This window comes from Dermacentor variabilis, chromosome 8 (genome assembly GCF_050947875.1).
Source record: "Dermacentor variabilis isolate Ectoservices chromosome 8, ASM5094787v1, whole genome shotgun sequence".
NCBI lineage: Eukaryota > Metazoa > Arthropoda > Arachnida > Ixodida > Ixodidae > Dermacentor > Dermacentor variabilis.
The window spans coordinates 5,042,162-5,157,996 of NC_134575.1; the positions used below are offsets into that span (position 1 = coordinate 5,042,162).

At 47.6% G+C, this 115,835-nt stretch overlaps 1 protein-coding gene across 1 annotated transcript; it reads right to left on the reverse strand.

Annotated features, from left to right (window-relative positions):
* Positions 1-13,279: 13,279 nt before the first annotated feature.
* LOC142590858 (uncharacterized) lies at positions 13,280-89,313 on the reverse strand. The gene is made up of 8 exons (XM_075703257.1): positions 89,169-89,313; positions 86,287-86,307; positions 50,517-50,734; positions 47,980-48,183; positions 46,827-46,939; positions 37,975-38,110; positions 30,114-30,395; positions 13,280-14,167 (listed from the first exon to the last, which is right to left on the reverse strand). The coding sequence occupies exons 1-8, from the start codon at positions 89,170-89,172 to the stop codon at positions 13,970-13,972; spliced, it is 1,176 nt and encodes a 391-aa protein (XP_075559372.1). The 5' UTR covers positions 89,173-89,313; the 3' UTR covers positions 13,280-13,969.
* Between the last annotated feature and the right edge of the window lie 26,522 nt (positions 89,314-115,835).

Sequence of the window (115,835 nt, forward strand, 5' to 3'; positions counted from 1 at the left end):
GGAGATGATGTGGCTCCTCGAGGAATTCCTCTATAGGGCACGGTGAAAGCAGAAGATCTGGTTTCTCCTAGGTCTCTCGTGGTTGTCTTATCAGTGAGAAAGGAACGGATATAGTTATTTGTCCGTTCGCTGTAGCTGTTGTTGTTGAGTTCCTGCAGGATAAGCTCATGGCCCATCTTATCGAAGGCACTCTTCAAATCGAGAGCAGCCAGTATGTGTTCCGCACGTGAGGGAATGTCGCGTAGGAGAGCTCGTCCCGCAGGTGGAGAAAAACATCCTGCATTGAGAGATTCGGGCGGAAGCCATACATGTGGGTTGGGAAAATGTCTCGATCCTCTACGTAGTTTACTAGTCGGGTTTGAATGACTTTCTCGGAAAGGTTACCGAGGCAGGATGTAAAGGAAATGGGGCGCAGGTTCTGTAATGTAGGTGCTTTGCCGAGTTTGGAGATCAGTACTATTGAAGCCTCTTTCCATTGTGCTGTAAGTGTCCCAGGTTCCCATACGTGCTCATTAATATATCGTACCAATTCATGCAGGCAATCGTCCCTACGGTTTTCGCAGCATGGTGTTGTTGGTAACGCGATCGGGTCCCGGTGCGTTTGGCAGTTCGCGCCGCGGTAAAAAGTTCCGCCCATGTGATCGGCGCGTCCAGCTCTGCATTCGCGATGCCCTCGTATCCAAGAGTTCATTGCGGGCCTCCGGCGTCGCCTACGTATTTTGCGTGGGGCGTGTTCAATATCTCCTCCTCCGTAACGGCAAAATCACAGACTAAATCACAGACCGTGGTTTTGGTGCTGCCAGGGTCGGGGCAGCTTCGCAAGATATAGCCCACGTCCTTGCCATGTTTAACGTGTGCCTCATCGAGTCGCAGAAATCGACCCATATTTCCGCCTCGAGTTTACGAGCACATTCATTTGCGCATTCATAAAATTTGGCTATTTTGAGTCGAAGTTTGCGATGGAGACACTGGCGCTTCCATCGCTTAGTTAGACTACGTCTACTCTTCCACATGGGGAGAAAATGCCGATCCATCACCGGCGCTTCCGATGTAAGCGCTTTGTGTTTCGATACGGAATCGCGCGCATCGTGTAAGTGGTTTGTCCACGCCTTAGTGTCCTTAAGGGTGGCGAGCGGTAGCGGGAACTAAGTTACGTTCGAAGTGCCTATAGAACAAAGATCAAATTTCTTGATGTTAAATTTACCTTCGGTGATGACCTAACTTGCTGGTGTTACAGTCCCAGGACAGATAAACCGTTGTTGTCGTATCATTCAGCCCATTCTAAACTGGTAAAAAGAGGAATTGCGAAAATGTGTTTCACTAACGCACACACGAAATCATGCCATCATTGCACTGACGAAGCCTTCACACAACAGGCCATGCGGCTACATGAAGCAGGTTATCCCAATCATGTACTGACATCAGTTGCAGAGGGAATACTTCGGCAAGTGCAGCAATCGGGGACTGCTGAACGAGCGGGAAGAGATAGTAACCGAGAGAAAAAAAGACCAACAGTGATACCTTATATCCACCGGTTGTCGCACAACCTAAAGAAAGTTGCCCGCCGAGGTAACACTGATGTGGTTTTTTCAGCACCCAACAAACTAATCAGCCTGTGCAGGAAAACAAGACCAGAAAAGAAAGAAAGTGCCCCTAGCTGCCAATTTAAACACAGGAAGAAGTTCAGAGAATGTAAAACTTCAATTATATATCGTATACCCTTATCGTGTGGGAAGTATTACGTCGGACCGTCGGGCAGATGCATTATTGATGGACTGCGCGAACACAAAAACAAAGTCGACAAACTTGTATCAGATGGGTTCTCTCCCTTCATTGTAAGCAACATAAGTGCTCCCCTCTCTTCGAATCATTACCGGTAGAAACAAGTTCGAACTCACTAGACTTATAATAGAAGCCGAGCAGATTGATGCCCTATGGGATTGATGTATCAGCAAACCATCATTGACTCTCTCTGAAAAAGAACTGAAATTTTCGCGCATGGCTTAACATATCACAAAATGTATCGCTCTGATTGTTAATCTGTCCACGTGGCTGTGACTCATGTTGTCTGAGTGTATAAGTACGACCTGGTTTTTGACAATAAACAGTGTTGAAAGTTAGCGCTGTGTGTGTCCCTTTGTGTCTTCTCTTGTCCCGTCCTTGAATCGCGCTACCATACTCCCCTCTAAGTAAAGAAGCGCTCATTCATCGATGGGCGGCCGCTGTGGCCGTCATCGAAACTGCGATAGCCAGTGAGGTGGGATCACTGCAGTGCATCTTTACCGATAGGCTATCCGCCCGAGCTGCGCCATAAAAATCTATAACGTCACGGCTCAACCATGCCATATATCTGTGCTCCTGTTTCGCCTATATCTATAGGTGCTAGTTCAAGAGGGATCCTGCACTTTGCTACACCATCGTGTAGCACCACTGTTTCATATAAACAAGTTCAAAACACACGATGCAAACAGTAGTGAAATGTCTTGCAATAAGGGAGGCAAAGCAATGACGTCGCACGTCACCGAAACCAATCGCCTTAGCCGTGACGTAACATTGTTTACAAATAGTACCGACACTGATGACCCCATTGATAGGTGCTGCGCTTTCCAATTTGTCGCTCACAAAAAAACTTCAAAATTAAACTGAAATGCCTTGTAGGCTGTATTTTCTATTGGTACTGTACAAATCATGCCTATGCGCTCCCAGCGATGGAATATACTAGTTATTTTGAGTTATTTCGTCGGTACCCTTTTAAGGGTTCTTCATCGTAGGTCTATTTTGTTGTTGCCCTATACCACGTCCTTTAGACAGATGCACGGTGTTGACAACGCAAACAAAGACGCTCGTCACTCACCGTTAGGCACCCTGGCCGACACAAAGATGGAGGCGATGAAGCGGCCGTACGCGTAGATGACGCTCATAGCTTGGGGCTCGCGTGCGTCTGCCGACGTCTCGAACTCGTACTGGCGAAAGCTCTTGTAGAACGACAGGTTCACCGGCGACAGGCAATCTGCAGCAGGGTTGCCATCAAGTAGCACATTGCTTGTCCGGCCAAGCATCGACTGACTGACTGACTTTCCAACGCTAAGTTAGGGCTCTGACGAAGGCCGTCGCTTAGCGAATGGCCGTTCACTCTAATATTCCTCCATCGCCACCGCGATCATCATTAGCATATTTATAATCTTTTCATGAGGAAGGTATCTTCAAGAGATCTCCAGTCCCCACCGCCATATGGATTGTACCACACGTGAAAAACGTGTGTGTTCGACGGCTTTTTGCATAACGCGGCCCGATATAGGAGTAGACACCCGCTGAATATGGCAGACGATCCCTTGTGAGGAAAAGAACACGCGCGGTCAAACACAGCTCGGCGTCTGCTGCGGCCTGCGAAGAACTGCGTCGGCGACATCGCGTTTTATGAACACGTGCGCTAAAATTGGAATTTTAGCTACGTGACAGCGTTCTCTCTCTCTCTCTCTCTTTCTCTCTCTCTCTCTCTCTCTCTCTCTATATATATATATATATATATGGCGCTGGCCTAGAGTTACTTAGGCTATTTTTTTTTATTTTCGCCTTAACTAACGGATTAGATATGCTTAATTTATCAACTTTTTAATTATGGCCCGGGGACTCCAAGTATGATACGCAAAGTTGTAGAGCACGTTGAGAAACCTTTCCATAAATTGTTTGCAACATTAAATATCTCACGTGGTCCAAATTTCTTCCGCGTTAACAAAGGAAGCCCACGAAATAAGAAAAAATACCACGTGACGGGGCGCTTGCGCACTGCTATTGCGCTGCTCTCAACCGTGCTATGAATGAACAAGGTCGGCGTTGAAATACGCAAGACAAGCAGACCACAAAGACGGCTTCAAGCTAAGTGGAGAAAGACATTTGCTTGGCACAAGTGAAACGCCTGCATGCCATCAACTCAAATATAATAAAGGGACTACACAGTCAAGCAACTATGGTGACGTGCGTTGGACCTTCTTCTCGATGCGGAAGGCCTTCGTGACTTCCCGTATGCCTAAAAATTATGGAAGTTTACGTGCCAAAACCACAATCTGATTATGATCCCCGCTGTAGTGGGGAACTCCAGAAATTTGGACCACCTGGGGTTCTTTAACGTGCACCTTCCAGATGCCTAAGCAATGCTGTGCTGCCTCCAAAACGGGCTTGCAGCGGCAATATCGGTAGTGAATTGAAAGGCGGGAATGCCCGTCAGAGAATATTTTTATTCTCCTGAAAACCATGGCCAGTTTGGCCGACATAAAGAAAGGCCTGAAGAAAGCGGTAGCATGGATAAAGCCGTTCAACGTCATGGCGTTTGTGAGTAAACAGATTTTTCGTTGACGAGGCGCAAATTTCAAGTGATTCATCCGCGGTCGCGTTCGTCACGTGGACCAAGCTTTCGGTCGACTACAGATGCAACAACGTGAAGAAGCACGGAGCTGCGGTATAGTTGCACCGTACAGAGTGTTTCAGCTGACGTGCACCAAGCCTTCAAAAAGCTAGGTGTGCGTTAAGCGAATGCAACCAATTCACCGTTCATGACTGTCGTCTTGACATACTCAAAATATTTTTCATCGGAACCAAACGTCTCAAATTAGCAGAATTAACCAACTTTGAAGCATCGAGTTAAGCGCAAAAAATCTGTAGAAATGTTGGACGTATTGAGAAATATCCATTTCAATTCTTCCTGTGAAGATAGCGGTTATGGTTTTACTTTTTTCGGACCTCCAAGGAAAGCGCGCAAAATCTTGAAATGTACTGTGTGACTAGGCGATTGCGCGCAGCGCCTTTAGTGGCCTCAAACGTGCTTCCAGTGAATGACCGATGCTGTTCGTGGAAGTGAACGTAGACCGTATAATAAGCGTATAAGATGAGGCGTCGGCCGCGAGCACGCTCTCTTCCGTGATCCGCTGACATGCCCGCGCAGTCTGACATCGCTTCAATAACTTGTACACACACACTGTGTACTGCTGCGTGAAATGTCTATTCGCTCCATTAATTCAACAGACAAGTTGTTTTGATAAACGTGTAAGCCAGGACCGTTGTCTTTGAACCGTCCTGTTTGTTTACGGCTTATTCATACATACATCATGTCTGCACGCAGCATCGGTAATTCGTTCAAAACAATTTTTAAGACACTAATATTGGTTCACGCAAGCACCTAGTCGCATGGTACTTCTTCAGATATCGCTTGCTTTCTGTGCAGCAGAGAAAAAATAAGACGACAGCTTCACAGAAACAATTCGATTGGATATTTCTGAATGTGCTCTGGAGCTTCAGTTGAATAAACTGCTGTTATATTATTATTTTACTTGTTTTCTTATTTAACGACTGAAGCTCACAATAAGTATAATTGTAGTTGACCAAGGGGATATCCAGCAATACTGTGTTGATTGGCGTTCATGATGTTCATGCTACTCTTGACCGTAACATAGAAACAGACGCCATATTTTAGGATTACGCGAAAGCGTTTGACAAAATCGCTCATCAACGCCTATTACTAAAACTTTCTCGTTTGCATTTACATCCTGATATCCTAAAATGGCTTGAGCAATTTTTAACTAACCGCTCACAGTATGTCTCATTTAATAACCACGTTTCAAACATTACACTCGTCACATCAGGCGTACCACAGGGGTCCGTCCTTGGCCCCATTCTTTTCTTAATTTACATTAACGTCTTACCCTTGCATGTGTCCTGCCATATCCGTATGTTTTCCGATGACTGCGTTATTTACCGCGCAGTCAATACCATCACTGACCAAATAACTCTTCAATCCGGCCTTAACCGGGTACAAGAATGGTGTGATGTTTGGCTGATGACACTCAACTCTAATAAATGCAAACTTGTCTCGTTTACCCGTCGTCATCACCCTCCTCGCTTTTCTTATCGGATTGATGACGTCACCGTGGAATCAGTGGAATACTACAAATACCTAGGTATCACCCTGACTAATGATCTAACCTGGAATGCGCATGTTACTAATGTTATTTGGTCAGCTAACAAGACATCGGGATATCTAAGACGTCACATTCGCCTCGCTCCATTGCATGTAAAACTGTTAGCCTATAGATCATTGGTAAGAACGAAACTCGAATACGCATCTGCCAACTGGGACCCGCATAGAGCACATCTCGCCAATGCACTCGAGGCAGTTCAAAATCACGCCGCCAGGTATATTCACTCCACATGCTCTTGCAACGTCAGCATTTCATCTTTGAAAAAAGAATCTTCCTTATCGCTTCTATCCCTTCGTCGCTGCACTGCCACCCTTTCCCTCTTCCACAGGTTCTACTATTCGACGCTCAATCGACCACCGCACATTGTTCCCCCGACGCGCCGGTCACGACGCATGGGCCGTCCCCAGCAGGTAGCGCAACCACATTCACGCACAAATACATTTTCAACCTGATTTTTCTGCCTAGCATCTAAAGACTGGAATGGCCTTCCTCATCAAATTGCTGCCATCACCTGCTCTTCACAATTTGTTCAAGATGTAACAACTTTTTTTTTACAGAATTGAATGCATTATAACACTTGTTTGTATCTGTTGCATTCCCACCCCTTATGTAATACCCCTACTACGGGGTCTTTAAGGAAATAAAATGAAATGAAATGAAATTGCTTTCGCGTAGCGCACACATTCTTTTCTTTAGTGGCTTCGCACAAGTTAACTGAAACACACTGTATATAGGGTGTCCCACGTAACTTGAGCCAAACATTAAAAATATGCAAATGCCACGCAGTTTGACAAAATCAAGGTAATGTTGTTTGCGGTCGCTTGGAGATACTCAGATTATTTTTTGCCTTACACCTAACTGCTTAATTATTCTTAATTAATTAATAAACTTATATTATAGTTAGACGAAAAGGGCCAATAACAAAATTTTAAAGCGACATGAAAAACTCCCGATACAGCTTTCTGTTGCTCGAAAGGTACTACATAAAAGTGCTCTTCCGAAGGTGGAAAAAGCCCGCAAATGCACGCAGAATTGCCGCGCGACTGGCCGCTCGAGGCACTTAATTTGTTTGTATTCTCGGGCTTCTTTCAAGCTCAGAAAACACTTTTATGCAGCATGAATCGAGCAACCGAAAGCTGTATCGGGAGCTTTTCATGTCACTCTACAATTTTCTCATGTACACTTTTCATCTAAGTATAATGTTTGAGAAGTTAATAAATTATGACTAATTATGTAATTAGGTGGACTGCAAAAAATAATCTGAGTATCTACAAGTGACAGCAAAGAACATTACCTTGATTTTGTCAAACTACGTGGCATTTGCATATTTTTAATGTTTGGCTCAAGTTACGTGGTACACCTTGTTCACGTAGATGTACTTTACTTTCGCTTGACGCTGTAAAAATAAGATTGGGCACTACGATGACTTCTTTATTTTCATTGAAGAACGCTGTGAACGAGGTTAGGCCGAAATTCTCAAACATCACTATCTTCGGGACCGGCCCGCATTTTCAGACTGTACTGTCTGTGTAATCGACCCACGAAAACGGTAACACAGATAGCCGGAAAGAAAAGTGGCCTGATGCCGAGAATGTTCTGCACATCGAAGAAAAACGTTAGGTTTCTCAAACCAACCGCAAAAGAGAGGAACCTTTTTCATACGTGCACGTGCCCACGCTTCGACGTGTGCTAAATCTTACGCACATTCCCACGCAAATTATTTAGGCGTCTTACACCGCGGTGGTCCGCATGGTTGCTACCCAAACCTGTCTTGCCCCGTCCAAATCTGTCGAAGCCCATAGAACTGCCAACGTGATTTCTTTTTTTTTTTCATCCGCAAGTTTTCTAGAGGTGAGCGCAATGTTTTGCGGCAGCAGTGGCGGCGGCCCGTCTTTCGGACGCTCGCTCACAGCTCGGGTCCGGCTTGTGCACAACGTCGGCCGGGTACGGCGGGAGCTCGTCGCTGCGGGCGGCCGCGCCGAGGGCCGGCCACGGCGGCGGCAGCAGCAGCAGCAGGGAGACGGCGCGCAGCGCGCCGGGCACAGCGCCGGCCGCGCTCGAAGCCCCCACCGCCATCGAGACCAGTGCACGACGACTGCCACCGCGAACGTCGGGAAGCTCCGCTGGCCTGGAAGGCACCCTACCAGCCCGGGACGCAGAACCAGTGTGAACCCAACGATGGACCACACTGTCCCTACGCAATGTAGCACAGTGAGGTCCAGTATTAGCAGGAAGCACTGCACCTCGGGAGCTATGCTATACAGGGTGTTTCGGCTAACTTTAGCCAGAGTTAAAAAAAAATATGCCGATGCACTCCAAGACGACGCGACCAGATGCATGTTGCTCACTTTTGTACGTAGTGTGTCACGCTATTTTTATTGTATTTTGCTTAATTATATAATTAATAGAGATTACTTAACCAGGTTCTGAATCAACGAAGCTAGGCAAAAAATTACAATTAGAAAGTTGCAGAGCGGTTTGCAAAACGTCCGAATAAACGCTTTCTGTCTTTCTATCTATTAAGAATTATTGCTTTTCAGCTTACTGCGGATGCCCGCGAAATACAAAAATAACCACCACGTGACATGCCCGCTTGCGCGTCGTTATTGCACTGCTCCCAAGTGTTCCGCGCGCAAACGAACATAACACTTAGCCGGACGTGCTAAGCGGAAAAAAAAACGAATACTTAACGGATATACAGTTCGAAACTGCTTAATCGGACGTTTTGCAAACCGTTCTACAATTTTCTAATTGGAATCTTTTGCCTAATTTCATTGCTTCAGAAGTTCGTTAATTATTCCTGACTAATTACGCAATTAAGCCGAATAAAATATTAGTCTGACTTACTCCACAGTATAGTCCGCAACATGCGTTTGGTCGCGTCACGTTAGAATGAATCGGCACATTTTTAAACTCAGATTAAAGTTAACTGGGACACCCAGTATACAGTATATAATTTATACCATGCTTATGAAGCTGTATGTATATTTCCGCATCATTCATTAGCAATTCTTCTCGCCCTTCTGTTACGTTGATGTGTTATTACTTCACTTTGTCACATACATTTTCATTTATCTTTTATTTTTCATACACGCGTATATTTTGTATGTGAAACAGTTTGCCCGCAATCACAAAAGATGCCACCTGTGCAACCGGGATAGTTGGAGAAGTATGGGAGAGGCCTTTGCCTTGCAGTGGGCGCAACCAGGCTGGTGGTGGTGGTGGTGGTGGTGGTGGTGGTGGTGGTGGTGGTGGTGATGATGATGATGATGATGATGATGATGATGATGATGATGATGATGATGATGATGTGCAAAGAAAGCACTGAACTGCAGTTCGCAGAACTCAGAGGCTAGTGGAGGTCAACAGTATGGGTGTTCGTATAAGGTGGGAGTGTATTGACTGCTTTCATGGTCTCACAAAAGTTGCAGCAACTTCAAACAAAGAACAAGGGAAACATTGTACTGGCAGTCGTTAGCCCTTGCATGCTCTATGCTAACACGTGACCTCTCTCCCCTGCACTCCCCCCTCTCCCTACCCCACTGGCTGCGTCTTCCCATCGCGTATTTAAATCTCACGCCCCCCTTGACGTCCTTCACTGCGGCATCTCGCATCGAAGGCGCTGCTTTAGGGCCTTTGAACAGAATAATTCGGCATGATTGCGAACAGCGTTTGCTGCTTCCAGAAGGCCGCCGGATGATCTGAGAGAGATACACGTTCGCGCCTTCTGCTTGTGTTTCCAGCCGTGCAGTGACAGACCCTGAAAGAGGCGCTACGTTCGACGCAGTACACGCCTGCTGCATAAGTGAAGCGCACCCGTTCCAACATCATCGCCATCAACCAACGAATCGAGGTTAGGTAGCGGAAATCAATCATCAGTGGTGCTGAAGTGAAATAAATTGAATTTATTATCAATTAACTATGCTGAATACATAAATGCCACTTGCACACTCGCCCTGCGGCCGTACATCTTGCCAGGGTTCAAGGAATGGTATGCAGCGGAATTAACATATCCTTGGTTTGTAGCGCAATCGTCATTCCAGGCGTAAAATTAACTCTAACAAAAGCAATGCACATCTCACAACGTCGGGTATGGTCGCTAGTGTTCAGTATTGCAACTGGCAGCTGACGCTACGTCCAATAACGACACAAAGCAAAGCATGCCAGGCCGGGTTTCGTGACGTGTTCTGTTCTCAATCGTCAACCTATGCCTGTCTATGCATCCGCATTTGTAAATCTCGGCAGACATGAGCGTATCTACCGAACGCGGCGAACAACCTCGCGTGCAGTCTACGTTGATCAACCCTGCGCACCTATAAGAGCGAACGGGACGCCTATATACTGGCTCTTTTGGGCGTGTGACACCCTACCAAGAATGAGCGACGTTAGCAAAAGTTCGCACCTGCACTCTCCTTGGATGTCAATTCTTTGCCTTGAAGCGCTGATCGGGGTGGTTTGGACGTTGTTGTTTTTGTTCCTCTGAACAAATGGCACATACCCACCGCTGGAGATGGGCAAAAAATCGGGCGGTGAAGGAACTGCTAGCATTTTTTTTAATAAATTAGGGCAAAATGACATAAGTGTCTTGCAAATGGGATTTAAAGTGTCTACAGTTACATGTATGAATAACCAATTATCTAGATATTTTGTGAATTTTGTGAACATTATAAGTATTTTGAAGAATTCTAACATGCAATTTGTTTTGTCTCATGTAGAAAGATGCAAATGGCTTCACAAACGTTCATGTGGCTGTAACGGTAGCCCCAAAGGAAAGAGTTACAAGAGGAGTCAAATTCAAGCCAAGCTTCTGGAAGGGTTCTTCTAAAAATTTTTTCCGTTGAGTGATGAAACGGCGGCATGTCAAAAAGAAGTGTTAGAGATTCACTCTCCTTGCATAAAGGGAACAAGACCGATATAGCCGGACCAGACTTGTGGAGGTAAGCGTTCAGTGGGGGGGACTCGGCACCGCAGTCTTGCAATCGTTACTTCAATTTTTCTATAGGAGCATTATTTGTTGTTCCAAGGAAAACAGGAAATGCGGGAAATGAGATGTTGCCAATGATGATTGCGCGAACTTATTTGTAGCAGTATATTTTCTGAATCGCGCCGCAGTGATGAAAGCTGTCGAAAATAATATGGGAATTATAGGACCATTGTGGGATGCTACTGCTAGTATATCTGCATATTCTTTAAGGCTAGACCTTTGTGTCCTCGCACCCACACTAAACGAACGAGACGCAAGTGTCTTGGGAGAATAGAAAGTTTTTAATGCATCTGGAAAGTCGGGTGTGGTTAGTGAAGAACAGACAGACAGGCAATAAGTTAAGATTATGGCTAATGACATAGATGGTAATTTGCGTAAAGCTAAGACAATTGCCAATAATTCCGCCTGAAAGATAGGCATGAAGTCAGGTAGCCGAATCGAAAAAGACCAATTTAGATATGGTTATACAATGCCCACACCTGTCTTTTCTTCAGAGACGGAAGCATCAGTTGTTATAACACTCTTTGTATACAGGTGCGCAAGGTGGTCTTCCAGAATACTATTCGAGTATTGATAGGCAAGATGTTTAGCATTATTTGGAAAAAGATCATCAAATTCAATTTTAGCATCTGGAACGGAGGAATTTAGTAAGACCACCTCGCATAGGTGAACATTTAATGGGGCCAATAATCCTTTAGCGAGAACAACTTGAGGGCAACGTGATAGATAAAAAATGAGGCTGGTTCGTAAACGAAAACACATTGCGATCTCCTTTGTGGCGATGCATACATATTTAGAAAAGTTTGTACTGTTAGGATATGAAATCGCATGAGAAGGCAGGCATGCTTCTTGATTTAAGATTTCTTTAGCGACAAATTTAGGAAACCCAAGACATAAACGTAACGCCTCTCGTTCTACTAGAATCAGAGGCCGAATTTTATATGCAGGTCCGCCAGAAAACAAGCAGCAGCCAAACTCTATTATCGGGCGAACATACGTGCAGCAGATCCTAGTGAGAACATACCGACCCAACCCTGATCCATTGCTGCCGAGTCTGTGCAGCATTCCTACTGCACGTGCTCCCTTCGAGGTAGCATGCTCTATATGTGGACTCCAATTAAGCTTTGCACTGTACATTACTCCCAAATATTTAAGTGAATTCACCTCTGCGATACTGCCTTGTCAATAAAGAACCGGAATTTGCACAGGAAAGCTTTTAGGGAAAACTAGGACGGCGCCGTTTCTGATATAAAGAGAGATTAATTCCATCAAGCCACATTTCTAGGCGGTTCATATAAAACTGTAGAGTTTGATATAAAGCATGCAAGTCTACCGATGCAGCAAGAAATGCCATGTCATCGGCGTGCAAGTACACATGCACATCCTGTTGCAAATATACAGTACTCAGTAAAATAGCTATGTCAATAGGACAGATGCCTGTGGTAGACCTCTTGATTGTTGATAAGTTGATGAAGACGATCCGCATAGAAAGCAGTAAGATTCCCTGCCTTTTAAAAAGTTTATAAACCCACGCGACCAAATATTTTGGCAGACTAGCATTCCGAAGCGCGTTTATTAGGCTTACATGTTCTACGCTGTCATATGCCTTAGTGATATCTAAAGTGACTAAGGCTGAATTTTTTTTTCTGACATCGAACTAGTTGAATACGACTTTCTAGGTAGACATGGGCACATCAAGTCGAGCACCCACAATTGATGCCAATTTGGCATGGGCTCAAGATCATGTTCTTTATAAATTATCTATGCGGTCGTGTAAGGTTCTTTCGACGAGTTTACTAAGATCTAATTCGTAACCGGCACCTTGCTTTTTTAATAACAGGATAACTTTTGCAAGTCTCCATTCCGGGGGAAGCCACACATATTTAAGAGAACGGTTTACCATAGTAAGTAATGCATGTGATGATATCCTAAATGGAGTTTTTATTATTGCCGTAGCAATGTCGTCGGGGCCTGGTGCTCAACTAGGCAGCTGGCTTACTACATTTTCCAGCTCCGAAATCTTAACTCCTTCGAGGTCTTCACCATGAGTAGGCGGCGTAGCTTGATTGGGCGAAATTGACTCAAATGCACTGAAGTAATAAATTACTGGGAAACCACTGCATTGTTTCGTCGCAAGCTTTGGGAAGGCATATCTCGAAACTGGCAAGCCCTCAGAATTCTCTCCAAGTGAATATGACTTTCAATGCCAGCGACTATAATTCTTAATTGTAACATGTGCCGTAAAGCAACTAGTTTTAAAGTTTAGTTACCGAACCTTTACTAATCAATCTAATATTCATTTTGATTTCTCGTGGGCATAATGTCTGCCTCTGAAAGTGATCTGGGTGAATAGCTTAAAGAGGCACAACTGAGCGACGTGCCACAGGTGATATTTAAATGCTTTGTTAAGGATTCGAAAACAACACCCCGTGCATTGGTTCTATCCGCTGAATTCGCTGTCATGCAGGTATAGTAGGCGGGTCCGAAAAGTTGGGGGATAAAAAATCAGTCGGCGACCTTTTTTTTTTTGAAGTTCGTTTTGACGGAGACATTACGCAAATGAAAAACCGTAAAATATTTGTGTCGATACGACAGGTGTCAAGGAGAGCTGAAAACTGGGCGATTTTACGATAAAACCGTAAACGTTGGCAAATATGCTGATGTGAGTTACGATATTTATGAGTTTAACGAAATTCCTAAAGACAATTAGCAACACATTTCTGGGCTATAGATGTCTCTATAGGCGTTCCTTACAGAATTGTGATATTATTTAGTGCCGCGACTATGATACATGTGACGCTCGTTATTGCGAGTGAGCAGAGCTTTCTTCGCACCAGGCGATGGTTCCGATGCTGCGGTTCCGCGATGCAGCGGTTCCGATGCTGCCGGGTGACCGATTGGGTTCGAATGAGCAAATTGTCCAGCATCAGGATCGGCTGAAATTTCACTTTACAATCAATCCTAATCCTAGCCGAAGGCCCCTTCTGTAAATACGGGCCCGGTTTGAATTTCTTTATTGCCCTCGCTTTATTGAGCCCATCAATCCTTTGACGGTTTTGACGCGCTGCATAGGTGTGGGCGCATTTGTAATCTCGACGGGCGTGTCCGGCGCAGGATTCGCAGGGATGGTCAAGCCGCAGGTCCAGTAGACGTCCCGGTGCACATCGAACAGGCACCACCCGTCCGAACTGGCAGGCAGGTACCGCTCCATCTGCGACGTCAGCAGATCGAGAGGATTACACACGCGCGCGCCCCGTATATACAAGGAGCAGACTTGTGCGATCTCGCAGAGGCACTGCCCGATTCTATCTCCAGCAATTGCATGAAGAACGTCAACTGCCTGTAACTAAAGCACACACTTAAGTATGCCTTGCCCGCATTCACTTATATATTTACGAAGTTGTGCTCTTATTGCCAGCATGCATGTGTGTGGGCGACCGCGTGAGGGGTCTCCTCTCGTACGCGTGCTGCCGTACCGGCGTTGCTCCCGTCGTGGGCGTCGCCCAGCACTGTGGACGGCAGTTAAGCCTTTCGGGTGCCGATGTCGCCTGCGTGCGGGGGTTGGCGAGCGCCGCGAGGGGGCGCGACCACTGCGGCAGTCTGCGCCATTGTTTGTTGGTTTTTGTTTGGTTGCCTCTCGTCTTTTTTTTTCTTTTTTCCGCAACCTTCGTGACGTCTACAGCCAAAGAAAAATGATTCTGCCGTGTCTGAGTCGTTTATTTTTCTTTATATAACTGCATGGGTCCATAATTATAGCCTAAATAAAGGGAAAATCAGAGCTCCACCCGTTAGTAGCAATTTCTTTACAAAGAAAACCTATAAGAGTTCCTCGAGGAATCCGTGGAACCCGTATGGGTTTCCTTTGTAGCAATTGCTACGAATGGGTGGATGTCTAATTTTCACTTTATTAATTTCTTCTCTCCACCTTGCGGGTTTTCGCAGAACTATTACGTCATAATTAGAGCCTTTGCCTAAGGATCCAGAAGTTGTATAACAGTCTTGTACATTGGCCTAATAAAGTCTATTATATTGATATATAGTGTTGTTGTTGTTGTTGTTGTTGTTGTTGTTGTTGTTGTTGTTGTTGTTGTTGTTGTTGTTGTTGTTGTTGTTGTTGTTGTTGTTGTTGTTGTTGTAAGTGTGGTCGGCCCAATGGTATGAAAAGTCACCCTAGCACGCTGCGAAGAATTGTTGATTATATCTTTCTATGAACGGCCGAATATTTCCCGTCTTCTTTGATGAGGTGATATCTTCAATTGAAAGTGTAATATTTTCCCGCAGCAAGCACATATTAATCCTTCTTGGTGATTTTATACACTTCGAATTGATTGGGACATACTTAGTTATTCTGTTCACAACTCAATTACATAGAAAAATGCAGTCTGTTGTTGGACTTCCTGCTCTTCCGTGAACTTCAACAGCATAGCTTGATCGTCAGTCCAGGTGACAACGTCTTAGACCTTGTGGGGTCCTTCACACCCATGCTCTTGGGACAAAGGAACGACAACGCAGTAGTGCAAACAATCACAAGGGCATTTATTGCACCTTTCATAGATCAATGCCTGCTAGCCGAGTTGCTACCCACAAAACATGCCGATGGGCGCGCGGCAAATCTAGAAGTCCGACTTACCGCGACCTGGTAGCGAGCGAATATGTTCGCCCCATGCTGGATCCCAACGCCTGGTCATTCGCGTGTACGGTCACGCGGACGGTGTCCAAGGCGGCCACGCGAGACGGTCTCGCAGGAGCATGGGTCGGCGCACGGGCAGACGGCATGTCCGTCACGCTTGCTTCCCGAACCCCAAGAGAGACAGAGCGCCTTGTCTCCCGGCGCCCGAGTAACCCCGCAGCGGCGCGACGCTCGCGCCATCTCTCGCACCGCGCTTGTACCACTCCGACCGCCGCGGGCGCCAGGCCGCGCGGCAGGCGAAGCCACCCTGCAGGAGACGAGCCATGCGGGAAAACTAGATCTCAGGGGAGGCGTGAGAGTCACGCATCCCCACATCCTTCGCCTCTCGAACGCTCAAGTCATAGATGTCTCTGGTTCCGACATTTCCCTTGTGCGTCCCGACAAGTTTCACCCGTGGCTAAAAATAACTGCGTCTCTGTCATCCCGGAGCCAGAGCTCCTCCCTTGACATAAATGAATCCTCTCGCTTTGCTTGCAAGAGTGGTGATTATGTTCGTTTATACGATTTCTTGTTCACCAACGATTTGTCACTGGTCACAGATAAAACCAATGTTGATGACCAAGTATAGATCAGTTTACGAAGCTTTGTTTTGAGCAGTATGTGCGAATACGTTCCCCAGTACAGTCCTAAACGCTCGAAGCATGACCACTGGTACTCATGTGAACTTATAACTGTCCTAAAGCATAAAGACCGTGCGCACCGTCTGTCCAGAAGTTTTGTGTCTAATGAGTGGTGAGAAGAACGCTTTCTCCGAACCGTCTCAAAGCGCCTCTATGAGCGGAGTCACAACTCACACATTTTATTCTGGGAAACGAATGCCTCGGAACGGCCGGCGCAATATTCAAAGCGCATCGGCAAGCGCTCTAGTAAGTGTGGAGTGTTTTGACGTGCTCGACTCTAGCGGAGTAGAAGCCAAAGCAGTCGCCGTATGTATTGCTGCCCATTTCTCATGCTTATATAAAGCTTCAGGTTTCAACACTGATGTCAGTCATCAGGACACGACGGTTCCTACATACATCTAGTGCTGTGTTGTTTGATGAGCAGCTCATCAGCGAATACCTTAAGCTCTTGAAGCCTTCCCTATCCTGCAGCCATGATGCCATCCCCTCCGCAATTCTAAAAGCTTGCGGCAGTACATTTGCCCCAGTATAGACATCTATATTACAGCGAAGCTATGTATGGCTATCCGATTCGCCCGTCCGTCCATCCGTCCGTCCATCCGTCCATCTTTCGGTCGCCTGTATGCCGAAAATTCCTCCTGCTCAATCCCATGAGCGTGCGCGGGAAAAAGTGGAGAGAGAGAGAGAGAGAGAGAAGGTGAGACGTGCGATTAGCCAACATCACCTATAGATAGCACAAGGCCTGTTTACTCCGATCCATGACGTCATGCTACCTTGCCCGACATTTCCATCGACAAGGCTATCGTGATGAAAGCGGTGACGTCAAAATCACTGTTGCCTACTCGGGAGCACCCCCATTAGATTCTATGGCACTCGGACCAGGTAACATGACGTCATGGATCGGAGTGAAAGGCCTTGTGCTATCTACAGTCGGGTACAACTTGACAAAAAAGGGGCGTTTACTCCTGCAAGGCGGATGCACACGAGCCTCGACCGATGGGCGCGCACTCTAGACTGACGTCATGAGCCGGACGTTCGTGGACACCGCCGATGGAGAAGATGGCCGCCCGGGCTTCGAACTGGGCCGAATCGCATCAGTCCTGTGCGTCTGCCCCTCGTCAGAGTGAATTCCCAAAATGTTTAGTGTGGTCTATCATGCCGGAAATATTACTGCGAGCTTACGCTGCACCATTTGTGCCGCGTGCGTTTATTCTGAGCCGTGATTCAGCGACAAAATATTGCAGGCAGCATCGCTGACGCTGTGCTACGTGAACTAGCGAGACTGCAGGCTTGCAAAAAAAAAGTGAGAAGTAACGAAAAAGAAAGCCTATCGCATTCTTGAAAATAAGTTTGTGAAAACACAAAACCAAGAGCATGTATTTAAAACGATGAATGAAGCATTTTTTGTACCTTTCCTGCCTCGATCGCCTTCTCGCCCCAGGTTTGTAATGGTTTCGATGAACGCGTTGTTTTCTTTCTAATTTCTTTCGTTGTTTTCTTTCTACTTTGCTGGGAGCATATCTCTCGTCCGAAGCATCAGCAGTCTCGCCGATAACGCCGCCATCGGCGCCAACTTTCGACCATGATGAAGCATGCTACCTTCCTTACTTGGATTACGGCGTCCCTTCAGTCAGCGGCTGGCCAGCGGCATCGTCACCGACAGTCTCATCAGAAGAGTACAAAAGGGCGGCGGATCCGACTTCGGCCTTCAGTGGGCACGGGATAGCGGCGACAATGCATTCGTCGCTTACAAACCCGTTTCTGTTCTACATGCAGATCGTCACTTTGCTGGGAGCATATCTCTCGTCCGAAGCATCAGCAGTCTCGCCGATAACGCCGCCATCGGCGCCAACTTTCGACCATGATGAAGCATGCTACCTTCCTTACTTGGATTACGGCGTCCCTTCAGTCAGCGGCTGGCCAGCGGCATCGTCACCGACAGTCTCATCAGAAGAGTACAAAAGGGCGGCGGATCCGACTTCGGCCTTCAGTGGGCACGGGATAGCGGCGACAATGCATTCGTCGCTTACAAACCAGTTTCTGTTCTACATGCAGGTTGGTAAAAAACCATCACTTCTTAGCAAGCGATCGAACAATCTCTGTTTGCTGCTTATCCCGTGCCCAAGTGTGTTATTCCAATGCTTTTGTGATTGTGTACTAGTGGCAAGGGCATTACTGGTTTGTGGCGATGTCGAGACGAATCCCGGGCCTCTCAATGATTCTAGTGCACAGTATGCACAATTACTTGCGGTAATCGGCGACCTGTCGTCTAAAATTGACTCGAGACATGCCGAAGTTATGGGTGCGCTAGGTGAACTTAAACAAAAACAAGACGCACTCGCTCAAACCGTATCTGATTTAACCACCAGGCTAAATAAAGTAGAATTCTTTGTAGAGAATTTCGAGAACTCTCCACCTATGGCCGAAATCGAGGAAGCAGTCAAGAAAGCAGTCAAAAATGAGAAAAGTGTCCTTGCCTCTCGCCTTGACGACCTTGAGGATCAATCAAGGAGGGATAACCTGCTCTTTTACGGTATCACTGACAGTCCCACAGAGACTTGGGCTGAGTCTGAAACCCGAGTTCGGGACATACTGTCAATGCATTCCGATATTTCTATTCCAGACACGGCTATATCTAGAGCGCACCGATTGGGGTCGTTTTCTGCGAATAAAACCCGCCCCATAATTGTTATGTTCTCGGCATTTAAGATTAAAGAAAGCATCCTTTCCTTGAGGGCAAAGCTAAAGGGTTCTGGTGTATCTGTAGGTGAGGATTTCTGCAAAAATACTAGGCAATTGCGTAAGAGACTTATAAACTTCGGAAACGCCAGCAAACAGAATTTTACACTTCGTTATAATAAAGTAATCATTAACAAAAAGACATACGTTTATTGCGCAGCCACCGATAGCATCTGTGAAATGTATCCCCCTTCACACGTGCCAACCGCCGTACCTGAGTCCGCTGCCGCCCAGGTGAATGATTCTTCATAGCTATCTGCCGTACACCAAAACGTCAAAAGCCTATCAATACTATTCACTAATGCACGAAGTGTACTCAACAAACGCATAGCTTTGTCATCAGCCATTGATTCCTGTTCTGCTGACATTGTTATCATTACGGAAACGTGGCTGTCAGCAAAAATAAGCAGCAGTGAAATACTGGATTGCGAAAACACTTATAGTTTATACCGATATGACCGCGACATTCGATCAGGAGGGGGAGTTCTTATCGGTGTCAAAGATGCTCTTGTTTCTCACATCATTCCGATTACATCGTCATTAGAACTTGTGTGTGTACGGGTTGTCATTTCTATTACTAGTATTAAGTATTACTAAAAGTATTACTAAAAGAAGACGACCCTAGTAAGGCGTACAATATTTTTCTTGATAAACTTATTGCATGCTACAATCAAGCATTTCCAACGGAACTGAGTAGGCCAAGATGTAAAAGAATACGGAAGCCCTGGATTAACAACTCCTTATTAAAGAAAATAACAAAAAAGAACCGTTTGTTCCATATGTTTTTAAAAACGCGAGGAGAAGATGCCCTAATCACTTTCAAACAGTATAGAAATAAACTGAGCAGTGAAATTAAAAATGCTAAGGTAGAATATTATGAACAGGTTTTTGCCAAAATAGGTAAGGATCCTAGGAAAATATGGAATGAAGTAAAAAATCTAACTGGGAAGAAAGAACAATGTACCGTACTAAAAATAGTCACACCTACAGGCACACTAACCGGTCTTGAAGCGGCCACCGCCCTTAACGCCTATTTTGCCACGAGCGCAGTGTACGAGCAGGAAAATGATGAAGAGCATAACTTGGTTGATAACAGCGTTACGATAGTGAACTCTATGGTTCTCGCACCAGTAACTCCTCACGAAATCAACAAACTTATCAATGGGATTAGAAATGATGTTGCTTCTGGTTCTGATGAAATTAAAGCAATGCCAATTAAACATGTGTCTGAAATCCTATCCCCCATCCTAGCAGACATAATAAATAAAATGTTTGAGACTGGAATCTTCCCTGACTCGCTCAAGATAGCCCGCATCTGTCCTATTCACAAGGGTGGTGCTGAAGGAGACATAAGCAACTATAGGCCAATCTCGGTCCTGCCTGTTCTATCGAAAGTATTTGAAGGGGCCATAAATATAAGACTAGAAAAATTCTTTGCGAAATATGGGGTAATAAGTGACATGCAGTTCGGATTTCAAAAAGGAAAATCTACCGAGGACGCACTTCTCAGTATCAAGCATGATATTATACATAACTTTGAGCACAGGCTTTACACGCTAGGACTGTTTGTAGATCTACGAAAAGCTTTTGACTCAGTGTGTCATGATGTGCTATTAATTAAACTAAAAAGATACGGTGTTCGCGGCGTCGTCCTTAAACTGATAGAGAGTTACTTAAGCAATAGGCTTCAATATGTAAGTGTCCACCAAGGAACGACTACAAAAATAGTAATTAAACAAGGTGTTCCTCAAGGCTCTATTCTTGGACCGCTATTATTCTTAGTCTATATTAATGATCTCTGTAGCATCTATAATTCCCCTAAACTAATAATGTACGCAGATGACACGAATATTTTCTTCACTGCACGTACCCTTACAGAGCTTCAGGAGATTGTTAATAAGTATATGGAGTCACTTTCTGACTGGTTACATGCCAACAGGTTACAGTTGAATACTAATAAAACCAAATATATTATATTCGCTCCGATTAACAAGCCAATGAAGAATGATATTCATATTACCTTTCGGGGCACTCCGTTAAAACAAGAGGTGAAGCAAAAATTTCTGGGAGTATGGTTCCAAGAAAATTTGTCTTGGAACACCCACATTGATAATCTTGCTTTGGAGCTCAGTAGATCGATCGGCTGCTTGTATAGAATAAGCTCACTTATACCTTTGTGGCTTAAAGTTTCTCTTTATTATACTCTCTTTTATTCCAGACTTTCCTACTGTATTTTGGTTTGGGGTACAACCTCTAGTAGAAACTACCTCCGAATACTAAAGTTTCAGAAGCGTGTACTTCGCCTACTCGAAAGATATGCAGGACACCCACAAGACTTGCCAACAGGTCCACTGTTTGTAAAGTATTCTCTGCTAAGAGCTGATGAAATTTATTGCTTCAAGTTATTGCAGTATGTACAAAAACATAAACTACACGCATTTAGCAATCCCGCTGAAACACACACGCTCGCCCTTCGAAGGCAAGAGCGCAGAAAGCCTCGAACACGCACGAATTATGGAAAACAACATTTAAATTACCAAATTCCGGTGCTTCTAAATAAACTTCCAGATGATGTCGACCTCAACAAATCGATTAAGAAAAAAACATTCAAAACAATGGTTATCGAGAAAGAAATTCGCTACCAGTGACATCTCATTTAAAACCATATGTAGCGTTTGTCTGTAAAACAGTGCTCTTTTACTGTGTGTTGGATGTCGCCTTTTTTCTCTTTTTTCATATGTTCGCTACGATGATTGACATTTTGCATTTGCGTTCATATGTTTTTTTTTCCCGTTCTGTCACATCTATGACAAGAAATCTGTTTTATATATTTGTGTGCAGTGATATGAACTAGATCCTCTATGACATAGAACTGTGTAGAGTGTAACTACAAATGTGTGTGCTGTTTTTCTCAAATCTCTTTTGTAATATTGTCGAAACTGTATGCGGAGGGAGGGCCTCGTCAGGCTAGTAGCCTTTAGCTCTCCCTTCGCTTTTTCCTTGTATTGGAAAGAAACCAATAAACAAACAAACAAACAAACAAACAAACAATCGCGAGCTTATTTTCTGTGCCTGTTATAGACCACCCGCTGCCCCTATTTCGTTTTGCCATGAACTTCATGATGTGATTAATAACCTCATTGTTAGATACCCCACATCACCCTTGTTTATACTAGGGGATTTTAATTTTCCCAATGTTGTGTGGTCGAAGGATGACGTAGTTGTGAAACAGAGTTGTCCTCAATTTTTAGAATTTTTGGACCTGTGCCGCGATTTTAACCTTATTCAACTTGTACACTACCCCACGCGCACTACACTGACTTCTGCCAATATCCTGGATCTCATTCTTACCACTGCCCCCAACTTGGTTTCACCTCTAACGTTCCTGCAAGGTATCAGCGACCATGTAATGATCCATTTCACTCTTAACGCGCATGTTACTACTAAAAGAAGCTCAAAGACTATACTAGATTACAACAGAGCTGATACCTCGTCAATAACAGCCGAATTTGAGTCTTTCATTACGAATTACTTAATGAACTTTTCGCAACGAACAGTTGATGAAAACTGGTCTCTCTATAAAAACAAACTTCTATCGATAATTGACCGCTACATACCTAAAAGAAGAGTGCCTTCTAACCCCCGATCACCATGGTTTAATAATGCACTAAAGCGCCTGCGCAACAAAAAAAAAAACGGGTATTTCGCCGCTCTAAAGCTACAAATCATCCTGATCATTGGTCTCGATATCACCGCATTGCCAGTGAATATTGTTCGGCAATAGCCAGTGCCAAAAACACATTCCTAAATAATACTCTGCCCTCGTTTCTGGTTTCTAACCCACGGAAGTTTTGGTCTATTGTTGCAGGTACTAAAAAGAATGTTCTTCAATTAATTCAATCAGACGTGCCAGTTCCAACTCACGAGTGCTGCGAAATTCTGAATAATACCTTCTCGTCATTTTTTCAGCGATCAGTACAGCCAAAATTTCCATTCTTATCGTCCCCAAGTTTTCCGCCTATGGATCCTATCTCGCTTGACTGGATTGGCATCGGCAAACTTATCAGAAACCAAAAAATTTCTTCATCCTGTGGTCCCGACTTCATTAATTCAAAAATGCTAAAGTGTACTGAAGTTTTTTCAAGTGTTATTTTATCAAAGATTTTTGACCAGTCCCTACAGCTTTCTACCCTACCCAAAGACTGGAAGGTGGGAAAGGTGGTTCCGGTCCATAAATCAGGTGACACTCATTCCTCCAATAATTATCGACCAATTTCATTGACATGCATTCCAAGTAAAATATTAGAGCACATAATTTATTCACACCTCATTAATTTCCTTGAGATGAATTCTTTCTTTAACAATGCACAACATGGATTTAGAAAATTCTTTTCCTGCGAAACCCAACTCTTGTCTTTTACCAATGACTTGTTTTTTAATGTAGATGAGCAACTTGATACTGACTGTGTATTTTTGGACTTCTCGCGAGCTTTTGATTCTGTTTCTCATGATTTACTTATTTTCAAACTTTCTCTTCTTAATATTGACCCAAACGTATTTGCATGGATTAAGGATTTTCTCTCTAACAGGACCCAGTATGTAACCGCTAATGATTGTACTTCTAGACCTTGTTCAGTTACCTCCGGTGTACCGCAAGGATCCGTACTGGGGCCCCTGCTTTTTCTCATCTATATTAATGACCTTCCTGACTGTATCTCTAACTCAATCATTAGGCTATTCGCGGACGACTGCGTCATCTACCACAAAATAACTAACCTTAATGATTCCAGTAAGCTTCAAGATGATCTGGTTAGTGTATCAAATTGGTGTAACAAATGGCAAATGCAGCTTAACACAAATAAATGCAAACATATGCGTGTCTCCTGCCGCTCTACCCCTTCTGATCCGCCCCCCTATTCTATTGATGGTACTGTCCTGTCGGTTGTTAACTCTTATAAGTATCTTGGCCTGCATATTACTAGCAATCTTTCCTGGAACATGCATGTTGAATATATCACTAACAATGCTAACCGAACATTAGGTTATCTAAGACGTAACTTTGCATCCGCTCCGACCTCACTAAAGCTTACCATGTTCAAAACGCTCGTCCGTCCAAAATTAGAATATGCGTGTGCCATATGGGACCCTGCTCATTCCAATCTCATTAATTCACTTGAAAGCATTCAGAACCGTGCAGTGCGCTTTATCCTCTCTAATTATTCACGCCATTCTAGCGTAACATCCATGAAAAAAACATTAGATCTACCTGACCTTTCACTACGTCGCAAGCATTCTCGCCTTTGTCTTTTTCATAAAATATCCTACCTCAATCCTTTCCTGAAAGAAAATCTCTTCACCAGACCCAGTTACATTTCCTCTCGCATCGATCATCAACACAAAGTTGCAGTGCCAACTTGCCGCACTAATTTATACCATTCATCATTTTTTCCAAGAACCGCCACTGCATGGAACCGCCTTCCCGCCTCCTTAGTCACCATTTGTGACAGTACCAATTTCAAGCTTGCTGTTCAAAGTGTCTTATAGTTCCTTCACGATTTTTTGTTAATTTTCTTTCGTTCTGCAAATAATAATGTACCCTACCACTCCTTTCTGTTGTGCCTGCCGGCCTTGAAAGTATGTACAATAAATAAATAAATAAATAAATAAATAAATAAATAAATAAGTAGTAGTTAAATAACAACTGATTCATTTTAAGCTCGGAAAACGAGTAGTAAATTTGCCGTGTACATTTAAACCAGCACAAAAGCCATGCTGAACTGCTCTTTCTTACGTTTTCCCTTGCAACGAAGCTATAAAAGCAGACGACGTGCCGCATTGCAGAAGGCACGGGGTTATTTTTCTCTCGCGATCCGGCATGTGCTATAGCATTCGAGTCATGAGAGCTCTGCCAAACCAGTCATCAAAATACAAAAGTATTTATTTATACTGAGAATTACGCGTTTTCGAAACACCATTTTTTGAGCGGGACTACTATAGTCACGGAGGCAATCGGCTCTTGCACTTCGGTCATCTGGGCGCGACCTCCCCTTTTTCTGAAGTTGTAGCAGACTATAGGTAGCGTTGTATTAGCTGCGCCAGTAGTGACGTCGTTGCTCGCTGTCGTAGCAGAGCGAGCGCGCAGCAGTTTATCCCCGGCTCCAAAATGTGTCGGCCACGCGTCATACGTACTCCCGAGGAGCAGGCAGCTTTCGATCAGCAACGCCGCGAGCAGAACAGGGAACGAGTTCGTCTACGCCTAGGCGATGCTGCAGCCCGGGCAAAAGAACAGGCTCGTGCAGCCGAGTGCAAGCAGCAACTGCGTACCGAGGATCAGCAAGCTACCAAGCCGTCGTTTACTGGACCGTCGGGATTAACCCCGCGATAAACACCGGGGCGGCACGTTTCAGCTTCGCTGGTTAACCATCTGTACGGAGTGCTTGGGCGGTGATTTTTTTCTTGTCTCGTCGAATACTTCCACTTTTCCTCACATGTGGAACACTGGTAGTCTTTTTTCCTGTATTTAAGGATGGCTGTGAAACCGATGTCTCTAAATATCGCCCGATTTCTTTTTTATCTGTGCCACATCTTAGATTTTTTAGCTTCCTCTTGAAACCGTAATGCCATTACTGTGAAGAAATCATTAATTCGGAATCGGCATGCATTTCTCACCGGCCGCTTCTCTATCACAAATATCGCAAGTTGACGTAATTTTCTGTGACCTCAGCAAAGCTTTTGATATAGTCAGCCACTCACTGCTTATGACAAACTCTACACACTTTGGTGTTCACTCGTCAATGGTCAATCTTTTGCAAAGTGATATGCTTGATAGACCATGTTACGTCAGCGTCAATGGCCAAAACTTTCTTCTTACATGGAAACTAGCGGCGTCCCTCAAGGATCATCATTAGGACCACTGCTTTATTTAGTTATTATTAGTCACGTTCTTTGCGCTATTCGGAATTCTTCGTTCCCTCTGTATGCCGATGACGTGAAGATATTTAAGGATATACATGCTGTTGATGACAGTCCCATCCTTCAGTCTGACCTGTTCTTTTTTCTTCTGAATGGTGCAGAGATAATAACCTCACCTTGAATGATGCTAATACCAAAGTGATGACTTTCACACCCAAACAGCAAGCATTTATTTTTCTTATTCAGTAGATTCTGTACCACTGTGTAAGATCTGTGACATCACTGATCTCGGTGTACCTTTTGATAAAGCCTTGCAGTTTTCTGCTCACGCTAAACGCGCTTCAAAGCGGGGTATGCGCTCTCTTGGTTCTGTATGCAGACTATCGAGAGAATTCAACTCGCCTACACCACGCCGCAGGTTGTACACAACAATACCTGTCTTACTCAACTGGAATAAGCGTCGGTCGTCTGGAATGGCATTTCTAAATCCGACAGTGACATTAAAGATTGGGCCCAGAAAAAGTTTCTAAGCATATATCATCATCACCGCATTGCTAACACGGACTCTGGACCTTGTTCTAGCACTGTTGGATTATTGTCACTGCCCTTACTTCACTGCCGACGTAATCGCGCTGACCTTCTGTTTCTTTTCAAACTTTTTCACGGTATCCTTTCATGCCCCACACTCCTCAGTTGTATCGTGTTTTGTATTCCGCGCCATATCAAAAGAGAACACAGAGCTTTCCACGTTCCTGCCTACCATCACTGATTCTCAATTGTCCAGAGAATACAGTCTTTTATAACGCGTACTTTATCTTCGTATTTTTCACAACTCGATGTCTGTTCTTTTCCGAACTTTGTGTTGTTGCGTCATAGCTTCACATATTGTCGAACTGCCCTTCTCCTCCTTTCTCTCTTGTATTCATCTTGCGCCTGGTCGTATCTACACTGTTATTTTCAATATCGTTGTTTTTATTCATTGCTTTGTTTTACTAATATTCCCGCGCCGTTCTTATTTGTATTTTCTGTTATATATGCATGCGCCAGCACGTAGACTTCGTTGTTGTTGTTGTTGTTGTTGTTGTTGTTGTTGTTGTTGTTGTTGTTGTTGTTGTTGTTGTTGTTGTTGTTGTTGTTGTTGTTGTTGTTGTTGTTGTTGTTGTTTGGTCTGGGACCGGCACTTGTAGGTCCAATTGTGAAGTTCTAGAAAATGCGCAAAAGAAGTTCACATATATATTTAAACATCGATTTTGTGAAAAGCATTCCATCTCCATAGAGATAACAGGGACACTCACATTACCTACAACCACCTGTAGAGGCAACAAATTGGATGTTATTTTTCTCCACAAATTAATATGTGGAAAAATCTGCTGCTCGCACTTGCTTTATAATGTGTGCTTTTACATTCCGCAGAAAGGCACACGGAAACAGCGAGCCTTTCAGCCTTCAGATATTTGTGACCCTCTATCTATAGTCGGATACAACTTTAGAAAAAAGGGGAGGCCCCGCCCAGATGACCGATGCGCGACATACGATTGCCTCCGCGACGAAAATAGTCACACTCGAAAAATCGTACTCCGGAAACGCGTAATTCTCGGTATAAATAAAGACTTTTGTATTTTGGAGACTGGTTGAGTAGAGCTCTCATGTGCTTTAGCACATGCCGGATAGCAACAGAAAAATAACCCCGTGCCTTCTACAACACTGCCCGTCGTCTGCTCCTTAGCTTCGTTGCAAGTGACAAAAGTAGAAAGAGCAGCTCTGCAAGGCTTTCGCGCTTGTTCACATGTACACGGCGTATCTACTATTCGTTTTCCAAGCTTAAAATGAATCGGTTGCTATTGAAAAATTACCGACGATTACGTTACTTCCTAATGCGAAATTTGAGCGCAGCAAATAAGCTGTTTCACCTTTTCGATAGATTGAGGCAAAGAAATCGAGCAACACATGTATGCGCTATCACAGAATTTTTTTTTATTTTTCACACGTATTCCTTTAACAAAGACTCCACTAGGTAAGCTTCTGCTTCGGCGGCACGCACCTCTGGATTCTGACGGCGACGGCGCTGGGCCTCTGCTCTGGCAGCTCGTTTAGCAGCAGCAGCAGCAGCAGACGGAGGACTTCCATCGGTCGTCTCGCTCATGGCTCAGAAAGAACTGGCGGATAATTTCGCAGTGGCGAACGGCAGCGGCAATTTCGGCTCGGGCGGTGCACATATACAGATCCGCCGCCACCGATCTGGCTCTCTGATTGCCACCGCACAGGGGTTGCATTGGAGGAGGAGCGAAGAAAGGAATTAAGTTCGAGCCGGCGCTTTGACAACCGGAGACTCGCAGGAAGAGGGGGGAGGGGGGCGGCGTGTACACCCAGCGGCAAACGATGGGGGCAGAAGCGCGCGCAGCAAGCGGACAACACGATAAAGGGAGGAGGGAAGAGATAGCAGCGACTGACTGATGCCGCTGACGCCGATAGTGAGTCAACCCCAGCTGCGGAGTTGGTTTCAGGGACAACGCCGCCGATGCCGACACAAACAATATGATACCCTCGCTTCCGCAGCGCTAAGAACCAGGTCTAGCCGTGGGAAGGTGGTCACGTATTCGTCGACGTGCCGGGGCCTACGTGAAATAACCGGCGCGTCGGCAACTGAAGAGCACCCTATCCGCCACACAAGAACAGGGGGGGGGGACCCTTTCCTCCTCTTTCTGCATGGCGGCGACGGTGTTCTATGCAGTCACGTTATCTTGACTCTCTAGCGGCGTCAGCGGCATCCAGCGGTATCAGTCGGTCGCTGCTAGCGCTGGGGGGATGAAAGGAGGGCGGAGCTGGTTACGAGGCCGACGACAACGCCGACGACGACGCGAAACCCAGGAACGGATGCCAAAGAGCTGCGCTCTAAAAGTACTTATATAAAACAATGCATTTATCGCAACCATTCCAAACCTGGGGCGAGAATATACGGTCGAGGCGGGAAGGTACAAAAATGCTTCATTCATCGTTTTAAATTAATGCTCTTAGTTTTAAATAGCATAAAATTTATATCTTTTGGTTTTGTGTTTTCACAATTTCACAGCACGCATTCTACAGCTTGCGCGTGCAGTGAGCACTGGTGGACAGCAATCAATCGACGGTGCTACAGAACGCTCGAACACCGTCGCTAGACGCTCGGCTATCTCACTGCTGACAATGATCGTTCACGCTAAGTTGACGGCGACAAATATTTGCGTTGAAGGCTTCATCTGCAAATATTTTCTGTTGAGACACTCGTAGGTTTCTTTCATGCGCGCACACTTTTTTGATTTCTTTTGAGAATGGTTTTGCTCCATCACGTACTTCACCCCGTCCGACGAAAAACGCAGCGACACAGTACACGAACACACCCGCCGCTAACAGATAGGCACCAGTCTTTGGAAAACTTTTCTCGTCGTAACTTCACTCGGGAGCGAAATAAAACAACATGGAACAAACACGCAGTGTGTATGTTCGTAGCGGTCGCCGCGGGATCCTGTTTTCAGACAAAGCGTAGCGCAGCGCCAGCGGTGCTCGCTGCAATGTTCCTTCGCCGCATCACTGCTCAGAATAAACGCACGCGGCACAAATGCCGCATCGTAAGCTCGCAGTAATATTTCCGGCCTGATAGACCATTACAAACAGTTATGGAATTCACTCTGACGAGAGGCTGAAGCACACAGCTGACGCGACCTCGCTCAGTTCGAAGCGCGGGCGGCCATCTCCTCCGTCGGCGGAGTCACCGGCCGTCCGGCTCATGACGTCGGTCCAGAGTGCGCGCCCATTGGTGGGTGCTCGTGTGCCTCCGCCTCGGAGGAGCAAACGCCCCCTTTATTCTAAAGTTGTATCCGACTATAGAGTGCAGACCACATATAACGCTCATTCAGAGTGCCTGGATATCTTCATGCCTAATTTTAACTTCTTTTTCTTCTGAAAAATGTTGGAGAGTAATTTCAAGAACTGAACAAAAACTCTCACATCTGTTGTGTGTTCTGTCATACTGTAATCCTTTTTTTTTTCTGTTTCTCTGCTTTTGCTTTGTATTGTCTTCGTGTACACGTTTTATTCTCTGTTAAAGTTCTCTGTACCTGTGAAATAATTATGCTTTATGTGTGCGCGCTTGTGCGTGTGTGTGAGCGCCAGCTAACCCCCCCACCCACCCCCTATGGGAGATTCGCAGCAAAGCCCACCTTCCTCGTGAGCGACTTGTTGTCCTCGAAGGAGAACAGGTACACGCCCTTGTTGGTGACGGCGTAGGAGGCCAGGTCGTTTTCCTCGAGCTTCTTGTCCAAACCGGGGTCGCAAGTGACGTCATAGTCTCCCATGTTCCACGTCGAGCACGGCTGCCGGAAATGATGGAGCTGCTTGCCCTGGACCTGCTTGTACACCATGACGCCCATGGTCGAGGAGAACACGACGCGAAACATGTCGCCGCGGCTGCGACTCAAGTTCACCGCGTGCTCGGCCACCTCCTGCGAGCGACGCGCGCCTTGGCGGCCTCCTCCGAGAGCGAGCGCTGCTGCGAAACTCCGGAAAAACATTGCAAAGGCCCGCAATCCTCAATGGTTACGCACGCATGCAGAGACCTTAATGTGCTTAAAATATTATAACTGTCCGGATAATTAAAATTATAAAGCCTGTTTTTCAAAAACAAGTTACTCAGATCCAACTCACATTTTGGAATCTATCTCACGGTCTCTTTGCAGAGCACCGGGTACCACTCTTGCGGAAACTATGTGACGCGAAGCTTTCCGAAGCGTTTCAATGAGGTTCTTGTCCGTCGCGTTCCTACCGCGTACTGGCGCGCGCGCACGTGCGCACCCCGTGTGCGACACAACGCGCTTTGTGTCGTCGGCGTTCGCGACCGTTTCTACTTGCCTGCGCACCGTTCGCTTCTATGTCCCGTTGTCGGTGTGAGCACCACAGCCCGAAGATCGTCATGTCGAACAACTAGTCGGCCGCAGCAGCATAATCTTGGCTTGAGCCCATTGCTGCATGGCTCCGAAGAAATTCGGAGCCATGCAGCAGCGGCGCAAGCTGGACGAGGCCAGTGTTACGGTTGGCGTGTAACACCCCGGGCAAAAAGGATACTCAAAGACCATGCCTCATCGAAACGAAGGATGGATCCATAATTTAGTATGGTTGTCTCGAGTGGTTGCCGGTCTGGCAGCCGCCCCTTTGTGTATGGTGCCAAAAAACGTGCACTCGCCAAGAATGAAATAAAAAATAAAGAACCGACGTTTCGGGCCCCGTACGGTTCCCTTGATCACAATGAAGATGTAAGCATGGGCGCGCGGCTATTTATGGGTGAGGTGGCGCAGTGTTCGGGTGTATATCTCGGGAAGATTACCCCGCGTCCTGTTTATCGTGTGTCTAGTTGATTGGATGTGAAATGATTCTAAAAGCAAACGGGCAGATATGTGTTTTTCTTTTGCGATGATGGCTGCCGAGTCCCAGTCAATGATGTGTCCGGTTAGTTCGTGATGCTCCGCCAGGGCGTTCGCCGCTGTGTGAGACCCTTGGCGACCTCATTCATGTGTTGTCTCAAGCGCCGTTTAAAATTTCCGCTCTCGCCGATGTACGACACGTGACACTCCTTGCAGGGTATTTTTTGTATATCACTCCCGGGTAGTCCGCGTGTTGCAAATGGTCTTTTGCGCGTACCAGCTGTTGGCCAAGTTTTCGGGAAGGCACGTGGGCGATCTGAACACCGTAGCCCTTAAAAATTCGTGCCAGGGCTTCGCTTGTTCCCACTGCGTAGGGTACCGCCGCGCGCTTCACTGTTTCTTTCGCCGTTTCACGGCGGGGCTTCGCTGCTTTGCGCTCCTGCGTTCTCAGCAGTTGTCGAGGGTAGCCATTGTTCAACAGGTCCCTTTCTACAACCTGTAGCTCTTGCCTACGTTTCGTGGGGCTAGAGCAGACGCGGAATGCCCGGGAGAAGAGTGCTGCTGCGATGGATCGTTTTTGCCCAATTGGGTGCGCCGAGTCGAAGCTCAGGTACTTTCCGGTGTGCGTTGGCTTTCTGTAGACACTAGTCCTCAAGCCGCTTGAAGTACTCTCTACGAGGACATCCAGAAAGGGAATTCGCCCATTGTTTTCCTCTTCAGCCGTGAACTGTATACTCGGCTTAAAGGAATTTAGGTGCTCGAGGAAATGTGCTGCGTGCCGGCGAGGGATAATGCAGAAGCAGTCGTCCACGTATATTAGAAATAGCTTTGGCCGCGTTCCGAATGAAGATAAGGCGGCACTTTCCAGATCCTCTAGAGCAATGTTCGCGCAAACGACGGAAACAGAGGCTCCCATCGCTGTGCCGAATACTTGCTTGTAATACTGCTTGTTAAAGACGAAGTACGTATTCTCAAGGCAAAATTTTAGAAGGCGGCAAATGTCATGGGATTCGAATGGCGTGCGTTCAGGCAAAGAAGAGTCAGCCTCGAGAAGTTTCGTCCAGCATTCGACCGCGTACTCAATAGGCACACATGTAAACATTGACTTTACGTCAAAGGAGATCATGACTTCGTCATCGTCAATGCAAGTGCTTCTTATTAGCTCAATAAAGTGAGCGGAGTCTTTGACGAAAGTGGGCGTGAGTCCTGCAAGCGGCCTAAGAATACGGTGCAGGTAACCGGACAGTTCATACAGCGGCGAGCGTGTGTAGTGCGGTCGTAGCGGGACGTTCGGCTTGTGAATTTCCGGCAGTCCGTAGAGCGCGGGAGCCGATCCATTGTGGCAGAGCAACCTGTAGTAGAGATTCTTTCTTTCGGGGGGGACAAACTTGAAAACTTCAATAAGCAGCTTCTGGAGCTCCGATTCCACCTTCTTCGTTGGATCCTCAGCCAGTTTGGCATAGGTCGACGTGTCCATGAGCAGCCCATTTATCTTGTTGATGTAGTCCACACGGTTCAAAAACACAGTGGCATTTCCCTTGTCCGCAGGGAGGATGACTTCCTCGTTTTCTTGTAACCGTTTCAACGCGCTTGTTTCTGCTGCCGGCAGGGTCGTAGGATTTGTCCTCGCAACCTTCGAGACGACCCCAATTGCCCGCGACCGAGCTTCTTCCCGTAGACTGGGCTCAACAAGTCGTACCGCTTGTTCCACGGCGCAAGTCAGTTGGCCGACATTTGGTCGTGTGCCGATGTTGTGCTTAAGGCCGCGGCTGAGCAGAGCATGCTCTGCCGGGTCGAGCATGTAAGAAGATAAGTTCCGAACACCTAGTGTGCCCGAACTATCGGCATTTCTTCGTAAAAGAAGGGAGAACTTGGAATCCTGGCACGCTGACCTTTTTTCCCGCGTGGCGGCAGCAGTGCTGTTGGCGGGAAGTAGAACATCGTGAAATTCGATGGGCAGCTGGTTTTCAAGACGACGTTGAGCGAAGAAGATGTCGTTCTCCAGGCGTTTGATTGTTGCCTTTGTTTCGAGGATTCCGGCCTGCAGAAGGTGTCCCTCGGCTTTGGCAGTTCACGGCTGAAGAGGAAAACAATGGGCGAATTCCCTTCCTGGATGTCCTCGTAGAGAGTACTTCAAGCGGCTTGAGGACTAGTGTCTACAGAAAGCCAACGCACACCGGAAAGTACCTGAGCTTCGACTCGGCGCACCCAATTGGGCAAAAACGATCCATCGCAGCAGCACTCTTCTCCCGGGCATTCCGCGTCTGCTCTAGCCCCACGAAACGTAGGCAAGAGCTACAGGTTGTAGAAAGGGACCTGTTGAACAATGGCTACCCTCGACAACTGCTGAGAACGCAGGAGCGCAAAGCAGCGAAGCCCCGCCGTGAAACGGCGAAAGAAACAGTGAAGCGCGCGGCGGTACCCTACGCAGTGGGAACAAGCGAAGCCCTGGCACGAATTTTTAAGGGCTACGGTGTTCAGATCGCCCACGTGCCTTCCCGAAAACTTGGCCAACAGCTGGTACGCGCAAAAGACCATTTGCAACACGCGGACTACCCGGGAGTGATATACAAAAAATACCCTGCAAGGAGTGTCACGTGTCGTACATCGGCGAGAGCGGAAATTTTAAACGGCGCTTGAGACAACACATGAATGAGGTCGCCAAGGGTCTCACACAGCGGCGAACGCCCTGGCGGAGCATCACGAACTAACCGGACACATCATTGACTGGGACTCGGCAGCCATCATCGCAAAAGAAAAACACATATCTGCCCGTTTGCTTTTAGAATCATTTCACATCCAATCAACTAGACACACGATAAACAGGACGCGGGGTAATCTTCCCGAGATATACACCCGAACACTGCGCCACCTCACCCATAAATAGCCGCGCGCCCATGCTTACATCTTCATTGTGATCAAGGGAACCGTACGGGGCCCGAAACGTCGGTTCTTTATTTTTTATTTCATTCTTGGCGAGTGCACGTTTTTTGGTACCATTATGTTTCCTCGCCAGACGAGTTTTCGTCGAACACTTGACTATACCCCTTTGTGTGTGCGACTCTAGGGGAGAACCCTTTTCACAAACTGTGTGACTCCAGGGGAGCACCCTTTCCGCGAACTGTCCGACTCTAGAGGAGACCCCTTCCGCGAACCAAACAGGACCCGTGGGTTGCTGCCAGGGGAGGCAAGTACGTGAAACGTCACCTGGGAGAAGGGATCAGCCGCCCACCTCCGACCGGACTCAGTGCATGTCACGTGACGTTGATGTGAGGAAGGTCCCGCCTACGATTTTAGTTGGCCTATTTAAGGGGCCCCACAATGGGTACATTTTTCAGTTCATTCATTGTCTTCTTATCCTTCCCCAACCACTGAATAAACAGTGCAAGTGTCGTAATAGAAATCGTCTCGTCCTTGCCTGGTCGCCATGGTCTACCGGACGCCTGCACCCCGCTCACAACGCCACGCTACCCAATAGTAACGCCGGTCGAGGTACAAGAAACGGCGTCGCAACACTAGCCAACACAATGCCATGACCGGCCTTCCTTTGGCCTCACCTAGCTTGCACGGTGAATTTCTTCGAGATATAGTTGGCGCGATAACAGAAGTGCCCGTGTGGTTGTGGCCCGATTGTTTGAGTTGATTTGGGTGGGGGTCGATCACGTGATTACGGGCACGTAACACTTTCGCGGTCTATTCGGCAAGGGAGCAGCAGCAGCCATGGTCTCGAAAGATTCGCAATGAAAGCATGTTTGTGGCAAAAAAAAATGTTTGGTTTTCAGTTGTTTTCATACTTTAACCTAAATTAGCTCAAACCCATATGTTTTATTGCATAAGTACCATTATTTCCTATGTCGTCCAGGATAACCAGTTCATTTTTTTCCACTCTCATCTGTATAAGTGAGACAACTACTGTGCTAGAATTGAAAATATGCACTTAACGGCTTAAATTTTAAAATATGCAAACAAAGCCATAATTTAGGTGCTAGTGGGAAAAGTTTCACCGAAACAGTAATTTTACTCAGATTTTAACAAGTCTAGTACAGTTGAAGCAGCGCAAAACTTGAAAGAAAATAATACACGCACTATGTGGATACCTATTTTAGTTACTGACAAAACGGTCCCTCAACATGGTCAAAAATGCATGGGAAATATGGGGCTGTGCCCTCACCATCTTTCGCAGATGTATGCCAGTCTGAGTGAATCATACATCAACGACAGCGACGAGCGGCTTCTCGCACGGCCGGCGGTTGTTCACCACCGCCGCCGCCTGCGCGTCGTTCTCCCCGACGCCCGGGTCATACGGCCGCTGCGGGGCTCCCACGCACGGGTGGCTTTACATGGGGAGTGCGTACGGCTCGTACCAAGCTCAGTATGCTGTACTAACGGGCACCTTCAATGCAGAAGTGGGGGAAAAGCAGGCTGGTGAACAAGCAACTAGGGCGTCGATTCTAGGAACGCTAGAGGAGAGATGCTGATAGAATTCGCGGAAAGGAATATGCTGCGTATAATGAACACCTTCTTCAGGAAGTGTAGCAACAGAAAGTGCACCTGGACATTACACTGTATGATATTAGGTAGGTAGAGCCCGTTCCATTCTTAAGTCCTCAGCTTTCATTGCTTCGGAGGTCGCATTTTCGGTCTTTCAGTCTGTGTGGACATGTTTGGGAATGTCTTTTGTTATTGAACTCAAGGCCCACCCACGCTCTCCTTTTCTTTCGCTTACCGAGCCACATGATTTGTTTAATATTCTTTCCAGCAGTGTTGTAAACATTTAAAATTCGAATGTCTTTTTGTGTTTTTATGTTCGCCTGTCTCTGAGTGGCAGTAAATTATACCTATATTTTTGTTTTGGAACACATCGTGAGCTCCTGAATGGAAGCTTACCGTTATCGTTGAAAAGGGAGGTATACAATCAGTGCATTTTACCGGTGCTGACATATGGGGCAGAGACTTGTAGACTGACAAAGAAGCTTGAGAACAAGTTAAGACCGCGCAAGGAGCGATGGAACGAAGAATGCTAGGCATAACTTTAAGAGACAGAAAGAGAGCGATTTGGATCAGAGAGCAAACAGGTATAGACGATATTCTAATTGGCATTAAGAGAAAAAAATGGCGGTAGGCAGGTCATGCAATGCGCAGATTAGATAACCATCGGACCATTAGGGTTACAGAATGGGTACCAAGAGAAGGGAAGCGCAGTAGAGGACGGCAGAAGACTAGGTGGTGCAACGCAATTGTGAAATTCGCGGGTACTAGTTGGAATCGGTTGGCGCAGGACAGGGGTAATTGGAGATCGCAGGGAGAGGCCTTCGTCCTTGCAGTGTACATAAAAGAGGCGGATTATGATGATGATGATGATATCTTTGTTTCTTGTCTTTATCAACGCCATTGTTATTATTATGACATGTGTTGGTTGTGCACTGTTTAGTAATATCTTTCCTAGTTCAAAGCTCGACACCTACCAAATATTGAGAAATTTTGACGTTGACTGTACCCATGTTAGATCGTCGTGTTGTACTATTCCATCTGTTCTCGTTGTTCACCTAATTAACTGATTTAGTTTCACAGTACTAGTTATGTTGCATTTGTTGTATGCCCTCTCCTCTGTAATGTGAAAATCCTGAAGGTAACCAAAATCAAATAAAAAGTAGGGAAAGAGCCTCCCCACTGGGGAATTGTCATACAGTACGCATCATTCTTTGTAATCATTACTTATGAAACCCGCGAAACCAAGACTGCCGTACCTTTAGAGATAAGCGACTGCAATGAATACCGCGTACACGATCTCCCACGTCATTTTCACCACCAATCTCGTGCTTCAGAAATGAAAGAAACGTTGCGCTTTCTCTCCCACCATCTGCCCGCCCACGCGCTCGCCTTCGTTCCAACGCGCCCTCTTGTGAATCTCTTCCCTGTTGTTGGATGTGCAATTTTCTCGTTGCTCGCGTTATCCGCGCGTTTCTTGTCCGTACAAGCTCTCGCGCTCTCTTCGCTATCGTCGTCGTTCATCTCTCACTGCGCTCCGCGCTCGCTCGGTTACCTAGGGCAGCGCCGAAACTCGCCGCGGAAGCGGGCGGCTAAGAGCTAGCTGCACTCTAAAGCATGTGCAAAAATTATGCACGATGATTGTCAACGTAAGCGAATAGCCAGTCGCCTATGGAATAAATGAAGAATAAAGGAATGATGGATGCGCTTGAAGACGTATATTTGTTGAAGTGAAGATATTTGCGTGGATTCTGCGGTTTAATTGTGTAATTTCATAGAGAACAGAGCGGCAACAGCTGTGTATGTATTCGACATGTGCGTTGCCTCCACACAGGCGAGCGCCAGCCCTCTTCCACAGCCGCCGGATAGCAAAGGGAAAGGGCCTCCCGCATATAAACGAAGCATCAGTCTTCATCGGCAGCATGTGCGTCTCGAAGATCTGCAAGTTTGGCGACAAACGCACAAACGACAAGCGCTGTGTATGTCGTCTATCGCTGTCCTGGTCCTTTGCGCTGTACGTTATTTTTGAGCACCCGGCAACTCGGTTGCGCGTGCCTTTGTACCGGCGGGGAAGCCACCACCGACCACCATTTGCCATGAAGACGGACCGAAATTATCAAAGAAAGCTTTGATGCAGGGCTTGCCCATATCTAGGAATGAAGTTGCCGAAACTCACCAGCCTGGGCAAGGTGTTGTTGGCGAGGTTCTTGATGCCAACGGCGCTGATGGGGTAGGCGTGGCAATCTGTGTGGCCCCCGATATGCGCCTCTCTGAGCGTGATGTGCGTTTCCAGGATCAGGGTGGATATCTCGCTGCGGTCAGGGAGTAAAAGTCGGATTGGCTGGGTGACCCATCGAACCATCTTATGGGATTTTAAAGAAGTCGCAGTTTCGCCCGAAAAGTGAAGCATCCATTGCGATAGCAAATTAGTAGACAGATATACGAAGTAAGGATAGCAGTTTTGTTGGCCGCATAGACCTGGAAACGTTCGCTTACTAACTGAATTAAGAATCATGGTGTCAGCGCGCACAGGTGAACACGAAGACATCGCACACGATGATTGCGGACACTCGCTGTCAAAACGCTGGCGTGAGGAAGGGCGGCAGCAGCATCGAGCGAAGTGACCTTCGTGCTGTCTACTGCTTCTACGAAACTGAGTGGCGAGGGCACAGTATGCACAAAGGTGCGAGCCGTCTGCAGACCATTTTCATGATAGGGCCATAGAATAAAGAACCAACTTAGAGAAGGGAAACTGTACCTTTCGCAATGGTTCGAAAATAAGCAGCGGCAGTGCATGGAACTTACTTAGGTGGACGTCAGATGACGTTGCTCAATCCGGAAGCGGAAGTACACTTTTTTTTTAGAACAAAATCCAATATGGCCGTTTTTCGTCGGTCGCGTACGCTGGTACGCGCCGTGCTTGTCCTGCCGGCTATGCGGCATGCCTCAATGCCTTCGCTGCTGCGTTCTAATTGCCAAGAGCCTCTACTGACGCCCATACAAACAAGCCACAAGTGAGTGAACAGAATGTGTGACTTTATTGACAGAATACAAGCAGTGTACATTCTCGTGCAATAGCAAAAATAAAATTTGCATGTCGAGATACGCTGGAATCATTGACGCGAGCTCGTAAACGGCTCACCGTCGTCGTCGCACGTGGTGGTCAGGTTAACGAGCGACAACCAGCAGTGGAAACAGATTGACAGTGTGCTACCTGTTTGCAGCGACATTCGCCGTTAAAAATGCCCAAATTGCATTGCGAAGCAATCGGGTGACGCAGGCATCTGCTGCCGCTGCCTACAGAGCGACATGGACTACCCCGGATTTTAGCCTTTCACTCCTTTCCAACCTGCGCGTTTCTTTTCTTTCGGGGGCCGCTACTGTGTGGCTCACACTTGGTGTCTCACATTGTCTCAATATGGACAAGTCGCTTTCTTGGGCATCGCCTTCATCAGCTACTCTTGCGGGCCTTTCCAACCATGTGGCTATCAACTTCATACGCATCGGACTATGTAAGCACATATGCTGGTCTCCGTTCATGCCTAATCACGGCCGAGAAAGGCCAGAGGCACAATTTGCCCATGGCTGCAGCAGGAAAGGGTGAACGGGGAGCATGAATCACGGTGCGTGAAAATTGGGAGTCTTATGTCGCTGTGCAGGCTGCAGGAGCGAATGCTTACTTCGAGAGACTGCTTCCCAATGCAACTGACCAGGCCGCCACATTCGAGAAGCAAACACGGCAACCATAACCAAGTGAGATAACATCGAAATTAAACAGCAATCAATCACCACATAAGGCTCAGACAGTACATTATACATTGGCTACGAACCATATGGCAACAGTGAGCATTGACATACACAGGTCTCTTACGGTACATTCAGCCGCGCACCTACAGGCGTAATGCTTGCCTTCGTCGCACGTGGTGGTCTAGTAACGAGCGAAAACCAGCAGCAGAAACAGATTGGACGGAGTGTCCCACCTGTGTGCAGCGACAGTCGCTGTTAAAGTTCGCAATCGGGTGACGCAGGCATCTGCTGCCGCAGCCTACACAGCGTCATGGACTACCCATCATTTTAGCATTGACTCCTTTCTAACCTGCATGTTTCTTTTCTTTCGGAGGCCGCTAATGTGTGGCTCACATTTGGTGTCCCACATTGTCTCAATATGGACAAGTCGCTTTCGTGGGCATCACCTTCATCAGCCACTTTTGCGGGCCTTAATTTCCACCCAATTTCATGCACGTTCGACCATGTAAGCACGTATTCTGGTCTCCGTTCGTGCTTAATCGCAGCCGAGAAAGGCCAGAGGCACAATTTGCCCATGGCTGCAGCAGGAAAGGGTGAACGGGGAGCACAAATCACGGTGTGTGTAAATTGGGAGTCTATGTCGCTGTGCAGACTGCAGGAGCAAATGCTTACTTCGAGAGACTGCTTCCCAGTGCAACCGGCCAGGCCGCAATATTCGAAAAAGATAACACTGCAACCGTAACCAAGTGACATAACAGCAAAATTAAACAGCAATCAGTCACCGCATGAGGTTCAGACAATACATTATACATTGGCTACAAACCATCTTATAGGCATAATGCTTGCCTTTGTCGCATGTGGTGGTCTGGTAACGCGCGACAACCAGCGGTACAAACAGATTGGACAGAGCCTAGCACCTATTTGAACCAACAGTTGCCGTTGAAGATGAGCAACTTCCATTGCGAAGCAATCAGGTGACGCAGGCATCAGGTGACGCAGGTGACGCGACCAACACAGCGACATGGACTACCCGGCATTTTAGCGTTAACTTCTTTCCAACCTGCACATTTATTTTCTTTCGAGGGCCGCTAACGTGTGACTCACACTTTGTGTCCCACTTTGTCTCAATGTGGACAAGTCGCTTTTGTGGGCGTCACCTTCGGCAGCCATTTTTGCGGGCCTTTCCACCCATACAGCTATCAACTTCATACACTTCGAACGATGTAAGCCCATTATGCTGGTCTCCGTTTTGAGCAAATCATGGCCGAGGTAGGCCACAAGCACAATTTGCCCATGGCTGCAGCAGGCAAGAACGAACGGGGAGCACCAGTTACGGTGTGTGTATACTGGGAGTCTATGTCGCTTTGCCGACTGCAGGAGCAAATGCTTACCTCAAGGGACTGCTTACCAATGCAACTGACCAGGCACCCGCATCCGAGAAACGTAACACAGTTACCACAACCAAGTGGGGCAGCAAAACCAGATTCTGCAATCAATCACTTCAGTGTAGCTTGCGCAAAGACCCAGGCTATCGAGGAAGAAGAGCAGTCATCAACGAGACTAGGAATATGGAAAATGAGAAAGCTTGTATTCAAGAGAGAAGCCACTTTGCTCTACAGGCATTGAAGGCTAAAAACATCAAGAAAAGTAAAATGGTGCATAGCACATGGTGCATAGGTTAATGCAAGACACATGCCGATGCTGCATCAGCTATTTCAGGAGAGGAATTGTGCATGACAACATACACTAGAAGATACTGCTACAGATATGTTAGGCTACTAGACAGTGGCTGGTATTAAGTATCACCGAAGAATCGGTTGACCTTTATGTTTGGATGAGGATGAATGATCTCTAACAAAAATGAGCAATGAAAAAGCTTGCATTTATAGAAGAAAAATTACGCTTGGCACAAACGGAATTGGCATGGCTAGGAAGCTGATTAAGGGCAAACTGACGGAATTTGATCTTTTGGCCAGCGTCGTCCGTGCTTGATCGGATGTTGCAGGTGCATCTGAAGACGAAGAATTTCTAGAAAGTCCTTTTTGAGTTACCTGGATGACTCAGCCAAATGTCCGTGCTGGTGGAATGGTGGGTTAAGCTCTTTTCAGTCTTAACACAGTCCTCTGCAGACTTGATATCTCATCCATATTCTTCTGCATGCGCTTCTTTGTTCGTGGTGTAAAAGCCTTGCAAATTCGGCTCCAGCCCCTTCCTGTTGGTGCAGATAGGAGCTCCTGTGATGACCAAGATGTGCTTGGCATAGACTCTGTTGGGGCAGAACGGTGACACATGAGATACAGTACAGATTAGCCAAACTCATGTGTTTTCTTTTATGTTCGAACCAATTATACTGAACCATAAATATGAACAAACATTCATATCTGCTGCAAACAGCAAGCCAATACATCATATATCAAACATATTTATTTCTCAACCATGTGTTGTTTACCTTGTAGTAAACGTCCACACAACGACCTTGTTGTAGCAGGCAGCAGCTTCTGTTTAGTGCGTGGAGTGTGTTGCTTTATACTGGTGCCGTCCTCATTACTGCATGTCTGGAACAGAAATTTTGACTAAATCAGAAATTGAAGAAGCAAAATTTTGCAATATGAAATGCAAAAAGGTGTGGCATATATATTGTAATGGTTTGCGACTACAGAACACATGCAAATGTACACTGTCTGTTCTAGGGTGCTTAAGCAGCATGTTAAATAAATATTGCTATTGTCCATAAAATTGATGTCTGCCTAACTACAATGCATGTCAACAGCTTAAGTATTATTCAGATCACAAATGAGAACATTTGTGCGTTCATTTATACACTAGAAGAGATCACACTGCTGGTTCCACAAGCAAATGCATGAAAGTCATGAAGCTATTAGAACTGATGCATTATTTTTCTGCACGAACGTGATGCACCGCTTCACTACTGCAAAAATGAATGCCCTACGGTAAACCAAACTGAACAGCAAGAACATTTGGAACCAACAAGTACGAAATATGGGTGAATTATCATGCTTGCAACTGTTTAATACATTAAATTCTGTACTTTCACTTCATTTTACCAAAGGATTATTCGGTTTTGTGGACGAAAGAAGTTGCCGGCGGACTTGAAAAAAAAAGTTTAATATGTATATTGATAAGGCTACCAAGTCACCTACGACCACGGCTACAATAAGATGAAAAATGAGACGCGCGTTCCGATATCGCTCTTTCTTTCCTGGTTGTGTGTGTATAACGACAGCCTCGCAAGTAACGGTTTATTTAGGAACCAGCAACTGAGGTCCTGACTGCTCATATGTAATGCAGGATCTAGTTCGTTAACTTGTGCCCGCCTGGAAGGTAATGAGACGGATGTTATATAACGATTCAAGTAGCGGTGTTAAACGACTCACCGTTATTGCCGTTGTCAGCCGCAGCAAAATCCAGCTCCCGTTTCGATGTAGACGTGTTCCGAATGGCTCACGACCGAAACCCAACTTCCGGGTTTACATGTCCGCTTGCAAACACGTAACTTCAACCCAAGTTAAATAACGCGAGACATCGAAGCGCAAGAAACGAGGTTTAGAAACAAGGAAGCAACCAGTCTGAGTGTACGAACGAATGAGTCCGTGCCGCCGTGTACTCGAAAATACCGGTAAAAATTTTAAATCCAGGCCAGGTCACGTGAAAGATCGATGATGCTGAACGCTATTTGCGTTTATAATGACGAAGACACAATAATCTTACTAATAAAGAGTACAATATCTAATTAGCAATAATATTTTTGCCCTGTTTTTTATGTAACAAAAATGCTTCGGTAATTGTAAGAGAAAGTTTGTAAGATAAAATTGCGCTTATTACGACGCCTCTACCGGGAAATGTTAGAACTAACGTAAGCATCCCGAAGTGATGCTACTACGCTGGCTTTGTTAGCAGCGGCGCGTGGTCGATTTTTTCGCCCTCTGTGGCCATTTGTTGAACTTGCGAGTGTGCTACCCCTGATTGGACGCGCGAGACTGCGCGCGACCGCGCGAAGTACGCAGTTGCTGCTGGAGTAGAACACCACCCTCCCACTCCCTCCCACGCTGCCTCCCGACTCCTCCCCTTGCGTGCGCGAAACTGAGCCGGGATAGTCAGGTCACCATCCGGTCCTGAAATACGCAGTTGCTGCCGAAGAACAACGCTGCCTCCCCCCTCCCCTCTCTCATCATGACACGGCCTCTCGCGCGACGGAAGGCGGCGCGTTTGCTCTGCGCTGTCCTCCCTCCTGCCCGCCAGGTTGAGCCGCGATCGTTGGGATCCCTTTGGGTGCTTTCACCCGTAAATACAGCGTAGTGAGAGTGGCGACGGTGTTATCGCCCTTGGACTTCATACGCATTACGGCGACGGCAAGAAAGCACCTTGAGTGTCCATATAACTTATCGCCATAAATAAAAAAATCCGCCTCCATTCCACCTTGCGACTGTGGATGAACGGAGAAGCTGCTGCCGACGTTAAACAAACCCAACCGACGTTACACAAGCACCACCACCACAAGCGACTTTCGTCAAGCCAGCCCGCACCTTTGCGGAAGTGCAGCACAGACCTTCATTCTTACAGGCCCTCCGTGAAGCGCAAGTGCCTTATTGAACTAAATAAATGTTTAAAACTAAATTGTGTCAGTAAATGCGTAAAATACGATTACACGTCAGCTGTAGGCGTGACACCTTCGGACTGTATTTCGAATATACCAGAAAGCATGATTCTGTTGCGCGGAAACCGTAAGGACAAAGCCCTTTTACAGCTGCTGTTCCGGGTCTCAGCGATACCGTCTTTCGACATTGTTCGCCATAATGTCGATCACGGTCACAGGACACGCTGTGCAAAAGATGCAACTGTCAGAGCGCCCATGCATCAAGGACATAATACACATTGCGTGCACACGTCTGTCACGCGCGCACGCAGGTGTGCGAAAGTGCACCGTAAGGCCTTACCTTTTGTAGGCTCTCCGCCAGGCGAAAGTGGTTTGTTGAACTAATTGAATTTCTCAAAGTAATACGCATCATAAAATTCGTGAAGTACAATTTACACACAACCTACAACCATAAAGGCACCCGATTGTAATTCGAATTTAAGGGAAAACGTAATTCTGCTACGCGGAAACTCAGACACAAAGCCATTTTCTAGCTACCGTGATGGCGGTACTGTTTTTTGGGTGAGCACAGACCGAAAAAGCCCGACCAACTAGAGGCTCACGAGGGTTGCAAGGTGGTCTTGTTGGTAACGCGTTTTGAATATGTGTACGGTAGCGCGATTAAAAGACGGGACAAAAGGAGACACAAAGGAACACACACAGCACTGCGCTGTGTGTGTCCCTGTGTGTCTTTTGTCCTGTCTTTTAATCACGCTACCGTACACATATTCAAGACAACTAGAGGCTAACACCTTCGCTGTGAAGGAGCAGTGAGTGAATGATTAAGAAAGACAATGAGCCACTGAGCAAGTACGAAGTGAATTCAATGCTGGGATTTCACGGGCCAAAACCACGATTTGATTATGAGGCACGCTGTAGTGGGGGACTCCGGATCAATTTTGACCACCGGGGGGTCCTTAACGTGCGCCCAATGCACGGGGAACGGGCGTTTTTCCATTTCGCCCTCATCGAAATGCGGCCGCACGGCCGAGATTTGTGCGCCCCAAGTATGCCATACCGTCGGTCATACCATACAGTCGGTGCGGAAGGAAAGCTGATCACTACAGCTGCTGAATCAAGTAAACATAGCACACAAGCGGCCATACCATAAAGTCGGTGGAGAAAGAAAGCAGGCCACTACAGTAACTATATCGCACAGTTAGTGTAGAAAGAAAGTAGGCCACTCTTCTTACCGCAACAAGTATACCATGCAATCGGTGATATCGCGCAGTTAATGCAGAAGTAAATCAGACCACTACAGTTGCCGCGACAAGGAATTAGTGTAGCCTGATTAAACAAATGATTAAGTCTGCTCAAGACCATTAAATGACATTTAAGATTAATTAAACCTAATTTTTATTTATTAACATTAAGATAGGGATGATCAGCATTATTTAAGGCTAATTATGATAACGTATAACTGAGCGTATTTAAGAATAGTGAAGCTAATAGAAAACGACTTAGGCTAATTTGATTAGCCTAATGAAACATAAACATAATCACGATTAATTAAGGGCACTAAATATTGATTAAGTCTAATTTCGATTAGCATTAAGTTGAGTAAAGCTAACCAGCATTCATGAAAGATCACTAAGATGACTTGAGCCTAGTTATAATTCATTACCTCAAACATTTAATTAGGACTCATAATTCTTACTCAAATAATTAATTAAGACTCATTACAAAACAAATAAACGAGCAAGTCTAGCCGTCATACGGCCAGACTCGTTCAAATACGTCAGAGACGTACGGGGAAGATGAGCGACTGGAAAGAATACTCACGCAATATCTGACAAGTCCTACTAGGGAGATTCTACTGTGTGTTTCTTTTTTTACCTATTTTGAATTTCCTGTTTTCTATGGGTCTGTGCTTCAGATACATTTTTTACTCTGGCCCTCTTAGAATCATGTCTAAGTAGCTATTGAACTAAGTAGTTAAGTTTAAGTAGTTAATGAACTTTTTGCGTATCACGCAAAAAGGTTCTTTTCGATCATAGGCATCACCTTGGACAATCACCCTTACATGAAGTCCCCAGTTTTAAATACCTAGGTATAGCAATAACTAACAATCTCTCCTGGAATTCACATATTGAAAATATCTGCTCATCCGCCTTGCGCAAACTATGAAGAAATGGGGTTAATCGAGGGGCCTGATTATTATGAATCGTATTATGAGAAGCCAACAATCAAAGAAGCCAAGGACAACATAGGGGAAATTACTTGTACTTACTTATTGTATTTAAAAAACGACGAATTAATGGCAATGAAATTGGATGAAAAAAACAAATTGCAGCGGGTGGGGAACGGTCCCACGTGTTCGCATTACGCAAAAGGTTCCCCACCTCGGTCGAGAAGGGCAATCGAGCCCTGGACCTATAGCGCCCTCGCTTGCATGGGGTCCGAGTGCACAAATGCCCGTGTATCGCACTGTGGGGTGCTTGTACCTCGGCTGGCAAAATTATTCCAGAGCCATCGACTGCGCCGTCTGGGCTTGCTTTTTGGACTTCACACAATATTAATCGAACTCAACAGATGCTATCGATGTCATCGCAATGCGTGAGTGCGATTTGCAAGCTGCTTCCGTTCCCAATCGTGATGTGCGCCAGAGAAGAGACAAAAGTGCTCACGGTATTTGCGAGACGTCGGCGATGAAGGCGTCGGCGATCACGTTGGTGGCGAGGAAGACGCCGAGGAAGACCATCGAAGCCGGGTCTTGCGACGGCAGCGTCTTGTTGAGGTACTGCGTCGCACAATAAATGGCCGTGGAAAATGTTGACGAGGTGGATATAATTATAGAAGATATACGGGCGTTATTGGCAAGCAAAGGATTTGTCTTGCGTACGCTAAAATATGTACCAAGTGAAAGCGGGAACCAAAGGCAGACAAATAAAACCTAAAATAGCAAGAAAAAATATGCAGAATTGTTGGGGGTTCTGCGAATGCTACCAAATGTACCAACGTTGTTATGACGTGTGAGAAATTGTGTGTGAGGCGAAAGCGTGCGTGTAACGACAGCAGTTAATGCGACGACGATGTGGTGCGACACCGATGGCAAGACGACTGGCTTTTTTTTCTTTTTTGACTCCAGCGAAGAAAGGTTACTGCATCGCCGTGCTATATGCGCACAGATCACGCGCGAAGCTCGGCGAATGTGTTTTTTCTGAAAGATGTCTTCCGGAGCGATGTAAACACACACCCTCACCCATGTCCTGCAAGGTATGTATAATCCCCACAATAAGGTCAGGGACGGTATGCAACCGCCCACGGCATGTCTCAACTATACAGTTACCTGTCCGTTTAAGACTTGGGCCGGTCGGGAGAACAGCGCGTCGCACAGCATTTATGTCGCATTAGCTTCGACAAAGAAAGAACGGGCGAATGTGGGCCCACTATAGAAGGCGGCGCGTCGCATAGCATGTGATGCTGAATTGATTTCCTGTAGAATCAAAATGAGCTTGATACACAGTCTATTGAAACACAAAGTAAAGTTTTTGTGAGGGTGGTCAGTGCGCGTCATCAGCTTCAAACGGCGCACCACGGGACACAGCGCGAGAACCACGGGGCTGCGCTCTGTCGTGTCCTTCCCTCGCGGCGTCCGGTGCCGCGCGCTGTGTGCCGACCAGCACAAATGAACGCGCTGTCCGCGATCTCGTGCGACAGTCCCTGAGAAGCGTCTTCGTCAGTCGAGGGGCAGTGCTCAACTCAGTGGAGCGGAAGAACAGCATCGAGTCGTTCAAGAATAGCGGGTTGCTTCCCCCGCCGAGAGTGTCGAAGGCTCACCTTGAAAAAATCCTTCAACTTGATAAGCGGAACGCCGGCGGTGGGTTCGTAGTCGAACGTGCCCAGGGCGAGCATCCTGTCGGTGATGAATGACTTGACAATGGGGTCCAGCTGCTGAATTACATCTAACGTGCTGTTTTGCCCGACGCCTTCGGACAGCGTGAAGCTGACCCCACCGGCGGTGAAGGTCGCCAGTCCGAGCGCCTGCGAGCATCAGCATCAGTCTATGTTTATGTTCACTGCCCCCACCTCGAGGGCATCTCCAATTAGCCTTGTCTGGCGCTAGCTTATTCCAACTTGCGCCTGCAAATTTCCTCATTTCACCACCGCACCGGACTTTCTGTCGTCCTAGACTAAGCTTCCCTTCCCTTACCCCCCCCCCCCCCCTTATTTAAGTCTAATAGTCCACCGCTTACCTGCCTTACGTTGCTGCATGGCCTGCGTTCTTCTAACCTCAACTGCGAGCATACATGCGAATACATTTATTTCGGTCAACAGTATATAGTGCAAACCGAGGAAAATTAAAGTAAAGGTGTTTTGCAATAGCTGACGAAGGTCCAGTACCTCCCCTCGGTCATTTAAGCATATGCAGTTGCAGCATAGGATTTGCGAAAGGTTATAAGCAGCAATGTTTACAGTGTTAACACTAAGTGGCATTCGAACATGTTCTACGTCACATCGTAATAGTAAGAAAAACATAAAACTAATTTATACTAGCTACAATACATTTTGGCATTGAAAATAATTATATGGTATGCATAAACAATAAGGTAAAGAGAAATCTGTCTTTAAAAAATAGCAAAGCATTGGTTATAGATAAAGAAGCCATAGAAGGTCACCGAAGAAGCAAACAAGACAAAGGTAGCAACACTGGTATTACATCTCTACAAATAGCAAACGGTTTAAGCGCTCAGAAGGAACGTTAACCTTTGAATTTTTTCTAACTAGAAAATATATTTCTCAATGAGCGATGATGGCTGTAAAGACCTCCGAAACGATTGAGAACTCGCTACCCTCTCTCACGAGACTGGGTCCCCAAGAAGAATTCTTCAAGCTGCAGCAAGTCGCACAGAAGGATCAACTAGGTAAATGTGAACGTTTGTTAACATTCATAATGTTTAGCACATACCTATCAGAAAACGTTTAATAAGGGGCACTTAAAACCCATTTAATACGGCTACTGAAATTGACTAGTTGCTAAACAATGCAGAACATATCAGAGAAATTATATTGCTGGACACGAAGCGTAGAAACAGTAATTTCGCTCGCTCCTTCAGCTTCTTCCTACAATATTTATTTATGCGTTAATTCAATTATTATGCCCTGCAACGACATTAAACAGAGCCTTTGATAGGTGGTGGGTAGGCAACTAACAAACAACTATATATATATATATATATATATATATATATATATATATATATATATATATATATATATATATATATATATATATATATACACGTCTGTCACGACAGCCTCAGCACACTCAAAGAAGCTGTTCTCATGCTTCTTTTTGCAAACAAACACAAACCAGGCCTGGCCTACCTGAAAGACATATGTGCAACAGCGCAAGAAGAAGCATCACAACAGGTTCGTTGATTGTTACTAGGCAGTCGTGTACAATCTTTCATTAACATGTGTGGTAAGAATCGTGAAGGACAAAGCGGAAGGCGCCTCAGCGAGCGTCTAAAGGAACACCGCTACAACGTAAAGGAAAAGCGGGGTGCATGTGCTCCTCGAGGCCGCACTGCAGACACTGTAGGCATTCTGGTGGCAATGCAAGTGACCACGAGCGTACCACGAACGTTTCGCTATTTCAAAACTGCTCCATTGTTGGCAGCAGCAAGGGGTCAGTTAACGCGCGAAATTTACGCGAAACGGCGCGCGCCGCTGTATCTTGGAATGCATCGGCGACGGGGACAGAGTCCGGCGCGCGCTGTTTTCGCGACTTGGTTCGCGTTGATGCGAGACGCAGTACGACGGCCAATTCGCTCGCTGCTGCTGCCGCACTTCCTTACTTCAGCGCTTTGACAGCGAGTTTTCGCGGTCATCGAGTGAGATCAGATCACGTTTGCTTGTGCGCGCGTGATACCATGCTTGCTAATTTAGTTAGTACGCCTATGTTTACAAGTTTATACGGCCGATGAAGCTATTATCCTTGCTTCACAGAGCTCTCCATTAATTTGCTCTCGCAATCGAAGCTTCGTCTTTCGAACAAAATTGCTACTTTTTTTTCTTTTGAGATCAGCACGCAAGGAAACTGATTTCCTTACAGTTCATGAAAACGGAAGGCATGCTCACACACATGCTGCCCAGGCGCGCAATCTCGGCGACTTCTATTATCTCATGCGTGATTTCGCTACGCTTCTTGCTTATAATAATACGTTTCTGAAGCTATTTCTCAGACGCGCTCCAGCCAGTCTCCTATTCACTGGTGCAGCTGCAGGGAATCAGCGGTGGTCTAAATGGGCTAGGTGGACTCCTACAAGATACCCCTTCGTATAACTTTAATACTACCCGAGCACGTGACTCACGGTCTTGTAGGCATCCCAGCTTCGTGTACCGTAGAGGGGAGCAAACGTCCCGTTGTTGGCGATCAGGTCCGAGTAGATCAAGTAGTCGCACGGCAAGTCGGAGCCGAGCAAATCCTGGTTGTCCTCGAAGGTGTAGCCCACGGTGCAAAACAACAGAGGCGGCCGCAAGTTCGAGTGTTCAACTCGCACCGGCTTAGGAGTCGGGGTGATTTTCACCGCTGCAGCAAAGCACAGTATTGAAGGCACACGCATTAAGGGGGAACTTTCATGCGCTATTCATTAACGCGTTAGCAGTAGGAGTGTCCAAACGAAAACAATGTATGTGAAGTGTGGGAAGCCAGTCACGTGGTAGAGATTTAAATTGGCACGCGTACTTGATTACCCTTTTAACCGCATTTCAGTCACTAACAACTTATCGCTCAGCTCAAGACGCGACTGCTTGATTGGAATTTACTGGAATTATCGTTGATTCTATCCGTTCTATGTTCTCGCCGAACCTTGTGTAAATCAGATTGTGCGTGCCACGCGAGTAGTGTTGTTCTTGGAAAGCATGCGAGCACCAGCAATTGCGCTGGAACCTACGCCGAGTCATGAAAAATAGCCGACCGCTCGATCCGCAGATCAGATTTCAACTGTGCTCGCCGCTTTCATTATGATATATATATATATATATATATATATATATATATATATATATATATATATATATATATATATATATATTGTGGACTTCGTACCACGATATGCTGGTTAGCTCCACCTTGATCCTGCATTTTGGGACCAACGACTTAGCCTCCAGTACTAGCTGAATCACCTTCGAGCGTTACCGTCCGCTTCTCAACTAATCCCGTGAGCACTCCGACATCTAGTGTATTTATGTTATAGCTAGATTCTCCCACAATCTACTAACCACCCGCTTAGCTGTCGGAATGAAGCTTTTGTTCGCCACTGCAACAAGGTGGCATGCCACTTCCAGTACACTACTGAGATACTTCTGACGTCACTCCAGTGAGGCTTCATACATTGACCATGGCAGTGAGTGGTTGCCCCCAATGCGAGTTCTCGCCGTCAACGGCCTACACTTTAGTTTTGAGGGTGTGGCTTTCGTTGCCAGGCACATTCAAGAATTTGCTTCAAAGTCGATTCGCCTGCCCCGCACAACCGCCATCCCGTTCAACAACCAATGAGCCCCCACCTACGCCAGCCGAACTATAACCAACAGCTCGAGTAAGAGCACAAACCCAGCCACTCCAGTTGAAGCTCAAGCAAAAACCGACGCATCTAGCACGACTCCTCATGAAAGCAACGCCAACTCGTCGCCGCGTGGGTTCAGAGCTTCTCTGCACATCGCTGCGGGGCGACAGCGCGCGTTAGCTCCTAGCCGCGGCCGGGGAGAAAGTACGCCACGGCGGAAGAGGTCAGAACAGCTCGAAACGCCGCTTGTCGTGACCGCCGTTATGGACGAAGCGGCAATGGATGAAGCAGCGGTAGCGGCCGGACGAGGGCAACATGCGGCCCCAGTGCCGCGCAGACGTTCTGCGAATGCAGAGATGGTGGAGAGAGAGGCCGCTGCCGCACGCGCAAGACGAGCCAGCTTTTGCCTTCACATTCTTAGAATGGTTCTAAGCATCTCTCGTAATTGTTCGTATGGTCAGCGTACATGACCACATTAGGCCATTCGGGTATGTTAGCGATATCATTTGTGAGAAATAAAAACAATAACGGTCCTAATATTTATCCTTGAGGAACACCATGCTGAATTACTAATTTCTCGGTGGGTATGCCATTATCCTGAACATACTGCAATCTGTTATTCAAATAGTTCTTTAGCAAGTCAGAAGCAATACCACGTACGCCATCACTGTTAAGCATGCGTAGCAGGGTGTTGTGATGAACGCAATCGAATGCTTTGTGAAAATCTAAGGAAAATCTAAGAGTGTATTTTTGCATTTCGATAGTGTCAATAATTTTGTCTTTTACTTCTAGCAGTGCCTGCTGAGTTTATTTTTTTAAGGAATCTATACTGCGCGGAATTATTAACACTGTGCTCAAAGAAAAAAATTTCCAATGTAACTAAGAACATCGGCAGGCTGAAAAGCCCCGTTGCCATCGCGTGGCACGTACCCAGTTCGTTCACTGGCTGCGCCCTACCTGCTGGTGCTGAGTTTGTCGCTGCTGCTCTACGAGCCGAATAAACCCCCCTTTACATTTGGTGGAGGTACTGGGTACAACCAGAATTCTGGAACTTCGTAATCGGACCCTGCAGCCCGTCTTCATAATGCTGGAAGAAGGACCACCACAACCACAACCCGGTGCCCCGGTGACTACCGTGGTCTGCCCCGGCCCTTGCGGCAACGCGACCCACCCATCTTCAGTGGTACCGAAGACCATGACGTAGAAGACTGGCTCGCTGACTACGACCGGGTGAGCGTCCACAACCACTGGGACGACACCAAAAAACTTAATTACGAGTCGTTTTATTTAAGTGGGATCGCCAGCGTGTGGCACCGCAACCACGAACGTGATCTGACGACGTGGACGGCCTTCAAGACTAACGTGACAGAGGTATTTGGGCGCCCCGCGGTTCGCAAGCTTCGCGCCAAGCAAAGTTTGCGTGGCCGTGCGCAATAGTGCGGGGAGACATTTACCAGCTATATAGAAGATGTTGTCGACCTCTGAAACCGCGTTGACGTCGCAATGGCTGATGCCGAGAAGATCCGCCATATCTTAAAAGGCATTGAAAACGATGCCTTCCAGATGCTGTTGGCGAAAAATCCCTCGACAGTCTCTGAACTCGTCAGTCTGTGTCAAAGCTTCGACGAACTGCGCGAACAACGCGTAGCCATCCGCCAATCTACACCTCAGGCCACTTCAATGTCGAGCTTGGCCGCTGCCCCGGATAACACTTCGCTGCTGCTACAGATCAAGGAGTTCGTCCTTGAAGAGGTGGCTCGTCAGCTTTCCTTGATTCCACTTGCACACGGCCAGCCGTGTACTCCCTTGGCGCCCGCGCTCCGATCTGTCATCAAGGAGCAGCAGGGGCGTAGCCAGGGCGGGGGGGGGGGGGGGGAATTATGGGGCTTCAGCCCCACCCCCCGAAATTCTTTCGTGCTGTCAATGCACCGCCGACCAAAGCAACCCCCGGCGCCGGAAATCATTCTGGATTTTGTCTAGAATGTCTTTTTCATGCTCGACAAGACATTTCACCGCGAAAATTGCAAACTCTGGCTGGATTTCGTGGCAACGCCCATGCACCGGGAATCGCATAACGCAAGCAGCCCCATCCGAGCACAATGTTTGAATGGCGCTTTGATGACCAACGGGCTCACCGCGGCATCTCGTGGAGGTCGCGGAATCTACGGAGCGCATGGATATCAATTCCGAAACTTTATGGGTTTAAATCTCATAAACTCTTGATGTGAAAGGTGCATTGACATTGGGGAACTTTGTGGGTCTAGTGTTGTTATAAACATTTGACGCCAAAGGTGCATTGACTTTTCTAAAGTCTTGCATTGTAACATACAACAGGACAAGCCAAATCAACACACTATTAGGCAAGTTGACAAAGTACGCAGCGAAGTCCGATGAGAAGAAGCGTTGCGCTGGTTCATTTCTGCCGTCATGTCACACAAAAACATCAAATTTTTTTTTTCACCTATGCCAAAGCATCCATGTTAAGACACTAAAGCCAGCCAAGGTAGCTACGTTCTTATTTATTATTCCTACTTTGACTTTTATTCGCGAGGACACATTGAGGACAAATCTTCAACTTTCTTTGGTCTTTCTTAGACCCGCGGGCTGCCAGAGCCAGCCAGAGCGCATACGTTTTTCTCGTGTTGCCCTGACCACCCCCGTGCGGCGCACTTCGGTGCGTGTTCGGTTTGCTCTGGCCGAGTAGATTTTGGCCTGGCAGCGTTTTAGACGCTTTCTGGCTAGCAGATGAGAAAAAGAAACAATGTTCGCTTGCCGCTATCACTGTGGGGACTCAACGGATTGCACCGCATTCACTTGAGGGCAACCTCCCCGGGAAGTCTTACCTCGCCGGTGTAGGATACCGAGCAGTATGCGTATGGTTCTCTGTGGACCAAGCGTCTCACGTTTATTTTTTTTTATATTCCTTCGGTAGCCACATTAGGTGCGCAAAGTAGGCATTCAATTGTGGCCAACATATTTTCCTTGGGTTTTCTTAATTTCGGTGCCCCCGCTCCACAAAAGGAAAAAAAATTCATTGTTGCGGCGCAGCAAATTGTCGCATGTTGAAAGTTCGATCTTGTTACTGCTTCCTTTGCGGGAAGTAATGGGCCACGGGACGCTTCAGTTGCCGGATACTCATATTAAATTATTGCGATAGCAATTATATGGACATTCCAATAACGTTCCTGCCGTCACCGTCGCCCTCATGTTTCCTATAAAGTCCAAGGGCGATAACATGGTTACCAAGCGCCGCATGCTGCGAGTGAAAACGTACTGGAAGGGGGCGCTAGAATGGGTGAGCCGACGATGGTGACTCAGTCTTGTGTGCGCAAAGAAGAAAAGCGGAGAACAAGCTAGTCATCTTCCGTCGCGCAATACATCGGCGGTAGTGAATGGAATGGGGGCGGTATCTAGGATTCTGTGAATCTGTGATTGCGCAGCATGTTTATTTGCTTCGTTTGACACCGTGACTTTTCCTTAGGTACGTACATTTATTGGAGACTTATAAGTATATTTAAATATCTTGTTGGGAGATTTTGTGTATACATGCAGTGAACTTTGTTTCCAGTGACACTTTTTTGCCCTTTATCAAGCTCTATCTTCGCATTTGTATATCCCATTGTATCTTCGCATTTCTATGTACGAGGACGAGTCAAATGAAAGTGAGCCTACCCACCCCGCGCAATAATGGTTCGGTTCATTATCTGCGAGGCATGTGCGTAGAAGAGAGGGATGTCTCATTTAGGAAAGTGACCCGCAGGTGTGAGGATAAAGGTTCTGTGATGCTTTCATACATTCGGTTGAACATGGTTGCGTGACATATTGGAAACTCTAAATGTTGAACAGCGTGGTGCCGTGAAGTTTTTGACTGCTGAAGGTATTTCGTAAAAAGAAATTAGTCGCCGTATGGCTGCCGTGTACGTTGAACATCGCATTTCATTTGCCACTGTGAAGCGTTGGAGCAAACGGTTCAAAGGAGGACGTGAAAGTTGCAAAGACCATCCAAGACGGGACTAAAGCCATCGTGAAATCACCCTTAACAAAATTGCAAAAGTTGATGAGGTGATGAGACAAGAACGGAGGATAAGCATCGATGAACTGGCTGAGCGTCTGAACATCAGTTACGATTCGGTTCACGCCATAATTCATGAACATCTCTGTCAACGGCTTTTGTGTGCGCAATGGATGCCCAAGTTTTTGAACCACCGCCAGAAGACGGAGAAGTTCGGCGCTGCCTTGACTGATCTGATCTGGTCTCACAATATGGGTGACGACTTCTTGTCTGCAATTACGACCGGGGACGAACCATGGTGCCACTACTACGACCCTGAAACACGACGGCAAAGCTTACAGTGGAAACATTCGAATTCACCACGCCCAAAGAAAGCAAAGGCCATCATTTCCGCCGGAAAGGTGTTGACTTTTTTTTTCGATCGTCAGGGACCATAACGGATAGAATTTGCTAAGTCTTGAGAGACTATCAATTGTTTCCGATACTGTAAAACGCCGGAATGGCTGCATGTTGCAATAAAGAAGAAACAATGTGGAAAATTGACGAATGGGGTCATCTTGTTCCACGACAATGCCCGTCCCCACATCGCTGATGTATTTAATACAACACTTGCAACGTTCAAATGGGAAATGCTGCAACATCCGCCACACAGCCCAGACCTGTCGCCTTGCGACACCCACATTTTGGGGCAACTGAAAAAAAAATACAGCTCAAGGGAACCATACTCGTGTCGGACGACGACGTGAAAGAGTCAGTTGCAGACTTTTTGAAGCTGTCACCCAAGGAATTTTATGAGGCCGCAATTGCGCAACTCCTTAGTCAATGAGACAAATGTCTAAATGCTCATGGAGACTACTTTAAGTAAGGTACCACGTTTGTCATGTGTTCGCATTGGCTCCCTTTCGTTTGACTCGCCCTCGCATATTTTGCAGAACTCCTGCTTTTTATACGTGTTCTCTGTTGCGACTATAATTTCGGGGCAATTACTCACGATACACGACCGGTGACTGCTGCTCCTGCGTAATACTTTGGAGCAAATGCCAGCGTCATTGATATTTTCCATTGGCCGTTGCATACGCACATGAATGTAAACACGGTTCTGTAATGACAAAATTTCATTAAAATATTTGTCCTCAACTTGTTCATTGCATGGCCTTTACATTTTTCATATCAGCGGCATGCACTGCTTTGCTGGTTTAGAACTGATATAGTACTAAAGTTCGTGTGATATTTTCTTTACTTATTAAATAGGCAAAAAACATGGAAGCATTGATATCAGTTATTTTGGACACAATTTTCGTTTCATACGAGTATATCCTTTTATGAATAATGATATATTTTACTTGTTTTTATGGTGCGTAGCGTTCAAGAATTCGTTTGCAGCATCTTTGGCAATGGCGATGCAATTATTATTCATGTATTTGATCCCTCGACAAATTGTTGAAGAGGAATCTTTAGGTCGGGCCCCACTGCGTCGCGGCCTATTTGGATACATGTAAAACGGAGAAACGCTTTTCTGAGATAAACTCTGGATCGCTTTTAATGAAATTTGTTGCATTTGAGAAAGTTAGGTTGTAGTGTCTGTTGGAAGCGGAATTTTGATTTAGGGCCTGAATTTTGTGTAAGATATTTCAAAAAATTTGAAAATTCGAAAAAATAGGAGCACGACATTTAGAAACTAACAGCTCTGCATCAAGAACAGATATCGCGGTTCTTTCAACGGCACCTATCAAAGCGGACAAATTTGGTATGCCAATTTCCATCTTACGTGAATTGGTTACGTTGTGTACAAGGGTTCTGCAAAAGCCGTCTTTCCATAATACTAAATTTTTTATATCCATGTGTAACATAAATGATATCACAATTCACAGAATTGTGATATCATTTTTCATTGTTGAGTTACAGAGTTTTAAACTTGACAACTTCGTTTCCCGAAAATTTGCAATTTTGGCCAATTTTTAATAAAACATTGATGACCTAAATAAAAAAAATCGAAACCAGCAGTCACTAGAACTCCCCCCGTCCCCAAAGGTTTTCTTTTAAATGCAACAAACTTCATCAAATTTGGTGCAGTGGTTGCCGAGAAAAACAAATTACCCTTCTGCATATATTTAGATAGGCGCACCCGAGCTAAAGCTTCCTCTTGAGGATGCCGAGCTGCTGCAACGTAAGACCTCCCCCCCCCCCCCCCCCCCTCTCCGAACGAAATTTCTGGCTACGCCACTGAGGAGCAGGTAGCCGACCACATTTCGCCTTCTCTTCAGCAGGCTCCGACGGCCGCTCCCCTGACGTACGCCGAAGTCGCGACGAGGCCTGCGCCACAGACCTACGGCCCCCTTCGCCCACCTTTGCGGCCACCCGCATCCCCTCCATTCCGTCCACTGGTGCTTCTATGCACGACCTCACGACCATTGGCGCACGGAAGAGAACCGTCCGATTTGTTTTTACTGTGGCCGTGCTGGACACGTGGCACGCCACTGTCGCCTGCTTACACCGAACGTCCCGAACAATGTGCGTCCGTATGCGCCACGTTTCCAACAACGCCGCAAATATTCGGACGCCTTTGAATCTCCTTCTGCCGTCGACACCGCATTCTCCGCCGCTCGCCGTTCACCTTCTCCTCGCCGCCGCTCGCTTTCCCCCATGCACCGGCGGCGGAGCCCTTTGCGCCAGGAAAACTAAATATCGCAGCACAGGAGGCGAGAACTGCGGTGCCAGCGAAATGTATAAGGCCTCACACTTCCCCGAAGGACGTTATTGAAGTCGCAATAGAAGGAACATTGACGCTAGCACTTGACACCGGCGCTGCACTTTCAGCGATAGATGCCCGTATTTGCCACAAGATAGGAAAAGTGACGATGCCGCTTTCTGGACTGTGTCTTCGAACTGCCAACGCGCAGCACGCCGAGCCGTCCGGCGCCTGCACTGCTCGTGTCGTAATTCAGGAGGTCCTCTATATCATATTATTCATCGTGTTGCCATCATGTTCACACGACGTCATATTAGGTTGGGACTTTCTCTCCACACATCATGCGATCATTGACTGCGCCCGCGCTGAAATCGAGCTGTTTGTTTTCTACCGATATTATCACTGACTATAAGGACCATTGTCGCAAAATCGCTGTTTCAGAAGACACCGTTATACCTGCCTGGTCTTCCACTCTTGTCAGTATCTCTTACGAAACTGTAGATGACGGCACAGTACTCTTGGCTCCATCCGAACTCCTAGTTCGCCGCCTTTCACTACCACTGCCGTTCGCCGTCCTCGAGTTCAAAGCTGGCGCCTCTCTCATGTGCGTCTCAAACTCATCAGCTGAACCAAATACTTTACGCCGCCGTGAAAGTCTTGGCAGAGCAGAGCCACTGACCTCATCTTCAATATTTGACACGATGGACGACTCCACTTATCTTGCTGCTCTGGAGGCATCGCCTCCTCAGTCACTGCCGTGTTCTTTTACGCCAGCCAGTAAACTTACGATGACGCAGCGCGACGAACTTCTTCACTTCCTCCAAGGCTTCTCCGTCTTTTGACTGTCAAGCAACATCACTCGGCCGCACAACGACTGTTTCGCACACTATCGACACTGGGAGCCATGCACCAATTCGACAGCATCCCTACCGAGTATCGGCGACTGAAAGACGCGTTATCAGTGACCAGGTGAACGATATGCTCAATCGCGGTGTCATCCAGCCTTCTAGTAGTCCTTGGGCATCACCATTCGTCCTAGTTAAAAAGAAAGACGGCACCATACGATTTTGCGTCGATTATCGAAGGCTTAACAAGATTACCCGAAAGGATGTATACCCGTTGCCACGTATTCACGACGCACTTGACTGTTTGCAAGGAGCGGAGTTTTTTTTTGCTCCTTAGATCTCCGCTCTGGCTCTGGCAGGTGCCCATGGCTGACGCTGACTGTTCGAAAATGGAATGCGCCCGCCACCTTCGAATGCATGATGGACGGCATCCTACGCGGACTGAACAGGCATACTTGCCTCTGCTACCTCGACGACCATTGTCGTCTTTTCCCCTGATTTTCCGACCCATCTTCGGCGTTTACATCAAGTTTTGACCTGTCTCCGGAATGCTGGTCTCCAATTGAACTTAAAAAAGTGCCGATTTGCAGCTCGAAAACTGACTATATTAGGCCACATTGTCTCCAAAGAAGGCGTTCTTCCTGATCCTGCTAAACTTCGGGCCGTATCCGAATTTTTGAAGCCCAGTAACTTGAAAGAACTACGCAGCTTCATTGGCCTATGCTCTTATTTTCGACGTTTCGTTCGCAATTTCGCTAGTGTGATAGCACCACTAAGCCAACTTCTCCAAGGCGACAATGAACTTTCTGCTTGGTCGGAAGCCTCTGATGATGCCTTTACGACTCTTCGTCACCTACTCACGTCTCCGCCAATCTTGCGCCATTTTGATCCAAGCGCACCTACAGAACTTCACACTGACGCCAGTGGTGTCGGCCTTGGTGCCGTGCTCGCACAACGCAAGAACACTAATGCCGAATGCGTAGTCGCCTATGCCAGTCATGCCCTCATGAAACCTGAGGCCAATTAGTAACAGAAAAAGAGTGCCTGGCTATCGTATGGGCTCTTCAAAAATTTCGACCATATCTCTACGGTCGACGCTTTGACGTGGTGACGGATCATCACGCTCTTTGCTGGTTGTTCAACCTAAAAGACCCGTCGGGCCGCCTCGCTCGGTGGGCCCTCCGAATCCAGGAATATGATATCCGTGTCGTCTATCGCTCTGGACACAAACACGCTGACGCCGATGCCCTGTCGCGCTCCCCAGTTACTTCAGACAGCAGCACTTCTACTGACAGACATGACGTCTCACCACTTGACATCCTGGACATGGCATCAGAGCAACGAAAAGACCCATGGATCGTCATGATATTCGACTTTTTGTCAAATCCTCCGGCAACTTCGGCACCTCGACCGTTACGCCGACAGGTGCAGCATTTCACAATCCGGGACACACTTTTATACCGCCGCAACTACCACAATGACGGCCGCAAATGGCCCTTAGTAGTGCCTCGCCACCTACGACAAGATTTATGCTCCGCTTTTCATTCTGACCCGCAGTGTGGTCACGGCGGAGCGTCAAAAACCTACACACACCTTCCCCTACGATATTATTGGCGAGGGATGTACACCTTCGTCCACAAATACGTGCGCTCCTGCATTGCTTGCCAGCGACGCAGATGTGTCCCGCATCTCTCCACCACACCTCTCCAACCACTTCCCTGCCCAGCTCAGCCATTTGACCGTGTCGGCATTCATATATACGGGCCTCATCCATCTAATGGCGCTGGCAACCGATGGATTGTCGCCGTAGATCATTTGACACGGTATACTGAAACCGCCGCCTTGCCTGCCGCATCAGCAAAAGACATCGCCTGGTTCATTCTAAACAACTTCGTTCTCCGCCATGGCGCACCTCCTGAACTGTAGAGCGATCGGGGCCGCGTATTCCTCTCGGGTGTCCTGCAGTCACTCCTATCTGAATGCCAAATTATTCACCGCACTACTACTGCTTATCATCCACAGACCAATGGCTTAACAGAACGATTCAACAGAACTCTTGGTGACATGCTATCAATGTATGTTGCATCTGACCACTCCAACTGGGACCTTGCACTTCCGTTCGTCACTTACGCATATAACACTGCCTCTCAAGCCACTACCGGATGCTCACCATTCTTTCTGCTTTACGGCCGCCATTCCTCCAGCACCATTGATACGGTTCTCCCGTACCGTCCGGACGCTGCTGAATGCTCACCTGTTTCTGCGGTTGCTCAGCACGCCGAGAAATGCCGACAACTGGCCCATTCTTTGACGTCTGCTCAACAGTGCCACCAAAAAGAACGCCATGACCTCAATCCTGCCCCTCACCCTTTCCCCGTCGACTCACTCGTGTGGCTTTGGGTCCCTCCTGTTGCTGCTCCTGGCCTTTCGTCCAAGCTCCTCCCGAAGTACCACGGGCCCTACCGCGTGGTTGCACAAACATCACCATTGAACTACGTAGTCGAACACGTATCGCCATCTTCGGATCTGCGTCGTGGGGGCGAAAGACTGTGCACATTGACCGGCTGAAGCAGTCTTACGATCCGCCCACCTCTTCCTAGGTCGCCAGGATGGCTACTCTTCAATTCCGGGGGTGATTGTGACGAAGAAGATCAGCAGGCTGAAAAGCCCCGTTGCCATCGCGTGGCACGTACCCAGTTCGTTCGCTGGCTGCGCCCTACCTGCTGGTGCTGAGTCTGTCGCTGCTGCTCTACGAGCCGAATAAACCCCCCTTTACACCAAGACGAGTATTGACGACTTCTTGAAAGACCTTTGACAAAACGGGTTGAACATAAACGGGTCTGTAATTATACATGTCGTTCTTTCCCCCAACTTGTAAATACACGTGCTATATTCAGCTGATCCTGGTACACTCCACTACATTCGATTTGTGATGCAACACAATACTGAGTAAGGTTCATGCTTCAGAGATACTGCTTGCATATCATCACGTCCAGGTGAAGCACGATTTTTTTACCTTATGAATATAATGAAGTTAATATAATCTTGTTAATGAGTGATAAGGTTATGAAGTGCGTCCGGCACTGATGTGGTCACCGACGTACACGTGTAACTTGGCACGCTAATGCTGAGTATGCGCAAGCATTGTGCCACTTGCTCGTCTCCACGCAGTGCAGTCTCATTATAAAAGTTGTAAATCTCGATCCGACCAGTACAAATGACAGCGCTGCGGCGACAACTGCTGCTGATGGTGGCGCAAGGTGAATTCACGAAGCAAGCAAACTATTGCAGGTGGCGGCTCTCATGTGCACCGATGACGCTCCGACCGTTACAAGCCGTTATCGCTCTTTAGCGCCTTATCCGTGGGCGTCGGAGGCGGCGGCTGCGTCGGGCGCGAGGGCCATATCTCGAAAGCGATCTGCGGTGGCGACAAAGGAGCACCGACTGCTGACAGTCTCGCGTGTGCTGTGCTCTCGCTGCTTAGTTCGCGTTGAAGAAAGACGCACGGGCCTCAAACTTGAAAGCGATCTGCGATGGGGGCTCAGTGCTGCGAGAGCTGACAGCTTCACGTTGAAGCGATAGGCAGCATGAAGGTGAATTAGCTCGCTGCTGCGGACGTTGCCTCGGAAGCGATCGTCTTACGGGACGGACGGTGTTTCCCTTTGTGTGAGCATACAAATGCTTACGCATGTAAAAGTAATTGAGGGTGGTTGTGCGGTCAGAGCCTGTATTAGCTCGCTGCAGCCGACGTTGTCAGCACGAAGGCTATCTGCGATGGGGACTCGGTGCTGCGAGAGCTGACAGCTTCACGTTGAAGCGATAGACAGCACGAAGGTGAATGCGCTCGCTGCTGCGGACGTTGCCTTGAAAGCGATCGTCTTACAGAACCGATGGCGTTTCCCTTTGAGTAAGCATACAAATGCTTACGCATGTAACAGCAATTGAGAGGGGCTGTGCGGTCAGAGCCTGCAAGTTCACAATTGTCTGTTATAATAGAGGCGAGTCTGAATTACGTTTATTAGATGAAGAGTTAATTAACGCCAATCTCTTCTACAATCAGGCTGTATTTTTGTAAACCGATCAATGTAAGTAGATTTAGCTACTTTTAAATCATGGTTGAGTTTGTTTCTCTACTTTTTTTTAAAGTTCAATAAGAATATTAGCATCATGGTTCTTATAAACGTGTGATACAAATGGTTTATCGTCTTAATTTTTTTGGAAAATTTCCGGTTGCCTTGAAAAAGAAAAGTTCATTTATCAAACGTTGGCTCCGGCTTTCACCTTCTCGTTTCGCTCACCGATTCATCCAAGGCATTTTAAACTTCTTGCAAATTGCAATTTCCTTTAGTGGAAAGGCATTATCGTAGAACCCAAGAAACTGTTCATTAAATGCAGAATATGCTTCGTTTACGTCAGTTGTATCGGTACTCATTATCCCAATGTGTACATTTAACTAATGTTTTGAACCTGCCCATCGTATTGGCATTAATTGCTTTGTATAACCATACGACTTTCGTATCCATGTCGTGCATGGTAGGCAGCAAGCAAGAAATAGGCAAACGATCGCTGATGTCATAGGAGAGCACACCATAGAGAATGTTATTATACATCATACTTTTAAAACGTACGTCTACTAGACTCCTTGTTTCAACAGTTATCCTTGTCGGAGGCCACAGGCTGACTTCTGCGCAGTGCCACTAGATGGCGCAGAGTGTCCGGAAAGATGCGTCAGACAGGCTGTGAAATGACGCGTGCGTTCGCATGCACCGACGCGCCATGCATTTCACAGGCAACGCGCGGGCTTCGCCGCGGCGGAGCCAGATGGTGCCGAGTGTTCTTCGGGAAGCGCGAAAGAGGAGTCCCGCTGCAGTGCGCGCCTCACACAACTGTTTTCGATGGCGGCAATACCTTGCGTCGCTATGTTGACTGAATGCCAATGCATTGCCGTCGGCAATCATCGTTTCTTCGAACAGAGGTGCCTTACGCAGCCGCACATCTACAGTGACCCATGTCGGAGTGAAACAGGTTCATTGAAGAGAGACTCGTACGTACACATTGCCACATACTCAGTGACCGATGGTTGGTTGATCCCTCTTACCCCAGCAGAGCAAACCGAAGGGCAACCCATTCTGCCAAGGACTACCCAGTGACCCAGGTAGCCGGGAAACCGGTTAGATAGACAGATAGATAGATAGATAGATAGATAGATAGATAGATAGATAGATAGATAGATAGATAGATAGATAGATAGATAGATAGATCCAAAATAGTGCGTGAAGTAGCCGAAGAATGCAAACGCATTAAAATCATTTAAATTTCTCGTGTGCAGGGAGGAATCAAACACAGGTAAAATGTATATATATATTCACACAACCATGTCTGGTTGTGTATATTCACACATGCGCCATGCGGATACTTTGCTGCGGTGGCGCTAGATGGCGCAGCGTGTGCGAAGGGAAGCGTTCAGACTGACTGCACACGCGCCTTATACCTGACGCGTTCTGGCGCTGTTACGTTTCGCCTACGACGCGCGGTAAAGCCGGCGCGGATGCAGCGGACGGCGGGGCTTCGTTCAAAGCGGCAGACATTTTGGCCCGTTCGGCGCCGCCGCTACGCCTCCCTGCCAAGCGCGTCCAGGCATGTTCTAATGCCACGTGTCTTCATGTGCGTGTGTGTGTGTATGCGCATGTTGGTGCCCACGCTTGTCGAAGCGCGGCAGCCGGGGAGAGGAGCTCCCCCAACTGTGAAGCGAGGGGGTCTGACCGGCGCCGACACGACATATGCGCCACCTTCTCTTCCCATTGTGCCTCACCGGCGCCGGCACGACATATGCGCCACCTTCTCTTCCCATTGTGCCTGACGGGCGCCGGCACGACGTATGCGCCACCTTCTCTTCCCATTGTGCCCGAGCGGCACAGTCACGTGCTCGTCTATAGAGGGGTTCCTTCTTGCCCTCAACTGCGAGAGTATAAAAGCAGCTGCCCCCGGACGCCATGAAGAGGCTCCGATTTCTTCTGTTGAGTAACGTGCACTCCCGTCTCTCTACTTCGGTCAACCTGACCGCCAACTCTTTGCGATGTTAGAATAAACAAGTTGTTTTGTTGTTACCAGTCGACTCATGCTTTGCCGGGACCTTCGGATGCTTCCAGTTGTGCCCCAGGCCGCCAGGCCAACGCTACCCTTGGGGCTTACGACCCAGGTGCAACAACGGGCGTCAGCGCCGAGTTCCCAACAACTGGTGGCAGCGGTGGGATCGCGACAACGGAGGCCGGCAGCGAAGATATGCGGTTGACTGTATGCTGAGCAGCTCAACGACGATCCGGGAGCAGTGCAACGAGCCCTGTGTGATGACTGGTTGCCTGCAGCGGAACGACTGCGCTGAATTCTTGGCTGCGAGGTTTGGTGAGTGCGGGACTTTCTTCTTCTGAGTTTTGCCAGGCTTTTGTTAGTGTCAGAAACAGAGCTGGTAATTGTGGTTGTCGTTGCTGCAGGGTTAGTTTGCGGCAAGACAATAGTCGGCAGTAGAGAAAGCAGCATTCAGAGCAGCCATGGATTTGAAGTCGTTGCGCAAACCGAAATTGCTGGAGCTTGCAAGAGAGTTGGGTCTGGATGTCTCAGACAAACTCAGAAAACCAGAACTGCTGAGGGCTATTCTTGAGTTAGAAGCTGAGGATGACGAGCTGTCGGAATGCCTTGAGACCATTGAGGAGAGGGAGACTGCAAAAAGACAGGAGCGCGAACTTAAAGAACAGAAAGAGAAAGATGAGCGTGAACGTAAAGAACAGAAAGAGCGAGAGCAACAAGAGCGCGACCGTCAACACGCTTTGGAAATGAAGCGTCTCGAGGTAGAGATGGAACGCGCTCGTAATGGAAGTCAGGCACACGGTGCAGGAGAACGCGTATTGTTCAAAATGACTGACCTGATGCGGCCGTTTAAGCTTGGAGAGGACATTGGTTTGTTCCTGGTTAACTTTGAGCGAACGTGCGAGAAGCAGGGGTTCTCTCGGGAAACGTGGCCACAGCGCTTGCTCACTTTGTTACCCGGCGAGGCGGCCGACGTAGTCGCTCGCTTGAATAGAGAGGAGGCAGAGGATTTCGACAAAGTGAAATCGAGTCTGCTAAAAAAGTACAGGCTGTCAGCGGAGGCGTTCCGTCGGAAGTTTCGGGAAAATGAGAAAGGCAGAAGTGAGTCATATACAGAGTTTGCGTACAGGCTTATGTCAAACATGCAGGAGTGGCTCAAAGAAGAGAAAGCGTTTGGTGACCACGAGAAAGTTCTGCAGTGTTTCGGGCTAGAACAGTTTTATAGTCGGTTACCGGAGAACGTGCGGTACTGGGTCTTGGATAGGCCAGACGTTAGTACAGTGGCTAAAGCCGCCGAGCTAGCCGAGGAGTTTGTGACGCGTCGGGCTCGCGGAGCTAAGGACGGTCTAAAGGGTGAATTTGGCTCCAAGTTTGAGAGGCCAAAGTTCACACCCATGAGAGCCAAGGGGAACACACGTAGTGCGGATGCGAGTGAAAGCAGTGCGACCGAACCTAAGGAGACGGCGGCAGCCGAAGCCGAACGCAGAAAGCGGTTCGAGACGAGGCAAGCGCGCGTTTGTTATACGTGCCAGAAGCCGGGTCACTTTTCGGCGCAGTGTCCGGAAACAAAACCAAAAGTTGTGTTTTTGTCAATATGCAGCACTGACGAGAACATGAAGCTTCTCGAGCCTTACATGCGAGACCTCCTCGTGAACGTGAAAGAGTGCCGAGTGCTTCGCGATTCCGCAGCTACGATGGATGTAGTTCACCCCTCCTACGTAGAACCCGATATGTTCACGGGCGAGTGCGCATGGATCAAGCAAGCCGTGGAAGCTCATAGCGTGTGTCTGCCACTAGCAAAAGTGCTTATTGAAGGACCTTTCGGAGCGCTTGAGACGGAGGCCGCCGTGTCATCTATGCTGCCCCCCCAGTACCCGTACCTATTTTCGAACAGGTCTGATCACCTCCTGCGCGAGAAGGGGCTTTTGTTTGGTGAGGCTAGCGTTCAGGCCTTAACCAGATCGAATGTTCGGGAGCTCGCTGCAAAGGCGGTAGTTGCGGGGCCGACGTTATCAAACAATGAAAAAGGGTCAGAGGCGCAGCAAGCCGATATTCAGAGCACGCCCGAACTGAATAAAATTGAGCCTGTAGCGTTGGAGGCGCCAGATACTGGAGAGGAAATGCCCGATAAGGGAAAGTTAGAAGAGCTATCTGCAGATTTGCTCATCGCGCCTACGTCAGACGGACTTGATAGGTTGCTAAAAGTCAGCCGGTCGGCTTTGATAGCCGAGCAAAAGAAGGATGGCAGCCTAGAAAACGTGCGCTGCAATGTCAAGGAAGGTATCGCCAGGAAAAATGCGCGTTTTGTGGAAAGAGGTGGAGTCCTGTACCGGAAGTACCTAGACCGCAGGGGAGTGGAGTTCGATCAGCTGATCGTGCCTCAATGCTATCGTCAGGATCTGTTGCGCTTGTCGCACGGGGGTTCGTGGTCCGGACACCTAGGAGTTAAGAAAACTAAGGACCGTCTCTTGCAAGAGTACTATTGGCCAGGGTGTTTTCGGGACGCAGACCATTTCATGAAGACATGTGACACCTGTCAGCGGGTGGGCAAACCAGGGGACAAATCTAGGGCGCCGTTGAAGTTGGTACCTATCATTACGGAGCCTTTTAGACGGCTCGTTATTGATACAGTGGGACCTCTGCCGGTAACAGCCACGGGGTACAGACACATTTTGACTGTGATCTGCCCAGCGACAAAGTTCCCTGAAGCAGTGCCGCTTAAAGAACTCAGCTCAGTTGAGATAGTCAATGCACTACTGTCCATATTTGCGCGAGTTGGTTTTCCTGCGGAAATCCAATCAGATCAGGGCACAGTGTTTACTAGCGCTTTGACGACAACTTTTCTCGAAAAGTGTGGGGTAAAGCTGTTACACAGCTCAGTGTACCACCCACAGTCGAATTCCGTTGAGAAGCTCCACTCCGTCATGAAGCGCGTGTTGAGAGCCTTGTGTTTTGAACATCAAACTGACTGGGAGCTGTGTCTGCCTGGGGTGATGTTTGCATTACGGACCGCGCCGCATGCGGCTACGGGGTTTTCGCCAGCTGAGCTGGTGTACGGTCGCTCGCTGCGATCTCCGCTTCGCATGCTTCGAGAATCATGGGAAGGCAGGGGCGACGACCCAGTCGTGGTGGAGTACGTGCTTAAGCTCCTCGAACGCTTAAGAAGGGCACAGGAGTTGTCAGGTGAAGCAATGGCAAAGGCCCAGCAGAGGGCCAAGGTTTATTATGATCGGACCGCCAGGGCCCGTCGTTTTGAGGTGGGCGATGAGGTCATGATATTGCGCACATCGCTAAACAACGAACTAGACGTGCAGTGGGAGGGCCCAGCACGAATTGTTCAGAAACTGTCGGACGTTAACTACATGGTGAGTCTGCCAGGAAAGCGGAAAGCACAGCAAGTTTACCACTGTAATCTGCTCAAACCTTACAGACAAAGGGAAGCAGTAGTGTGCATGATGGTAAACGTTCCTGAAGAGCTTCCGGTCGAGCTTCCGGGACTAGGCTCAGTGACGAACAGGGAAGACACCGGTCAAGTCATTAGTGACCTTATCAGTAAAGCACCGCTGTCGCCTGAGCAGAAAACCGAACTACACCAGCTCTTACAAGAGTTTCAAGGTCTGTTCTCTGAGAGGCCTGGTAGGACTCCTGTACTTACTCATGACATAGAACTTACCTCCCCAGAGCCAGTACGATCCAAGGCGTACCGGGTGTCACCCCGCCAGAGCGATATTATGGAGGCTGAGGTAAAGAAAATGCTACAGCTCGGTGTTATTGAGGCAGGTGAGAGTGATTATACCTCCCCTTTGATTTTAGTTGAGGTACCGGGCAAGGAACCTCGTCCTTGCGTCGACTACCGCAGGCTTAATTCCATCACTAAGGATCAAATTTATCCGATCCCTAACATCGAGGAGCGCCTTGAGAAAGTTAGTAGCGCTCAGTTTATTTCCACCCTAGATCTTGTCAGGGGTTATTGGCAGGTTCCACTTACCGAAGAGGCTAGTAGGTATGCGGCGTTCATTTCACCAATGGGAACATTCCGTCCTAAAGTGTTGAGTTTTGGTTTGAAGAACGCGCCATACTGTTTTTCAAGCCTCATGGATAAAGTGTTGCGGGGACAGCAAGAATTCGCTTTAACGTATTTAGACGACGTAGCGATATTCTCCGCATCCTGGTCTGAGCATATGGCACACTTGCGGGCAGTATTAACCCGCCTGCGCGAAGCGGGCTTGACAGTCAAGGCTCCCAAGTGCCAGTTAGCACAGGCCGAGGTTGTCTACCTCGGTCACGTGATTGGTCAGGGCCGTCGCCGCCCCTCTGAAATAAAGGTGGCCGCTGTGCGAGACTTCCCGCAACCGCGCACGAAGACCGATATTCGGTCGTTCTTAGGTGTCGCCGGCTACTATCAGAGGTACATCCCCAGGTACTCTGATATCGCGGCTCCCCTGACGGATGCTCTAAGAAAGACAGAGCCGCAAACAGTCGTCTGGGACGAGACAAAGGAAAGAGCTTTTAGCGCCCTAAAGAGCGCCCTAACAAGCCAGCCTGTGCTACGATCGCCAGACTACACAAAAGGGTTCGTAGTTCAGTGCGATGCTAGTGAGCGAGGCATGGGCGTTGTACTGTGCCAACGGGAAAATGGAGAAGTAGAACACCCCGTCCTGTATGCTAGTCGTAAGCTGACCAGTCGTGAGCAGGCGTACAGCGCCACCGAGAAAGAGTGTGCGTGTCTCGTGTAGGCCGTTCAGAAATTGTCATGCTATCTAGCCGGCTCGAGGTTTATCATTGAGACGGATCACTGCCCTCTCCAATGGCTGCAGACCATCTCTCCCAAAAATGGCCGCCTCCTGCGCTGGAGCGGCGCTTTGCAACAATATTCCTTTGAGGTGCGTTACAAAAAGGGGAGTCTCAACGGTAACGCCGATGGCTTAAGTCGAAGCCCCTAACGTAGGAATCAGCCTCAAAATTGTTTGTTACTGATGTTTTTCTTCCTGAGGCAGGATTTTTAACATATTGCTTTTGTTTAGTGTTTCAAAGTGATGACATGCTTTCTAAGTGCAATTTTCCAATTTGTGGACGCGTTCTGAGTGCTGCTAGAGTACTGTAAGGAACTAGGCAGTGGTATAAAAGGGGAAAGAGCCTGGCAGGGCTTAGTGAGGGTTGTGCCGTGCTTGCTGACTGAGCGGTTGAGTTTCAGCGTAGTTCTAACGCTTGCCGGGAACGAGAACAAAAATGTGAACTCTGCCGAAGTCACTTTGCAGGGTCCTGTGCGAACCTGAACGAGAGAACGAGGCCTTCTCTGTGCGCTGCGCTCAAGAAACGTCGAGGGACGCCCGACTTCGGTTATGAGCATCATCGAGCGACATCCCTCCGGACAGCGGATGCAGTCGCCTGACCATCGGGATCTCCTTCCCCCGGCGGGGCGGTCTGTTACGTTTCGCCTACGACGCGCGGTAAAGCCGGCGCGGATGCAGCGGACGCCGGGGCTTCGTTCAAAGCGGCAGACATTTTGGCCCGTTCGGCGCCGCCGCTACATCTCCCTGCCAAGCGCGTCCAGGCATGTTCTAATGCCACGTGTCTTCATGTGCGTGTGTGTGTGTGTATGTGCATGTTGGTGCCCACGCTTGTCGAAGCGCGGCAGCCGGGGAGAGGAGCTCCCCCAACTGTGAAGCGAGGGGGTCTGACCGGCGCCGACACGACATATGCGCCACCTTCTCTTCCCATTGTGCCTGACCGGCGCCGGCACGACATATGCGCCACCTTCTCTTCCCATTGTGCCTGACCGGCGCCGGCACGACGTATGCGCCACCTTCTCTTCCCATTGTGCCCGAGCGGCACAGTCACGTGCTCGTCTATAGAGGGGTTCCTTCTTGCCCTCAACTGCGAGAGTATAAAAGCAGCTGCCCCCGGACGCCATGAAGAGGCTCCGATTTCTTCTGTTGAGTAACGTGCACTCCCGTCTCTCTACTTCGGTCAACCTGACCGCCAACTCTTTGCGATGTTAGAATAAACAAGTTGTTTTGTTGTTACCAGTCGACTCATGCTTTGCCGGGACCTTCGGATGCTTCCAGTTGTGCCCCAGGCCGCCAGGCCAACGCTACCCTTGGGGCTTGCGACCCAGGTGCAACAACGGGCGTCAGCGCCGAGTTCCCAACAGCGCTTGCAATACGGTGTCAAAAAGTTTATTCAATACTAATCGCATTAACGTCGATATTAATCGCGAGATGGGTTCTGCCGGATTTATCAAGTTATATTTAGCGGATGAGCCTGTTCTTTGTAGGGGGTTTGACGGCAAACATTTTTATTTAGTTATTTATTTCACAATACTGTAAGCCTCGCGGGACCCAAGCATGAGTTCAACAACTATTCAAATATACATGCAATAAGCACAACACGCACACACTTGTAAAAAAATAGTTTTTCATTTTATTTGATTGTGCGGTGTTACGTGCCAAAACCATGACATGACTATGAGGCACGCTGTAGTGGAGGATTCAGATTACGTTCGACCACCTAGGATTTCTTAACGTGCTCTCAATGCATGGTAAGCGGGCGTTTTTGCATTTCGCCCCCATTGGAATGCGCCTCCCGCCGCAAGGATTTAAATCTGCGCCTTCTGGCTTTGCGCAATGCCAAAGTCAATGTATTCGTCAATACTCTGCAGTACATAAGTAACTTATGCTGTAAGAAGAAGGTTACAGAAAGTTTAGGAAGATTAGTGAAGGTCATCAAGGTTAGCCCCTCAAATAAATGCTCGGGAAGAGAGTTCAAGTCTAAGATTGAACGCGGGTAAAAACTCGAACCTCTGCGTTTTCATAAAAGTTGGTGACAGCGACTGCGCATAAGAATATGACGAGTTTTTAGCGTAGTCAGGGAATTGGAAACGAAAATGTGCCTATTGATACGGACAAAATGCATCGCAAGAACTTGACGTGGCATTTTTTTTTATACACAACCCATAATGCACGTTAGCGCGACTAGGAAACAAAAGCTTACACAGAAGGCAGTAGGAAGCTCAACTTTAAACTGTCTATTCGGAGCGCGAAGTCGCAGAATACACCAGAAGAGCATGCGTGCAGCGGTCACGCCAGAAATTCGCAGCTACGTGTCAATCAATCGGCTGGGAATGAGACAAACAGATGTGTTAAACAGGCAGCTATCCCACTTCTGCCTGCAACTACACCCGCCGTATACTGGAGCAAATTGTTGTGGAGATGCTGAGCTCGCGAGGTCACGGGATCGAATCCCGGCCGTGGCGGCCGCATTTTGATGGCGGCGAAATCCAGAAACATCCGTGTTCCAAGCATTGCGTGCACGGTAAAGAACCACGCGTGGCGAAAAACTAATCTAACCCTCCCCCCCTAAACTAACCCCCCCCCCTGCATATGGCGCGCCTCAATCATTTCATTTTGGCACTTCAAACTGCAGAATTTAGTTTCTTTCACTTCTGCCCAGTATCTTATCGCTGTTGAAAGTTTAGCCTACTCCTCTTTATCGTAAGCCTTCTTCCCTCATCGCGATAATATGCGTCCCTTAAGGTCCCCAACCAACTCGCCCAGTTACTCGATCTGCTCTCGTTAGTTCATATTTACAACCTGGTCTTTAGTATAGGTTCCAAATGTACCGAATTGCATTTTCCTGCGTTAATTCTAAGCAGCGAATGTCTGCTTTAGTAAAAGGTTCTGTATAAAGGTCATTTACTGAGTTACATTACTACTGAGTTGTGCTGAAATTTCGACCTAATAAGTGCATTATAAGGTTGAAGTTCAAAGGGAAGCTTCACTTCGAGGCCGTCTTCGATTTCTCTCTTCAAAACACATGAAATGCATAAATGCTCTCATTCGTAGACAACCGCTGAACCAATTCGAATTGCCTTTAATATCCACCTAAATTCTGTATCGACTATAGGCACCGTGAACTGTTCAGAGGGCACTACGACGTTTTCATTTTCCGCCCCCAACATCGCCGACGCCGGCCCCTAGAAATGCGATGAAAACGATACGCCATTCCAAAAGATAATGGCCCACTTTTCGTCGCTAGTATGGAAGTAACGCACTGCGCTTTGACAAGATCAAGCTCACAACTGTTCGCGCTTCTGATATCGATCGCGATACGTGCGCAGTCCTGAGAAGAGAGTGGGCTACTAAGCAAAGTTAAAAACTTGGCGACTTTATTTCAAAGGTTGCGAGAGACCTGTTGGAACCTCAGCGCTGACGCCCGTTGTTGCACCTGGGTCGCAAGCCCCAAGGGTAGCGTTGGCCTGGCGGCCTGGGGCACAACTGGAAGCATCCGAAGGTCCCGGCAAAGCATGAGTCGACTGGTAACAGAACAACTTGTTTATTCTAGCATAGCATAAGAGCGGGCGGTCAGGTCGACCGAAGTAGAGAGACGGGAGTGCACGTTACTCAACAGAAGAAATCGGAGCCTCTCTCTTGGCGTCCGGGGGCAGCTGCTTTTATACTCTCGCAGTTGAGGGCAAGAAGGAACGCCTCTATAGACGCGCACGTGACTGTGCCGCTCGGGAACGTTGGGATGAGTAGGTGGCGCATTCGCCGGGCCGGCGCCGCTCGGACACGATGGGATGAGAAGGTGGCGCATCCGCTGGGCCGGCGCCGCTCGGGTACGTTGGGAAGAGTAGGTGACGCATCCGCCGGGCCGGCGCCGGTCAGACCTCCTCGCTTCACAGTTGCGGGAGCTCCTCTCCCCGGCTGCCGCGCTTTGACAAGCGTGGGCACCAACATGCACACACACACACACGCACACCGAAGACACGTGGCATTGGAACATGCCTGGACGCGCTTGGCGGGGAGGCGTAGCAGCGGCGCCGAACGGGCCAAAATGTCTGCCGCTTTGAACGAAGCCCCAGCGTCCGTTGCATCCGCGCCGGCTATACCGCGCGTCGTAGGCGAAACGTAACAGACTGCCCCGCCGGGGGAAGGAGATCCCGATGGTCAGGGGACTGCATCCGCTGTCCGGAGGGATGTCGCTCGATGATGCTCATAACCGAAGTCGGGTGTCCCTCGACGTTTCTTGAGCGCAGCGCACAGAGAAGGCCTCGTTCTCTCGTTCAGGTTCACACAGGACACTGCAAAGTGACTTCGGGAGAGTTCAAATTTTTGTTCTCGTTCCCGGCAAGCGTTAGAACTACGCCGAAACTCAACCGCTCAGTCAGCAAGCACGGCACAACCCTCACTAAGCCCTGCCAGGCTCTTTCCCCTTTTTTTACCACTGCCTAGTTCCTTACAGTAGTCTAGCAGCACTCAGAACGCGTCCACAGATTGGAAAATTGCACTAGAAAGCATGTCATCACTTTGAAACACTAAACAAAAGCAATATGTTAAAAATCCTGCCTCAGGAAGAAAACATCAGTAACAAACAATTTTGAGGCTGATTCCTACGTTAGGGGCTTCGACTTAAGCCATCGGCGTTACCGTTGAGACTCCCCTTTTTGTAACGCACCTCAAAGGAATATTGTTGCAAAGCGAGGCTCCAGCGCAGGAGGCGGCCATTTTTGGGAGAGATGGTCTGCAGCCATTGGAGAGGGCAGTGATCCGTCTCAATGATAAACCTCGAGCCGGCTAGATAGCATGACAATTTCTGAACGGCCCACATGAGACACGTACACTCTTTCTCGGTGGCGCTGTACGCCTGCTCACGACTGGTCAGCTTACGACTAGCATACAGGACGGGGTGTTCCACTTCTCCATTTCCCCGTTGGCACAGTACAACGCCCATGCCTCGCTCACTAGCATCGCACTGAACAACGAACCCTTTTGTATAGTCTGGCGATCGTAGCACAGGCTGGCTTGTTAGGGCACTCTTTAGGGCGCTAAAAGCTCTTTCCTTTGTCTCGTCCCAGACGACTGTTTGCGGCTCTGTCTTTCTTAGAGCATCCGTCAGGGGAGCCGCGATATCAGAGTACCTGGGGATGTACCTCTGATAGTAGCCGGCGACACCTAAGAACGACCGAATATCGGTCTTCGTGCGCGGTTGCGGGAAGTCTCGCACAGCGGCCACCTTTATTTCAGAGGGGCGGCGACGACCCCGACCAATCACGTGACCGAGGTAGACAACCTCGGCCTGTGCTAACTGGCACTTGGGAGCCTTGACTGTCAAGCCCGCTTCGCGCAGGCGGGTTAGCACTGCCCGCAAGTGTGCCATATGCTCAGACCAGGATGCGGAGAATATCGCTACGTCGTCTAGATACGGTAAAGCAAATTCTTGCTGTCCCCGCAACACTTTATCCATGAGGCTTGAAAAGCAGTATGGCGCGTTCTTCAAACCAAAACTCAACACTTTAGGACGGAATGTTCCCATTGGTGAAATGAACGCCGCATACCTACTAGCCTCTTCTGTAAGTGGAACCTGCCAATAACCCCTGACAAGATCTAGGGTGGAAATAAACTGAGCGCTACTAACTTTGTCAAGGCGCTCCTCGATGTTAGGGATCGGATAAATTTGATCCTTAGTGATGGAATTAAGCCTGCGGTAGTCGACGCAAGGACGAGGTTCCTGGCCCGGTACCTCAACTAAAATCAAAGGGGAGGTATAATCACTCTCACCCGCCTCAATAACTCCGAGCTGTAGCATTTTCTTTACCTCAGCCTCCATAATATCGCTCTGGCGGGGTGACACCCGATACGCCTTGGATCGTACTGGCTCTGGGGAGGTAAGTTCTATGTCATGAGTAAGGACAGAAGTCCTACCAGGCCTCTCAGAGAACAGACCTTGAAACTCTTGTAAGAGCTGGTGTAGTTCGGTTTTCTGCTCAGGCGACAGCGATGCTCCACTGACTAAGTCACTAATGACTTGATCGGTGTCTTTCCTGTTCGTCACTGAGCCTAGTCCCGGAAGCTCGACCGGAAGCTCTTCAGGAACGTTTACCATCATGCACACCACTGCTTCCCTTTGTCTATAGGGTTTCAGCAGATTACAGTGGTAAACTTGCTGTGCTTTCCGCTTTCCTGGCAGACTCACCACGTAGTTGACGTCCGACAGTTTTTGAACAATTCGTGCTGGGCCCTCCCACTGCACGTCGAGTTTGTTTTTTAGCGATGTGCGCAATATCATGACCTCATCGCCCACCTCAAAACGACGGGCCCTGGCTGTCCGATCATAATAAACCTTGGCCCTCTGCTGGGCCTTTGCCATTGCTTCACCTGACAACTCCTGTGCCCTTCTTAAGCGTTCGAGGAGCTTAAGCACGTACTCCACCACGACTGGGTCGTCGCCCCTGCCTTCCCACGATTCTCGAAGCATGCGAAGCGGAGATCGCAGCGAGCGACCGTACACCAGCTCAGCTGGCGAAAACCCCGTAGCCGCATGCGGCGCGGTCCGTAATGCAAACATCACCCCAGGCAGACACAGCTCCCAGTCAGTTTGATGTTCAAAGCACAATGCTCTCAACACGCGCTTCATGACGGAGTGGAGCTTCTCAACGGAATTCGATTGTGGGTGGTACACCGAGCTGTGTAACAGCTTTACCCCACACCTTTCGAGAAAGGCTGTCGTCAAAGCGCTAGTAAACACTGTGCCCTGATCTGATTGGATTTCCGCAGGAAAACCAACTCGCGCAAATATGGACAGTAGTGCATTGACTATCTCAACTGAGCTGAGTTCTTTAAGCGGCACTGCTTCAGGGAACTTTGTCGCTGGGCAGATCACAGTCAAAATGTGTCTGTACCCCGTGGCTGTTACCGGCAGAGGTCCCACTGTATCAATAACGAGCCGTCTAAAAGGCTCCGTAATGATAGGTACCAATCTTAACGGCGCCCTCGATTTGTCCCCTGGTTTGCCCACCCGCTGACAGGTGTCACATGTCCTCACGAAATGGTCTGCGTCCCGAAAACACCCTGGCCAATAGTACTCTTGCAAGAGACGGTCCTTAGTTTTCTTAACTCCTAGGTGTCCGGACCACGAACCCCTATGCGACAAGCGCAACAGATCCTCACGATAGCATTGAGGCACGATCAGCTGATCGAACTCCACTCCCCTGCGGTCTAGATACTTCCGGTACAGCACCCCACCTCTTTCCACAAAGCGAGCATTTTTCTTGGCGATACCTTCCTTGATAATGCAGCGTATGTTTTCTAGGCTGCCATCCTTCTTTTGCTCGGCTATCAAAGCCGACCGGCTGACTTTTAGCAACCTATTAAGTCCGTCTGACGTAGGCGCGAGGAGCAAATCTGCAGATAGCTCTTCTAACTTTCCCGCATCGGGAATTTCCTCTCCAGTATCTGGTGCCTTTAACGTTACAGGCTCAATTTTATTCAGTTCGGGCGTGCTCTGAATATCAGCTTGCTGCGCCTCTGACCCTTTTCATTGTTTGATAACGTCGGCCCCGCAACTACAGCCTTTGCAGCGAGCTCCCGAACCTTCGATCTGGTTAAGGCCTGAACGCTAGCCTCACCAAACAAAAGCCCCTTCTCGCGCAGGAGGTGATCGGACCTGTTCGAAAATAGGTACGGGTACTGGGGGGGCAGCATAGATGACACTGCGGCCTCCGTCTCAAGCGCTCCGAAAGGTCCTTCAATAAGCACTTTTGCTAGGGGCAGACACACGCTATGAGCTTCCACGGCTTGCTTGATCCATGCGCACTCGCCCGTGAACATATCGGGTTCTACGTAGGAGGGGTGAACTACATCCATCGTAGCTGCGGAATCGCGAAGCACTCGGCACTCTTTCCCGTTCACGAGGAGGTCTCGCATGTAAGGCTCGAGAAGCTTCATGTTCTCGTCAGTGCTGCATAATGACAAAAACACGACTTTTGTTTTTGTTTCCGGACACTGCGCCGAAAAGTGACCCGGCTTCTGGCACGTATAACACACGCGCGCTTGACTCATCTCGAACCGCTTTCTGCGTTCGGCTTCGGCTGCCGCCGTCTCCTTACGTTCTGTCGGACTGCTTTCACTCGCCTCTGCACTACGTGTGTTCCCCTTTCCTCTCATGGGTGTGAACTTCGGCCTCTTAAACTTCGAGCCAAATTCACCCTTTTGACCGTCCTTAGCTCCGCGAGCCCGACGCGTCACAAACTCCTCGGCTAGCTCGGCGGCTTTAGCCACTGTACTAACGTCTGGCCTATCCAAGACCCAGTACCGCACGTTCTCAGGTAACCGACTATAAAACTGTTCTAGCCCGAAACACTGCAGAACTTTCTCGTGGTCACCAAACGCTTTCTCTTCTTTGAGCCACTCCTGCATGTTTCACATAAGCCTGTACGCAAACTCTGTGTATGACTCACTTCTGCCTTTCTCATTTTCCCGAAACTTCCGACGGAACGCCTCCGCTGACAGCCTGTACTTTTTTAGCAGACTCGATTTCACTTTGTCGAAATCCTCTGCCTCCTCTCTATTCAAGCGAGCGACTACGTCGGCCGCCTCGCCGGGTAACAAAGTGAGCAAGCGCTGTGGCCACGTTTCCCGAGAGAACCCCTGCTTCTCGCACGTTCGCTCAAAGTTAACCAGGAACAAACCAATGTCCTCTCCAAGCTTAAACGGCCGCATCAGGTCAGTCATTTTGAACAATACGCGTTCTCCTGCACCGTGTGCCTGACTTCCATTACGAGCGCGTTCCATCTCTACCTCGAGACGCTTCATTTCCAAAGCGTGGTCGCGCTCTTCTTTTTCTTTCTCTTTTTGTTCTCTAAGTTCGCGCTCCTGTTTCTCTTTTTGCTCTTTAAGTTCGCGCTCCTGTCTTTTTGCAGTCTCCCTCTCCTCAATGGTCTCAAGGCATTCCGACAGCTCGTCATCCTCAGCTTCTAACTCAAGAATAGCCCTTAGCAGTTCTGGTTTTCTGAGTTTGTCTGAGACATCCAGACCCAACTCTCTTGCAAGCTCCAGCAATTTCGGTTTGCGCAACGACTTCAAATCCATGGCTGCTCTGAATGCTGCTTTCTCTACTGCCTACTATTGTCTTGCCGCAAACTAACCCGGCAGCAACGACAACCACAATTACCAGCTCTGTTTCTGACACTAACAAAAGCCTGGCAAAACTCAGAAGAAGAAAGTCCCGCACTCACCAAACCTCGCAGCCAAGAATTCAGCGCAGTCGTTCCGCTGCAGGCAACCAGTCATCACACAGGGCTCGTTGCACTGCTCCCGGATGGTCGTTGTGCTGCTCAGCATACAGTCAACTGCATATCTTCGCTGCTGGCCTCCGTTGTCGCGATCTCACCGCTGGCAGACAGTTGTTGGAACCTCAGCGCTGACGCCCGTTGTTGCACCTGGGTCGCAAGCCCCAAGGGTAGCGTTGGCCTGGCGGCCTGGGGCACAACTGGAAGCATCCGAAGGTCCCGGCAAAGCATGAGTCGACTGGTAACAGAACAACTTGTTTATTCTAGCATAGCATAAGAGCGGGCGGTCAGGTCGACCGAAGTAGAGAGACGGGAGTGCACGTTACTCAACAGAAGAAATCGGAGCCTCTCTCTTGGCGTCCGGGGGCAGCTGCTTTTATACTCTCGCAGTTGAGGGCAAGAAGGAACGCCTCTATAGACGCGCACGTGACTGTGCCGCTCGGGAACGTTGGGATGAGTAGGTGGCGCATTCGCCGGGCCGGCGCCGCTCGGGCACGATGGGATGAGAAGGTGGCGCATCCGCTGGGCCGGCGCCGCTCGGGAACGTTGGGACGAGTAGGTGACGCATCCGCTGGGCCGGCGCCGCTCGGGAACGTTGGGAAGAGTAGGTGACGCATCCGCCGGGCCGGCGCCGGTCAGACCTCCTCGCTTCACAGTTGGGGGAGCTCCTCTCCCCGGCTGCCGCGCTTTGACAAGCGTGGGCACCAACATGCACACACACACACACGCACACCGAAGACACGTGGCATTGGAACATGCCTGGACGCGCTTGGCGGGGAGGCGTAGCAGCGGCGCCGAACGGGCCAAAATGTCTGCCGCTTTGAACGAAGCCCCAGCGTCCGTTGCATCCGCGCCGGCTATACCGCGCGTCGTAGGCGAAACGTAACAGACCCCAAAGCGGACACACACAGTGTCTATTCCTCTTCTGTCTTGCCGATCTTAACACCAGCTCGCGTGGTTGACCAGGACCGCGCCTGAAGAAGGACATGCCGTAGGTGTCGTCTCCCCTGCAGACAAGTGGCCGCGATCACTTGAAAGGCGCTGAGGATGCGGGCAGGTTTGATTCCCTCGAGATTGTGTCCTCTCGCTCACTGCGCAATACAGTGAAGCGCTGTTCTGGACGCTTGACGACTGGGAAGGGGCCGTCGTAGCGAAGTTGTAGAGGACGACGAGGCGCGTCATTACGGGCGAAAACGTGACAGAACTTTGCAGTCTCGAGGGCAGGAGCGCGTCAGATGGACTTTTGTGAGCAAACTAGCGACAAGGAGATCATCATTGCAGGCAAAGCAAAAGTACAAACTCCTGATGACGTCACCTATAAGATGCTGGAATGTTTGGGCCGCAGTGCGCCAACCAGAAGGCACACGCAAAAGCTCGAAGAGACCGAACGGGGTAGTGATAGCAGCTTTGGGACACATAAGATGGTTCAACAGGGATCGGGTAATAAGGCTTCACGAAGTCTATCTTCGAATATATCGTGGTCCCAGTTAAAAAGTCAGTGCACTCCATAACGTTGCGTAGAGTTACACGCTGTATGCGGTGGGTGGTGCAACACACGATGAAAATAATCTGCGTACGGAATCCTGCGCGCCGAAAGTGCGCAGAGATGGTTCGAAGAAAATACGCACCAAATGTATGGAGGGTAAGGATGCCGTGAAAAAAAAAAATTTCTTTTTCTCCGCAGCCTAGCTCCCAGGCTGTAATCAGTGGTACATGTCATGTGACTATTCGACCAAAGTAATGCATTGAAACTATTCACGTTACACGGCTGTACTATAAGAAATTTGAAAATTCTCGATAGTGCCGTGGCTTTTAGACTCCTTTTCGTGACTGCGCATTCAAAGATTTTACAGCTCAAGGAAATGCAAATAGCTATGTTTTCACAAAACTTGATGTCATGTGAAATCAACAATTTGCTGCAGCGGCTATGCGAGAGAGTTTAATTACGGCTTTACATTAACTTACACGGCGCTACGTGGCAAGACACTCTGCTAGTTCAGTACCGCTGATCAGACCATCAATAGTGGTAGAAGGCATACGTCACAGAGAAATCAAGGAACGAGACTCATCACCAATTAAACCGCAGGAACCTTGTCCTTCAACACTAATTATGGTCACTAGTTTTACGAACACTTCCTTTATTTAACACTCTGTGCTGGCTATTTTCCTGTCAGAAACGCTGCGTCACGCTGATGCGCGCGCTCATGCTGTTGATAGCTTGAAAGTACCGGCTGTGCAATATTCGAATAAAAAAAAATATATGAAGGACGCTTACGCTTCGCTTTAAGAGTGGGACGCGATAGTATTCAAAGGTCCCTGACTGCCCCCCTTCTTACGCTTCCCAGTAGCTGCAGCTTATGTAACCGTAATGTAACCGTAAGCGGCGAGCACTATGCAAACAAGCGAACTTTGTGGTTGTTCTTTTTCCTTTCCCCTCCACTGCGGGCGCCGCCGTTGCCGCGGATGCGCGGAGGCCAGCGCCATCTGGATGGTGTTGCAAGGAACCGAGTGCATGGGGCGCGCCGCTCCAACTAAGATAGACCTCGAACGGAAGCTGGAAGAGGGGTTTAAGTTAAAGCATTAGTTTGAGTTTCTGCGTAACAGAATTATGTTTTGTCGTTTATTCAAATTACAATTCAACGCTATCGTGTCTGTAGGTTATGTGTAAAAAGTCGTAGTCTACGAATTTTCTGACGCATTTTACCTTATTGCGTTAAAAAATGCGGCTTACGGAATGGCCATGGTCGTCCGCCGCTGTTACTGACGGTCGGCCGCAGCGTTTCTCGCGTGGCACGAACAGGAGCACGAGCAGCAGCACCAAAACGGCGGCGGTATATAGTTGCGCAGGCTCTGCGGTGAAAAACTTGCGGAAGCGACCAAAGTGCGGAAGGGGCTGGTGAGGTGGACAGAATTGGTGTTTATACATGCGAGTGTCTTGGCGCAATTTAGATAGTTGAGACACCGAGATTTTCTACTGTTTGCCGGAAGGAATCAATCTCGGACACCGGAGATCTACAGGCAGCGTAAATGGCGGCCGGGGCAACGTCCATCATGTCGTGGGCCAGTTCCGACAACGAACCTTTATTAGCTGAGGCGATAGTCAATTGCACGTTAGCCGGAAGATGCTGCTGGAATAACTCAGGTATAGTACGGCCGTGTCGAGTGAAATCTGCGGTGTTGCCGAGCGAGCGCTGACGTGTAAACTTGGTTGGACGTTTGGCACCGAGCTCCTCAGGAGCTGCTGCATACGGCGATGTGCATGCAGGTGGCAGCGAAAAAGAGCCCCTTTGATTTTCGTGTACGGAGATTCGCCCAGTGGCAGTATAGTGGGGTCTCACGTAATTAGGCCATTGCCTGTGGTGGCAGCGCTTCAAGTAGCATGCGAACTTACGAGGTGAGACGACTCATGCAGAGCCTGTTCTCAGCTTGTGTGAACCACCGAGCTGGATGGGCGCTCCACAATTAACTGCGGTAGCGTGGTGTCAGCTGTAGCTCACATCACTCACGGAAGGTCCAGAATGGGTTTCAGAGGTGCTACGGGCGGGCGTCTGTGGTCCCCCGTTGAACCATTGCAGGTCTTGTCCGGCTAACCACAGTTAAAAACTCCGCGAATTCAGTGGTTTCGAGGAGCCCAACTATCTTCGCTCATGTCGTTGACCAGGGCCGCGCCAAAATAAGAAGCAAGACGCGCCACAAGAGCATGCGCATTTCGAAATTTTCACAACTCGGGCAGTCTTGCCTCGCGATAAGCGATCCGTAGCGTCACGAAGAACGTATACCAGCGTCTCTCCCGTTTCTCTTCCGCCGCTCGCTAGGCTGCATGTTCCGGCGCTACTGTCAACTCTGAAAAGGCCACAGTTTCACTTGTCTCTGGCGCACAGGTCGCGCGCTAACTGCACTGCAGGGCGAATACAGGGGGCCTACAGGAATCGAAATTATGGGGTTTTATGTACCAAAACTACGATCTGATTATGAGGCAGGCCGTAGTGAGGGACTCCCGCTTAATTTTGACCACATTGTGTTCTTTAACGTCCACCTAAATCTAATTACACGGGCATTTTTTGCATTATGCCCCCCATCGAAGTGCGGCCGCCGTGTCTGGGATTTGGTCCCGCGACAATGGGCTAAGTAACCACGGCGGGTTCATATAGGACCTACCATCTTTTTTAATTGACACAAATTGTCTCGGTTACAAAAAAATAACTTCGTAACAATGCGCTAAACAGACATCGTAGTTCGGCAAAATGCATCGTTCAAAGCAATTGGACGTGTAAGTTGCAGTTCCCATGAAATTGTCACAATGTTTACGAAGGATTTCGCGCCGGCGAGCCACCGGTGCGATTTCGGAGGCCACGCAAAAACGCCTTCGCACGCTCACCGCTAGATGGCGCAGCTCCTTCAGAGGGAAGCGCGAGGCAGCAACCCGGCTGTAGTGCGCAGCTCACACACGAGGCGTTTCAGTGGGTGTACGAATCTGCCACCGCCTAATTGCATGCGCACCACCACTTCAATACCAATCACACGTACGGCGATAAACATCGCCACAGTATAGGTTTTGCCTGACTTCTTTATGTACAAAAAAAAAGTGACGACCTAAATAAAATATCTGCACCCCACGGTTGGTAGATCTTTACCCTTTTCTTTCAAATGCAGCAGTACCCTAACGACGACCGCCATAGCCAAAGGATGGGTTCTGCCTAAATTTATTAAAAAGTGATGACCTCAGTAAAAACCTACTTTCTACATTTGTTTAATCTTTAACCTCTTCTTTTAAATGCAACAAAATCATCAGGTGCAGTGAATTAAGAAGAAAACAATATGTGCGTTTCAATGTATTTAGATGGAAGATGTCTCTCTAACGTTAAGCGGATTTAGCTCACTCAAAAAAAATTCAAACGTTGGTGAACAAATTTCAAAAGCATGTGCTCCCCGAACAAAGTCATCAGTTATAGTATCTTAATATGTTCGCTTATTTACTATCTATATTTAAGATCAACCTTGGACGTTAAGTTAAGCCACTTTATCGAATGTTTGATTTGTCACTGTTTCCTTTATAGCTATTGCTATAAACAACTCCGCTCACGTTCAACCCTTTCTTTAAGCGCTTTATTTTTCTTCACGCAATCACGGTCATACACATATCTGGACCGATAGCCAGGGAAGGCTAGTTTGCGGTCCAGCGACAAATTATAAAAGACAGGTCAGCCGCAGATTTTAACAGCAGAGGATTCCTGAACACGTCATGAGTTATACAGACAAACATTCTGAAAATACTCCCACATAATCGATTTAAGTAAGTTAGAGATTCTGGTTATCAAGAAAAAAGAATTTGCTACACTGCTTGAAATTACGTGCGGTTTTAACTTCTAGGAGTAAAATATTCTAGATTTTTGTGCCACTAATTCAATTAACCTTTCGCCGTATACACTGTAACACGTAGGTAAGTTTAAGTTACCGTTTAAAGCGTGTCTAGTACTGCGAGTTGGAAAAGAAAAGACCTTTCGAGGAATAGGAAAGTTAGTGCATAAAATATTATTAACTGAAGTTGAGGTCTTGTGATTACATAGTGCATTAACGGATAACACATGTTGTGCTTGTAAAATATAATTAAATGTATCACTGGCATAATTTGAAGGGCTAATTATTTTCAGCGCCCTTTTCTGTAGTTTTTGCAAAGGTTGTAAGTATGTCATGTAAGTCACGCCCCATGATTGTAAACAATAACTAATATAGCTATGGCAAAACGCATAGTAAAGGGATTTGAGTACTTCGCGAGGGAAATATTGCTTTGCTTTAATTAGGGTGTAGCAACCGTATGCGACCTTCTTGCATATATTATGAATATGTGCTTCCCAATGTATATGCTGGTCAAATATGATGCCCAGATATTTAAACTAATCAACTTCTCGGATGGGGCTTTTATTTAACGTGATATTTATTTGACTGGTGTCAACATTGTTCCTCCTGGATCGAAAAACTACACATTTTGTCTTATTGGTATTTAAAGTTAATTTGTTTTCTAAGAACTATGAGGAAACTCTTGATAACTCGAACGTCACATGCGTTTGCAGTGCAGAAAGTGTGTCCTGTGAATAATAAAGCTGTGTCATCTGCATACATTAGAACGCTTGAGTTCTGAAGAGCATTAGGGAGGTAATTAATGTACAACGAGAATAACACAGGACCGAGCACTGAACCTTGTGGGACTCTGCTGGTGACTGTGTTGTATGTAGAATAATAATTACCCATTACTATCATTTGTTTCCGTGAGAATAAATAGCTGGCAAACATTTTAGGGAGTCCTTTGTGACGCCATAACTTTCAAGTTTTTACACTAGTATAGAGTGCGAAACGGTATCAAATGCCTTCTTTATATACAAAAATATTCCTATAATTAATTTATTATGAAGTACAGAATTTATGAATTGCGAAAGTGTTAGGACTGCAGTTGATGTCGATCTGGAGGGAACAAAACCATCAACTGCAGTCCTAACACTTTCGCAATTCATAAATTCTGCACTTCATCATAATTTATTAATTGTGAACCCTTTGTGAACCTGAATCACTTTATTGAACACGTCTAGGACGAAGAGATGCGTGGAGCTGCCTTCGCACTTGGTCGACTCTTGCGGAGCTTTTAAATCTAAGTGGCACACAAATCATGGCGACAATGACGCGTTTATTCCGACTTATGCAATCGCTTCCGGTGCATGCAGCTGGCAAAACACCAGCTGTGATTTGGACACTATCTATTTCAAGATATCTACACTCGCGATATCCGAGGATAATCCGTGGGCTCCCGAGCCCACGGGATGTGCCCTCGTGGCAAATTATGCGCAGATGACGAGAATCGCTGGTGCGCAGCCTCACCCACTTACCACGCTCTGAACTCCTGAGAACTAGAAGAGAAGAAGAGAGAGAGCGAGAAACGATTACCCAAGTCTGGTATTCACAAAACTGAGCGGTCACGTGACAGACAGAACAGTCAAGGAAATCGCAAGGACCCGGCGCTCAGTGTTGGGAGATTGCCAGCAGACAAAGCAGTGCACTTACGGAGTGTTTCGTTCGTCATAGCTACGTCAATAGCAATGACCAACCACTTTTGTGCCAAATAATCGCACGGATGGGTACAACGATAAAATACGCGTTATACCAGCGTGTTAACACATGACCAGGGCGGGGGGAAAAAGAGAGAGCGAGAGAGATGGAGACAGGCGTTCACCGAGTGTCATTTAGCTATGCATGAATTGATTTCAAAGTTATACGGCGAACACTTGTTTTCGCAAGCACAACATGCTCACACACATTGAAACCGTTGCCATACATTGCGACAAAGCCCATATGGACGGAGCGTAACTGAAGTGGTCACCAGTGCTGCAGCGTTTCGACAAACTGTTCGTTGGGGTTTCTCTGATCTTTCCAGAGACAAGCCTTGTTTGACCGAACATCGATAATCAACCTATCGCTAATGCAGTTTTCTCCTTCCGCATTTCGTTAAACGCACTCACGTATCGCACGTATATATCCAACGTTCAAAGTTAAAAAAAATTTAATTATGGGGTTTCAAGTGCCAAAACCACGATCTGATTGTCCCTCGTTCCTAGAATTCGCACCTTCTCAAGCAACGCCCTGCGCAACATACACTGCCTTCCTCATTTTTATTGTTCAAGAGGCGGTGCGCGCTGTGGCACACGAAGCTGTAATAAAGCCTGACCAAGGCGAACGCCAAGCAGAAGGCACACGATGGACGCTGCGCTATTCCGACGCCATTCTTTGCGCGAACGGGTGCTGCGAGCGCCACTGCGCGCAACCGCGCGAGTCTCACTTCACCGACCAAGCTGCGTGGGCACAGCACCGAATGCTCAGACTCAAGGCCTTGGTAAGCGAGAAGCGACTGGCGACGCTGCCTAGAAGCTCGCGCACTAATTACTGCAAGTGACGTCACGGATTTTGACAACATCCACCTGGAACTAGCTAATGGTGAGTAGCACTTCTTGTTGGCCTAGTCGGTACCTGTCCTGCCATTTGGGTTTTTGTGTCGTCTTTTCTTTGTGCCATGTATATAAAGATAATAGCTTATGGTGAATCAACGACTAACTCTAAACTTTGGTATGGTTCCGTCTATGAACAAGAATGCAGCAGCGTTCATTTAACAGTAACTTATTGTCACGCTGGAATGAAACGCCAGCACTCAGTCAACCCAAATTTCTCTGTCCTCGTTCACCGCTATGTGTGACACTGTCACTCACATAAACGAGAAGAAAGGGGGTTAACCGAGGGGCCCGATTTTTATTAGTCATATCACAAGAAGCCAAGAAACATTGACACCAAGGACAACATAGGGGAAATTACTTGTGCCTGATAAATGAAATAAAGAAAGGATAAATTAATGGAAATTAAAGTGGATGAAAATACAACTTGCCGCAGGTGGGGAACGATCCCACAATCTTCGCCCGTTTAGACCACGAATACATATCTTTCGCGTAATCAGGCAAAAGGGGTTCTCTATTTTGGCTTGCGTTTCATTCCAGCGTGATAGTTTACTTATTCGGCAAATTGGCAAGAAAAAAAATTAAGCACACAGTTTTTCGTCAACGTCATTTGAGAAAATTGCAATCTAACACTTGTTCAGGTCGCGAGCCCGATTCTGTGCCCTGTATGCGAGCTACAGGGTGTTGGATTTCGCAAGAGCGAGCACAACAACACTGCGCCTTCTTCTTGTAACTGATGCAATTTTATTCCACCACTTCTGTGATCCATTAATCACGCCTATGTTCTGCTTATGCGGGGAACTTAAGCCAATTGTGCGAATGTGTCCCCAGACATTGACGTATTTGCATGGCGCCAAAATATTCCCGGTGTTTCAACGACGGCAGCCTTTAAATATTAAATACATTTGATTACAGGCAAAATAACCCATTCCATAGCAAAAAAAAAAAATCGCAACAACGGTGCACAACTCCATATTGTGTCATTTAGCAGGCTACTTAACCAGCAAAGTTCGCTAATTTTGCAATTATCAACGCCAAATTGATGTGGCGAGTCTTGTCCTGTAGAAGGTATTATTCTGCCTTTGAATGCCCTATTTTTTACTATTCAGACACACGACGCCTAAAGGCCAACTGGAGCAAAATTTTAATTTGGCTAAATTGGTTATAGATGGGGGAGTATATATATACCGTCATAGAGTGATTTTGACAAAGCTGTACAACTTGTATTTGTGGGATTTCAATCTCATCAGTGGCTTTTACATAGGTGTATCTACCGGGGGCCAGGAGGCGGGCACTTGCCCCGCCGCCCCTGCTGTCGAAAGTGAGGGGTGGGGAACAAAGTAGGCCATTAGCCCCACTTTGTAAGAGGGCACTGTCGCCTCCACACGGGCAAATCCAACAAAATAGCAGCTGAAGCCAAGTTTTGTTTCATAATAGCTCCCACGCGTGTGTGTGACAGAGCTTGCCACCTAACCCGACAAGTTGTTGGCACGCCACTGGGCTCGTAAACAGCGCAGGCGACGCGTGCGAAGCCCCGCGTTCTACGCCACGCATCCCTTCCGGCAAGCGGTAACGCCGCAAGTTTCGCTATCAACATAAGCCATTTTAGCGAGCCGTGCGAGACGCATCCACGTGTATTGCAACGGTAAAATATTGCGCGGAAGCTCCTTTATATGCGCACCATCAGAAATTATGCTTTATTACACGATCCAAAATTTCCATTGAGTTTGGCCGGCTCGGAATAAGCAGGCACAGAGAAAGGAACTCACGCATAAGCCTAGCGGCGATGACCAGAATGATGCCGATGAAGACAACCGCCGAGATGCCCAGCACGAGGGTGAAGGCTCGCTTCGCACTGCGTGGACGAAAACACGGTCGAGACACTCGTTCGACGCGAACACTGCCGCGAGCCGATGGCGTTCGTCTCCAGCTCGCGCATCTATTCGTGGACGGAGCGCGGTAACGTGACGCGGTTCTCAAGCAAAGAGCCGATACCGCAACACGACGCTCGCTTCGCGCAAAAGTATGCGCCGACAAACGCCGAAGCTTTCCGGCGGCACAGCTTTCGCGAGATCTGCATACAGCGCCGGTCGTGTGACAGCATTCCCGGCGCAATATTGTTGGTACGGCATAGCAAGACGTACCAGACATCGGGAAAAAATATAAAAAGAGGCTCTCATCTAAACACACCGCAACGAAGAAGACGTTTTCCTTGCCATTTATTGCACAGAGTTTGACGAGCTTATCGCCTTTACAAGCAAAAGTTAACCTCTACCTACTGTAAGCAGCAGATGTATTATGCAGGCGACTTTTTCTTTCTGTGCGAAAGTTCTTGAAAAGTGAAAACTTTAAAAACTTAAAAATGACGATTATGTAAGTGCTATGAAAATACGAGGGCGATAGGGGAAAACTAGACACGCATAAGCGCGAGCGGTGACCTTCGTCTTCGCATATCGTCCACGGCTTTTGAGCGCATTTACATAGTCGTCATGCTAAACCAACTCGCCCAACTAGGTGCGCTGAAGAATGAAGTTTGCAACCCTAACACAACTATAGAAAATGATAGCAGAGATAAGTATGAACTGGCCCTATTGAGTCTTCTAAAGCGGACAAAATTAGTGTGGGCACAGCGCCTTAAAGTTAACTGCTAATTTGCGAATAGGATCTCTGCAAAACTGAAAGTAAACGATGTAAAAATTTTACGCAAACTGTATCTAAATGCAACTTCATTCAAATCGGCTCAGCAGTCTCCTAACACGGTGAATAAATAATTATAAGTGTCAACAATTGCAACTTGCCCGGAAGCTCCTGGAGCTGAAAAAATAAGAGAAACAGAGAATTTATTTATTGTTGGTGTGCCAAAGCGGTCTTTGACAGGCTTCACAGTGTTCTCTTGCACCTGAAATTTGGCAAACGATAGTTATCAGGGCTCATTCACAACACTGACTCGCAGAGGCCACGCGAAAAAGTTGGCCGCAAATATTCGAGTATACTTAATCGAGTATACTGTAGTCGCAAATAGTCGCATTTTGATCGAAAAAGCGACTGTTTTGGGTCAGTCGTTCCCTGCTCGATTTTCCAGATGAGCATCGAGGGCTTTACGACCAAAAGCGAGCATATGCGACATGAGCGTACTAAAATATTTGTCCACGGGACCTCTGCGAGTAGCCGGCGTGAATGAGCCCTTACACTCTGCTCCCGTAGGAACGCATTCCGAGCCATCGCGCAGTCTGAGAATCAAATCCGCGACCTCGTGCTCACAACACAACAGCGATTGAGCCACTGCGCAGACGATTACGACGTGTGTGTGAGTGGGGGGGGGGGGGGGGGGGGGGGGGGGGAGGCGAGTTGGTTTATCTTGACTGTTCCCATAAAAAAAACTTAGTGCCCTTCAACTCTGTGAAGAAGGATGACAAGCGAAGCTGTGTATGTGGGACCCTTCATGGCGACGAAATATACCGCCGCGGCGGTCGACCCGTCATTGCACTATCTTCGTGATCGGCCCACGTATGGAAAGTACGTAACGCCTGCTTCACCTCCGCCGCGGGTCGGGCCGCTTTTACGCTATCTTCATGATAGGCCCACATAGGGGGAGTACTTAACGCCTGCTTCACCTCCGCCGCGGGTCGCCCCGGCATTGCACCGTCTTCGGGAACGGCGCAGGTGTGAGGAGTGCTTGACGCCTGCTTCACCTTCACCGCGGTCGGCCCGGCATTGCACTATCTTCGTGATCAGCGCACATATGGGAATTCTGCTTAACGCCTGCTTCACCTACGCTGCGGGTCGGGGCCGCTATTGCACAATCTTCGTGATAGGCCCACCTATGGGGAGCGCTTAACGCCTGCTTCACCTCCGCCGCGGTCGGCCCGGCATTGCACCAGCTTCGGGATCAGGGGAGTTTTTTGCTTACAACAACGGCACGAAAATTTCCTTTACGGTTTAGGTATGGAGCTTCGCTGTATAACGCGCTAAAGACGAAGACGAAGGAACACATAGGACAGTACTGGCGCTACTTCCAACTGGCGTTTATTACAAACGGTCATCTATTTATGCTCTGCGCATCGCGTACATCATGCACTCATCATCATATACACAAAAGATTGTAAATGAATCAGATCATACACACGATTGTATGATCAGACAGTTAATGTCCCTAAATATCTAGAAAGAAACGTCACTTCTTTTTCTTGCAAAACCAAAGACTGACAGCTGACGCACTTGTCGCCTGCTTTCCTTATGAAATATGCTTGAACTATTTCGCGTTTTCTTTCCTCAAGCAAGTTGTGTCACCAAACATGGGTGTGCATGCACGCTTATTGCAGTGCTCGGCCAAGTGACTGCCGTGTCCTTTTCTGACGTCATTATTGTGCTGTCTAGCCTTTTCGTTGAAGCACTGGCCGGTTTGTCTTATACAAACGCGTCCACAAGCTAAGGGTATCTGATACACAACATCTAAAGTGCATTCGGTGAAATTGGTCCGGTGAGTAGTATGACATTGCATGCGTTTCTGCTGTTTCTTATTTTAAAGGTCACACACCGCTGACAATTTACAAGGCGCTGACAAAACTGTGGCTACACCACATTCTTAGCACTCTCTGCTTTCTCGCAGGTCTGACCGCCGCCTTGGTCGGGTGCTCCACAGGTGCTGGGGAATGTGGGCCATGGGTAAATTGTGGGAGTCATGAGGGAGGCGGCGGCCAAATACCGCACAAGGGAGACCAACTCCTGTTCGGGTGAGAGATTGTCTAGTTGAAGCTTGCTTATACTTGGATCTCGGCATTTTTTGCCGGTGTCAGGCGCCACTCCATGCCTGAAGATGCAGTGTACTGGAGGAGGATTCGAACTTACAACGTTCAGATTAGAGGCCCGGTGTTCTACTTCTGCTCGATCTCTGCCGCTGCTCAAAAAAAGCAGAGGATTTGAACTTGTCACTATATTAACCGAGCAACCTAGATAGCTCAGCCAGATAACCCTATAGACGGCGAGGCCACCTTATAGCGCAGGAGACTACCCCAGAGGATCGTACATGTCTGAAAACTTATTGGATTATCCGCGGCAGACGGGTTTAGCACTATGTAGCACTATTTTCAAATTGTTCTGAAACATCGTGGTTCCGAACCAAGCACAACCAGGCGGCTGTGAAGGCGGCCAGGGACATTAGACATTTCCAACAAGCTTGGCATTTGGAGGAGAGAACCACCTTGAACAGCGCTGAAACTCGAACAAATTTCTTAATTAATAGTCTTAATGCTAAAAAAAGGTCCGTGGTAAACTCGGAATGCACCGCGGGCCAGCCGTGGCGCTGCCAGCGCGAGAATCGGGGGAAAGGGAAACCAGCGTCTCGAGAAGGCGCCAGCAGAAATAGGCAGTTGTCATCGAGATACCGGGAGACACGCTTGTCTCTTCGTTCAACGCACGTACCTACAACTGGTGACCTTTTGGTGAGGCGGTGGCACTAGTTACCCTCAGTGCTGGCCCAAGGCGTTTCCCAACTTTTGGTAAGGCGGAACACAGTTCCGTGCCGCATCGCCAAATTTGTGGTGGTGCCAGCCCTTCCGTCGCTGTGGTGGTGTGCCGCGCTGCCGTGTGCGGTGACTGCAGCTTGATTGGAGCGCCGCGATGGTGTCGGAGAAGCGAGAAATTTCTTCCCTCATCACGAGCAGTGTGTGAGCGGGCGAAGCTACGACGTGCAACGACGCTCCTGTGGACGTCGCGACAGCCATGAGTTTATCAGCGAGCTCGGCCATCTTTCGCAGGTCCACCTTGCCCGGACGCGGTGATGCCCATTCGCACGTTGGCGGGAAGTCCTTGCAGAAAAAGTTCCCGCACTAGGCGACCGTCTACCTTTGCTGTGCTGCCGGTCAGTTGCTGCATGTGGCGCAAAAGTTGGCTGGTTCGGCGGTCGCCCAGTTCGGCGCCGCGTAGCAGCTGCTGGTGACGTTCCAGCTCCGGATGGTGTGACGCGTCGAATAAGCATCTCCTTGACCGTAAGCTAGGCGTTTTCTGCGGGTGGTGCCATCTAGCACCTCGCTGGCTGTCGCGGGCGGAATGCTGGCCACCACGTGTTGGTATTGGGCGTTGTCGGCGGTGATGCCGGTGAGCCGCCGGTCCAAAGGGGAGGCAGTTTGACGTCCAGCACGGATACCGTAGCGCTGGCGACATCATCGTTTTGCTCCATGTCCGGGTCACCATTGTAGGTAAGTGCGCGGAACCTTGAGACAAGCGTGCCTCCCGGAATCTCTGTGGCAACTGACCATTCTCTTTCTGCTGGCGCTTTCTCGAGACGCTGGTTTCCCTTTCCCCCGATTCTCGCGCTGGCAGCGCCTCGCGGTGCATTCCGAATTTACCACAGGTTATTCCTCTGCGCTCGGTACCGTCCTGGCTAACCAGTTTAAAATTTACTAAAGCAAAAAAATGTAATGAAACATAGCATAGTGGATCTCCGCGGTCAAGCCGAGGACCTCCTGCCACGCATGCGAAGGGACCCACCTAGCAGCCTAATATCGCATCCTGCTGCACCAGGCACCGCAGAAGCCTTTTGCTTTTGTTTTGTTTTATCCAGCTGGCGAGATGTGTCAAATCAGCCCGCCACACGTGGCAGGCTGATCAGGCACCTTCAGCTGCAGAGGTCCCTTCAGTAGCGAATCAGCAATTCTATGCGACCTATTAGTTGGAGAAATAATGCGGAATTTGAACGCAGCTCTATACATGTTTTCATTTGACGATATATTGAATGGCAAGGACAATCCGTTCCGTGTGGCATATTGCAAACGGATCGAAGTCTGACGCAAATGCTTCGCTAATCGGGAGAACGCGAGAGACAGCGCGTGGGTGACGCGAGGGCGCGATTCGCAGCAGCCGCCGCAGACAGGCCTCTGCTCATGCAGTGCTTTGTTTCCATATGTGGTATCGCTGGCGTCATCGGTGAACAGGCGACGCACGCTATTCTGGCGCCATCTCGTAGCCATCGTCGCCACAGAGTCCGTCTTGCGCGGCATTACGCTTTTCTCACGCTTTCGTCATACCCTCTTCCTCCGCTTTTCTTTCCACCCTCTCTTCGCTACCGCCGTCTTTCATCTCCCGCTGCACTCCGCGTTCGCTCTTTCATCCTTCGCTGTGCTTGTTCGCTCGAGTGTGAGGGACGCCGACGCTCGCCGCAGAAACGGGCGCCTAGGTACACGTAAGCAGCTATATAGGTACACTCGACATTTACAAGCTTGAACAGCACTTAAAATGAGTAGGGGTAAAATATATGGTGGCGCGGTTCGCCTCACTCACCCGAAAAGCAACGAGCTACGTAAGCACGGGGACACCTCCATCTGCTTACTGGCGCGTCTAGCTGCCCCTGTCGCAGTCGCTATAGAAGCGTAAATGTTACGCCCCTCAATCAGCTACGTCAAACGCGTCTGTCACCTAGAAGGCATCATTCATCAAACATGGTTTGTACACTTCGGGCAGGGGGACAACCACGCGAAAAACGATTACCAGAAGAAGTCGTGTGCTATCGAGGACCGAGCCATCGGCCGTGACCTAAGTGGACTGGAAGGACAAAGCTATAACTAATATATACTAGAAAGCAGTGCAAAGCTAACGGAGCGCGACTTAATGCAGTAAGTAGCAATGTGCAGCACTATTTCCAAATGGTTCTAACATCGTGGTTTCCAACCGCATGTAAGGGGCTAGGTACACTCGACATTTTCAAAAGACTTGAACAGCACTTAAAACGAGCGGGGAAGAAAATATGGCCGACGGTTCGCCTCGCTCAGCCGAAAAGCCACGAGTCGCGTACGCGGAAAGAGACCTCCATCTGCTTATTGGCGCGCCTCGTATGTGACTTTTATTCTTGTGTGCTCTTATATTCGCCCCTGCAATATTGCCTTCACGGTGCTGCAGGTCTTTAAAATAGGTAATTTTATGTCACTTTTTTAAACGATGCGTTAAACGCATCGGCTGTACGAAGTAGCCCCTTCTCTAAAGAGCCATGAAAAAAAATAATCAAGGTTAGCGGAATCCGCTTTTAAGCTTGAATGTGAGAAGGGCCGAGCACGCAGCAGTCCTGTGTTCGACCAGGCGGATCGTATCGTAAGCTGCAGTTGTAACTTCTCTGAGCGCACGACGTCCTTTGTAGCAGCAGACAGTCACTTGGATATAATTTTCTTACTCATGTTGAAATTTTCTCCATCTTTTGAATCTCGGCTGTGCGTTTTTGGAGACAAGCTGAAAATCGAAGCTGCGTTACAAGATGCCCCAGATACAGAGCCCAAACATCGCAGTCTACTTTTTTTTTTTTTCTGAGACGCACCGTCGTCCCTTATGTTCTTGTCCTGCGAAATCATCCACACCGTCCCATTAATGGCCAACAAGCGTGTTCATCGCCAATATTTTTCATCAACTTGGCCTGCATAATCTAAGCAGTAAAGAACCACATCGGGCATTGCAGATACAATCGTCAACGAGACTGTTGCAGGCCTCCGAGATCGGCAAGTGCTGCCCCGGCAAAATAGGTGCGGCGCGCGCGCCCGACCGCCCCTGGATGGCGCTGACGCACACGGCCGCAGAAAGCACAATGCGCGACATCCCGACGCGCGCGCTGCTTCTCTCTTCACGCGCTTCGGAATATTTTAATAGGGTATAGCTTTTCAGCTCAGCCTCAACCACTATGACAGCTTCAACCATCTAGTTCTCTAGGGGTTTTATTTCTTTTCAGCTGAAAGCCTTAAATGGCCCATACCCCCGATGGCCTTGAGAAGAATAAAACGCGTCGTCCGGTCCAATGGAACAAAAACTATGCTCAGCAACAATGGCCCATACCCCCCATAGCAAGCAAAAAATGCAATGGCTCATCCCTCTCGCAATGCAGAGGCTACAAGTGTTCGGCAAAGCGCAGCGAACGCTTCGCACATTCACTGATGTCACCCATACAACACACAGAACAGCATACGTTTCACTCCCCTGCTGAGAGGATGCACCGTAATGTCGAAGAGAAACGTCGTCGGCGCCGCGAGTCTGACCGAACGCGCGAAGCCGCAGCTGTGCGTCGAATAAAGGAACCGAAGAAGCCGAACTGCGAAAGCAGCAACGCGACGATGAGAGACGGCGCATTAACAAGTGTGCAGCAGGCTTCACGTGTTGCAGGAGTGTAACATGCTGCCGAACTTTTTTTGGTACATTCCTACATTCTTATCAATTGATAATGAATTACTTATGATATGCTTAATAAATTATTTTTCTGCAATTGCATGTACTTCAGCCAAAATTATAGTCAGCGACTCTGAGGTTGCGGTGATTAACTTTGCCAGAGGCAGAATTTCTCCCGAGGCGAAAAGAATCCTGCAGACCTGCAGAGATAGCAGGAAAATTGAAATAATCTGGGCACCTGCGCACGCCTCCCTCGCTGGGAACGAGGCGGCCCACGAATTAGCTCGAGGACTTACATTCCGAGCTGGCGGGCTAGCCGAAGGCTTCACGGGGCGGGACCGCTTAGTGTGTTACAGAGAGATCACACAACACTACAGACTAGGGCGGGTTAAATATCCTCCGGCTGATACATCCTTAAACAAGAGCCAGGCGTCCACTTGGTGCCGCCTGCAAACCAACTCGTTTCCAAGCCCGGTGTCGTGCAGCCTCTACTACCCGGGTCAGTACTCCAGCCAGTGTAAGCTATGTAAAGCCAGGGCTAATCTTAATCACATTCTGTGGGAATGCCCACAGGCTCCCTCTGGGGGAAGAATGAAGTCTTTAGCACAATGGGAGACCTTATTACTCAGCTCCGATCCGAAGATTCAACTGAAGACCGTGCGACTGGCCGAAACCGCCGCTAGGGTCCAAGGACTCCTGGCCGTCGTCTAGGTGGGAAGGCTTAAAGCCTTCCCTACATCTGTTGGACATATAAAGCTTTACAATCCAATCTCAACTAATGATGTGTGGTTTCACATATCATATTTTGTCTCTGAAGTTGTATATTATCGTATATGTCAGAGTTTATTTGTTGCTGCCTTGTATTACTTTCTTCTTTTTTTTCGCTTTGCAGTGTGGTGATTCAGCAATTGATATAGCATTTGTCACGTTTCTACATCTACTCTGTAGTGCGATGATATTCGTGTAACACTTACTGGTATCTTAACGTGCATAAGACACTAGTTAGCTTTTGATTTCAATAGCACTTTTTCTATTGAGTGTATTGATGTTGTACGCCCATACGCTGTGCGAATAAAGCGCTTGTTACGTTGATGCATTTATTTTCTGCCTCGTTTAATAACGCTTGTTTTACATTGATGCAACCGTAGTTTTCCCTTTACCCAATGCATTCCTAAAGGCCTGTAAGATATTATAAATATACTTTCTTAAAATAAAATAAACACGCCGTGTGCAGACCCGAGGAAGAGTGACTGGTATTTTGTGTTGGGTGTAACATTTTAGTCATACTGTTCATAATTATGAATATGTCTGAATGGGTGCGAAATATAATTTACTCATAAACGGGTCAATTAGTACATAATCCATCATTTCTCGCTTCGCGCACCATTCCTCGCTCCATCCAGCTTGAAACTGCGTTACGCAGCCGCCAAGCACACACCGCAGAACACACGAAATTTCTTCAATCCGCAATGGAACATTCCTTAAAGCTTGCTGTGCCTGAGCTGAAACATTCGTTGTGTATTTGCACGTTCAGTGACGCTTCACCTTGAATGTTTGCCCTTGAACTGGCACACTTATTCCTGCGAGTTGGGTTTGTTCGTTCGCTAACAAAGCCGGCACTATAGGCACATGGTTCAAGGGGGCGGGGCTAGTCGGTGGCTGTTCATACATCCTGCTCGCCTCGTGATGAACTCTTGCAGAGATTAACCACTTCGATACATGACCACGTGATATGTATTGAGAGCATACGTGTGCACAAAAAAAGAACACGACCGCGTTTGAGAATAAATAGCCGCCAGCACAGGCTTTGCCCCCTCGTACACCTTCATTTGATTTCATTTCAGTGAGTGATCATATATGGCCACTAGTGGAAAATTCTATTTTTCTCGTCTCGGCAAGAGTACCGAACAGTATTACAGCCATTGCTTGCGACGTATGCATTCGTCGCTTTCTGCGCAATGTTGCTTCGTTGTAACGTTGCGTGTCGCATCCCCTTGCCTCTTCGCATTGGCGTGCGTCGAGGAGTGTGGAGCACGACCGCGTGTTAAAACCGACTTTTCTTGGCTTCAATGTTATCGCCTCACGCTCCCTTTTAGTTGTTTCATTCATGTCCTTACTCGTAACATCTACAGAAATTTGCCATTAGCCATGGTGTTCGTCAGAGAGCTTTTATGTTTCACCAATATGTTTCAGGAACAATAATAATATTTGGGGTTTTACGTGCCAAAACTACTTTCTGATTATGAGGCACGCCGTAGTGGAGGACTCCGGAAATTTTGACCACCTGGGGTTCTTTAACGTGCACCTAAATCTAAGCACACGGGTGTTTTCGCATTTCGCCCCCATCGAAATGCGGCCGCCGTGGCCGGGATTCGATCCTTCAGGAACAAGAAAAGAGCAAGGAACAAAAAGAGCAAAGAAGGAGCGAGAAAAGAGCAGAAATTCTTGGGCAACATTGCATGTTTCCGGCCTCTAATTCCGAAATAATATTTGGCTCGGATGACGGGGCTATCTTGCGACTAAGCGGGTGTGCTGTGTGTTATTATTACTGGCGTTCACAGCGCTGACTATGGCGTCGCGCCGCTCAGCTCGACGTCTCGGCTTTGACATCTCGGTGGCGGCTACCGTTCCGTGGGGCGGAATGCAGGACACGCTCGTCAACGATCGCTGCCCGTCGGAGAACCTCGGAAAATTAATACGGAGCCTCCCGGGGACGGCGGCGTGCCTCGCAATCGGATCGTGGCGCGACTCCGTTAGGTTTGAAGGTGTACGCATCGCCGGGTCGATTCCGCGCATCCTTGCGAAAGGCAAGAAACGGTGTGATTTTATTGGCTTTGCTTCCCGACAAATGGCCCGTTTTGAATCAACTGCGCGCGAATCGAACCAAACAAATGGAAGCGGCACATTTCACTTGTATTTTTCGCTATCGACGAACATTTAGCGATAAAATTTGCCCTCATATGCGAATTATTGTCACAGTGACTCATCAAGGTCTCGACGTGTGTTTCCAGAGCATGACTATAGCTACACTTCTGGTCGTTCGCTTTCGTCAACATATATATATATATATATATATATATATATATATATATATATATATATATATATATATATATATATATATATATATATATATATATATATATATATATATATATATATATATGTGTGTGTGTGTGTGTGTGTGTGTGTGTGCGTTTTATCGGAATGCCAGCATAATTTAATAATGTAAGCTTATAGGTACACGTAGCCGATCATGTAAGCATATAAGCTGAACAGGCTTCCGTAACCAAGTACAATGTAGAAAGTCAATCTACAGCTTACCGACAACTATTGCTGGTGCTTCACCGCCTGAAATGAAATCAGAACGACATGATTATGTTTCGTATATCTCGTTTTCACCATGCTGTCAACGTAAAGCATTGAGAGTAGCCCAAGAAACGCCCCATCTGTTATGTTCTAAAAATCTCAGCAAGACATCTCGATCGTCACAAATAATGCTAAGGGGATGTTCTACATCTGGCCTCACTGCAATTGGCCCATTTAGTTACGTGTGAAATGTAAGTATTCTTTTGAACCAATTTAAGTGAAATGTGTTTCATTTAGGAAAGAAAGCTGGATTTGACCAACATAATATTCAATTTTGAGCCTCACATTATCTACAAAAGTTGTCGTAAATTGCTCAATTTCAATGAATTCGAAGCACAAAGTTTACAAATCTGTCACTCTGCTGGAACAGCCGCTACTGCAACTCTGCAAACGGCATCTTTTATAGTATTTAAGTGCGTAAATTTTATCTACAAGTTTACAACTTCCGTGGAATTGTAACGTTTACGAGCTCTGTTCATAGCTGTGTAAGTACATCAATTTTGTTCGATTTAGATGTCCCGATAGCTGCGTTTTATAAAATTGATATCGATTTTTTCTTATTGCCGTGTTACAGAATAGCAAACTGCATGCCTACACTTTTTTTTACTATTTGCAGTCATCATCATCAGCAGCCTATTTTATGTCCACTGCAAGACGAAGGCCTCCAATTACTGCATTAGGGTAGAGGCTTGGGCGAGTTGGTCGTGGTTCATTATGGCGGTGTTTGCGTAAGCGCACGGAAGCTTAAGCATCTAACCATTGACGACCCTTTTGAGGTAAAGAACTCAGCCGCTGCTATGAACATTCCTAAACAAAGTAACACAATACTCAAGGCGTTGTCTATTGACATTAAAGATTTATATTACTCTCTGCCGCATGACCAGCTACTCTTGTGTGTAGAAGAATGGATGGAAACATTCGCGTCTTCCACGTTCCAAACATGCATAGGTATTCACAATAGCAGCTTGCTGGAATTGCTCAGTTATTATTAAAAGGCCACATTTGTGTCATGGAATGACAATAACTACATACAAGAAAGTATGCATCGGATTTTGCTTGGCGCCTATAATAGCGCTCTTTACTCGTCTCTGTCCTTCCTTTCCTACTCTCGTGCGCTACGCAAACACCACCGTTATGCTCCAATTATTACTTGCAGTATATTTTGTAAATGACTGATTGCCGCAATAAAAAAAATCTACTTGCTGTAATACTCGTTCGATGTTAACTGTCTTCTCTTAAATGCAGGAAACATAATCGAATTTGATGCAGCAAATGCCAAACAAAACAACATTTCCATTTCCGTGCATTTACATAGGAGAGCTCCAGAGAAAAATTACAATGTTCATGCTTAGCGAAGGTGCCGCCATAGTGGGGGTACCAGTACCATGGCAGAAATTTTATGCATATTACCGCGTGCTTAAAATGCTTATCTCTTATGTATAGTTGCAATGTCTCAGCACTGCAGATGTATACAAGACATAATGCTTAACAGAAACAGCAATACATTTCACAGCTAACTCTTAAGCCCCGATTTCTCGAAACTGGTTCTACTCCTCCAAACAAATCTGTATGCCCCCTATCCAATGAATGTGGGGCATACAGGGGGGCTAGGGCGGCTCTAACGACTGGATCGGCACGGCGACGGCGAGCTCTTTCACGAGCGAGTTGTCGCCGCCGCTTGCCGAAGGCTGCCTGCCCATATGCACATGTGCCGGCCCCACATGAAAACACGTATGTTCCCGTACGTAATATCCCACAAGGACTCCGAAAAGTTGTACTTTGGGTACTCGTTGACTTGAAGTCTGCAATCACAATGTGCCGCCTACAGGCCATTAGAAATTAATTCTGTAAATTCTATTAACAATTGTCCGACAATTATCGTGCCGACTCACATATCCTTACTACACGAACCTTGTTCAACAAAACTTATCATTTTGTTTCGAATCGCGTATATTAAGTAACATTAGTCTGTCGCTGCAGAAACTAACGGTAGTGGTCTAAATATCATCCTTTCCAAATATACTTGGCTGCCTTAATGCCCCCACGCCTCCTCTCCAACTAAACACATGCCCGTGAGCTCCAGCTTTATACGGGAAGGTCATTTGTTCAACTTAATTAGCCGATTAACCAACTGTTATACCTTTAGCACTTTCATTCATGATTTTCCTTCTTTTTTTTCAGGAAACGTTGGGCGTCTCCAAGAAATCCACTCGAAGAAACGGAGTGGCTTCTTTTTCCAAGGTCGCTCGAAATAAAATGCGCGCGCACGCTCTCACGCACGTACATACATGCATGCAATCACGCTGTATGTTTCTTTTTCGCACAAAAAATGCACGAGAGGAAGTTTTAGCGCCGAGTGAGTTTCTTACTTGCACCCCTTGGCGCTGAAAACAAACAAAAGCAGGCGAGAGTCAGTCAACGAGCGTCAATCACTGGCGGGCTGCAAAGCACATAGCGCTAGCGTACGCAGGAAAATGAACGTTAGGCTAGACAAAGACGACACTAAAAAATTGGCTGAAGGCTTAGCTTGGTTAAGCCTGGAAAATTGCGAAAGCAATACCCTTGCTGCACCTTGGTTCGGCTGATGGTGTAGACATGGTTGCCCTTTGTTGAACTTATGGCTATACATCATCCGACATAGCGCAAGGCAGCGCGCCGACCACTGCGAGGAGCCGAGCTGTAGCCCCATTTATCCTCCTAGCGTGACGTCACACCAGCGAGCGCCCTCTCTCGGTAGCGCCGCAGCAACGGCGCGCAAGGCTTCGCCTCCACCATCGATGCCGCGAGCTGGGGCCCCGTCTCTCGGTCTGGCGTGACGTCACACCAGCGAGCGCTCTCTCTCGGTAACACCGCAGCAGCGGCGAGCAAGGCTTCGCCTCCACCATCGATGCCGCTAGCTGGGGCCCCGTCTCTCGGTCGGGCGTGACGTCACATGGTCACGTGACGCGCAGCTGTGTAAGGAGGCGCCACGACCACCGATGGGCCGAAAGTGCGAGCAGTATTGCTTTCGAAATAAAAAAAAGTTGTAGTTTCGCTCCAAAGGCGAAGCATCAATTGCGATAGAAAATAATAGATCGGTACACGTAGGAAGGTGAGTAGATTTATCAGCCGCATGAACTGCAGAAAACGTTCGCTTACCAACTAAATTAACAAGCACGCTGTCACGCGCGCACAAGCAAAGATGAACACATCTCACTCGGTCACTCGCTGTGAGAACGCTGGCGTGGTGATGTGCGACAGCAGCGATGAGCGAACGTAGCGAGCGCGAATCCATCAGCTGTCTTGTGTCGGCTAGTCTTGGAACCCACAACAGACTACATCCAAGATAGGGCGCGCGCGACCGGAGTAGAAGAGGACACGGGCGCTACCCTGCTCCCCTGTGCCCTTCTAGCGCGCGCGAAGTCGGCGCGCTCCCTCCCCGTCTATGCTCCATTGCAAGCGCGAGAAGACGCCGCCGCACGTTGCCACCATCCTTCTCGGCTCACCCTCCCATGCTTTCCCCTCGCATCTACAGCTATGCAGAGCCTAACGGAAAAGCCGCCGCCCACGGACTTGCGATGTCGATATAATTTATATCGCTATAAAAGGAATAAAAAATACTAACCCTTCCCCTGCCAGAAAATGGGGGTAAGCGAAGCTTGTACTGCGCGCACGTGACCTTCGTCACGCTTAGGTAACCCACAGGTACCGGTGCCAAATTGCTTCGGCCTCCCGCACCCCCAGCTCGGTGTCGTCCTTTCGTTGCTATCGGATTGCCGGGGCTAGGACGGCTCTGACTGGATGGGCGCGGCGGCGGCGAGCCCTTTCACGGGCGAGTTCTCGCCGCCGCTCATTGAAGGCTGCCTGCTGCTCGAGGGAACAAACAGGGTGTTGCCGTCCCATCCGTTTAACGAGATTGAAGTGAACGGAAACGAAGCCGGCGCAGTGCGCCCGAGACCCTTTCCTGCCCTTTCCCTCCTCGGCAGAAGCGAAACGGCTCTGATTGGTTGCGCGCGTGGCGTGAGCGCGCGCCTATGCAGCTGGAATCCTTGCTAATGACTTACGCTCCGGCACCGGCGCAGCTGTCAACTCATCAAACCGTCCTTTCCCGCAGCTGCTCTCATCTGGGAGCAACTGGGTTTTTTTGCGTGACCACGACAACGCTACCGAAACTTGCGAGCCAATACAAACTTCGCTTGACAAGGCTTTTCACAACTACAAGCGAAACGACAACCGCTACCAATTTCTTGCACTCGGCGCAGATGAAGTATTTGCTCGTTAATGAGTACACTCCGCGAGATCAAACTACAGATGGCAGCACCGTTGCCGCACGAGTGTGGATAGGCGGTCGACGGCCGCAGTGAGATGTACACGGCGGCGCTTCGCTGTGAACCATTTGTCCAGATTCTCTAGCAAATACTATAGTAAGGAAACACCCTGCTTAAAGCGAACTGATCGTATAGCCCTCCAACGCCATATGTTTCGCACGAACTGAACAAAACATTCCTATTTGCTCGAAAGAAGCATACGAACTGGGATACATAGCGCAAGAAAGACACAGGGACAAGCAGGTACAGGGGACGGGCGCTAACTTTCAATAATTGATTTATCGCAGCTAGTGAGCATCTACATACTCACTGGGACGCCACTGCAATAGACAGACAGAAGGGAAAGAGGAAAAGCAGTCATGGGACTACTATACCCAAAAATTCAAGCTCTTTCTTTGATAAAAGTATAGACGGCGTGCTAACGCAATCGTCACCTGCTCTGGCTATCTCAGCTTCTATCTGTTTTTACAGCACTTAACAAACTCTTGACGTTGAGTGGGTTGAGCTGTCCCATGAGGAAACAAAAGCCTGGTTGCGCTACCGCGCACAAACATCCTTTTGTTAAATGCACTCGCAACGTGATGCATAAGATTCCACTTTCGTGTGGGAAGTGCTACGTGGGCCAGACGGGCAGATGTTTAAACGTGCGTCTGGTGGAGCACAGTAACAAAGTGGAGAGCATCGCAATAGATGGGCATCTGGCTGCACAATGTAGAAATGTGACGCGAAGGCACCATGCTTCCCTCTCCTGAAACAAACTGTTGTTTTCTATCGACACAGGAATAAGATTACGAGGGAAATTGTCGAAGCAGCTGAGATAGCCAGAGCAGGTGATGATTTCGCTAGCACGCCGTCTATACTGTTATAAAAGAAAAAGCTTGAATTTTTGGGTATAGCAGTCACATGACTGCTTTTACTCCTTCCCTTAAGTGTGTCTATTGCAGTGGGGTCCCAGTGAGTATATATATGCTCACCAGCTGCAATAAATCAATTGTTAAAAGTTAGCGCCCGTCCCGTGTACGTGCTTGTCCCTGTGTCTTTCTTGCGCTATGTATCCCAGTTCGTATGTATCCCACCAACGCGCCCAAACTTCTTCCCTGCTAAAGTTGAAAGAAGCGCAAGATATCATTCTACGGGGAACTGGCACTCAGCACATAGTCTGTTTCGGCTCTTCCCTAGCGGCTTTTGTGTATTTTTCGCTCGTGTTCCGTCTACTATCAATATTTCTGCGAAAATTATTACCGGATTATCTGCGACTCTTGCACTGAAAAAAAAAAGGACGTCTGTGTTCCTGCACAGCGAAGTAGCAAGTTAATGGCGCACTCTGATTCACCAATTCTACGCATATACATCTCTGTTTCATTTTCTCCAGTTTGCTGTGAAATGCAAGACAGTTAATAAGTTCAGTTAGACACGCTATATGCCACTGAGTGACAGCACGTTAGTGGGATCGCCAGGTGACGTCAAATGTTGCTTGCTTGCTTTTATCGACGTAACCCTAAAAACAGGTCGTTTAAGCACAACGCTGCTCTTGCACGGCTGGGCGCACGACAGCACAACGTTGCGCAGAATGCGACAACGTTTCAAGTATTTTAAGCGATAAAAATTATTAGGTTGTTTATATTTGAGCCAATAATGGCCGTGGCCTTCCGTGAAGCTAACAGCGCCACAATGAAGAGCGAACGGAAGAGCCGCCTTTCAATTCAGAGCTGTGACAATCTGCTTGCAGAAACTCTCTCGTCAAGCCTCATGTAACACTCCCATTCAGCTTTCATTTTGTAACGGTGAATCAAAGTACAGAAAAAAAGCTCACAATTCACCTGCGAGGCAAAATTAGATCATTGCGGGGGCGTCCGAGCCACATATTAAAAGGACACCTCAGACATATAGCTAATTAAGGCTGTTCGCGTCTAAGCGAGAGTCATGCAATTGTCGCAATTATCATAATGCGGTTGTCGCGGGTAGTACTTAAGATTTAAACGAGTCAAAATACGAAGAACAGCGGAGAGAAGTGGAACACACAACGGAGAGTATCAGGTCGGCATGCGAGGGGATAATTGCGTCGGCACAACTCCTATCTCACTGATGCAGAAGGAATTAAGTTTCCTATCGCACTGTTGCTACAGCCACTTGGTCTGTCTCGTAATCAACGTTGGTTCGTGTGCGGTTTAGCTCTTCTGCTGCGCATGCTCGCCTGGTTTTCCTAGGAGACGTTTTTTTTTTCGACAATTTACAGTCCAGTCGTTGTGTGTCCCACGTCTCTCCTCTGTTGTTCGTCTCTTGACTGGTTTAACTCTCAAGAATGTGTACCAACTGACATAGATCGCAACTCTTGTGTAAGAGTAAGAGGCGTTATGATATGAGTACATGGTTACGATTCTTTTTTCTATACTGCTGACTGATGTACGCGCCACTTGTTTCATGTTGTCACAGAGATCGCGCAGTGATATTGCGACAAGTCGCTGCGACCATCTCATTTGTTGACACCGAGCGCAAAGGCTTCCTGTGACATAGTCTAAACACGAAGCCAGAATAGAACTAATATTATTGTGGACAACGGAGGATGCGAAGGTCATTTTAGCGGGCATAAAGTAAATGTATATTTAATGGTTCGCGCTTGGCTTCAAGTAAACAAATTTAGCTTTAATCTTACCAAGACCAATTACCTTGTTTTGGGGCCAATAAATACAATCACACAATATTCAATAAATGTCATTTCTTGCCAAAAATTTCTGGGTGTTTGGTATCATGAGAATTTATCCTGGAATGCACACGTCACTGAAGTTTCGGCTGACTTGAGCAAAAGTGCGTACAAAATTGGCAATCTAATAGCGTTACATTTGGAAGTGTCCTTGTATTATACTCTCGTATTCCCTTTTCGGGTGGCGCATGCATGCCTGCTCGAACAGTTAGTAAAAAAGCTCTGCGTGCTACACCATCTCAAGGGACAACCGTTATTCACCAACTTCTGACAGCCAACCAGGCGTTCACCTTTCGTTTACTACAGAACATGCACAAAAATCAAATGTTACAAATCCATATCATCCCACCACAATATACCCATTACGGACACATGGAATATTGGTTGCATAGATTCTACAATTCTAAACACTAGTATCAAGTGTAATAGTCACCTTTCGAAGTAAATATTTCATAACAATATTGAAAAGAGAATAATCTACAACGACTGAGTAGCGCTGGAAATATAACATGCATAACCATAGGCGAAATATAAGCTACCTTGTTTTGACTGTTGTAAAAGTCAAAACTGTTCCTTTCTTTTGTACATCACTGAATTCATACTTGTGTTCGCTGTGCTGGTGTACTAATTTTACTATTACTGCGGTATTTTGCTCGTGTTAATGTTGTCCTTTCTATATTGTTGACTAACCAGTACTATGTGCAACGTAACAGGAATAACTCCTCCCGTAACGTGTACTGCCACGTTCGAAATATTGTATTGTACATCCCTGTCAGCTGTATGGCAGAGGAGCTGATGCCCCGTCAGGCCATTGCGCCTTTTGCTTCGGTTCCCCTCTTTCTTTCAAGAAACAGAATAAACTCCACACATCGCGTGCCCGACACGGGCAGTCGCCGATCTTGCAGCTCAAAGACAACGGCGCGAGGCCAAATGTTTCTGTTACCACAGTCAAAAAATGCGCACAAGCATTTACGACTGCTCTACAACCACAGAACAAACATACCTTAAAGTTGTGCACGCGGTACCCGAACGTGTAAACACATAGTGCCTATCAGACGACGCGTGGCACGATCCCCACCATCCGCAGTTGTGTATTTTTTTAAAGAGAAATGGAAGAGATAAGTGCAGTGCCGTAACTGTCTCTCACAGGAGGACACCTCAACAGCACTGTACGGGGAAGGGGTATGGGGAGAAAAAGATGGAGATAGTGCCTACTCTTCCCCAATGCTCACAGTTCCATCAACAAGCGTGCATTTTGGGTATCGATGGAATTCTGTGAAGCAACACACCTCAGAGCGCGGCTGTAGGCCCCGCAAACGCTTAGCTACATTGTCTCTTTTACTATCCCGGTCTGTCTCTCCTTTTTACATCCGTAGTTATGCCAGCGGCCACCCTGCTGGACCTCGTAAGTCGAAATAAGACAGTATTATGGCAGGATATTCTACTTTCTTTGAAAATTAAGGACACTAAGCTCAGCCGTTCTGGCTGTTGCAGTGCACCCGAGTGGCAGATGGCACTTTGGTACGTTACCTGAAGTGCCTTGTACGATTTCCGAGTTTATTAGAACCAGCGGGAAAGTGACAGTAATAACTGTCAAATCGAAGATGTTATCTCCTGTTGCCTGTGTACGCGTAGAAGAATATACTACTTGATTAGGCCCAAAGTTTAGCATCAAATTAATGATCGTATTTTCAGGCTGCGAATGTAAGCACGTAATGCCTAGCAGACGACGCGTGGCGCGGTACATGCAATCCGTGGTGCAGCCAGTGTCCGACCGGCGGCGACTCTGCTCAATATCGTGGTAGGTAAGCAGAGATAAGTAAGCGACGATCAGGGCATTGGTGAAAGCAAAGCAGAGAAGAGATTGATAAAACCGTCGCTATTCCAGATCTAGGTAACGACACAGTACAGTGACAGAGGTTTTAAATACAAAAGTTAAATCGAGATCAGATAGCCAAAAGGCTAGAGACCGATAGATGTAGTAAAACCTGATTAGATTAACCAGGTTAGGGGCTATTTGTACGCGCCCCGTTCCGAAGGCGATGGCAATAAACATCATCATCGTCATCATCGTGGTCAATGCTCCATCGCACCTTCAATGATTGAAAACGTTCAAATTTTCAAAATAATAAAATGCTGAAATATTTAAAGCTACAGAGCAGATGCTTACTCATAGGTGTGCCCTCTGAAAGAAGGCAAGAAAAAACACGCTGTTAGCAAAAACAATACCTGCGCCATATTTAAGATAAAAAGAAGAACTAATGACGGTATGGCGAGCGCACGCGTCACTACGCAAACACTCGGCCGCATGCGCTCACCGCGTCAGAAACGTCATGCATTGGCAATCTTGAAAATAAATCTCCCTTTTGCATGACAAAATAAATAATTGTCAAACACGAGCATTAGGAATAAACAAGGCATCTCGTCGTAATTTCTTTCAGCCTGACTTAACTCCATCAGATCTATCATTTCATTCCTGCCCTCCGTGACACGCTCATCATTCTCCTACACATATCGGCTAGGATAACGTTGCTATTGCGTCATGTTACAAGTAACGTTACAAATGCGATTTACACATACGTACAGAGGGAGGTACCAGAGTAAAAACTACAAAGGGGGAGAAGTTAGCAATAACTAGATAGCTTAAATACATGCAGCAACTGTACGTGGCTATAGAAAGAAGCAGAGGAAAAAGAAGCAGAGGATTGTAGCATTGTTGACGTCACTGGCTAACACGCACAAAGGAGGACATGTTGATTAAACAAAATTTACCGTGACGCTTATATATATATATATATATATATATATATATATATATATATATATATATATATATATATATATATATATATATACGTTTCGGCTGATGGACCAGCCTTTTTCAAAGTCCAGCCGGAACGTCAGTGCATTATACTGTGCTTATTCCAACGTACGTCGTACTGTTTTTCTTCATTTTTCTTTTCTGACCCGGAGGCGTAGGAATATTATATATTCAAAAAAGAAACAAAGAAAAAATTGAATGTTACGGCTTACGTTATTACTGAACTTCACTCATATATATATATATATATATATATATATATATATATATATATATATATATATATATATATATATATATATATATATATATATATATATATATTTATTTATTTATTTATATATCACATTATTAGCCAATATTGCATAAGTTATTGAAATTATGTTACCACTCCAACTCCATAACTACTCCGACTCGAAGGCGCAGCCCTGCCTTCTTTTAAAAGTCTGAAACCTCTTGAATATTGTCCACGCCGAGAATTAAAAGTTTCCGTTTTCCCGTATTTTGGCGGGAACTGCCGAGGTTGTGATAATTGGATCCAAGCAAATATCCCCCTGGTTGAATACTTGTCAAATAAAACATCCGTTACATAAGAAAAAAAAATGTTTTCAGCGCACTTCTCGCTCTCTGGCACTGCTGAAATAGCATCTGCGAAGGCGGACAGTTTTGAAACTTGTTTGGAGGAGCGCTAAATTGAAGGACGTGGAAAAACAACACGAGGGGGCATACCATACTAGTTTTTGTTTGAAGGAACGTATATACTGAAAACACTTCTTTTGGCACCACACGTTCCTCCACGTGACGAACGGTTAGTCAATGCCCATGCGTTGTTTTTTTTTTCCTTCTCCCGTCGTTTAGCGCTCCTCCAAATAAGTTTCAAAATATACGAACAAGCTCAATTTCCGACCCTCCTGCGGACAGTGTACCTGATGAGCTCACTCCAGTCCGTGATGTATAAGACGGGTGCGTAGCTGCAAGTATAAAAACATCATTAGAAAAGCAAAACCGAAATAACGCTTGACGCAGTAATGCAGAGCACAGAACAAGCGATGGGAACAGCACACACTCCAGGCTCCGTGTGTCTACCCTTGCAGACATCAGCTATGTTTAAATGTACTATGTTATTTATACGCAAGAGACAAAAGTGGCATTTAAAGGGGCCCTGAACCACTTTTTATCGAAGTGGAGAAATGCATTTGAAGTTAAAATAGGCTATTTCTGAAATACTTTGCTGGAAAAGCACTTCTGCGCGTTCAGCAGAAACGGAGTTATTGGCAATCAAACCCGACCTCTGCTGTGCTCCCATTCCTTCTTCAATGCATTGCACTGCGAAGGTTACGGCGCGGTGGGGCGCGCCCCCAACTAATGGATGTCACCTAATGGAACTAATGGAACTAATGGAACTTCTAGATGTCACCGGGGCGCGCAGTTCAAATTTCATTTTGGAGACGCCACGACTCCAAACGCGGTTGTCCTCAGCGAGCCGCGGTGCGATTGGCCAGATAAATCCCCTTAAACTTCGTAAAGCAGTGCCACGCTTTGAAGAATGCCGCCTCCTCCTCGCGCACCCTGGCCGAGGCCGACGCCGCGTCGCTATTGGCCTATTAGCATCACGTAGGCCCTCGCGCCGTGCATCAGCGCCATTTTTGCCCGAGAAGCGTCTACGGAGTGGCGAGGAGCGCACGTTGGCTCCGTTGCTTACCGTTGCTACCATGGTTGCTACGCTCGAGCAGTGTAGGCGGCGCCACGGTCAAGGAGGGAGCGTGAGAGAGAGGAGAAACAAGGAGGAGTGAAGGCGGCGGAGGAGAGTGTCACTACTTTATGAAGTTCAATGGATTTTGTGGCCAGCGGACTCGTGACGGCACCCCGCGGCGGCCGCGGTATCTACGCCATGCCGCCGACTAGTGTTGTATATGCGGGAGCATGTATGTACGGATGCCTCGTGCACCGCCGCGCCGTGCACGCCGACGGACTCGCCACTGGTGGCGGCCTTGCGCAGAACACGCGGGAGAGGAGCTTGGCGCGCGCCGTAGTTTGTTGTGTCGTTGATCGTGCTTCTCTGTCTTATTCACGTTTTCAGAGCAAGATAGGCAACACCATTCGCACGTGTGGGGTGGCCAAAGCTTCACAGAATGTCGAAGAAGAATTGTTGCAGGGTTGGGGGCTCAAATACCGGTGAAAACGTGCCGGCGATACGGTTCTAATCATTCCCGACAAAGCCTCATCAGCGGGAGCAACGGTAGCAAAAATGGATCGTCGCTTCGAAGGGAAATTTCTTGTTGGCATCCTTTCCCTTGTCTCGTCGGTGTTTTTTTCCACGCGATCATAGTTAGACGCGTGAGCAACGAAGTTCGTCTGCAGTGCAGCATGAGGTTTAAAGGCATTTCGCTAAAGTTCGGAATGCTGTTTGCCGCTTATATTTTTTCCGCTTCATTACCGCGTTGCGCTAGCTAGGCAGCACGACTGCACGAGAGCATTGCGTTGTATTTTAACGCTACTGAAGTTTGCAAGAATTGAAATTGTTGGTTTCATGTGGCGCGGTAAATCCTCGCACCAGATGTCGCGCACTTCATGTTTTTGCATCTACTTTATGCGTGGCTTTGCACATGTTTAAGTGTTGCTAGTTGCTCATAACTCTTGTCAATTCTTTTGAGCTGCGAAGTTTTCACCCTGCCTTGTTTGTAAAGGGTATAAATCATGCTGTGTCTTATCGGAATGATACCAAGGAAGTGCTTCTTTAACAGCTTTATTCTTTTCGCCCGAGGGCATCTTAGATATTGTTTGCGGTTTTGTAAATGTGTTTCGAAAATAGGTAGTTCAGGGAGAGAATTGCTAATAGCTGCTGCATATGGTATTTTTGTTCCATTTCTCGCTGAAAAGTTCGCGTCCCGCTTGGGAAGTCATCACACCTCGATGCTGCCTGAGCGAACTTAACACGCCGAGTGATTTGTTTGTTTCACAACGTAGTCCCTTCTTGCATGTGAGTTTTGTACTCAGCTGAATTCTTTCTTATACTTACGCTGCAGACGACTAAACCGGGCCTTACCGCCAGCGCTCATCTACTTTGACTGGCGCTGCTCTGCCTTTAAATATATCATGTGGCACCTCTCTGTAGTAATATAAAAAAGTACTGAAAAGTTAGTCAGTCTTTAGCTTTGTACGTTTCCAAGCAGCTCCCTTGGGGAATTTAAAATTGCACAAACTGCAGCGGGAACGGTAGTTCATCGGCGTATGCAGCAGAATTGCATCGGCGGTACAGCACTAACACGCGCTTTTATTAGCCCGCGTGTTTGGTGACTTCGTTGGCTACACTCTAAGAACAGTTTACACCCTTTGGCTTGCCCCTTCTGCCACACAAAAATAATCGTCATCTGCCTTGATGCGTTTCCTTTCTTTATCGCTGCAAGCCCGGAACTTTCCAGTGACGAATGGCACGCGCGTTATCAGAAGGGGCACTCCAAAGGGTGTAAACTGTTCTATGCTGATAACGCGCGTGCCATTTGTTACTGGAAAGTTCTGGGCTCGCAGCGATAAAGAAAGGAAACGCATCAAGGCAGATGACGATTATTTTTGTGTGGCAGAAGGGGCAAGCCAAAGGGTGTAAACTGTTCTTAGAGTGTAGTGTGCGCGTTTCCATCAATAAAGTGGCAATTACTCTTCTTGAGGCGACTTCGACTGCACTTATTCGGCGATGTCACATGTATTCATCGGCAGAAAAATCACAACGGCATATGCAAAGATTGCACCATGCGGATTTGTTTGATATAAGTCTGCACTAACGACGGGTGCTTATTATTCAGGTACAGAAGCAGCATTGCGGCAAGGGTAGAATAATAAAGAACCATCGAGAGATCGCATCACTCAACAAAATTTATCGGCTAGGGAACATGAGCTCCACGTCATGTAAATGGGGTTCGTGGCGTTTGTCTGCGGGGCACACCTTGCACATATGTGGACCATCTCTCAAACACCGGTAACATCGTGTTCATACCCGCTCGCACAGAGGTCAGCATCTTCCCTACAGCTGTCACCGCATAAGAAGCAGCCTGGCACCCGAACAAAGGAGAAATCGCAGCCGCGAACTTCAGCCATCCTTGCTGCAAAGGGTTGTCGTCTGCTACTGCTCCCGCGTGTACTGTTGGAAGCGTCCGCAAGGTGGCTTTCAGCATAGAGTGAGTAGAACAACTCTAGAGGAAAAGCTGGGCCGGAAAAGTGGGAACCTCTAGGGCGCCGCCCTGTTGCTACTGGTCAATGTGGCCAGCACAATTACTATTGAAAGGGCTGCAAACAAGTACAGGTCACCTTATGCTTTGTCATCTAAAAACGCATACCTGATGGCTTTATGAAGGTGGTGCGTTAATACTAAGTTTATAGAAAGCGATTGCTAAGTCCGTGACTCATGTAAATCATGATGTACGCATTCATGCAATAAAGGATGACGCGAATTTCAGTTTCGAATCTGTTTTTTGGATGCGTAGTAGTTTCGTACAGTTTAGGTTTGACATGCGATCGCGCGTCGACATCGGACACACTCGTGCCTTATGTGACAGCGAAGCCCCGAAGTGCTCTGGCATATACCTTCACATGTAAGTAAACGAATGTATCTAATTGTTGAGAATATCACGCGAGTAGGCAGCTCTTGTGATGCATCACAATCGTTTGAGAAGCGTCACAGTAGAGCATTTTTCTACATGCGGAGCGGTGTTTTTATTTGCAGGTTTCCCTTCAGTAGGAAATTGCTGGACAGGCGGACCAGCGCACCGGAATTCTACTGGCGAAGCCACAGGCAACTCAAAGAATCTGTTTAATTGTTGCACTTTGAACAATCATGCTTCTACAAAGGCCACAGCAGAAAAACAGCCTGATGCCGAGTATTTCTGTGCCACGAAGTAATCAAGAGGCGAGTGCCTAATGCGGACGAAATCGAGTGCATCGAGACTTAGAACGACAGAGAACTGAGCTAGTTGGTAAGGATTCATTATGCAAAACAGAGGTGAGGCGTGCAGACAGGACACAAGAGTAGAGAAGTGGGCGGCGCTCGTGTTGTTTGCTTGTAAATACTTTACCCTTGTGTCCTGTCTGCACGCCTCACCTCCGTTTTGCATAACGAGTGCATCAACGCCCATATCAATAGCGTAGGCGTTTTATTAACTGTGCAATATTGTCAACACTTCCTTGCATGCCATTTCATGTGGAATATCTTTCCTGGTCACAAATTTCTGCAGCGAATCTATTTGCATGATCGACTCCGGGCCTGTGGGACCGTTCACTTGCACTTTATGCTGAGTCTTTCACATGTATCCATAAACTGCAGATATGCACATCAGATCCCTGCGAGCATTTTCAAAATTCAATTATTTTAGACAACAGGCACATATGCAATACTGACATAATCCCGAGTACCACTAAGCAGCTGGGACACATTTTTGTTGACCATACTGGCAGGTAAAATAAGTAGATCATGTGGACAGCTCCAGCTCATTTTCTTTAAATCAGTGTGTACAAGGGGTACGCAAAACTTTTTTTCTCGCGCACCGATTATTTTTCTGTATAAGCAAGAGAACCCACCACGTTAGTGTAATGTATCTTGTACATCACACTAATATGTGCTTTAATTTACCAAGTGAGATGAGTTACTTTTATGGCTCATTCAGTCATATCACACTGCAAGCTGCATTCATCAATATGCAGTTGGATTTGGCAAATGTTTAATGAGACATGTTTCCCTTTTATGCAGATATGCAATGGCAAGCCCTTCCGTGTGTTCCAAAGGTAAAATTTAAGCTCTAAATTAAAGAAGACATTTCTAGTCAGAAGCGAGCAAAAAATGGTGAATGCAGAGTATCAGAAGTCCAAGGTACAGAAATTATGAGAAGTATCGAATGATTTTAAGGAAAGAGTCGTATCTGAAAATGCAAGACTCTTTAGTGGAGGTCAAGAAAGTCAATATAGGTAGAATACTCTGCAAAATCATGCGAGTGAGGCGATGTCAAACAATGGGTCAGGAAATGCGTTGTTTTTCTGCAAAACAAAAGCTGATTGCCATTACATGAGTCACTTTAGCATCATGAGACTACTGCTTGATAAATTCAGAAATAAA

Bases quoted from the DNA above. Each gene is read 5' to 3' on its own strand.
- LOC142590858 (XM_075703257.1), bottom strand. The intron at 48,184-50,516 runs GTGAGTCACGTG...TGATGCTCGCAG, and splicing joins GCTGGGATGCCTACAAGACC to GCGCTCGGACTGGCGACCTT. The intron at 38,111-46,826 runs GTGAGCACTTTT...CCCTGACCGCAG, and splicing joins GCCGACGTCTCGCAAATACC to CGAGATATCCACCCTGATCC.